The sequence below is a fragment of the Nothobranchius furzeri genome, chromosome 16 (assembly GCF_043380555.1).
Source record: "Nothobranchius furzeri strain GRZ-AD chromosome 16, NfurGRZ-RIMD1, whole genome shotgun sequence".
Taxonomy (NCBI): Eukaryota; Metazoa; Chordata; class Actinopteri; order Cyprinodontiformes; family Nothobranchiidae; genus Nothobranchius; species Nothobranchius furzeri.
In genome coordinates this window covers 42064826-42180938 of record NC_091756.1, presented here as the reverse complement: position 1 = coordinate 42180938, position 116113 = coordinate 42064826, and the positions used below count along the sequence as shown (strand labels likewise).

At 41.4% G+C, this 116113-nt stretch overlaps 2 protein-coding genes and 1 long non-coding RNA gene across 6 annotated transcripts; 2 read left to right on the top strand and 1 right to left on the bottom strand.

The window, feature by feature from the left end:
* Positions 1-5676: 5676 nt before the first annotated feature.
* LOC139063536 (zinc finger protein OZF-like) lies at positions 5677-35167 on the bottom strand. Of its 4 annotated transcripts, none has more exons than XR_011516911.1 (4): positions 34943-35167; positions 31498-31593; positions 10508-10579; positions 6977-7152 (listed from the first exon to the last, which is right to left on the bottom strand). XR_011516911.1 is itself a non-coding variant. In XM_070545691.1 (3 exons), exons 2-3 carry the CDS (start codon positions 9733-9735, stop codon positions 5777-5779), a joined length of 1386 nt encoding a protein of 461 aa, XP_070401792.1. In that variant the 5' UTR covers positions 9736-9835; positions 10508-10738; the 3' UTR covers positions 5677-5776. The 4 variants fall into 4 exon arrangements, 2 of the variants coding, with proteins under 2 accessions (XP_070401792.1, XP_070401791.1); XR_011516912.1 differs by lacking the exons at positions 6977-7152; positions 10508-10579 and adding exons at positions 28826-28963; positions 29090-29234; XM_070545691.1 differs by lacking the exons at positions 31498-31593; positions 34943-35167 and adding an exon at positions 9726-9835 and having other exon boundaries at positions 5677-7152; positions 10508-10738.
* Positions 34444-39252, top strand: LOC107387795 (uncharacterized). Its single transcript, XR_001573247.3, has 3 exons — positions 34444-34516; positions 34605-34709; positions 39132-39252. It is a non-coding gene; the product is annotated as an uncharacterized lncRNA (long non-coding RNA).
* Positions 39253-52233: 12981 nt separating this feature from the next.
* On the top strand, positions 52234-109650 carry cpxm2 (carboxypeptidase X (M14 family), member 2). The gene is made up of 14 exons (XM_015962983.3): positions 52234-52672; positions 57075-57170; positions 78065-78174; positions 81999-82138; positions 87785-87869; positions 88577-88727; positions 89205-89293; positions 95591-95714; positions 97672-97868; positions 99725-99904; positions 103006-103303; positions 105886-106025; positions 106556-106655; positions 109161-109650. Exons 1-14 carry the CDS (start codon positions 52324-52326, stop codon positions 109418-109420), a joined length of 2319 nt encoding a protein of 772 aa, XP_015818469.3. The 5' UTR covers positions 52234-52323; the 3' UTR covers positions 109421-109650.
* Positions 109651-116113: the final 6463 nt, after the last annotated feature.

Sequence of the window (116113 nt, the reverse complement as noted above, 5' to 3'; positions counted from 1 at the left end):
AAAGTAACTAGTCTATAAATCTCTCAATGGCCTGGGGCCAAAGCAGATGTTGGATCTCCTTCCAGTATATACACCCAGCAGGACTCAGATCCTTGGGAAACAGTCTGCTGGTAGAACCTCTGGTCAGAAACAAACAGGGTGAAGCTGCTTTAAGCTACTATGTTACACAGATGGGATCTACTTCATCATGACCTCAAATGTGCCCCAACTCTAGAAACTTTTAAATCAAAGTTAAAAGCATTCATGTTTTCATCAGCCTTTGAATAAATATTTCTTATGCTGCTGCACTTTAACTGCTACCCTTTTGACAATGATTTTTATCTCTTTTTAGAATCTGAAATTAATATCTACATTTTTTGTTTGATTTATTGTGTTTGCTGTTCTTGCCTTCTGTAAAGCACTTTGAAGTGCCTTTGTGTTCGAAACGTGCTATACAAATAAAGCCTTGCCTTGCCTAATAAAGCTGGATTTTCTCAAACATAACCAGTTTTCTTTAAAGTAAAATCTTTCTCCATAGCTCTTTCTGACTTATTTTCATTCTTTTGTTAGAAAATATATTGACATGGGAAAAGTATCTTGATATGAGGCAGGAATTGAGTCAACAATACATTTTTGAGCCCTAGACAGAGGTGACATGTCCCCACCAATATCCAGCATTGACCAAATAGTCCCCACCAATAATTTGTCTGCCTCCACTAAATAACAACAAGCCATTCAATGTTTGGTTAGCCTAGATGTGCAGAAAGGGTCAAATGAAGTACACTCCACAAGTCCTACCTCCATAATGGCCAGTGTGATTGGTTGTGCATATTGTCACGGGAGACTCACACTAACATACAGCAGCTTAAACATTTGTAGCTCATCTACAGGTGATTTACCTGATGATTTACCCCTCTCTGAGAGAAAAAGAACCATGTTAATCATGGTTAGTTCTCTTTCTCTCTGAGTCTAACTTCCATTCAGACTAAGAGGGAATTCTGCAGCCTTGTGCAAAAATATTATCAGCCAAGAGACAGTTAATCCTTTAAAGCCTGGCACATGAACCAATGATCAGAAAGCATTTTTGACTGATATTAATACAACAATAATTTACTTTTACAACAATAAAACAAAATGCAATTTATACTGGGCAACTTTAGCTTCCACCAGTGGACAGAAACCATGTTTACGATTCAATAAAGTAGCTTTTTGAGGAAAAAACAAATCTTATTAAAATTACAAAAATTAAAGAACTCTTATAAACTTAGAAATAAGTTTATATGAAATAACTGTTGTTAAAGGGATAAATTGACGTGTTTAATGTTAAATTGTCGTGACAAACTAAAGCTTTCCAACATTTAATATTACAATAAAGTATGTAGTATAGTAAAAGTGGGAAATCAGAGCTTTATTGTTTTATCATGGGGGGTCGTGTTAGATTTATAAGTCCCCACCAACGAGTAAATAAAACTACGCCAATGATTCTGAGCACGATTATATGTTTGTTTTAGGCTTATGGTTAGGATAAGGGTTAGGACACGCATTTTTGGGTGATTCAAACTCACAGCTGGGTGGAAAAGAAACAGATCTCGAAGGTGAAACGCATATCGACATAACACCGGAATTGCTCTAAACCTGTAGGTGGGCGGTGCCGAGGAGCGGGCCCAGCTGCAGCTGGTCATCCCATCAACCAGCATGGCATAAAAAGAGTAGCGACACAAGAGCCATGCGGATGATTACTTACTTTGGGTAGCGCTTACCAAGAACCTCCTCGACCCTTGTCGCAAGCTAACTTTGTTCCCGTTTCCAGTTTCTGTTCAGCTATAACCTCCCGGATGTCTTCAATTGCTCACGTCTCACTCCTTCGCCAGACCCGCTCTCCTGTCCCCGCTACCTGGATTCCTCTGACCTGACGCCCCTTCTCTCCTCCACGAATTCTGTAAGCAATAGCATCAAGTGACTTTTCACTAAACCTCTCTGGTACCAGCTTCTCACTCTGTCTACTTGCAGACCCTGATTCCGAACCCAGCCTCTGAGGGGAAAGCGAGAGGGTGCTCGCTGCAGAACCACAAAGGCGGAGCTGCACCATAAGGTGGAGCTGCACCAGGGTCAGCCCCGCCCATTCACGCAAACTCAGCCTAGCCCACTGACTTCCGTTTTTGTTTTCCAACTTCATCGCAAACTAACCTGACCCACATGAATTACGGCTGTTACTACTTTACAAATGTTAATGCTATGTTCTATGCTCCAATTAAACAAGATAAATATAACTTGCTACATGACAAAGCCTGAATACATCTTGAAATGAAACGATTTCTTTTAGCAGATATCTGCCCACAGCCGCTCTAACAATAATATGTTGCAACAGCATGAGTGATTGTCACATGTGCTCTGGTAGTCCAGTGGTAAGATTGTTGGAATTAAGTTTTGCTTCCCCCTCAGCTGATGCTGGTACGATTCTCGGTGGGATCGGCATCAATCTATTTAGCCAGCTGAAACATTGAATTTGTTTATATTTTAGTTGTAATGTTTATTTTCAGCAAAATATTTATGTCTCTAAAAGTTCTTTGAATTTGGTCGTTCCTAAACAGCATTTTAGTTGAAACTCTGCTCACAAATGGACTCACACTGGCTAAATAAACAAATAAATAAACAAACACATTAGTCATTATATGTTAAACGGTATACCAGTAAATTGTTGTAAACATAGTACTGGCAAGTGTAGCTAGAAATTAAGAAAAGGGGTTGTAATCTACCTAATATTTCTACCACTGGGAGTCGAACCTGCCCAAAACTACATGCAAACCTGCCTCTATAACCTCTACCCCACCACATCTGATAAAAGTAAGTGGCGTTACATGTAATTGTCCTATCCAGTGTGTCTTTGGAGATGGGATGTATGGTTGATTGGCGGTGTCTCAGTAGAAGTCATTTCAGACATAATTTGTCAGAAAATTCACAGAATATCCAGATTTGAGAACCAAGACCAGACCCACTTCAGGGGAGGAGACCAAATTGAAGCTGAGATGGGAGGAAAATGCATGAATGAGGCCAAAAATGGCTTTGGCGTGTTTCTTATGAGGAAATGACAATATAACATGATAAAAAGTTCCAAAAGTTAGATTTTTAATTATATGGAACCTTTAGAAAAACTGTTCAGTTAACTTCTCACCTCCGTCCTCAATCTTGCATTTTTTAGCTATAAAACCCTCTTTGGTTCCAGAATGCTGTCAAGTCTGACAACTGGAAGGAATTGGACTGACTCTGATAGAATGGGCGGGGCTGATTCTGGAATGGGCGGGGCTGACTCTGGTGCAGCTCCACCTTCTGGTGCAGCTCCGCCTTTGTGGTTCTGCAGCGAGCACCACTTGGGGAAAGCGGATATATCGGGCAGCAAGTCTGGGTTTTCTGCTTGCCTTATTTTGGAGCTCCGGTTGTCGGGAAGACCGCAGAATATCGTCTGTGGTTCTCGCACCAAGCTGTTGAAGACTAGTTTCCTTAGCCTGCAGAATGTTTCTACAGCAGCTGCTACCAGGGCATCTTGGGGTCTCTTTTGCTGATTAACTCTCCCAGAGACCGAAGTGGAGACTTCAATCAATTTCCCTCTGGGATTAATAAAGTATTGAACTGAATTGAGACCGACACAGCGTCAAATACTCCAAACCACAACAAGCTAACTAAGCTATCGGCTCTGTGGCTCCTTTGTCTATTAATGGGTTTTGGAGGTTGCTAACTAGCATGAAGACAAAATATCGCCACCTACTGGAGTATGGGAGAGAATGAGAGGACAAATGTGCCTATGTTGTAATTCCCCCAGACAATTAAAGAATGATCCTGTTAAAGTGTGTGCTTTGTTCTTTCCAAAGCCTTAATCTCCTGGGACCCAAACTTGTTTGATTTAAAAGAAAAAAACATAAGCTTTTACAGACTAGTTAAGAATTTCAAACCTTTAACTTCAATGTCAAAGATCTTAAAAATTCTCTTAACAAGGTCTAATACGTACAAAATAATGAGCCAATGTCCACATGTGTGGACAAAGGGCCCTAGGTTAAAGCAAGTCACAAAACACTACAGGGGTCTATTGTGGGTGGCATATGTTGTAACAATTTGACACCTAATGTGTGCTGATTGCAGTTGGAACATCAGAACAAGGTTTCCAGCTGACTAGATACCAATTTGTATCCAAACAGCTGTTGGCTTCATCTAAACTCACAATGGTGCAAGTTCTTTTGACTGCTCCTTTAGGATGACATCTTCAGGAAATATTAAAACGGCCATGGAAAAAGACTTATTGATGGAACTAAAACAGATGGCTCTGACAAGGTCTTCCTGCACAAAGGATGGTTTTTGTTTATAAATCAGTACTTTGAAATTTTTTTACACATACACCAAATTAACGTAGATTTTAAACTGCCTTAAGGGGCTTGTTTAATGTCACAATGAAATTCCGTCTCAATACACAAAATACCCTTCATAATAAACTAGACTGAACAAACATCCATGCGTAATCTTGCCATTATGCAGCATTATGTCCCTCCCTCACCCCTCGTCTCTGTGCACCAAACAATCAGCTGCTGCATGATAAATGTAAAACAAATCTTAAAACATCCTGAAAACAGTATTTCAACAGCCTTCTCTTTTTATTGTAAAACAGTTTACATCCAGACAAAATTATCCTTTCTCATGATCTGCAGCAATTGGGATTTTAATGACCGTTTAATTTTTATTTTGAACAACATGCCCACTGTTAAATGAAGCACACTCGTTTTGACACTTTTTTTTGTTGTACTTGCTCACTGTTTCCTAACCTTGTGCTGTAAGATTCATTTTCACAAGATTGAGTTTTCCAAACTCAGGAAAATCCATCTTGTACCGCTCCAGCTCAAACGTGTCAATCAAGGGCGTAGGAACGACTTTAATTTGGGGGGAGGGGGAAGAAACATTTTGGAAATATAACAAATCTGTTGTAGGTCAATATATAGGTCAACCTCACTGAAAAAAAAAATAATTTCATGAATATTTCTGATTATAATAGGTCAGAGTTTTTCATGCAGGCCGAAGATGAAAATAGTCTCCTACACCCATCTCCTGCATTAGCTGTTGAACTTCATCTGATCTCTTATATGAAAAAAGTGACATAAGATTTAAAAATCAAATTTGATGAAAATGTCACAAATAAGCAACAATCACACTTACAAACTCCATTTTTATGTGGAGATTCAACTTTTTTTATTTCGTGTCAAATGGTTTTTGTCTGTTACTGTCAAATTCACCTAGCAAGATGTTTACATTAGTCAGCCAGTCGAACGTTTGACCAAAAATACAATTATCCTCTTGGACTAAATTATTACCAACTCACATTTCCTTTTTCTTTTTTTGCCCATGAGTAGAACTCGCTGAGCTACTGTTGTCTATTTTTTGCTCATTTTAAATATATTTGTAATAATTTTCTAAATTCTGTTTTATATTTTTACATTTTTTGTTTTTGTGAAGTACCTCGTGATTTTTATCTTGAGAGGCGCTGTAGAAAAGATCTTTTCTTCTTCTGCTGCTGTTGTTTCATCTCGGACACCTGTGTCTGTGCCTGGCCAGTCAGCCTGTCTGACTCCCTCAGGGGAGGGGTTGTGTCGGTGAGAAGTCTTTCAAAATAAAAGCTCACAAGCCAAATATTTCAAAATCAAATTTTTTTTGTCAAACGTGAAAGACTTGACAAGTGGACCCGTTGCAACCCTGATCTAGGACAAAGGATAGCCACCAGGGGTACAAGACTGATATCCAGGATGCTAAATTCGTGTGATTAAATAGGTTCTTTGAGTTCTGTGTGGACTCTCATGTGCCTAGTTAAATTTTCTTTTCGGCTAAATTTGTATCCACAGATCTCACAGGCAAAAGGCTTCTGTCCTGTGTGGACACTCATGTGTAATTTTAAATTTCTGTTTCGGCTAAATATTTGTCCACAGAGCTCACATGCAAAATATTTCTGTCCTGTGTGGACACTCATGTGACTGTTTAAAATTGCCTTTCGGTTAAATTTTTGTCCACAAACCTCACAAGTAAAAACTTTCTGTCTTGCGTGGACACCCATGTGACTTTTTAGAATTGATTTTCGGCTAAATCTGAATCCACAGATCTCACAGGCAAAAGGCTTCTGTCCTGTGTGGGCAGTCATGTGCAATTTTAAATTTCTGTTTTGGCTAAATCTTTTCCCACAGAACTCACAAGCAAAAGGTTTCTGTCCTGTGTGGACACTTATGTGACTATTTAAATTTGTCTTTTGGCTAAATCTTAGTCCACAAAACTCACAAGCAAAACTTTTCTGTCCTGTGTGGACACACATGTGTCTGTTTAAACTATCTTTTCGGCTAAATCTGTGTTCACAGATCTCACAGGCAAAAGGCTTCTGACCTGTGTGGACTGTCATGTGTTCAGTTAGATGTGATTTTGTTTTAAATCTTTTTCCACAATCATCACAAATAAATGGTTCTGGTTGTTTCTGGACTTTCCGACATGGGTCTATATGTTGCTTCACTTTAACATATTTCTCATTAGCCAAACTGCCTGAAGACCTTATTGCTGAATGGCCAGTCACTCTCACATGTTTCTTGAGAGACGACTTGTTAAGAAACTGTTTACCACACTCAAGGCAGCTAAAGGATTTGTTGACAGTCTTAACATCTGACTCAGAAGACCTGCTCTCATTCCAGTCATTGTCTCCATATTCAGTTTCAGGCTCAGAGTCTGACAGCTTAGAGTCTAGAATCTCTTTATCATCCTCTTCATCATCTCCACTAACTTCTGTCTCAGAAGAATCAGATGCCTGTTCATAAAGGTTCAGATCTGGGTTCCTGCTAATTTGTGCTTCTCCACCAGTTTCTATGGTCATCTGGTCAGTTGAGCTGCTGGTTGGAATATCTCCGTCTTCAATTTGCTGCTGCTGATGAAGCTGTGAGAATAAAGGTTTCTCTTCATCATCCTCAGTCTTTACAGAAACCGTAGTGAATAGAAACCTGGTGTCATCAGCCTCGTTCTTCAAATGGAGCTGCTCTCCGTCCAGACTGTTCCAGAGTTCCTCCCGCTCCTCCTTTATGCAGAGGTGTTCTGGGTCCGACTGGTGCACACCAACCCTCTGTTCCTCAACAGCTTCTTCTTTAACCAGCACTACCTGTTGAACATCTGTAGGAAGTGCACATGAAGTGATTTATCAACCGCTGTAACTTTATATTAACACATAAGACAAGTGTTATAAGGCAGAGGGGTTTAGTGCCCACCCCATAATAAAAGTTGGTCAAAGTTTAAGTCTGTTGCAGTCGTGTCCTTGGTAGGGTTGTCACGATACTAAAATTTCAAACTCGATTCGATACTTGAAAAAATACTCGATACTCGATTTTGATACTATTTAAAAACAACCATTTATCGAACAAGTTTATTCAAAAAATAACATTCCTCAATTTATATTACAAAAATTAAATGTTAAGAATTAAGTGTATTAAGTGCTTAAACCTTTCAAGTATCAGCATTTTTTAAAACGTGCATACAAAAACTGGTGAAAGTTAACACTTTAAATCATGAATTGTCTCACTATATATACACTATTTGCAGAGTGATGTTTTGCTGCTTAAACTCTGTTTAAGGTGCATGTTTGTCATAAGATGTAATGCCATATGTTTTGTTCTGTACTTTTGAACAACTCTGTTGGTCAATAAAGGGAGAAAACGAATTTCTCCACAGTAGGACAAAGGTACATCTACCGGTAATCTTAATAAAAACAGACTGGCGCACGGCAGTGACGTCATTAAAAGCGCCGGTTAGATTAGCCGCAGCTAGTCTGTTTACGCCTAGAAATCCCAGACCAGACCCGCTCCAAACGAACAGGGGAATCACTTTAATGATTCCTAACAAAACCTTTCGACATGAAGATGTTTTGGTGCAGATAATGTCTTATTTCGAGGCTGAACCATGGGTGCCCGTCCGCACCCGTTATATGGATATACGCTGACGGCGATTCGGCGATGGATCTACGGTAAATACCCCGGGGAATCCAAGTAGCACCAAAGTTGTCAGCGTGAGTAAACAAACGTACTGCATGCTAGAAATTAAGTCCGGGTTGCAATAAACGGGAGTTTCCTTTAAGCACATAAGCGTGAATATACAACTACGTGTCGGACTTGGTATGCTAATTAAGTTGGGCTGTGAAGCGCCTCCCAAATTCGCTGTTTATGTTTTTGTTTATTTATTTGGCAGACAAAACTTGGATCGGAGACAACTCGCATGGGAAATTGCGATGTAGCCATGCGGCGTCTTCTTCTGTTTGTCTGGGAGGCGGAGGCTGCTTTACGGCATCTGGCTGTCGTGCGGGTTGGTGTACTTGAAGAAGGCTGTGTATAATAGTCCATAATATCGATACCACAGGGATGGAATATCTCATTTAGATACCACATTTAGTATCGATTTATATCTGGGTATCGATTTTTTTGACAACACTAGTCCTTGGGTAAGACACGTGTCCTATTTACACCCAGTGTGGACTGGATGTAGTTTGGAATCTGTACGAGTTTCGTAAAGACCGAAAATCACTGGGTCCAACTAGCCCAGTGGCCTAGGGTTAGAGTGCCCTCCCTGAGACTGGGAAACCAGGGTTCAATTCCTGGTTGGGTCATACCAAAGACTTAGAAAAAATAAATGGGATGCCTCCCTGCTTGACACTCAGCAAGTCAAGGTCAACTCAAGGGTTGACCAACAAATGGTTCCCGACCACGGCTGTGTCTGCAGCTCACTGCTCCCCCAGGGGATGGGTCAAATGCGGAGAACAAATTTTGCACACACATCAGTGTGTGTGACAACTGATGGGACTTTTACACTGGCTGTGGTGTGGATCTGGATCTACTGTAGAGCTATAGAATCTTTCGCATGATTTCTACTTTTCCGAATGCAGCATGCAGATCGTCAGACAAACGGTCAGCTCCTTGCCCAGTCAGTGATATGGGAGTCAGCGATAGACGGTCCATGCCCTGCCCCCGTGACGTGTGACATGGCCAAAATGGAGCCGGTGGGAATCTCCCATTTGATTTCAAACCTGCCCACACAAATCAATGGGCGGGGTTTGTCCATCTTCTGACCCTGTGGAACAGTTGCCTTTGGTGGTAAAGCAGATTCCATCCCTTCAGGTGTTTAACATGGACTTAAGACTCATTTTCATCTATTGGTCTTTCCACAACATGATTTGTCACGGGCAATGTGCCTGGTGCTTTCATCGGCGTTTAGACTCAAGGATTTAGCATTTGCGTTTCTAAACAGGTTCATGACCTGCGATTATAATCTGTGATTTAGCGCATGACTCAGGATTATAGAACCCAGGTTTAATGTGTGTCGTTCAGTCAAAAATGTTTTTGGTTAAAAAAATATGTCATGCTTGTTTAAAATAACTGAAGTACATGCTAAATGAACATGTGACAACAAGTGACTCAAAATATTTAAAGTGCAGTAATGACCGAAGGAATGAGCTGTGACAAAATGAAGAGGTGGAATTTATTTCTGGTTTCAGGATCCTATGTTAACGTTTCCTTGTGTCTATGGACACTGAAGTATGTCTGCAGAGACCAGCTGTACTGTAAATACTGTATCATAAATGTGGATGAATTGATAAGATTGAGGAGTTGATTCATTTAATAAACAAGCAAAGCAATATTGCAGGAAATCAAACATCCCCCACCCACATACACACACACACACTAATTGTGCAGCAGTACCTGTATTCATGCTTTAAACCATACGGTTTAGTACACACAGCGATTTAGTCCCAGCTGATTGATAATCCTGAAGAGGTAGCAGGTTTTATTTAGCCACGTTTTGCCAACAGCTGCAATAGAAACAAAATACCGTAGGGAAAGCTGATTAAGATGCAGCTTCAGAAGAATGCATGAGATTATCTGATTCCTCTTGATGCTAATTTGCATAAACATGCTTGCAATTTAATTTCTACGCTTGAAGTGACCAAATACTTATTTTCCACCCTGATTTACAAATAAATTCTTTAAAAATCCTACCATGTGAATTCGTGGATTTTTTTTTTCACATTCTGTCTCTCACAGTTGAAGTGTACCTATGATGTAAATTACTGACCTCTGTCATCATTTTAAGTGGGAGAACTTGCACAATCGGTGGCTGACTAAATACTTTTTTGCCCCACTGTAATTGCAGGTGGTGCCGAGGAGAGGGCCCAGCAGCAGCTGGTCATCCCATCAGCAGGAATGTAATAAAAGTAGTAGTGAGACAACAAGTAACCGGACGACTACCCACTATGGGTAGCTCGTGCCTTGTCTGTTAACTTTACTGTTTCCAGGTTCTCTCTCCAGCATCCAACCATAACCTCCCGGATAGCTTGTCTAGTCTCTCTTCCACTCCGCAAGACCGGCCCGCTCTTCACAGCTCACCTGTCCCTGTGCCCGCCCTGTGCCTCTGGACCACCGACGAGCCTGACCACCCTCTCTGATACAGGGAAATGATTCCTGACAGACATGTGTCGGCTTACCTTATTTTGGAGCTCCGGTTGTGTTCAAGACAGAAGCAAATCTTCTCTGGTTTGGAAAGAACTCGCACCAAGCTGTGGAGGATAAGAACAGTTTCCACAGCAGCAGTTCTTCGATTTTGCTGATGAACTCTCCCAGAGACGGAAGTTATGACATTATTAATGAGCTTCAAATACTCTCCTCCACACACAACCAAACCACAACAAGCTAACTTTGCTAACAGCTGCGCTGTGGCTCTTCTGTTAAAGGCTTTTGGTGGTTGCCAACCAGTGCAAAGATGAGATACCGCCACCTACTGGACCATGGAAGAGAATGAACCGATAAACATTCTATTCCTGGTGTGGCCTATGCCAACTTGTGATAAAATTCCCAGACGATTAGATAGTTATTTTTCCATCCAATTGTTTTTAAGCAGTTTCTTCAAGCCTTGAAAAGCAAGTCAAAAAGGGTTTTTGGTAACATTTTGTAGCATTAAGGAGTGACTATGTATGTATCAAAATGATCAATCAAATGTGAACAATTCCACATAAATATGAAATATCGACCTGACTGAATGTTTAATCAGAAGATTATAGTTACTTTTACTTATTCAGGGATCATAAACACACTTTGTATTAATTCAGACCGAGTCAAGGATATAGTTTATAAAAATGAATTTATTTCTATTTCCCTAAACTACTAATTATACAAGACAAGTTATGAATGGAATGATAGAATGTGATGCAGTGTAATGTATATGAGGTGATTTAATGTGATGGATGAAATTATGCTAGATGTTTTGGCAAAATCTATCTCAAGTATCTGAGAGTTTGTAGAGTCTGGATTGTAAAATAAATTTGGCTGTATGTTTGGTAAACTAGAGATTTGTTTATTAAAACCACAGGCAATCTGTTGAGTCTACCATACCCTTTGTGTAGAGATCCCCGTTCAGATCTAGGGGGTCACGAGGTCGGGATGGACCTCGAGGTACCAGGAATCCGTAGATTAGCTACGTTCAGGGGTGGACTGGGACCAAAATTTGGCCCTGGCATTTTTACGACTCGTCGACCTTCAGTTGGCCCTCCCCATTGGGAGAGCGGTGGGGATGGGGGGTGTTGCCTCCCACGGACTCGTCTCTAGGCCGAATGTGAGATCTAACATGGACTGGGACTGTCAAATTACAAACAGGGCCAGACTGCTGCGAATGGGAGCCCTGGCCTTCCAGATCAGCTCATTCTCCACGGGCGGAAATCAGCGGGACATTAGCTACATGCTAAAGCGATAAAACAGCTCCTACGTCATCGCTCTACTGCGTTTTTCTTGCTAAAAACACCTGGAAAAACTCTGTTAGCTTCGGGTTACCATGTAGCTAATGTTCTGCAGATCACCAACTGTGGAGTAGTGTCGGCCCAAGCTGGGCAAGCAGCCCACCGGGACAGTGCCAGAATGCCAGATAGTCCAGTCCACCCCTGGCTACGTTCGAGAAGGTTGACTTTTATTCCTAGTGAGGATGCAGCTATCTGGCTTCTGCATGAGGCCTTGAGCAAAGATGTTATGGCTTCTTTGGCTAGTAACAAGAACCAGGGCAGAGTTCTGGCTTTGGAGGCCAGACAGATGGAGTTTTTGTGTCTGCAAATGAAAGGTTACTTTCTGGTCAATTTGTTGGCGAAACATTGACCACTGGAACGTCACAACTTAATAAGGGTCTCTTAGCATAATTTAATTCAAAAGGATCCCTTTTATTAATGTTAATTAACGTTAAAGCTTCATTGGACTAAATGAGAACATCCTCACAATCCTCTCTGCTTAGGCTGCAGCCCCCATGACTCGACTCAGCAGAAGCGACTGAATATTGATGGACAGACTTACAGAATTTCACATTTTTTAGAAATGTAAATAAAATTTCCAGTAATCTCTAAATTTATTAAACTTTATCTTTGTTTTTCAATTTTAGAGTAAAAAAAAGATCTCCTAAAAGACAATTAGGGATTGTTGTCTCTAGGGAAATTGAGTTTGATACCAATAATCAATTCTTGATCTAATTTGACTATTTGATTTGTGCCAGGTATTCTTGTTCAAATCTCATTTGTATATATAAATAAACTTTTTAGTGAAAATGTTCCAGTGCGATACAGCAACTAATAGCTTAACTTAAGAGTTACCACAGATCAATTTGGTGCACCAAAGACTCCCTGGCCATTCATGAATGTTTTCTTGGGGTGCCACTGCTTACAGTTATTAACCCTTTACAATAAAGGGAAAACATTGTTTTAGAAATGGCTGCTAAATAATTTTTAGAAAATCAAACCACAACACAGCAACGACCGCAGAAAAAGCCACTCAGGAGCAAATTACTTTCTGCAAAAAAAAAAAAAAGATGTTTATTGAAACATGTTTACACTCATGAGTGGTTTAACTGTCCATCACTCCAAAGAAAACTGAAATACCAACCAGTTAAACAGTTATAGGCCAATATGACGGTGTTATGTACAGTGTTGGGAGTAACGCCGTTTAAGTATAACGGCGTTTCTAACGGCGTTCTTTTATAGGTAACGGAATAATCTAATTAATTACTTTTCCCGCCGTTGCAACGCCGTTACCGTTACTGGGGACGGAACGCTGTGCGTTACTATGTGCTTGTCGAACGTTGAGCAACAGTGTCAGTGTGAGGCTTTCTGACCGCCACACTTCAGCTGCAGCCAGGGAGAGAGAGGTGTCGGTAACGCACTTACAAACACGATGATGATTGGCCGGGTGGGCGGAGACCCTCACGGTCTCAATCACTGCATTCTGTAGACACAACGGGAATAACCCCGTTTAAAATAACCGCGTTAATAAAAAATATGTCTTTCTGTAACAAGCAAACTAATTAATTACGTCTTCTTTTATCAAAACGTTGTTCCTGTTACTGATAAAAAAATGCGTGCGTTAAGCAGTGCGGTGTGTTGAAGCTGTCGTCAGCTGATCAGGAGCTAAAGAGGCAGATGTTTAAGAGCATCACGGCCCGTGAAGAACGAGGAAGACGTGATGAATAGTCTACGGCTGCAGACCCGCAGATTTGTTGCTGCAGCAGCGAATCTGCGGGTCTGCAGCCGTCCCCTTCTTAGCGTGACAGCGGGACGTCCCGAAGGTCCGCTCACCTGTTCACCGCTCAGACGTCCTGATCTTCTGCCTTCCTAGATCATCCAGCTGTAACCTGTTTCTGATCATGTCTTTAGTCACGCTGTAACACTGATGCATCAGTCTCAGACGGCATGGAGCTCAGGTGTTATTAGAACTACCTGTGTGTGTTCACCACCCAGCTTCAGCTCTTCTGTGTTTGGGTCTGACCCATGTTAGTACATTTAAGTCCTAGGCTTGTGCCTCTTCTAGTGTCATTTTAAAGGATATTTATTTATTTATTTAACCGATACTAGATTAGTAGCAATGCTACTAAAAAGACACAATTATGTGAAGCTGGAAAAATTAGAATGCTGTGCAAAATTACATTTATTTCTGTAATTTAACTAGACTGAGAGACCATTTAAAGGCTCGGGAACCTTTACAGGTGTTTCTATTTGCAATTTTAAATTTTAGCTGATTGGGTTTTTGTTAAATATCACACAGTGACCTTTTAATAGTCTAGATTAGTGTAATGTTCCTATTAGTAGTTCCTCCTGTTAAGTGCTTATTTGTTTAAATTATTCAGGTTTATATAAAACATTTGGACATACATTTTATTATGTTCAGTCATTAGTCATTTATATTTTACTATTGTAGTAATTCTTGCATGCTTTAATGAAAAAAGTAACTAAGTAGTTACTTTTGTTGGTAATTAGTTACTTTTATGATCTTGTAACTCAGTTAGTAACTGAGTTACTTTTTTGACAAAGTAATCAGTAACTATAACTAATTACTTTTTTAAAGTAACGTTCCCAACACTGGTTATGTATCTTTTAAAAAATGTTTTACGTAGTACTGCTACTGTTTGGTTTCATTGTATTGTCTCAGTAAGTAAATGCCAACATATATTGAATTTTTTCTATATCCACCATCGGTCGAAATTCTTTTTAAAAGCCAAAAAAAAATTAAGTAAATAAATATATAAATAAATAATCAGGCACCTGTGTGGCCAATTGCCGCCACTATTAGACTGAAGAAAGAACCAAGAACCCCAACACACCATTTTTTTTATGTTTTGAGTTTGTTTTATACTTGAAGTTCAATATTATTAAGAGATTTATTGACTTATTTAATTTATATTGCACACAGTAAGTGTTCAGTTGTCTTTCACAATCAATGTGCTGCTAAAACATGTGTATATATATATATATATATATAGACTCAAGACAACTTTATTAGTCCCCGAGGGGCAATTCGAGACAGCATTGTGAAGCAGCCGGCACTAAAATCTCTAAATTCTAAAAACGCAACCAATTTACACATTTGTATAACCCATAAAACCTATGTACGCATTCATGTCATAACCTCACATGTGAATGACCAACAATGAGTAAATCTTTGGCTCACGCACACACAAATACACATGCATACATGTAACTACATGCACACACACTTACAAGTAATGCACACGCCCCCCATTGGCACTAAGAATTAAGAAGCACAGCTCTGGGAACAAAGGAACTTCTCCTCCTCTGTGTTTTACAGCATGGGCATCAAAGTTGGCGTTTGGAGGGCAGCCACTCGAAAACAGTATGAAGAGGGTGTGATGGGTCTTTAATGATTTTCTGTGCTAATTTCCTGTATGCTGGTCACATTGAGAAGTTAAGTTTCGCAGTGGTAGTCCAATGATCCGATAGCACACCTTGACGGTGCTTTGTAGACGGTTTCTATACTGCAGGCTGACAGAATAAAACGAACAGGGGATGGAAAATGTGATAATGCTCTCTATAAAAGAATAATAGAAAGTCAGTAAAATGTCCTTCCTGACTCCAAATGAATTAAACTTCCTCAGGAGGTAGAGTCGTTGCTGGCACTTTCTGAGGATGTCCTCAGTGTTGGAAGCGAATTTCAGGAGGTGATCAAAGGTGGTCCCTAGATATTTGTACTCTTCAACCAGCTTCACTGGCTGTCCATGAATGATAGTGGAGGCAGCGGTAACCAGCGTTCTCTGTTTGTTTGAGAAGGACACCACCATCTCCTTAGTTTTGGTCACATTCATCTCCAGGCATGCAGTGTCACACCAATCCACAAACTCCTGCAGGACCTGCCCATGGTAAACAGTAGGGCCTGACAGAAGAGACAGGAGCACAGTGTCATCAGCGTATTTTACCATGTAACTGTCAGGCTGGATGGATCTACAGCCATCTATATAGAGAATGAAGAGTAGAGGAGACAACACGCAGCCTTGTGGGGTGCCAGTGGAAGTGTAAAGAAGGTCTGAGAGAGTGTTGTTAACCAGAACTCTTTGTGATCTGTTTGTTAAGAAATCCAGGATCCATAGGATTATCTGATCATCCAGGTGAAAAAGAGAAGAGAGTTTGCCAGCTAGGATGTGAGGTTGCAGGTTGTTAAACACTGAAGAGAAGTCAACAAACACGAGTCTAGCTGAAGAGTTTGGGATCTCCAGATGTCTGTGCACAATGTTTTTGCATCAACAACACTTCTCCCTTTCCGATACGCAAACTGAAGTGGATATAGGCCTTAATAATCAGCTTTAGATATCAGCTATCTGCAACAAAATTCTTTAAAAATCGGTATCGGCCTAAAAAAAACATATTGGTCGTCTTCTATCAGTAATTCAACTCTTTTAGTGGTTAATGTAGATCAAAACCGCCTCTTACATACTCATACTACGGCTGTAATCAGACGTAACAAATAAACTGAATATTTAGCAAGTGAAATTATATATACACACCAAGTCAACCGTTAGATCAATATTGCTGTTTTGGCTGCAAATAAAATTATTTTTTTACATTTACATTTTTGTTCACTGTACTGCCTTTCATTATTGTAGTGCATCTACTTTGCTGCTGTGAATCTTTAAAAATGGAAATGTAATTTTTTTTTTCATCAAACAACAAAAGCAGCGAGTGAACAACAGAAAAATCTAAATCCAGTCAAAGTTTGGTGCAACCTCCCTTTTCCTCTAAAACAACATCAATTCCTCTAATTTTGGAATTTCAACAGCAAAAATTCACCTGAGGTTACCACCAGGTGACCGAAGCCAAAGTAATTGTCACTACATTCGAGTAGACACCTCACTTGTGTCATGTGATCAGAGTTGCATAATTTCATTAGCTAAATGCCACTCTACTCGTACTTAAGATAATTTCTTATTATTGTAACATTTGTGCAGAACTAAAACACCAGACAGAAAGACATTTTGCCCTAAACAGTGGTTTATTAGAGTAGTCAAACAGCTGAGATAAACCATCCTCCCCAGCTTTCACGTTCACTCTTCAATCACTACAATGCAGAAAACCTCATTGATGGTTCTTTTTTCAAACAATTCCAACAGAGAATTGTCACAAACAAATATATGCATAATATGTAGGTCAGAAGCCAAGACCACTTTTAAATAGATACGAATCTACAGCCTGCGAGGACATGATCCTATGTGGTTCAAAAATGTCCTTTGTGAGACACTCCTATGTCTGCCAGTTTGGTAGCCTGGCCTGCCAGACTCCTCCTCTGCTTAATTTTGCACAGAGAAAGGGTCTGGGAACTCTCCTATTCAAATAACCCCACCCCATGAGAATTCTAAACGAGCCAATCACTGTTGAGTACAGTACGTCACACACCATAACGCCAAGTTTCTCATAAACATGGCGACTGAAGCGGAGTTCCCTGCGGCTATTTCCTCTGTTCTAAATGACATGGACATGTCTTTAAAACCTCAAGTAGAAGCGCTAAAAGCCTTTCTTCTAAAGAAAGATGTTTGCACTGTCGCAATACGCCACTTTTGACTACAGCTAAAAAACATCAGCGTTGCGCAGTACAGGTCGGCATTTCTGTCTTTTTTCTGATTGGTTATTTTTGAGCTGCCTAGTCCCGCCCCTCACGTGCCTTTCTGCCTGTGAGTTACCAGACTCTTTCTCTGTGCAGAATTAAACAGAGGAGGAGTCTGGCAGGCCAGGCAACCAATTTGGCATATGTGGCTCAAAAGTTTTCGCAAACTCTACATAGTGGCTAGTGCATCTACCCATCCCGTAAAACTGTTAAGTGAAAAACAGTTTCTGGTGAGCAGAGGGCTGCAGAGTGCAGTCCCATTTGAAGTCATTAAAGTTTCTACCTACAGAATCACTGAAACTTACTTTCAAAGTGATAGCTTGACAAATACTTTTGTGTTGTTTTAACAACACAGTAATATGCCATGCTGACCTCTCTGCTGCAACACTCCAAAAGTGAAGCCTATGGATGGAGGCTCATCATTGTGTAATGATGAGCAACGCATACAATAACGCACTGCCTCTTGACGGAAATAGGAATTTAGTGAAACATTTACAACTTAGAGGCCAGTTTGTGGCTCACAAACCCGAAAGACTTGACATGTGGGCTCGTGGCGGCCCTGGTCTAGAACAAAGGATAGCCAACAGGGGTACAAGACTGATATCCAGGATGCTAAATTTGTGTGATTAAATGGGTTCTTTGAGTTCTGTGTGGACTCTCATGTGCCTAGTTAAATTTTCTTTTCGGCTAAATTTGTATCCACAGATCTCACAGGCAAAAGGCTTCTGTCCTGTGTGGACACTCATGTGTAGTTTTAAATTTCTGTTTCGGCTAAATATTTGTCCACAGAGCTCACATGCAAAATATTTCTGTCCTGTGTGGACACTCATGTGACTGTTTAAAATTGCCTTTCGGTTAAATTTTTGTCCACAAACCTCACAAGTAAAAACTTTCTGTCTTGCGTGGACACCCATGTGACTTTTTAGAATTGATTTTCGGCTAAATCTGAATCCACAGATCTCACAGGCAAAAGGCTTCTGTCCTGTGTGGGCAGTCATGTGCAATTTTAAATTTCTGTTTTGGCTAAATCTTTTCCCACAGAACTCACAAGCAAAAGGTTTCTGTCCTGTGTGGACACTTATGTGACTATTTAAATTTGTCTTTTGGCTAAATCTTAGTCCACAAAACTCACAAGCAAAAGGTTTCTGTCCTGTGTGGACACGCATGTGAAGTTTTAAACTTGTTTTTCGGCTAAATCTGTGTTCACAGATTTCACAGGCAAAAGGCTTCTGTCCTGTGTGGACTGTCATGTGTTCAGTTAGATGTGATTTTCTTCCAAATCTTTTTCCACAATCATCACAAATAAATGATTTTGATTGTTTCTGGACTTTCCTGCATGGGTCTAAATGTTGCTTCACTTTAACATATTTCTCATTAGCCAAACAGTCTGAAGACCTTATTGCTGAATGACCTGTCACTCTCACATGTTTCTTGAGAGACGACTTGTTAAGAAACTGTTTACCACACTCAAGGCAGCTAAAGGATTTGTTGACAGTCTTAACATCTGACTCAGAAGACCTGCTCTCATTCCAGTCATTGTCTCCACATTCAGTTTCAGGCTCAGAGTCTGACAGCTTAGAGTCTAGAATCTCTTTATCATCCTCTTCATCATCTCCACTAACTTCTGTCTCAGAAGAATCAGATGTCTGTTCATAAAGGTTCAGATCTGGGTTCCTGCTAGTTTGTGCTTCTCCACCAGTTTCTATGGTCATCTGGTCAGTTGAGTTGCTGGTTGGAATATCTCCGTCTTCAATTTGCTGCTGCTGATGAAGCTGTGAGAATAAAGGTTTCTCTTCATCATCCTCAGTCTTTACAGAAACCGTAGTGAATAGAAACCTGGTGTCATCAGCCTCGTCCTTCAAATGGAGCTGCTCTCCGTCCAGACTGTTCCAGAGTTCCTCCCGCTCCTCCTTTATGCAGAGGTGTTCTGGGTCCCACTGGTGCACACCAGCCCTCTGTTCCTCAACAGCTTCTTCTTTAACCAGCACCACCTGTTGAACATCTATACGTAACAAACATGAAGTGAATTACCAACGGCTGTAATTTTAGATTAACACATATAACAAGTAGCGATGGGTACCAAATTCGGTACTTTTTAAGGTACAGACCGAACTCCATAGTACCGACTGAGCATCGATTCACGTCATTTGAAATGGTGCCTCGTTTCGGTACCTGTCCTTCATAATGAGAACTTGCCTGGACAGCTGCGCATGCGCAAGAGCGTTACATTGGCCGCTGCGAGCGAGCTGTAAACAGAGCAGCATGGTAGAAAGAACGCACGCTAAAGCTTGGGTCCACTTCACTAAATGTGATGGGAAACTGGGTGATGATGAAACCAGCGGCAACGATCTAAGTGAGACATCCTCATCTTAATCTGCTCCGGTAGATAAATAAAATGTTTAAGATAACGTTAGCTTGATGTTTTAGCTTCCGTTCCGCTAATGGTGCGTTCGCTTTCTCCTTGGAACTCTAGAAGAACATGAACGCGCTCTAAAGTTTGGCTTCAATTTATTAAATGCGACGGGTGATTGGGTGAAGATGAAACCAGCGACAACAATCTAAGTGTGAGGCATCATCGTTTTAATCTGCTCCAGCAGCTAAATAAACTGTTTAAGATAATGTTAGCTTGATAAATTAGCTTCCATTGCCACCATTGTTATCAGTTAATGGTGCGTTCGCTTTCTCCTCGGAAATTCTAACTTCCTAGTAGGGAAAAATCAAATGAAAAAGGATGGCAAAAGGAGTGAAGATACACAGTAAATTTAGTTCACAGTAAAGATGTTTGCTTCAGTTTAATTATCAGTAGAGCTTAAACAACTAATCGATTTAATCGATTATAATCGATTATTAAAATAGTTAACAGCTTTTTTAGTCATCGATTAGTTGTTTAATAATCATATTTTACCGCATGAAGTCTATTTTTACCACAATCTGACATCGGTTACAACCTGTTAAATTTGCCGCCAGTGTGTGGCAGTAATGAGCCACTGATCTACCAGTGGAGCCGTAGAAGAAGAAATGAGCCAATGAGTGCCCTCGGTTTTCATGACGTATCACGTTACTGACGCTCATCTTGCTGTGAGAGATGGCGGAACAAGAGGAAATACGGAAGAAAAATAGAAGCGACAAAACTGAAGAGAAACCCCGGACAAAAACCTCACGAGTATGGGAGCACTTCACTCTAGATGCCTTGAAAAGACGGGTGACCTGCAAAATATACAAAAACCATCTAGCATGGCACGGAAGCACGACGTCCCTAAGTGAACATTTGAGACGAAAACGTGTGGGGGCTGATGCAGCAGAGGAAGAGCACCGCGGTCAAGTGAGCCGTCATTTGGAAGAGCCAGCCCGGTAAGTAACAGAAAATAAACAAGCTGGACTTAGTGTTTTAGCTTAGTTTGTTATAGTGGATGTTAAACATGTTTTTTGCCGCGTCAGTCTACGGTGTTCTACTTCTGATTGACTAGATGCAATCGTGAATCTCCTCCGTGTTGTGTATCATGCGCTTGCCAAATTCAGCACGTCTGTTTATAAGAATGTTCTCGTTAAGAGAAAAACGGCACAAACCCATAACTATGTTCCTCATTCAAAAAAGGACAACTCCGCGGTGAAAAATATACAGACGAGCTGTGTCCAGGTGAATATAACGCGGCATAGTTGTACGCTTTCAATTTTTAAATATAGGAGAAATTCAGAAAGTCATTTTTTACTATTAAAAGGCTGTTTTACTATCTAACGCTGTAAAACGCCTCACAACACATTTTTATCATGTTTCTTAAACAGTATTACACAAAATAAACATTTTTCACATTTTTCTAGCTAATTTAAACACTCCCGACTCAAAGTAAAAACCTCATGAGCTTCTTACTTAGAGCTTTTTAATAGTAAAAAAATTAGACTTTTTTTCTGAATATCTCCGGTTGCGGGCTATTTTGTAGAACGTAACCCTCAAAATAAATGATCACTGTATATTGTTAATTAATTCAAATAATATATTGATTTAGTGTTGTAGTGTGTGTGTTGTTTTATTTTATATGTGTACTTATTTCAGTCTATTTGTGTTTCTTATGCAGAAAAAAAAACAAGCAACGATGGACAACTACATGGGGAACAAGACACTCACCCCCCAGCAATTCATACCACTTACAAACTCTATTCTAAACATGCTGGTAAAAGACATGAGGCCACTATCCATGGTGGAAGGAGCAGGCTTCCAGCTAATGCTAAAAAATTATTCTGGACTGATATTTTGCACTGTTTAGCTCATTTTATACTGCTGACTGTGTTCATGTGCAATAAAATAGATTGCAGTCAACTGCACAATTCTCTTATGTTTTTTTTCTTAACTGAAATGCATCCATCACTTGTATAGTCAAGAGTCAAGAGAGCCAAGAGTCATTTATTGTCATATTCTCCACATGTGCAGGACATACAGAGAAATGAAATTCAGTTTCAGCACACACAATTCAAAGATCAGACATACGTGGGTAAGACACATAACAAGAATTGGTGACTGCGGTCATTCGCAACATGAGTCGCGCTACCTTAATAGTTAGATGAAAAGGGTGTTACATGAGGAAAGTTCAGGGAGGGGAAAAAAGGCATTAACAGGGTTACACCAGCAGGGTGTAGCACTCCAATGCAAAAAAACACCCGACATGGAAGCACAGACAGCACGTGTACAACATCAGAGTCCAATGGGGAGGTGGGGGTGGGCGGGATCCTGAAGCCTCCAATGGGAGCTGCCACTGCGGCGCATCGACCAGCTGCAGAACAACAGGTGGGAGGGCGAGATAAGGAACAGAGAGCACATTGAGGTCCCTGCAGATATAGCCTGAAGGGAGAGGGTGAAGGTCGGGACACAGCATCTGTCGGCATTCCTCCTTTTGTGGGGGTGTGTTGAGGCAGCCTTGAGAGGCTGCTATGGCGTCAGATAAGGATAAACATAACTTTGTTTAGGGTAGACAGAGATAATCTTCCCCTCCGTCTTGTAGTCTCTAAGTGGTCATTCATGTCCACCAGTGAAGCCAATTTTACATTCCACATCCCCGCATCGTCCGGCGACCCTCTCCGAGATCAAATCCATCTTGCGCACTAACACAGGCAACGCCGCAAGGACATTGTCCAGCTTACGGTTCACCTCGAGTAACGTCCCAGTCTGTGAGGTCACCGCACGAGCGGCACATTCCGTGGGTACGGGTCGCACTCCAATCGCTCCCGTCTTCCCAAATTTCCAGAAAACCAGATATCCTCCCACTCCAATCAGAAGAAATCCAGTGATCATCAGGCCGAATATCCACAAATCTTCCACGTCCTCGATGGACAGCTGAGAGAGGCACACGATTCGCCAGACCTCCCAAGAATCGAGTGCATATCCCGATGCGAATGTCCCCTCGGGACAGGTGGGAGCCCCCTTCTCCGTTCTCATCGTAGAGAAAATTTTGTCAATCACGTTGAATGACCAATTAATTAAGTCCATATTTCCAAAAAGAGAGTAGTGGTTTCAGGAGAAATGCAGAGAAGTGCTCTGTAGGCAGACAGGACAAGAGCCTTGGGAAAGCCGATAAGGGAGCTGAGAAAAAAGCGTCTGTACTCTCTGAAGGCTGGAGAAGAAACTGTATAGGTTAAATAGCTAAACAATAACAAACCGATTAATCGATTAATCGAAAAAATAATCGACAGATTAATCGATTATGAAAATAATCGTTAGTTGCAGCCCTAATTATCAGCTTATAAAACTACAAGGACGATGTTAAAATACAAACAGTTGTATGTTATTAATCGTGATATTTATCAAATATGGTTATATATAGAGAAATATATATATATATTTAATTATAAAAGAGAATTAAAATATTTAACACTCAAAAGTATCTAAAATCTGTACCATTAAGTACCGGTATCGATTCCTAGGTACCGGGAATTAGTACCGAATCGATTCAAATGTCAAATAACAAGTGAGGGCGATATGGCAGAGGGGTTTAAGCTTGGTTTATGCTTGACGCATTCACTTTCCACTTGGTGATGCGGCTCGCGGATGGAATGCGCTTCACAACTCGCAGAGTTTATGATTCATGCAGCTTGTCTCTGCGGTGAGCCAATATTCTCCCAAACTGCAGGGGGCAGCATGGAGCTCTACGGCATGCATCCAACACTACACCATAGTAGAAGTAAAAATGACTGTTGTTTACAACATGGCATTCCAGCATTTTTTAACAGCGTCCTCGTCTTTTCCGACAGTGTGAGCTATTTCTCCAAGAATTATTAACAACATGTTGATCACAGTGATCTCTGAGAGCTGAATCATACAAATGTCTGTATTTACGAACCTCTGCCATACTAGTTCTTGCCGGTCCGCCATGTTTTTCCACGTCCGACCGTCCGCGTGGTTAGAAATTTTCCTAGGTGCACGTTGCGGAAATTTTGGGCCATGCGGAGGCGCGGTGGAGGGGCGTGGTTGTTAAAATGACACAATTTCGCCGCGCGGAGCCGTGCCGACCTCGCGGACGCGTCAAGCATAAACCAACCTTAAGTCCCTACTCAATAATCAATGGGTTGCAGGTTCGAGCACCGTTCAGTCTGTCACATTTGTGTCCTTGGGTAAAACACATAAGCCTCATTTACACCAATTGTGGACTGGATGTGGACAGGAGTCTGTACGACTTTCACAAAGACTGAACTTTACCGGGTCCAATCAGAACATTTACACTGGTTGTGGTGTGGACCTGCAGAATATTTTCCACATGGTATCTATTTTTTAGGATGCAGCACGCCGATTGTCATGAAGCTGAAGAAATAAAATGAGCCAGACAATCAAAGTGCAGTAATGACTGAAGGAAGGCTTATTTTCGGAGACTTTGACATCTTGCCTAGGATTGGATACCAGCAACACACCTCTACAACTAACTGCTCTGCGACAAAGATGTTTTATCTCCACAAATAACAAAAGCCTGGAGGAACTTGTGTTGTGTAGTTGAGTTGCTAATGCTTTCAGTGTGAAGTAGGCGTAATGCCGGGATCACACTGTGCGATTTTTGGCCGTCTTTGCCAAACTCCTCGTCCTGAGCAGAGTCGTGACAAAAAACGGTCAACGTCAGGGTGATCTGAATATATGTGCACCATGCTGTGAACGTAGTGTGACCGGCTCTGTGACAGCTTTTTGAGCCGTGTCACGACCAAATCAGCCTCGAAGCACAGCTTGAAAACCTACGATTCCTGTCTGCAATCGACCAATGAAAACACACCTGCAGGACGCCGCAGCAGCAAGACTCTACCTCTCTGAGCTTCGGTTTCAATTTATGTTTAAAATGCAGATAATAAACTACATACCAGTTATTATTTCTGTTAATAGCCCAAGTTAAACCAGAGTTATACTTAAAATAATTAAACTACCCTTTTAGACCATCAGATAAATTGTGAAAATCGTGATTCTGTGATCTGTGAGAGCTGAGAGGAGATGAGCTCACGAACATGAAAAATAAAAGACAAAAACATGAGATCTCTTTGTTGTTTGTGGAAATGTCACATATTCAACCGATAAGGATGGGTCTGTTGCATTTTGCTGCAGAGGGACAAAGGAAGTGACAGCGGGTGTGTGCTGTTACACAGAGCGGAGCTGCAGAGCAGTGAGACAGAATTCACGGCAAAAGTTATATTGCAGCGATCTGTGACAGATTGTTACTTCTAAGTAGTTTTGTGGGTTCTTGTGTATAAAGGAGTAGAAGGTTGAATGACCAGCAAAGAGATCAGCTGTTCAGCTGGAAGATGGGAAAAGGAGACCCGCACCTGGAGTCTGACGCCAAAGAGGGGGTTTTAAAAATGAAGCTTCCTCTTTGAGGAAGATGAGTTGGGCAAAAACTAAGTGTTTTTCTTTTCTCAGCTTTGCTTTGGTTAGCGGTCTGCATAGTGACGTATGCTTTGGGAGGTGCACTCATGACGCAGTGTGTCCTGCTGGAGAGAGACATCGTGCAGTCTGCCTCACCGAGATCTTGCGCCCAACAGTGTGCCACCTCTCTGGACTTCTCACAGTGTGACATGGGGTGTGTACAAATCTGTGGGAAGGATGCTTGTAAGGGCGCATTTTGAGGTAGATGACGTCACAGCGGACCGACGAGTACTGTCCGAATTCCAAGAATTCTCATTCTCGTGTCCTCAAATGCGTACTAGCTCCACCAAAAATACGAGGATGGGTCTGTTGCATCCTCACAGAACAAGGCTATCCCAACATGCTTTGTGCGCCGGCTGTGGATTTTCAACAGGAAAAGAAAATGGGGAGAGCTATGAAGTTTTAGACATAAGTTTGTTTAAAAACTAGCCGTAGAAATCTAAAAAGCTTAAAGCAGCTCTGTTTATAGACATTTTTCATTTGTATATTTGTTTTTTAAATTACATTTTAGGCAGAAATCAGCCATAACGAGTTTGTATCGCGGGTCCCGTAGTTATTCCCGTTTGTGTGTGTGTGTGTGTGTGTGTAGCAAATTAAACCTGTCATTTGTTTTAGGGACAACAGAGCATTTTTATTAAGCTTAGAGGTGAAGAGTGAAGATGTCAACACATGAGTACAGTAGTTCTTCTGTGTTCTGCTGTGAAAAGCAGTTTTACTTTCAGACCGTTTACGTTTTAAAGAACAATTAAAGTTGTGTTTGTGTTTCTTTAGCAAATTAAGTTTCTTAATCAAGTCTTTCAACTATTACCATCAGGTCGACGGTACAGGCCACATAAAACCAGGTCAAACAGATTCAGGGATAGTTTCTTTCCCAGGGCAATCTCTATAGTAAATAAGCATAAAACAATTAAAACTGCTTAGCGACTTGTCAAGGTCACCGTCAACTATTATGCTGCTATTCTAATGCCATTTTATACATAATATTTTGGCTGCTATTTTGTATATATTGTGCTATTCAGTATATATTGTACTGACTATTTTTTGTTTAGGGGACCTTTATATTTATAAGTATTATTGTATTGTGCACCATAGGGCTGCAACAACGAATCGATAAATTCAATGAAAATCGATTACTAAAAGTGTTGGCAACGAATTGCGTCATCGATTCGTTGTGTTGCACAACTGTTCCAAAAGCCCCCTCCCCTCCCGCCCGCCGTTGCGCGCAGACCGGAGAGCCGGCAGGTGTTTGGAAGAGGAACATGGCAGAAGCAGCGAGACCCAAAAAAGTAAAAACTTCTAAAGTTTGGGAGCATTTTCAGTTAAATCAGGCGAAGAAATTTGTTACCTGCAACGTTTGTAGGTCAGACTTAGCATGGCACGGGAGTACTACAGTGAAGATGCAGCATCTTAAACGCAAGCATGTCAGAATCATCAGCGAGGAAGGAGAGAGCTCTGTGTCCGGGTAAGTTAAAAACTTTTCAAAAGAGATTCACCCAAGCCACAGATTATTACACAGGCTAGACATGCCCTAAGCTCGTTAAAAAAAGTATAAAATCGTAAGCGCGACGCTATTAGATAGGGGGCTCGCGCTGCTGCGAACCGGTTCCGCCGTCACATTCCCGCAGAAACTGGTTGATCACACCGGGGCCAGACTACTAGCATGTGGTTTTACAACCACAATGTCCTCAGAAGCGAAAACGCTTTTAAAAGGGAGGAAGGAGTCCTAAATGTTGCTGCAGGCGTGTTGTGTGAGAGTGCAGTTATTTACTGGTTAATATATTTTTGGGTTCAGTTGCTTTCATGTGGCCCAATGTGAGTCTATTTGGGATCATTGGAATGATCAGCAGCATTTCTTGATGTGACTTTATGGCAGTTGCCCAGGGCATCATCGCAAGGAGGATGGCATTCATTTACTTTTGTTTTATTTGGTATTTTTTCAGTCATTTTTGGAAATAGTGATTAATTTTGATTAAGTCACAGCCTATGTTTAATTACATTTAAAAATTAGTTGTTTGACATCCCCAATTATAATAAATGTCAACAGATGAGATCAAACAAAACAGATGAGAATTGCCCTTAAAGAGCAAGTCACCCCCAAATAAACTTTTTTTGCTGATAAACTAAATAAACGAGTGTCTAATCGTGCTGCAGACACGTGTCGTCAATAATTTGACACTTCAGTGCATCTTAGTTAAAATTTAAATATTCTGCCTAAAACTGGCAGTGTTGTGCCGTTGTCAGGTAAAAACTCTGCACTGTATTTTAATTTAAATCTGCCACCGCTATTGGCTAAGAAGTATGCTATGATGTAAACTGGTACATTATGATGTCACAATGCTGTCGTGAGCCTGAGTGTGTGTGTATTTGTTAGTGGCTCCGCCCTCTCGGTCTGCCAGGCAACAGCATGTGTTGCATTTTTCAAACATGAAGTGGGAGTGGAGTTAGACTCTGGTAGGGGGTGACTTGCTCTTTAAGCTCAGCTGTTTAACTTGGACCAAGCATTTTAGGTCACAGATAGATGTAGCTTAGGGTCTCTGTCTATACACCTTATAAGACAATTTAGGTGATGGCATGTTGTTTTTCTGCTATTGAACTTTGTGTTTAGTGAAGGAAGGAGAGAAATAACGTTTCCCTAGCAGTTTTTAAAAATGTCCCTATGTAATCCGATTAATCGATTAATCGTGTCGAGACCCCATCCGATTCATCGATTATCCAAATAATCGTTTGTTGCAGCCCTAGTGCACCAAGGGAGTGGCACTCCAATTTCGTTGTATCCTGTACAATGACAATAAAGGCTATTATTATTATTATCATCATTTGTTTTAAGGGCATCAGAGCAAAGAAGCGTTTTTATTAAGCTTAGAGGTGAAGAGTGAAGCCGTTTACACATGACCACAGAAGTTCTTCTGTGTTCTGCTGTGAAGAGTAGTTTTACATTCAGGGATTTACACAGCTGGCACATTTTAATGAAGTAAAAAAATTTTGTGTGAAGAATATAATTTTTATCTTCTCATGTGGATAAATGTAAAAATGTGTTTATTGCCTTTTTGTCACATGTGATCTGATTTTCTCTGTAGGACTGCAGGTGTCCAGGGTCAGAAGAGGCTTTACCTGGCGGTCCTCCTGGGAGAGAAGCCTTCTACTGTTATTATGTTAATGTTATTTAGCTGTTTGATATTTTAACACGTTTATTAAAACAAATACAAACTGATAACTCTGTCTCGTCATTGATTTTATCACCAGTTTTATTATTACAGAGGTTTTTGAACATGTTACATGAACAGAAAATGAAAAGATGGTAAGGAGACAAGATTATTTATAATACGTTACAATTATTTACAGATCAAAACCAGTATGGACCAGTTATGTACGGTTAAAGCAGGATTAACCTGAGTGACTCTTCCTGGATCATTTATTTAAACTGAGTGAGCAGGAAGTCTTTAACAGTGCAGCTGGATCTGCTGCAGGAGGATCCAGACGTGGATGGAGGGCTGGAGCAGACCCGTGGCTGGACGTTTCTGGTCAGAGGAACATCATACAGGACGGTCTGCAGAGAGAGCTTTGGGACGCTTCCTCTCACTGTCCACTCCATCGTCCATCTACAGGGACCGCTGGGCTGGCTCAGACGATGGCTGTTACATCTCTAAGATGTATTCAGAAATATGAAATGAGGAGATGTTTATGGATCCACTAGTATAACAACTGTGACTCTTCAGTAAATAAAACCACAGTGTTGTTTTTAATAGAGGTTCCTACATAAATGACTTGCCTGTTTACAGTAGAGGTGGTTTGCTGGTACCTCATACAGAACAGAGCACCACTGACCTCCTCCACACACATCTTCCTCAGGCTCATCCTCCAGGGTCACAACTTCACTAGTACAGATGCAGATGTGCAGAATAGTGCATGCTGACCTGTAATAAATAAATAAAGAGATTTTTTATTGAAAAATGTAAAACAAAACATATAACCTGCAGTACATTGGTTCTGTTCAGTTTAAAGAAAAGCAGCAGGAAATGGTTAAATCAAAACTACAGAGAATTTACATTTTAAGACCGATCGAATCATTATTAGGCTTAAGTTGAATAAACAAATGCACATTGAAAACTCTTCAATGCTACTTGCCTGTTTTTTAATACATTTTACCCCCATTTGATGCAAAATAAGAAATTCTAAGGTCCAATTTACATTAGAAAACATCCTACTGCGTTCAACGTTTATAATGCATTTGGTTTATATTAATTATCTACATGTTAATACTCTGTAGTAATGTGTTGTGTATGTTTAACAAGTTCATTCTGTAGCTTAAAACATACATGAAACGATTTAAATTTAAGTCCTGAAAGCTTCTAGAATAAACAAAGTTACTTTACCTGAAAACGGTTGTGAACAAATGCTGCTGATGAAGGTAAAGCTGCTGTAGCTCCTTAAATATTCCTGCTCGATTCTCGCTAGCTTTAGCATTTTTCCTTTGCGTGTAGCTGCTGCCACGGCTGTGACGGGACCTATGGGCCACCGTAGAGGTGAAGGCTAGACTGTCCGAATTCAGAGCTGCTGGGTTCCGGTCTTAGTGGTCGAGCAAAGACCGGGCCTTGCTAGACCGGTGAGGACCCAGTATCCTGCCCACGGATTCGGACACACCCATGAACAATCCTGTGCAACGGCCAAAAATCGCACAGTGTGATCCGGCCTTCAGACTGACTTGAAGATTCAGTATCATTTGTTGGCCTTTACAAATGATTCTTGACATTAGCTTGATGTCTTAGTTTTTACATTTTGTTTGCTTTTAAATGTTCTTATCTTTGTTATTGTTCTTAAGATCTCTTATAATTTCTTTGTAATCTTTACAATGTTTTATAATGTCCATTTCTTTTTTTATCATGTTTGCAGATATGGTGTTAAGCACCTAGGGCTTATGTGAAAGTTGTAGATAGAAGGTACAAGGGCTGGGCGATATGGCAAAGTTTTCATATTCCGATATAGCTAATCTTATATCCTAAAAATGATATACATAACAATACAGCATTACTTCTTTTATTTCAGGGACAGGGCACTACTGTACCATATCTAGCTGCATTGTTGCACAGGCATGTCCCCTCTTGGGCCCTTTGCTCTGCTGGAAGAGCTGGAAGTCCCGCGCTCTAAACTGAGATCAAGGGAGAACCGGGCCTTCTCGGTAATGACACCGACCGTTTGGAATGAGCTCCATCTAACAGTAAAGCAAGCTCTATGTCTGCTGGTGTTTTGGTCTCGCTTGAAAACTCATTTTTTTCTTGTTAGCTTTCCCCCGACACCACTGACCTTGTCTGTTGTATTTTACATATTTATTTCTTTTTAATTGTTTTTATCTGTGTTTTTCTATTTATTGCTTTTATGCTATTTTTATCTCTTTTGTTGCTTTTACTAATGTGATGCCTTTCTAAGTTTTTATGTGCTGTGCAGCACCTTGGACCTCTGTTAAGCTGGTAGAAGGGGCTATATAAATAAATTTGATTAATTGACTGAATTCAATGTTGGATCGAGTGTTTGCACCAACTCCTGTTTGTTGAACATGTAGACTGGAACCACATCTTTGCAGATGTGCTTGGCAACTGCAGTAGTGATCTCAAATCTGCAGGAGTTGTGGTTATTTGGTGTGTCACGGGTAAATGCCTGTTGCAGCATCTGTATCTGGAGTTTGTTATAAGCGTTTACACAACCACTCAACGCTGCCTTTACGGCTTTAACATGTTGACTCTCTCTGTATTCTTTTTCGTGGTTCTTGTGCAGGTGATAAAATAAATTTGTAGTGTTGGGAGTCTGGTGTTAGCACCGGGATCCTAACCAATCAAAACCACAGACTCGGGCACGCTACTTCACCGGGCTCTCCCCTTCTCAAGCCAAAACAGAGCATGAGGCAGCAAGATGTCTTAATGAGAAGAGGTAGAGAAAAAATGAAAATACCAAAAATAAAATGGCCAGGGCTGCACGTTAAATATATTTTCTACAATGTTAAATTTATTGTCTATAATTATCGAGAGATAAAAAGTTGTTATTGATTTACTTTTTTTGTATCATAATTGTGGATGTATTGACAGACTGATGAGTTGAATTGTTTAATAAAAAAAGCTAAGTAATACCCCCCCCCCCCCCCCCCCACACACACACACACACACCGTTGTAGTTGTGTAGCTGTACCTGTATTCATGCTGTCCAAAGCTATATGGTGGAGTAGACAGTGATTGATGATCCTGAAGAGGTAGCAGGTTTTATTTGGCCACGTTTTGCCAACAGCTGCAATAGAAACAAAATAGGGAAAGCTGATTAAGATGCAGCTTCAGAAGAATGCATGAGATTATCTGATTCCTCTTGGTGCTAATTTGCATGAATGTGCTTGTCATTTAATTTCTATGCTGGCGATATATGCTCCATGGCAGTAATTCTGCAGTGTCCTGAGGAGGTAAAAGGGTGCATGGCGTAAAATTTTCTGAGCATAATTGAGAACAAGACTGAGATTTTCTTGTTTGAGTCCAGTGGCTCATCAGTGGTTTGTCTGCACCAGTGGACTCATTGTCACCTTTTGCTAGCGCCACTGTCACTAATTTGTGCATTAAGATTGACTGAACTCAAATTCACAGGCAGATAAAGTAAGTAAAGTTTATTTATATAGCACTTATCACAGGTAGAATAATAACAAAGTCCTTCACAAAGATAAAAAAATTCATAAATTCTTTTAAAATAAAAACAGAAAACACATGAAAAAACACAAAATATTTGAGTAAAAGCAGATCTAAATAAAATAATGTTTAGCTATCTTTAAAGGATTTCCAGACTGTCATCAATACTATGTAAGGATTAAATATGTTAATTCCAATAGTCAAGCACATCAAACAGAAGCATATTGCCATCAATGTGGGGTACATGGGGCCAGTATCTTGTAATAACCCTTTGATGCATAATGGTCACTACAGTGGACAGGTACTCAATTTATTTATTTATTTATTTATTTTTGCTATTAAGCACAGCTGTTAAAGACTTTATTGAATTTGAGCCCCTTCATTTGGACTTCAGTAAGCCAAGCCAACAAATTTCATGTTCAGAATGCACGCGGTCCACTGAGGTGGACATGTAATAATAATAATAATAATACATTTTATTTAAAAGCACCTTTCAGGACACCCAAGGTCACTTTGCACAAAACACGTAATAAAATACAATAAAACAATAATAAAACCCAAAGAAGAAAAAAAACAAAGAGAGAAACAGTTCAATAAAATCAGAGGTTGTACTAGGCAGATTTAAACATGTGTGTTTTGAGTTTTGTTTTGAAAAGGGTAAAACTGTCGATGATCCTGATGTCTGGGGGGAGTGAGTTCCAGAGTCGAGGAGCAGAGCAGCTGAAAGCTCTGCTCCCCATGGTAGCGAGACGGGCAGAAGGAACCGCAAGATGGATGGAAGAAGAAGATCTGAGTGAACGGGATGGGGTGTGAATACTTATAAGGTCTGAGATATATGGAGGAGAGAGGTTGTGGATGTAATAAACTATGTGTAAATTAAATGTTACAAAAAATATGTAAATATGAAATTTGTTTCATTCACACCTAAAGATGAATAAAAAAAATAGTTTAAATAATCATGGTTGAAGATTTCATAATTCATGCATCAAAGGGATAATGAGAAAGTTTCGCATAATAACATAATTTTAAAGTTGTCTCACTTAGAATAAAAAAATAAACCTTTTTATTATCTCATAATGATGAGATAGCACTGAAAGGTGAAACACTAACATCTTATGGGATGTCGTTCAGAAAAAGAGGGAAGATGGCCCCAGAGAGAGTTGTTTTATGCCTTTTTAAAGGTGTATTATGTAGAAATGAAGTAAAAGTGACATCCTGTGGTCAAACTCGGTTACTGCAACCAATTTAAACAACTCTGCAGCTTTTTGATCGCCTTCGTCAAATTATAATTGTCGGCGCTGCAGTATTAGCTTGCAGGAGACATGACTACACACACTGATGCTAAACAGTAGTTACGTCCCTCCTTCCTGTTTTGAAAGGAGAAAAACTGACAATCCCCACAGCTAACGGGATATGAAATATGTTTCAGTATAACCTTCCTTCCAAAATGACTGAAACATCAGACTCTGGGGATTTTCTCTTTGTTAAATTCACACTAATTTCTTACACGTTGCACCCTCAACTCATTCACTGCCAGCCGTTTTCTGATCGGTAAAGCCCTTCGCTGCTGGCGTTTTAACAGTTATTTTTAAGAGTCACAGAACGCTGCGCACTAGGATGATGTAGACGCCAAAACTACCAAAATAAAGAGTAGACTCACCTCTTACATCAGGAAAAATCTGTGCGTTTCGAGCGTTATCCGTTCTTTCATAATCCGTTGTCGAATTGTGATCGGCAGAAGCTTTTCCGGTTTGCGCCTCACTTTTGTTACCGCAGTGGCCAAAAATGATCTCCTAACACATGGATTTTCTGCTTCCTGATCACGTGATGTGTGACATATGCGGATGGAGATCGGCTTTAGAGCTGGGATGTTTGCTCACACGGTGCGGGGGCTTGTTCTGACGCCCACACAGTAAAAAAAAAAAAGCAAATGACGACTTTAATCGTCATTGGCAGTGAATGAGTTAAGAAGCAGTAATTTGTCAAATGAAAATATTCCTCCACACCTTGGTCAAGCCGTCCTCCACTTTGAGAACAGCGGAGAAAACAACTCACTCTCGAATATCATTTTAGAACCACTTGATTGTACCTAGTACAGATGGAATTTATTGAACATAACCAGTTTTTTTCAAAGTAAAATTATTTAGCATAGCTCTTTCTAAGTTATAGAATAAAATAGCTAATCCTGGAAATGACACTCTTTATTATTTAGAGTATCAATTGTGAATTGATTAATAATCGAGTCATCACCCTGAGAATCTGAACTGAATTAAATCGTTAGTTGTTGGATTCACCTTTCATGTTTTGGTGCAGGGGTTTTCAATTCTGGTCCTGGAGGGCTGCTATCCAGCACGTTTTAGTGGTTTCTCTGCTCCAATACACTTGATTCAGTGGTTGAATCACTTATGCAGCATCTCATCAGGCTCTGCAAAAGCCTGTTAATCACCTCCTGACTGAAATCAGGTGTGTTGAAGCAGAGTTTAAACTAAAGCCTGCTGGATAGCGGACTTCCTGGCCCGGAAATGAATACCCCTGCTTTAGTATGTTGACGTTTGTGTATATTTCTTAGCTGGGATGTATTTGAGTTTTTGCGTGTTTTCACTGTTATTTGTTTTCACACTCTACAAGTAAAAACGCATTTAATTGGATAAGGATCTAACGGTTTGGTTCTGACCAGCTGAGGGCAGATCCAGCATGGAAAAAGAGGACGTTCGGTCACCCGAGCGCAATGAGGTGAGCTAACCGCTCCTTCCCTCAAATGTTAAATTACGATTCGGGGCTTTTCCTAAGAGGATGGATTAGAAACCAAACAGCGATCCTGTAAAATGACCGAGGCTGGTACAGGGAACCTCTTAAATTTGACCTCAAACCAAGGGGAAACGAACAACAGCAGATCTAGTTAGGATCCAATTAGTGGACAGCAAGTGTTTCATACATCATTTAATGTATATGGGTTTCCTGCTTACCTTATTGTGGAGCTCCGATTGTCATGAAGACCCCAGGAAATCTCTGGTTCTCGAAAGAACTCGCACTAAGTTGTTGAGGAGAACAGTTTCCATAACCTGGTAGGAATATTCCTACCGGAGCAGCAGTTCGTCGCTTTTGCTGATAACCTCCCCCAGAGACCGAAGTGGAGACATTTTTTACTGCCTAACCTCACTCAATCCACCTGAAACAGATCAAAACAAGCTAACTTTGCTAACAGCTCTTTCTTCTTCTACTGTTATTGTGTTTTTGGCGGTTGGGAACCAGTGTGAAGATGCAATACCGCCACCTACTGGACTGAAGTATGGAAGGGAATACACTGTAAAAACAAAATTTCGATTCTATAGACAATTTGCGTAAGAAACCACGAACAAGTTGTGATGAATTCCCCAGACAATCTCTTAAGAAGGATAATTTTTGTTTCCATTATTCCATTATATTTCATAATATTTTTAAGAGTTTATTCAAAAGCCCTGAAAAGTAAGTCTAAAGAACTTTTTCTTTATGATGTTGTCTAAATCTGTCCAAATAGCATTTTCTCTTGACTTCATGGGCTATAGCTATAATAAAATTGTTGTTGTTGTTGTTTGTTTTAGTTTTCATTTAAGCCGCCCTAACATGTGGATTAAATGGCCCAATCTAAAAAACTTCCACCCTTGTGCCCCTCAACTGCGTTACTGCCTACCCAGCAGTGTGAGTGCGTGGGATCTGCTGATTCTCTAGCATGATTATTTCCCCCCTTAAAAACGTTTTAGTGAATCTACAGAACAAGCTAGGTTTTGAACACAAACATGATCACAGAACACTCATCCCTCCCCTTGGGTATTTTCCCTGAGATGCATCTGCCAGAACTAGAAGCCCTCATTGCCAGAGGAAACGTAAAAACTTTAAACACCAGTCGAAATTTTTTTTATGTCTAAATGTCCTTATTTCTTCATTGCTTCAAATGGTGTTTTTCTTTTTGGGAATCTGGTAGTTTGTCCTAAAGTTGAAGTGGTAGCAGCCGGCTGTTTCTCCTTCTCTGATATGTTGTTCTGTTGCTAAAGGGCTATAGCCTAGTGAACTAGACCAAATTCTTGCTTTGCAAAGTTTGAATAATACATTTATTTAGTCTGGCTTGCCAGGCTAAAAGGGCTAGGGAAGTGCGGCGGTTTGAGGAAACCAACAACTGAATGGTCCAAAAGGGCTCGTTTAGGGTTGGGCATCGAGCACCGAGCATCAAATGGAACCAGATCCAACTGTTCATTTTTCCTGGAATCGTTCAAAGTCTTTGATTTCGATTCCTAGTTTCGATTCCTAGAATGCCAACCAGAAGAGGAATCCGCGGCCGATCTCCGTGAAAAATAAACGTGGTCTGCAAAATTGTGATCAACGCTTTTCAGAGCTGATCACACCAGCTGTCTGTGTGCAGCACCGAGCCCCCCGCGTGCAGCGGCCAAATATAAACACACACGTCTGCCAAACTTTTACTCCATAATGTAAACTTTAACTCCTGCATCATAGAGGAAACTTGTTAAAATACGTCAACACGGTGGATTTAATAGAAGCTTTAAAGAACAAACTCTGGACGGTGTGAGTTGAGTTTGTCTCACTGCAGAAATAAAAACACACACGGAGCTTCATCAGTCAGACGCAGCCAGCTACATTTAAGTTTCACTTTCTGTTCTGACTGAATGCTGCTGCAGCATGGAGGTGTAGTTCTCAGTCATCCTGGACATGATCATCCTGAGAGTTTTGGCTGAAAACAGCTGGACGTTTCTAGATATGTTGGAGACATTTAGCCTCTCATCCCAGAGGCTTCTTCCAGACTTTCAATCAATCAATCAATCAATCAATCAATCAATCAAAGCTTTATTTATAACTTTGGTTGTGGTCAGACAAAAAACACACTGGTTGTGCTGCAAGTCTTTTTCTTTTTTTCTTAAAAACATGTTTTTGTCTGAATGAAGGTAAAGTTACTGTTCATAGAATTAAAATTCATGTTGAAGTTAAGATTATTTCATCAAGTAGGACCTGTGGTTAGCTGGCTCATGTAAAGCATGTCATGTCTTGAAAGAATCGGAATCGGGAATCGATAGGAACCGGAATCGAAACAAGGAATTGGAATCGGAATCATTCTAAATCAAACGATGATCAACCCTACTCGTGATCTTGATGTCCTCCCTGAAGCGGCCACCCCGTGGTGGCCTACAAGTCCAGTTGCTTGTTACAACTGTAAACAGCACACTCAGTCTTGTTCTTGTGACCTAAATTTATTACGGTATTCATTTGATCTGTCCATTTGCCTGTAGGGCGGATGGCTACTGCCTCCATCTTTTGTCAGAGGTTTCTCTAGTGATTTCATCAAATTGGACATGACTGCCACGTTGTCTAAAATCATTATTTACCTGTTGGCACACTTTGTTAGGAGCTGGAGCAACAAGTGCCAGGGGTCCTTCTGACCCCACCAGGACAGTGGGAAGTGGATGTCAGTGTGAAGGACCCTTCTGACCACCCTGAACAGCTGGAGTGATTGAAAAGATAAAACTTGAGCAAGACTCCAAAAATATTTGCATAAGGGCTCGCTATAGCAAGATGGGCGTAAAAATGGAATGCTTGAAAAAGCAGACGGGGGGTCCATTTGACCTCGGCGGGATTGAGGGAGGGTTACAATAGACTAAATACTCAAAAGATGAACAGATTTCAGCCGAATGAAGCAAATGTCTAATCTCTCCCGTCCCAAATAAAAGAGGGAATGCAATTTGTCCAACAGCTTTTCCTTCTCACCCCAATGAAAAGAATCTGACTGGGAAATTATGCAAAAGGTCGTTCATATTTTTGTTTGCAGCCACTCACTTTGCCTGTCTGGATCGAGAAAATAGTCTTTAATGAAATCCTTCAACCAACTTCAATTTCCTTGGAATTTATGAATGTTATCAAAGCTTCCTTCAACCTGGCCGGTGCTGTGTCAGAATACCGTGACTGACAGTAAACTGGAGTGTCTCAAAGAATATCCCAAAGATTTTTTTCTATTGAAGTGCACAAGATTTTTGGGCTTTTGGTGCGATGGAAAAAAAAATACAACTTGCTGTTGTGATAAATTACAGTTTTCTTTCCCGATGCTGGCAGTTGTCTCAATCAAACATCTCACGTGGAACTGATCTGTAACGTCAACAATATCTTGATAGTTTGCACAAAAGCTCAAATATCCAAAAATCTCACACGGAACATTGATTAAAAATCCAGGAGAGAATAGGTGGAATAATAAACCTCATGCAGTGAAACATTGAGAAAGTGTAGCATAAACGTTTATGTAATGTCAGACAATGCAATTGGAAATAGATTTAAATAGAGGTTGTAACAAAGAACAGAAGCTCAGAAAATATATTACAACAAATGTAATGCATACTTTGAGTTTAATTAGTTCTGTAGTAGTTCCTAGGTGTAAGAGAAAAAAATGTCTAAAGGCATTCCACATAGAACAACAATGCTAATGAAAGTTAGTAATTATATTATAAAGATTTAAGCAGTTATTCGTAAATATTTGAATTTATCCCCAAAGACCCATGAGCTGCAACTGAGACCAAGCTTCCTGACACTGGCCAGCACATTTCTCTCTAGAATCCCTAGTCTTCAGATTTCATCGTCCCTTGCACAGATTATAGACAGCAGCGACAGTGTTCTGTCTTTTTATATGCTTTATTTTTCCGTCTGTGAACATAGAGCTGATGTGCCTTAGCTAAAAGTTCTATTGTTGTCTCATCTGTCCATAGGACATTCTCCCAGAAGCTTTGTGGCTTGTCAACATGTAGTCTGGCATATCCCAGTCTGGATTAGTTTTCAACAATGGTGTTCTCGCATGTACCGGTAGTTCACTTTGGCTCAAACAACCGTGGATGGTGCGATCTGACACTGATGTTCCTCGAACTTGAAGTTCACCTTGGATCTCTTTAGAAGTTCTTCTGGGCTCTTTTGTTACCATTCACATTATCTGTCTCTTTGATTTGTCATCAATTTTCCTCCTGTGACCACATCCAGGGAGGTTGTCTACACTCCCATGGATCTTATATTTCTGAATAATATGTGCAGCATCTAGCTGCTTGGAGATGGTTTTATAGCCTTTACCTTTAACATGCTTGTCTAAAGTTTTCTTTCTAATCTCCTGAGACAACTCTTTCCTTGTTTTCTTAGGTCCATGCTGATTACACACCACGTCACCAAACAACACAGTGACTACCTGGAGCCCTATATACTGTACAGGCCCACTGACTGATTACAAGACCGTAGACACCTGTGATGCTAATTAGTGGAAACACCCTAAATTAGCATGTCCCTTTGGTCACATTATTTTCTGTCTTTTCTAGGGGTACAATCATTTTTGTCCAATTTATTCTTCAATAGAAGTTGAATTGCAGTGACTTGGATGGAACAGATTTTACTGAGCATGATAAAGAAATCCCTGAGCCTGAAACATCTCAGCAGATCTTTATAGGTCACATTTGTGTGATTTACAACAGGATGTTGGAGTTGATTTTGGAGATTCCTTTTTTTCTCCATGTCCATTTCTCCTCTGTCAATTTGGATGGGCTTTGGAAATGAGCTGCAGGAGAGAGAGCTTGCTCTTCCTCCATTTACCACCACACCCCTTAATGTCTCTGGTTTCATCCTCATCCCCATTTAGTCTTGAGTCACATCAAACTTAATAACATTAGGCTGAATGTGACGGATACTTGACCTTTTTATTAGTCATGGTAGAAAATTCTGTCAAGACCACCAAGAAAAAATATCACATCCTGCTCAAAAGTCAAATTGAAAAGGCCTCCTTTGAAACTGTTTGGTTTTACTGGGTTAATTGCAAATTTATTCAAATAACAAAGAAAAAATCTATCTGTGCAACAAATATTTGCAATCCATCCAGCTGATCGAATGTTCCGCTTTTGTTGGAGCAAACAAAAGAATGCACAGGAAAAAAATCAAGGCTTTTAAAGCCAAAAATAGCAATAAAGCAGTAGTTTTATTGTATTATTGACTGTAATGGAAAATAGGCAGAGGATATTAAACAAAATAGTCCTGTTCTGTTCTATTTCCAAACATTTGTTGGAGGGCCTCAGCAGAAAACATCTGTTTGTGATATACAGTGCTATGTGGTTTTATATGTTTTGGACACATGCTGAAGTAATAAAAATGATCCCTGGAAAACTGATTTCTGCCCTGCCTCTTTTCTTTAAAAAATCTAAAAAAAAAAATAAAAATAAAAAACCCTCACTTTTATAAAAAATATAAAAAACAAAAGCCAGCGCCAGCTTTTGAAAATGCTGTCTGTCATTTGTCCCAATGGTTGTCTTGTTTCCTTCTTCCTAGTGGATCCATTTATTCATTTCTATCTGTTTCAGTTGTCAAAAGTGCTGCTAAAACAGATGTTTTTCTGTATTTTCCCCATCCTCTCAAGCCTCCAGTGCCCTTGCAGTGGAGCCTCTGTTTAGCCAAGTCGAATGCATCCAGGGTCTGCATTAGCTCCCACCTCAAATTTCAGCCCAGCTGTTCAGAACAGGGTCAGATTCCTAATGCGGTTACATCTGTGTCTGGGTGGATCTTCATCTCTATGAGGCAGTTAAATAGACATGTCCTTTCAGTGATTTTTGCGCCACAAAACAAGACTTTAATGCTGTGTTTTTGATTGTGGCTGCTCAGGGCTGTACAATAAAACCTGTATGATATTTTATTTTGCCATTCACGTGTCAACAAAGTACACATTTCTGAGGGAACTTTTGGGGCAGATGAAAGATTAACTGGAAAATAAACATTTTGGCAGCAAAGAACTCACATAAAGAGACAAGCTCATCTCTGTTACATTGTGTCCATGTGAAAATCCCTTCTTGCCATTCAAAGTCAAAACTGGTAAAAGAGAACATCTGGCCTGTTTTGGTCCCATCCAGCTGGAGCTAATCCCAGCTGTGCGCAGTCTCAAATAGAAGTTACAAACACAGGTGTTCAGGAAGGAAGAGTTTAAAGAAGAATCTGAGGGCAGTGATGTACCAAGATCCACAAAGGACTTACAAAGGTTGTGACGATTAAAGTGATTCACATCAGCAAAGCTCATCCATGAGGTGGGGTTTTAAACAGAAGCATTGGTGGCTTTTATTTATTTAGACTCCATTAGGGCTGCACGGTGGAACTGTTGGTAGCACTGTTGCCCTACAGTGAAAAGGTTGCAGGTTCAATTCCTGATTGTGACTTTTCATTGTACAATAAGCATGTTCTCCTTATGTATGTGTGGACTTCCTCCCATGGATAAAATGTATGCATGTTAGGTTTGTTGTAGACTGGATGTGTGATTGGTTGTCCTGTGATGGACTGGTAACCTGTACAGGTATTTTTATTTTTTACCACAGGCCATAAAAGACGGGTGGAGGCAGCAATAGCTCAGGAGGGAAAACTGGTTGTCCAGTAATCAGAGGATTGTAGGATCGATCCCGGCAGACAACGCTGCTGTTGCGTCCTCGGTCAAGACACTTCAACCCACTTGCCTGCTGATAGTGGTCCAAAGGACCTGTGGTGCCAGTGTTTGGCTGCCTCGCCTCTGTCAGTGTGCCCCAGGGCAGCTGTGGCTACAATGTAGCTCATCACTGCCAGTGTGTGAATGTGTGTGTGCATGGGTGCGCATGCTGACATCGCGATAATGATATATTTGCAATATATTGTGCAGCCGTATTTCTGATAGAAAATAGATGGTGAAACTCTAGGATTTGAGCCTGACACATCTACATCACAGTGTCACTAAAGGTTCATGGAGCCACCCATCTCGACTCACTACAGGGAAGTCTGTTGTTGGTTTAGCATCTAGGAAACAGCAGCGAATGTCTTGGACATTGACATAAATATACTGTACATCTCCTTTCCATAGGCTCCAATATCACGTTTTTGTACTAAAATGGGAGGTGGCCACCACCGCCATTTTGACCATGTCACAGGTTCTGTCAAGCCCAGACAATAAAAGGGAAGAAAGGAGGAGCTGAGGGTGGGGCTGTAAGGCTGGGATCAACTGACGACACCCGGTGGAACTAGCTACAAGCTAACCTGAAGCTAACCCAAAGCTAATGCGGAGGTAGGAGCTAAGCTAACGGAGGTAGCAACCTAGCTACAACCGGAGTTAACAGTGCACAACACCAGAGCTTCTGAGTCAGGGATACGCCGGGCTGACCGCTGGGTAAAACCGGGTGGAACACAGAGGTCTCCGAGACCTCCACAAGCCGGCAGCCCACGCATCAAACAGAAGCCGCGATCAGACAGATGCGCCGAGCTGCGGGGAGACCAGGCCAGCAGCCCGCGCATCAAACAGAAGCCGCGATCAGACAGAGATGCGCCGAGCTGGGGGGAGAACCAGCTGTCAGCCCGTGCAGCAAACAGAAGCCGCGATCAGACAGATGCGCCGAGCTGCAGGGAGACCCAGCGGTCAGCCCGCGCAGCACACAGAAGCCGCGATCAGACAGAGATGCACCGGGCTGCGGGGAGGGGAGAAACGGGTGGAAAACATTGGTCTTCCGAGAGCTCCACAAGCCGATAGTCGGAACCCAGCTCCACCAACATGTTATATTTCAACCCATTTTCTAAAGTGCAGCATTATGTTAAATGCACTGGGTTTTACCCTATTAAATTTAAATTTCATGGTTAAACAGTACATGTTAAAATCTAAGCTCAGCTCAGCAGTGACCTAAAATACATAATATAATTTTACTTAAAGAAAAAAATGAAGTGGAGACTCCTTGGACGCTCTATTAGTGCAATTAATGCCACAGCAAGTCATTTTGTCCAACAATTGCACAAAAATATATCCAAAACAGAATACACAAACACAGAGACTCAAAATCCCGGAACAGTTTCCAAGCCAGACCGAGGCTCTACTGAGGCCTTTCCACGGAGCTAGCTCTGTGGTCACGTGGGTCTGAGGCGGCGGTCACGTGGGTCGGATGCTCATTAAGTATACAGAATTTTAGGCTTTTAATACACTTAAACAGAAGAGTGAGAAAAAAATTCACCCCCCTTAGAGTTGTCATGAGTGTAAACTAGATCATTTAAACCAAAAACATGTTTTGGTACCAGGCTGTAAACATGTTTATTTCTGCTGTGAAATTGGTATTTTTAACATGGGAGTCAATGAGGATTTGCTCGCTTCTGACACCAGCCCCCAGCGGATGAGGGTGGAACTGCAATTTTTGGTACTTCCGGGTTGGGCCCAATTTTAGAGCTGCATTGTGGGGGCTTGGGCTTGGATAGTAGAAGCTAACTGTTAGCATTAGCAACTCCACCACACAGCAGAACTCCTCCAGGTTCTGTGTTTTATCTGTGGAGATTAAACATCAAAATTGCAGAGAAAACAGTGTTAGTGGTAGAGTAGCATAGCTCTTATCCAATCAGAGGCTAGATGTCCAGATATCAGAAAATAAGACTCCAAATCCTGCCGTATGAAGCTCAGCGCTAATCTGACTCACTTCTAGTTCCTGAAACAGGTGCACAGGAGATTTATTTCCCCCAGAGGGTGACTAACAAGGCATTCATTCCTACTAAAGACCAAAGCAAATGTATTAAAATATGAATAAAGTTGACCAGTAGCGGTTTTAGGCACGGGCAGACAGGGCAGTTGCCCGGGGCGGCATTTTTTCATGACACAAAAGGGGCGCACAAGCGCTGAGTATAAAAAAAAAAGGAAATCTGCGCTGCACCGAGGTTTTCTATTATCTGTCATATGACAGTGTCTGGATTGGAAACAGCAAGTTGGCGCCCCCTGCAGCTGCAGGCGCTCCTGCTGACTGAGAACGTTCACGTGCACCGTGTGTCTATGAAGAACAGGAAGGGGAGGGGTGCGGCGGGGGAATTCACCTCTGCGTCTTTCCCAAATGAAATGAGCTAGGGGCTGAATCAACTGTATTAACATGGCTAAAGTCAATCACATCTAGATGTTCTTCCATATTTCATTCATAATATCATAAACACAGGCCTATCATTCTTTCAGGTTTCTCTGAATTGTGTGAAATGGCCGAATAAAAAAAGGAAAAACAAAACGATTTTGTGGTCACCCCCCCATCAAGGTCAAATTGTTTAGTCCTGACTAAAGGAAACTTACGGAGTCAAGAGCCAAACAGAAGAGATGAACATAAAAAGGCTAAAACCACCAGGTGCCCCATTCAGGGGGGAAAAAAAAGAAAAAAGAGGAGAAAGATAAAGGTATGTAGCTCTCATGATGCATGTTTTCAATTTTTTGAACCAGTTAACTGGGATTTTAACGGTTAAATGCGGTCAACTAATTGCTAACAGAGCTAATAGGGCTGAAATATTGAAACGAATAATCAAATGGTTCGAAAAAAGTCCTTGAATCGTTTTTTACTGATTCAAACTAGGATTTGTTAAATGCTCACTGCAGCCTGTGGCCTGCCTGAACAACAACAAACACATGTTGATCATGTTCACATAATAAATAAAACTACTCTACAAGCAGAAGAAAACACCCCAGTCACCACTAACTATCCTGTTTATTTATTGCAGATGGCTGCACTGATTATTTTTTACATGATTTGTTCTGTAAAAGTTGGTATTTTTTGTAGTCTAGAGTTTTTTTATGTCAGTTTAAATTACAATTTCAGAGGCAATTCTAAAATATTATGGATCATGAGATCTATTGGAGATCTACCCCAACTTTTGGACTGCTCTGCCAGTTACTGTGGCTCAAGCTGAGAGGAGCTTTTCAAAACTTGATCAAGTCATACCTGAGGTCACCTATGTTTCAGGGGCGGCTCACTAACCTGGCTCTGATTAGTATCAATCACTCAGTAGGGGAGCAGATTTCATGTGATGACATTATTGATGACGTTGCATCAAGGTTAGGTTTTAATTTTAGTTTGTGTTTTCTGTTGTAAGTGCATAGTGATTATCTTTAGTTTGTTATGTGTGAAATATTTTTGCTATTTAGAATATTTATTATCTATTATGTTCATATATTCTTAATATTTAGTTATTGTTTGTTTTTGTATATTTGATTCTATATATTTTGATACAGTATATAATCTATAGTGCTTTACATTCTGACAACTTCATAGTAATTAATATAAATATGTGCAACTTAGAAAAATGAATGTTCAATAGTCATTCTAATAAAACATGCCTGTTTGTAGAAAACATGCGTGTGTTCATGCAGGTGGGGTGGTGTGGTGGTGGTGGTGGTGGTGGTGGTGGTGGTGGGGGGGGGGGGGGGTTGGGGGGGGGTGCGCTCAAAGGGGGCCTCGCCCGGGGAGTAATTCGATGTAGAACCGCCACTGAAGTTGACCTTTAAAGGTGCAAGAATGAAGTAAGAATGTCACCCTGTGGTCAAAATTGGGTACTGCAGCCTGTGTTTAAACAAATGAGTGACTCAGTCTCTGATGAGAAGTGAAGAAGAGTCATCCACAGTAAGTTTATAAGTAGCTAAATATATTTCACTGTGAAATTGAGTTGTTGGTTATTGAAACAGTAGCTAGAGGTGTTTTTAGAGCTGACTATTTACATCTAATTCATCGTTAGCATTGTTAGCTCAATGTTAGCTTCCAGCCTGCTTCACCCATTGCTAGAGTAAGATGCTGTGGCTTCTTGGAAGTACAAGAAATAACTTCTTGGTCACTCTTTTTAATGGCTGAGCTCTTTAAACAATTTTGGAGCTTTTCACTGGCTGGTGTGACATTACAAATGCGCTACAGCGTTAGCTTGCAACAGACTCCGCAATCCCTTGGACTCAGAAATTGTAAACCATTACTACATCCTTATAGTTAATTTAATTTTTTTATGGAAGAGAAACTCACAACCCCCCACAATTAGCATGAAATGGCACGACAACAGCAACAGCAAGAGAACACAAATTTAAATATACACAAATAAAATTATAATTTAGAGCTAAAAGGAAAAAACAGAAATAAGGTTGAGCAATTACATCACAGATTACAGCGGAGACGATGCAGCATAAGAAACAATTCCTTCAAAGGCTGATGAGTACATTAGGGTTTAAAGTTTTGATTTAAACAACACTAGAGTTGGGGCAGATCTGAGGTCCTGGGGGAGCTGATTCCACATGTGAGCAGCATAGTAGTAAAAACAGGTGTGAAGGAAATCTGTTTCAATGTAACCTTCCTTTCAACATGATTGAGACTGTTTTGTGATTATTTCACTGTAAAATTCTTACTTATTGTACCTTTAAACTCAACTGTGATCACATCAGCTCACGTGAATCACCTTCACTGATGAAAAACGCTGGACGTTTAAAATCCAAAGAAGAAAACCACAAAGCCTTGGAGACTTCACCTCTCTCCTGCTTTGCGTGTGTCAGTCTCTCAATTTGACCATCACTGTGTTTCACACAGTTTCCATGGACACAGGAACATTTTCACCAAGTCCAGCTGCAGTTACATTGCCTCTGTCATTTCACTAATCAAACATATTCTCAGATAAATTAAACCGATTAATGCAGCACAAATGCAATAGAAACTTGTCTAATATATAAGGTGTAACAAAGTCACATTTAAAAGCTCAAGATTGGATAAATTCTGATGTTTTCAATCCTCTCATTTAAAAAAGGCATCTTTTCACACATTTCTTGTGCATTGAAAAAAATTGCATCATTGCAGTCAAACTCTGATAGTCCAATCTAATTAAACAAATTTTCTTACAATGTGAGATTTGGCTTGCAAATCATTCTTATGTTAGTGCAGCTTTCATTAATAACAGTAAAGTCTATAATGATGCTGCAAAGCAAATGAAAACGCTACAGCTCCAGTAACGCGCTTTGTTCTGGATCCTGGCTGAATGTGCTCTGTGGCATTTCTGTGCACATGTAAACAAGTAAAATAAATTACTATATAGAAATATAAATATTATTTCTATCCTCCGATTCTGTAAGACTCTCCTCCTCCTCATGTATTACAAGGTGACAAAGTAGCAGCAGAAATGTATTTGCCAGTGAGTCGCAAGAATGTCACTCCAGGGCAGGCAATGGTATACAATTAATGAGAATACAGCCAGGGATTTCTTCCAGTAGGAGATTACACACAGAGGCAGGAGCCTTCACTCCTCCGCCTTGTGGCATTCTCTGCTGAGAAAGACAGGTATTGTCATAACGGCGAGTCTCAAGCTGCTCTGCTTCACAGCCTGATAAGCAGCTGTTTGCTTTGCCTGTTCTAGACTAAAGCAGATATTGTAATGTAGAAAACATGGCTGTTTCAGCTTTAGGCCCAGCATATTTTATTCTGCTTTATTTCTCTTTTCTTGCTTTAAATAGCAACTCAAATATCTGCAGCCCAGTAACAAAATGTAGATATCCTGAAACGGTTGGCTTTGTAGAAAAGTCATTTTTGATTTAGGTCCTCCGTCTCTGTTTGTTCTTGCACACACACACACACACACACACACACACACACGCACGCACGCACGCACGCACGCACGCACACACGCACGCACGCACACACGCACCAAAACAATTTTTATGCTCTTTTACTCCTAAACATCCTTATCCTCCTTGCATGTTTCCACCATTGTGTTCATAAAAAATCCTGATCTTTGTGTTTGAAATTTTCTTCTATCTTTCTTTAGAGCATCAGTGAAACTTTTATAGTACATGTAGAGATGAATAAATTAAGTAGTTAAGAAGAAAAGCAGGAAACATCAATACTCATACCATCACTACTACTACTACTACTACTACTACTAACTTTACTACTACTACTACTACTACTAATAATAATAATTATTATTATTATTTTTAAAATAACAGCAATAGTAGTCATTGCTAAATAATCAGCTCACTTTGATTGAACTTTATTGCAGATAAAGTTGTTAAAATTTGAGTCTATAAAAAATCCCCTTTTTTTTCTCTGTGCGTGAGCTGTGGCTACATTGTAGCTCATCAAAACCAGCGTGTGAATGTTTGTGTATGTGGGTTAATGACTGGTTGTGTTGTATAATGCCTTGGGTTGTCGTGGAACTCTTGAAGGGGCTGTACACAATCAATTTACCATTTGATCCAGCATCTTTCACTGAGTTTTTAATTAGTATGTTGTTTTAAAGGTCTCAGAGCACTAGTACATCTATGCAAGAATAAATAAAATAATTTAAGCTCACTGTTTTTGTACAACCTTTACTCTGCACGCTGTGACTCTGAAATGACTGGTCATGAAAAACCACTAATGGAAACTATCATACAGGTGAAACTCATAACAATTGGAATATGGTGCAAAAGTCCATTTATTTCAGTAATCCATCTTAGACTGAGAGACCATCTAAAGCAGGGGTGTCAAAAATGCGGCCCGCGGGCCGGATCCTGCCCGCAAGCGGGTTAAATCCGGCCCGCGAGATGGTTGTGTAAACTTTATTTTCATACTTTACAATGTAGAGTGAAAATAAACGTATCATTGTGAGCAAGTTTTCTCTGTAATGAGTATAAATAAAACAAAGCTGCGCTCAAGGTTCACACAAGAACTTGAATCCCATCCTGAAGTTGGCTGCCACTCAGGATGTGACTTCTGATATTGATGTGCTGCTGAAAGCTAAAAGATGTTAAGTAAAATGAGTCAAATATACTTTAAGTGCTGCATGAAACTGAACTTGCCATGTGATCTGTAAGCTCTTTGAATCACAGGAATGTTTTTTTTATTTGTTGATTTTTTTATTTTTATTTTTTCAAAATTTCAAGTACATTTCAGGTGTTGTACTTGTGCTACACTGTCCTCAGGCTCCAGCCTCGTTTTATATTGATTGTATTAAAACAAAGAAAACAATATGAAGTTTTTTTTTTTTTAATTTACCGGTCCGGCCCACTTGGGACTAGATTTCCCTCAATGTGGCCCCTGAGCTAAAATGAGTTTGACACCCCTGATCTAAAGGCTCAGGAACTCTCTGCAGGTGTTTAGGGTGCATTAGCTGATTAGGGTGTGACACTATGAGTCTAGAATATTGAAGTTTTTCACGATATTCTAACTGTCTGAGATTTTGAATGTGGGGTTTTCATCAGCTGTAAACCATAATCATCACAGTTATAACAAATAAAGGCTTGAAATATCTGGCTTTGCATGGAACGGGTCTATCTCATATATTAGTTTCATCTTTTAAGTTGAATTACTGACATTAATTAACTTTTGCACCATATCCTGTGTGGCAGCAAACAGCTGAATTGGAGCTATTTAGAGGTGTGCATGAAGGCGTCATTTTTCATGTCTCCATTTCTCTGTCGTCGTCGTCGTCTTCCTCCGCTTATCCGGATCCGGGTCGCGGGGGCAGCATCCCAACTAGGGAGCTCCAGGCCGTCCTCTCCCCGGCCTTGTCCACCAGCTCCTCCGGCAGGACCCCAAGGCGTTCCCGGACCAGATTGGAGATGTAACCTCTCCAACGTGTCCTGGGTCGACCCGGGGGCCTTCTGCCGGCAGGACATGCCCGAAACACCTCCCCGGGGAGGCGTCCAGGAGGCATCCTGACCAGATGCCCAAACCACCTCAACTGGCTCCTTTCGATCCGGAGGAGCAGCGGTTCTACTCCGAGTCCCTCCCGAATGTCCGAGCTCCTCACCCTATCTCTAAGGCTGAGCCCGGCCACCCTACGGAGAAAACTCATTTCGGCCGCTTGTATCCGCGATCTCGTTCTTTCGGTCATTACCCAAAGCTCATGACCATAGGTGAGGATTGGGACGTAGATCGACCGGTAAATCGAGAGCCTGGCTTTCTGGCTCAGCTCCCTCTTCCCCACGACAGATCGGCTCAGCGTCCGCATCACTGCAGACGCCGAACCAATCCGCCTGTCGATCTCCTGATCCCTCCTACCCTCACTCGTGAACAAGACCCCGAGATACTTAAACTCCTCCACTTGAGGTAGGACCTCTCCCCCGACCCGGAGGTGGCAAGCCACCCTTTTCCGGTCGAGAACCATGGTCTCAGATTTGGAGGTGCTGATCCTCATCCCAGCCGCTTCACATTCGGCCGCGAACCTACCCAGCAAGAGCTGAAGGTCAGAGCTGGATGAAGCTAGGAGGACCACATCATCCGCAAAAAGCAGAGACGAGATTCTCCTGTCACCCAACTCGACACACTCCACACCACGGCTGCGTCTAGAAATTCTGTCCGTAAAAGTGATGAACAGAACCGGTGACAAAGGGCAGCCCTGGCGGAGTCCAACCCTCACTGGGAACAGGTCCGACTTACTACCGGCTATGCGGACCAAACTCACGCTCCTCTGGTAAAGGGACTGAATGGCCCTTAACAGAAAGCCACCCACCCCATACTCCTGGAGCGTCCCCCACAGGGTGCCCCTGGGGACACGGTCATAAGCCTTCTCCAAATCCACAAAACACATGTGGATTGGTTGGGCAAACTCCCATGCCCCCTCCATCACCCTTGCAAGGGTATAGAGCTGGTCCACAGTTCCACGGCCAGGACGAAAACCACATTGCTCCTCCTCTATCTGAGATTCAACTATCGATCGGACCCTCCTCTCCAGTACCTTGGAGTAGACCTTTCCAGGGAGGCTGAGGAGTGTGATCCCCCTATAGTTGGAACACACCCTCAGGTCACCCTTCTTAAAGATGGGGACCACCACCCCGGTCTGCCACTCCCTAGGAACTGCCCCCGGGGCAGTTCCTAGGGAGGCATTTCTCTGTGTATTATGTAAAATCCTCTAGTCCTCCAGGCTGCCTTTTTCTTATCCCCTTTCTTTTCTTCCTCCTCTCAGATGGCTCAGGATGGGTGTAGTCTGGATGAAGAGTGGGTGAAGAACGAGTGCCTGCAAAGCTGGCGAAGGACTGTGCCAGCAGTACACAGAGCCTGGCAGCCTTGAGCTGTCCACCCACTCCAGGTCCTTTTCTTCTGTGATTAGCCTGCAGACTCACCTCCTTTTGTCTCTATTTAAACATTCTCTCAGTCTCAGGTGTTATACTGATCACCATTCACCCCTTTTCTGCATACAGTGTTATATCCAATGAACCTGTGTATTTGTTACAATTATTACATCAAGCTATCAGTAACTGTGCTTCTAGTCAGAATCTCAAAAGTTGTGTTAAAACCAACAGCTCTTCAGGACTTGCTCAGTTGCAGGATTTGTGTTGTGAATGAGAATCTTTGTGATCTGTTGTTGTTCCTCAATGAGAAAAGGGAAAAAAAGAAGGTAAAAAAGTATTTTCTGATGTGATGAGCCGTGACACACAGGGCATCCGTCCACCCCTGTGTTGGAACATGTCTTGATCCTGCTCAGTTTGTATGATTGCATTTCTGGCTAATGTGCAAAGCACCGCAGAGCGTCTGTATGCATGGGCTGAACAGGAACAGCTGCAAAAGGAGAAAATGAAAGCCAGCATGCAGAAAACACTTTTAAGAATAAAAAAAAGTCCATAACTCAGTCAGAAAATGGTTGTTATAACACATAAATTTGCGCTTTTGTGCCTAAAATCAAATCAAAGACACTTTATTAATCCCAGAGGGAAATTAGAGTTTCAGTACACACAATTCAGAGATCAGACATACATGGGCAAGACACATGACAAGAATGGGTAACTGTAGATCCTGATTTCCCCAGCGAGAGCAGCCATCTACGGCGCTCATCTACTGTACAGTCACAGGTGGGAGGGAGATCTTGGGAGAAGCAAAGAGCACATTGACTCCTACAGTTGATGACCTCGCCAGGCTGAAGTCCACCAATCCGAAGGCGGGGGGTTCGGGTTTTCACGGCATCTGTCTGCATTCCTTCGTGGGGGTTTTAGTTGCTTGCAGCTCAAGGCTACCAGGGCATCAGATTCAACAAACAGAGATCTGACTCCTAATAGTTGTTATATTTTTATTTTGACTTTTATATTGCATTTAAAATGTGCTTGTCATATTTTTTAGATAAAAAACAAACAACAGTAAATGTCTCAGCTGGGACGAGAGAAACCTTTCACCCTTTTACAGCAGCTACTTTAAAGACAAACTGTGAGGAGATGAAGATGAAAGCAGATCTTAGGTGTCAGGTCTTGTTTCTGTCCCTATACTCTACTTCTGCCCAGACCAATAAAATCACAGGACAATGTGTCGGCAAGCTGGGTGGGTTTGAATCAGATGTGTGTGTGTGTGTGTGTGTGTGTGTGTGTGTGTGTGTGTGTGCGTGTGTGCGTGTGTGCGTGTGCGTGTGTGCGTGTGTGCGTGTGCCTGTTTCAGTGTGAGTCACCTGTCTTTGTTCCTCCTCCTCTGTCTCTGATTTTTGTGTTTCTCCCTCCCTCATTGCTTTTTTCCCAGTCTGAGGCGTTCATGGACCCTCTGGCTCCTCTGTCTTTATTACTTATTTGGTGCTCTGAGAACTTTGTGAACTCTTCTTCTTGGAGTGGGAAGGGAAAGAGGGACGAGCAGTTGATGGGATGCAGCCCGACTGCAGCAGCAGGCTCATCTGGAGACGGCGTTTGGACTTCCAGCTGGAGATAATCCCCCCTCCCCGGGCCATGACGAGGCAATGCCTTTGGATGCCCCTGGCTCTGCTGCTCCTCTTAGGGCTTGCAGACCTGAGCTTTGGCTCTGCTGATGAGCACGAGGATTACTACATGCAGGAGATGCTGACAAGAGAACACTACAATCAGGTTCAAGTGCCAGAGACGCCCATTACCTCACCACCTGATGGTCAAGGACAGCCAAGGCGGAGCGAGACAATGCCTAAAGGGAAAGGAGAAAGTGACAAGAAGGCAGATAAAGGAATTGCTCCTGCAAAGTCAGGTAACCCTGTGGTCATATTATCAAGAAAACTTCTGACAGTAGAAAACTTTAAAGTTAAACTTTTGTGAAAGTTTTGCCACTAGATGACAGTGGATGACTATAGTGTGGCGAGTGTGAAGACGTCTGAATAAAATGGGCCAAAAATTTCAGAAATGCAAAAGAGGCATTTGTTTTAAGATTTTATACAAAATCTAGAAATTGTTTATGCTATTTTATTTGAGTTTTAAACAAGTCCTCATGAAATAGTAATTATTAGAAGCTTTGAATACATTTATGGACATCAGTAGACTAATGACCTCCTATTAGACACCTCCTTACTCCCAGCATTCACAGGTTATGTTTCTGTACGTCTTGCACAGCTGACGAATAAAAAGCATGCTTTGCAGAAGTAAAAAGGTGCAGAAACCCATGAAATCAGCAAGGTGTGTGAAGTCCTTGTAGGATTATGCATCACAGATCTCACCACATGAATCTCAGTGTGTGCAGTGACAGGTTTATATGTCTGTATCTTTGAAATAAGCCACGTGATCAGAGGACAGAAGGTGGTGTGAATAGACATTACGGAGAGAGTTCTGTGGACACTGATCTCATACCTTAGGCATCTGACTTCACATGTTTCAGCAGGTGGGACCACAGGAGGAGTCAAATATGCAGCCATCACACCTTCAGGGTGTTTTTGGGACGTGAACAATGCCTAAAACTGACTTTCAATAGAAGTTTAAAACATTTCAAATAAAAACTGTCCCAAAAAAAGTTCCAAACCCATGAGAAACTAGATCATACTTTAGTCGACACATGTTTTTGTGGGATGACGTTGTTCTGAATCAATGAAGTGATTTCATCTACAGAAGCTTGTCTGTTTTTAATGCAGCTCTGCCTAAGGGCTCAGAAATCACCAACATCCAGTATTAATGTCAGCTGGAGATGTCACTCAGGACTCACTTTATTTATGATATGCAACACGAGGGATACATTAAGTGTCTTGGATCTGGAAATCAGTGATGACATTAGAGTTGTTGAAATGCATGCCTTTTCTCAAAGTATTCACTTCCTCCACATTTTAATTTTTAATGGACTCAAACTCATTTTTTAAAATGCCAAATGATTTCACTGACCTGTTGCCAATGAGTTTTGAGGTTTGGCACATGTTCCAACATTTTTCTAGCATTTCATTTTTAATTAACATGTTTTAGAAAGTCTGAAGTTGGAGCATTGATGCGTTTATGCAAGAATACATTATAATTAAATTAAAATTGATTCAAGAGTCAGACAAAATTTCTTTTTTGTGCCCCAGTTACATCTCATGAAATGTTTATTTTTTTATTTACTACCAATTACATCTCATGAAATATTTATTTTTTTATTTACTACCAGTTACAGCTCATGAAATGTTTATTTTTTATTTACTACTTTAATAAGTAATTTTTTGTTTTAAAAAGCCATGCAAATGCTTTAAAATATAGATTTATTTTATTTTATGATAAAGAAGCTGATGTATTTTTTTTTTGGTCTAGAGCTTGTAAAGCACACAAATATTGAATATTTGTGAATATCAGTAAGAATAAAATTAAAGACTGGGCTCAAATTAAAAGTCATATCAATATTTCTTTGTAAATTAAATTATTATTTATTGCTATTATTTCTTCCAACACAGTTGAAAAAAGTTTTTGCATCTGAAAACATATAGAAATGTTTTGCATGGAATGTTTTGTGTGGAAATTTACATATATAAAAAAGTTTGAATAGATTAAAGAAAATAATTTGAAAACTTTGTCAACAAAATCTAAACATAAGTTGATTTAATTTATTAATGTTGTGGATGCTAGCAAAATCATGTTGGCTTTACTAAAGAAATTAAGTTAAACTAACAATGTTGAGCTGTGGAGTTGGAAAAACTTAAAAAGATTAGTTCAATCAGTTTTATTAAGTTGAGTCAGTTATTTTTTCTACAGTGCAAATTTAAACCTTAAGTATGGTTACACTTTGTTTTTGATCACTTCAGAATCACACCATGGGTTTCCTGTTTCACAGTAATGTCTTGTAGACCAGATGTTGGCACTTTCTGAACCGTGTGTTCATAAATGCATCTACAGCTCAGAGCATCGAGGAAGAAATGTCCTCTCGAAGGATAAAAGCTTTCAGATGTGTGGGAGATTTTGTCATGACCTAAGATGCTGCTATTCCATCTTCAGTCTGTGGAACGTGACACTCTGCCCCTGATCTGGCCTCATGTACAGGATGTTTTCATGACTGAACCTGGGGGCTTTTATCTATACATGATATCTCAATGCGTCAAAGCGCATGAAATAGGATGCCAATTAAATAAGCTAATCGGCTAATTTGAGAAAAAACCAAAGAGAAGTGTGCATGCCTATTAAACCATCTCTTTTTAAAATTCTATTTAACCCTTTAATGGGTCTCATGTACACAAAATGTAGTTTAAATCGTTGTTTCTTATTGTGGGCTGAAATACTTCCGGTAATTTCTTTCCTTCTTTATTTACAGTTCTTTAGCTATGTAGTTGAATGTTTTCCCACTTTTTTTTACTTGTATACTTAAATTTTCTATTTCTCATTTTTTACACATATCATATATGTCCACTTGCCCTTTAAAGATTTAAAGTGCTCTTCTTCAAGGACTTTTCCTTTGAACACTTTTCGCCATAATGCTCTTGTTTCAAAAAATGAATATCGTGTCGTGTGTGGAAAGTGTAAATGTTGAAGACAGAAAAAGAAGCATCATCCCTAAAAAATCTAACTACAGTAAAGTAGTACAGTAGGGCAGCATCTAAAGCATGGCCTTAAGAAATATGAAACATTCCAGCAAAGACCTGAAATAAGATTCATCAACCTCCAATTGATCTTAGATTAAGTAAGTATAAGTTTGTTTGAAACAGCAACATGCACAACAATACATTGACCAAGATAAATTCAGGTCGCTTAGAGAGACAATATGTAGTTTTTACCATTCATTTCTGGAAATATCCATCAAAAATGTTGTTGAAAATGAATGATATGATGCCCAGTTGTTGAAAAATATTGGCAGTTTTGTAACATCAAACCATTAAATCAGGTCATGGGAGCGGGTCTAAGGCTGTTTCTCAATGTCAAGGCGCCTTGCCTTGCGAGGTCTTGCGAGGCCAGGCACCTTGCTTACAAGGACACTGTCCTTCCTTGGTTAAAGAAAATGGTTAAATGGAACAGACTTGCATCACGTGACCGCGGCTTCCACGGCAGTCACGTAACGTCACGTGACACGGGAGCTAACGTTATATTTTATACGTGTAAATTTCAATATAAATATAAAACGAGAAATTGTGTATATGTTTATTAAATTAAAAATATAAGTGAGTTACTACCCGCTAGCCACCAAAGCTGCAACTGCTAAGCAACTAACCAACAACAGATAACTTCTTTGGATCTAAAAAAACATTTTAAATTAGCTGACTTACTTTTAAACTTGAAAATTGTCCCCGAAGTAGCTGCCGGCTTCTGATCCGCCATCCTTTTGAAAATACCGTGGTGTATTCTGGGTAATTTTTGACCAAGGCTAGGCTACAAGACACCTCCCGTGTGTCCTTGCTCAGCTAGCTAAACGGCTAACAAACGGAGAACACATGCCTCGGTAGAACATGAACACTGGAACCGATTGGAACACGTCTTGGCGGCTCCTGATGATGTATCTCCTAGGCAACCGGGGCGGGGCCAAGACATCAAGGCAAGGTTCCTTGACATTGAGAAACACCCTAAGTCTCTGAGCGACGCCATGTTTCCTTCTACGGGAGCCCATGAAGGTCATTCTTAAATGTTGTTGTTTTACACATTTACCTCTGCATTAACTGCCAATGATGAAAAGGGGGTGTAATGTACTTGTTATTTAGCTAAAGTTGTCACTCCCCAGGGCTTTTTGACCCTAATAGGCATCTGTTGGTAAGGTCTTAGTCAACACAAAAATACTGCTTGCTTGTAACAATTTAGGTATCTAATGCCCCCTATCGCCAGGGAAACTACACACTTCATGTCATTTTAAGTGACAGGTTTTAGCATAAATGCTAATTTCCACCTGCAGTCACTGAACATTTAGTGTTATTTTCCCCCAGATTTTACTAAATAAAGTTACAACCAAGGTTCCTTCCTGCAGTTTAGATGACTTTTCATGTCTGAAAGGTTCATCAATCTGAGTTAAGTTTCTTGAATAAAGAAAACATAATTGCTTTGAAAATGTTCTGGACAGTCAAAGTTTTATGAAAGGGCTTCAGGAAAAATGAAGAAACATTGCTGTTACTAACTGAAACATTGCTGTTACTAACTTTGAACGATTATAAGAACTTCTGCTCTGTAATATTCTACAGACATACATTTATTATAAATCTTTAAATTTTCATTTTCTCTCTTAATGAAAGCACCCAACAAAAAGATGGCGAAAAGCAAGAAGAACACCCTGAAGGATTCGAACAGCGCATCTGAAGGAGTTGGACAGTTCACCTCGATAAAAGAGGGTGAGTGAAAAACCAGAGTCACCTACTTGTTATGGGAAATTCATGATCTCCAACATCAGAGGGTCATTTCTCCACCTTCATCGGAGCCATTATGATGGGAAAAGAGAAACAAACTCTATCAGAGATGACAAATATTTTGGAAAGGAATAATGTGCTCAGAAAGAATAGTTCCCCTCAGAGGAAAAGTCTGGCATTATAGCTGATACTCTCAGGAGTGGAGTCTAGACACAGAGGCACTGATGTCCTCTTTAACTATGGAGGCTTTCTGTTTCCAGCGCTCATAACAAATTTCCTACGCTGAAGCCAGGATGTCTCAGTAGCTTTTCTTGCACGCCAAACGAAGGATTGAGCTTGACTTAGAATGCAGAGTGTGTGTGCTTTGGCAGATATTGACCTTAAAAAATGCACTCAGTTTAAGTTGTTTAAAGTTCAGGAAGTTGTTCTTCACAATGCTGGAAGAGCAGACGAGGGGTATGGATGAAGGGCTAATGTGCACATTTACGCTGAAGCTCCTAAGAGAAACCTTTCAGAGAAGTTGCAAAGCGGCCATCTTCAATCACAAAAAAGGGCATTCTTGTTCGGCTTCGACACTGTTTGTTTCAGATTAAGAGCTCAATTTCTCAGCTTTAGTTATAGTTTAAAAGTTTTATTGCTGTGCCACTGCCAGAGATGGAGCAGAACGAACTGCCTGCCACATGTGCACACCGACATGAGGGGAAGTTAATTAAACTGGGAGGAGAGTGTAAGACCAATAGGGATGTGAAATAGGCAGATGTTTCAACATTATTGTCATCAGATGTGGGGTGAATCTGTTTTCTCTTGGAATCACAAATGTGCTTTTCAAGCTGCAGAGGCTGATTGTGAAACCACAAATGCGGATTCTTGTGTAGTTATTTCATTTTTCTTTCAGTTAAAAATCAAGAAAATGACCTGATGAAGCTCCAATCAGGAATCATCAAACATGCCTTTCAGACAAGTGTTGCAATGAGTCCCATCCATCACTCTAAGGCTCATGCAATGCTAATGGCATGGAGGCAGAGGAGCATAACATTATCTGTGCGGTGTTCCTTCCAATTCTCTTGGATCATTTTTGATGTTCATTCTATCTTTTATTTTGAGACTTTTTTGTTGTCTCATGATAATTTAGTCATTTAATATAATGTTACTATTAATTTAGATTGTTTAAGTCTAATTTTCAGCTACATGATTTGTGGTCTTTCTGGATGTCTTTAGTGCAACACAAATGTTCATCAGTGGTTTAGCCATTTTTTTGTTTCTCATTATAATATTTCATATTTAAAATGTGTTTGATCTGTTTTTTTACCTGAGGATTGGTTCCCCTTGGATCTTTTTGGGCATCATACATGTTGAAAATAAACAAGGGCCCAATAAAGATCTGCCCAATGGATCCATTTGTTTTTGCCCTTGGTTTAATTGAAATATTGAAATAAAAAATGGCCCCAGTGTGTGTTAACACAACTAGCTAATCAATCAATTATATAGGAGCTACTAAATACATTTAGGAATCCAGATGTGGTCAGAAGGAAGACGAACATGTGACTTGGAAAATGGCCTCATAGTTAGTTTGAGATTGGCTGCTGTTAGTGTTTCAGAAACTGATGATCTGCTCAATCCCACCTATGTGCATTCCGAGGAGGAACCAGAGCTGGGAGACCTGAGGATGGACTGTCCAATCTCGGGGGCAGAAGTTGCTGAGGTAGTCAAACAACTACACAGTGGCGGAGCCCCGGGGGCGGATGATATTCGTCCTGGGTATCTCAAGGCTATGGATGTTGTAGGGATGTCGTGGTTGACACGTTTCTGCAACATCGCATGGTCATCGGGGGCAGTTCCTGTGGAGTGGCAGACCGGGGTGGTGGTCCCCATCTTTAAGAAGGGTGACCTGAGGGTGTGTTACAACTATAGGGGGATCACACTCCTCAGCCTCCCTGGAAAAGTCTACTCCAAGGTACTGGAGAGGAGGGTCCGATCGATAGTTGAATCTCAGATTGAGGAGGAGCAATGTGGTTTTCGTCCTGGCCGTGGAACTGTGGACCAGCTCTATACCCTTGCAAGGGTGATGGAGGGGGCATGGGAGTTTGCCCAACCAATCCACATGTGTTTTGTGGATTTGGAGAAGGCTTATGACCGTATTCCCAGGGCACCCTGTGGGGGACGCTCCAGGAGTATAGGGTGGGTGGCTTTCTGTTAAGGACCATTCAGTCCCTTTACCAGAGGAGCGTGAGTTTGGTCCGCATAGCCGGTAGTAAGTCGGACCTGTTCCCGGTGAGGGTTGGACTCCGTCTGGGCTGCCCTTTGTCACTGGTTCTGTTCATTACCTTTATGAACAGAATTTCTAGGCGCAGCCATGGTGTGGAGTGTGTCGAGTTTGGTGGTGGGAGAATCTCGTCTCTTCTTTTTGCATATGATGTGGTCCTCCTAGCTTCATCCAGCTCTGACCTTCAGCTCTTGCTGGGTAGGCTCGCGGCCGAGTGTGAAGCAGCTGGGATGAGGATCAGCACCTCCAAATCTGAGACCATGGTTCTCGACCGGAAAAGGGTGGCTTGCCAACTCCGGGTCGGGAGAGAGGTCCTACCTCAAGTGGAGGAGTTTAAGTATCTCGGGGTCTTGTTCACGAGTGAGGGTAGGAGGGATCGGGAGATCGACAGGCGGATTGGTTCGGCGTCTGCAGTGATGCGGACGCTGAGCCGATCTGTCGTGGGGAAGAGGGAGCTGAGCCAGAAAGCCAGGCTCTCGATTTACCGGTCGATCTACGTCCCAATCCTCACCTATGGTCATGAGCTTTGGGTAATGACCGAAAGAACGAGATCACGGATACAAGCGGCCGAAATGAGTTTCCTCCGTAGGGTGGCTGGGCTCAGCCTTAGAGATAGGGTGAGGAGCTCGGACATTCGGGAGGGACTTGGAGTAGAACTGCTGCTCCTCCGGATCGAAAGGAGTCAGTTGAAGTGGTTTGGGCATCTGGTCAAGATGCCTCCCGGACGCCTGAGGCCCCGGGGAGATGTTTCGGGCATGTCCTGCCGGCAGGAGGCCCCCGAGTCGACCCAGGACCCGTTGGAGAGGTTACATCTCCAATCTGGTCTGGGAACACCTTGGGGTCCTGCCGGAGGACCTGGTGGAGGTGGCTGGGGTGAGGATGGTCTGGAGCTCCCTAGTTGGGATGCTGCCCCCGCGACCCGGACCCGGATAAGCGGAGGAAGACGATAGAACCTCTGTCCCTCTCAAAACACACTGTTCACAATCAGAAAGTTCCTTCTTTTACACCAATATTAATTACGTGCTCTCAAATAGGACTGGACAATAATTCAATAACGATAGACATATGGTGCGATAGAAAAAATAATAGGTCAACAAAAACTTCAATTAAAAGATTCTTTTCTTTTCTTGAGTAGCTCATTACTAGATACGTACTCTCATCCAATCAAAAACACAGACCCAGGCATGCTCCATCGCCAAGCCCTACCCTCTCAAACCAAAAAAGAAAAATGTTGCAGCAAGGAGAGATAGAGGAAATTGTCCTGTAAAAAGGTTACAGTAGTTCACCAGAGCAGCGACATTTTGATTTTACAAGTATGACAACAAACACTCAACGGTCAGTGGAAGAATTTGCAGAAAATTTATTAAAAATCAAGTCTGGCGACACAATCAACTTGTTTTATCATAAAGTAATGACATCAAATGGCCAGGGCTGTACTTAACATATTTTCTACATTTTTTTAATAGCTATCAATAATTATTGATATTGATCAATATGGATTTATTTATCAATATGCTTTTTTTATATCCCTATAGCCCTACTCTCAAATGGACTCTTCAGCCCCTAAATTCTGTCACGCTGCGAGCGCAGGAGGATTGGACCCAAAATGCAGAGCAGTACACACCTCAAGGCAGGAGAGGTTGTATAAAGTAAAAATCCTTTTATTAGGAAAAACAAAACTGCAGGACTCTTAGCCAAAAATCTAAAGTTCTAAAGACAAAAACAAAAGCTCACTCATGGGCCAGGATCTATAGGTCTGTGGAGGACAAAGCAATGCTGACGCAAGAAAAATGAACCAACGACACATTGATACACAGACAGGGTTATATACACAGAGGGAACACGGATGGAAACAATCAGGGAAACAGGTAACAGGTGTGTGGGGAGTGAGACCAGGTGAGACTAATTAACTAAGTGGGGAAACTGACTAGGTAAAATTCATCTACAGAAAACATTAACAAGGATGGGATAACTAAATCTGAAATCACAAAGGGGGAATCTGAGGGAAACCTGGAGGGAGCTGAAGACCTAAGGGGCACAGAAACCTAAGGGGTAAACCTGGAGTGGGCTGGGAAACACAAGGAGGCACCTGAGGGGAATGCAGGACGCAGAACATGACAAATTCATGCAAATATCCCCCTCTAAAAATACACACAAAACAAAACAGATCCAACAAAAGACATTAAGAAAGACAAAGAAAAAATGATTGAAACCACTACAAGAAAAAGGCAAAATAACATAAAAATAAATACAAACACTGGACTCGTACAGCAAACATAATCCCAAGAATCCATGGAACCCCAAAAATACACAAACAGATCACCCCGCTTAGACCAATAGGAGACAGCATAGGTACACCAATGTACAACATGGCAAAGGAAATCAGCAAAAATCACAGCTCATTATTAGGCAACACAGACCAACATAGCAAAAACAGCACAAAACTGGCAAAATAACTAAAAAAGATGACAATAGAAAACAACGACACACTAATCTCACACGACGTTACATCCCTGTTCACAAAAACACCAACCCCAAAACCATCAACATAGTAGTAAACAGAATCAGACAGGACAAAACCCTACACAAAAGAACAAACCTCACAACATGACATAACACAACTGGTAGAACTGGAAGCAAACTCCACACACTTCACATACGACAGAACAATATATAAACAACTGCAAGGCTTCACCATGGGTAACCCAACCAGCCTTTGCAAATTTTTCATGGAAGACTTAGAAAAAAAAGCCATAACCACTGCCCCCCCCCCCCCCCCCAAACTACAAAATAAAATTATGGAAAGAAATTCTACGTGTACGACATACTAGAAATCATACCAAGAGGACAAACGGAGACACTAACAGAACACCTGAACAATGTCGATGACACAAACAACATATCCATGAGGACAAAATAAAAAGCAGCATAGCATTCATGGACATGAAAATAACTAGACAGAGTGGCGGGACCCTGAACATAAATACAAACAGGAAACTTAAACACACAGACCAGTATTTATTATGGACATCAGAACAATCTACTATACATAAAATGTCAGTGATCAGAACATTATACCACAGAGCAACCATAATAACAGAAGAACGAGACCATAAACAAGAGGGCCAACATATACAAAATGCTTTAAAGACCTGCAGATACCAGACATGGGCAACAAACAAATAAAACAACATACAACAACAAAATGAAAAGAACAACCAAAACAAAGAACCAGAAATCCAGAAAATAAATTACAAACCAGTGATAACCCTTCCTTACATCATAGCATAATAGCAATAATGAAAGAAAAAAAAACACAACATAAACACATAACAGTAAGAAAAAGACTACTACACCCAAAAGAGAAGTTTTCAGCAGGACAAAAGTGTGGAGTCATATACAAAATCCCATCTAAACTATGCAATAAAACATACATGAACATGAGACGATGGGGTCTACACATTAGTGCACACATGGGACTGTGTCATAACTTAGTAGCACGCTACTCTAAAATGACCACTTTTTCCACTGTGTTTGTTTATTTGGCAGATGCTTTTATTCAAAGCGACGTACTAACGACTTATCTAACGCATAACTATTTCCATATCAGTAATCAAGTTAAAGTTACTTGTCCTAGACGCTATGTGTTACTGGCTACTATTTTACTGGCTGCTACTTTTGTGTAAATATCTTTTGTGGTTTGCAAAGACTGCAAAACCAGCGACAGGAATTGCTAGATACATGTAACCAAGTACAACAAGTTTATTGTATTCAGAACAAGCAGCATTTTAAGCTGCTAAATGACCAAACGGCACCATTCCTTGAAATGAAACAGCTACTCGTGCACAATTAACACCAACCAAAATTAGCACCATCAGACCAATGAAAAAAAGACTAACAGTTAACATCCAACACAACGCTGGCAATAAAACCCGACAAAACACACCAAAATAGAACTAACAACTGGAAACCTGGCTACCCACAATGCACCTCTCCCGCTGCTTGTTCCACAGTCACTAGTGTCACTAGTGATCCTGCTCACTGCAGAACATATAACGGGTGAGGTGCATTTTGGGTCAACAAGGCGTTGAAAAACAACGTTGGGTGACCAAATGTGTTTCTGACGCATTGAGTCCCAACGTATTGGGAGCCGACGCTCTGTGCTAGTTTCTGAATGCCGCGGTAAAACAAAGATTTCACAGAATTCTGACCTCTACCCACTTGCTTTTTAACCTGCCCCTCACCCCCATCCTAACCTTAACCCTCTTGCTCTTTCAAAACTTTGTTCCTAGTTGTACCGTCCCTCTTCCCGGTTAAAGGGAAGTTTAGAACGAGCAACAGGGTTAAGGTTAGGATGGGCGTGAGGGGAAGGTTAGAGGTTAAATGTTGGTGGAATAAGTTGAGATGGAGCTGAATGCCACAACTGAAAAAGTCACACAGTGTACGTCTGGCTTAACTGGTTTCTCGTACATAATGATGAGTTCACTGGACTCCAGTGGCCTCCACAGTGACCAGATCGTTGGGATGTGTTGGAATGGGAGAGTCTCATCATGGATTTAACTGCATGATGATGTCATGTCAATATGGACCAAAACCTCTGAGGAAGGTTTCAAACATCCTGTTGGATCTACGACATAAAGAATTACAGCAGTTTTGAGCACAATGGTGAAGGTCTGGTGGGTTTATGTAAATATTAAATCTCCAAAGGTGAAAATATAAAAAAAAATTGTAACAAGCTCAACATGACTACCCAGCAGGTGACCTAAAGAGCAACAAAAACCAGGAAGACATGGATTTACAAAATCTGACAGTAACCCAGTGTCATATGGCAGATAGTCAGATCTTTATATCATTTTGTGTGTGTGTGTGTGTGTGTGTGTGTGTGTGTGTGTGTGTGTGTGTGTGTGTGTGTGTGTGTGTGTGTGTGTGTGTGTGTGTGTGTGTGTGTGTGTGTGTGTATTCTTTCCACTATTATAGTCTTGTGAGCTAACAGTGTGAATCCAGAAAAGACAGTGTAGACTTAAAGGGTCATGCACAGCTGCACATGTTTTGTTTCCTTATGGAGTTACTGTGAGCACAGCTGTGACTGAGCGTGCCAGTGGCCTTGCTTCTGATTCTCTAACCAACTTTAGCACTTTTGTTTTGCAGCAGGAAGGAAGTTAGTTTTAAACTGTATCTGCTTTCTATTTTTACTATACGTGTTCTCATGCACCCATGGATGTTTTCCCATCAAGTGTTTTCCTCTACAAACTTCACATCATGTAACAGCATTGTTAGACTGGCATAAAATAAAAGTCTATGCACTGTAATTTACTGCAGTCCTGTGTGTTCAAACTCACACATATGCCATCTTGAAAAGCATCATGTTTTATTAAAGCAACTCTTTCACTTCGGGATGGAGATTTGTGAAGGCGATATTGGCAGGGTGACAGCGACATGTGCACCATACCAAACAGACTCAATCTGAAATTCCTCCTCAGAAGTTACACTGCTGTGCTCCAGCTTGATCAAACCCAAAGAGCTGTTGGGCCGTAGAGATTTTACACACGTCAGCATTGATTTCCTCATTTGGCTCTACATCCACTGCAATGCAAATGAATGAGAGATTTTACTCAAAGAGCTGTGAGCACCGGCTTATTCTGTATTCACTTAATTGTGGTCTTAATTGTTCAAACAGCATGCGGCTACCCCCAGCATGAAACAGAAACTATTTCAGACATCTCAAGCTTTTTTTTCTCAAGGATATTTTGTGGGGGATTTTCCAAAATAAAGACTTTCTTTGCAAAACGTTTAATGGCTGCTGATAACTGACACCCAGATTTTTTGGGAACTTTCAAAAGCACTTTTCTTGAATTTTCCACTCAATGTATGATTGTATAGCCTCCAGGAATGGTCAGTTTTTCCACTTACAGTTTGACCTCTTCAGTATCTGGCCATTTTGAGACATAAGTCTTAACTGGTGCTTTCAATCTGCAAGAAAGATACTGTTGCTTGGCCAAGGTCCCTTGCTATCTCACTCTTATCTAAGACTGGTTTTTATTGACAGAACAAGACGGATGAACAATATGAATAACTAATCATATAATGAAATGGACAATATGGTTAAATGAAATGCTTTGATTAATCTGTGCTTAGATTACTGAAGTTGAAATTAATATTATTACATTGAAAGATTAACAAGGATGAAATGAAATATGAGCCATATATTTAATCAGCATATTGACTAGACAAGACACACTCACTATATCTCAGTGACGCAAGTTATAATTAACGTCACTGCACATAGATATTTTCTTATCCACAAAATCAGCATCTTCATATCTGAGGGAGGTGTGTATCTGAGTTGTTGGCAAAACCCCTTTACAGGGCAAGTTCTGGTGTATCAGTAAACCAAAGTATGGCCATTATTTAAACAGCATCACTTCCTGAGGTATTTTAGTTGAGCCCAACTCTGACTGGCCATTGGAGGGAAACTCTGCTCCCATCGCATCTTTTGACAAGCTGTCAAAACCTGTTGCATGCTACAGCTGATACCGCAAACGGTTCCTTCAGAACAAAACGGAACCAACTTAAACTCCTTAAGAGTCCTCCATAGACGCAAATAACCGCCTGTTGTGACCTGGAGACGTCTCGAGACCAGTCTAGTCGGCACTGCGGTTTCTTCCACGGACTTCGGTACCTTTGGGGCCCCCGGACCTCAACACATTCCGGATCTACCATGGGGGTCTCCAAGCTGGTACGCAGACTCGACAGATTGCGTCTGATGTGGTTTTATAAACCATCACTATAGTTTATAGCAGACAAAATTCATTCCCACTCAGAACTCAGTTTCTTCAGATATGAGGGTTCTGATAACATCATATTCACGCATCATCAGGGCTTAATTTGAGCTGGATCTTGCCGGAACAAGATCCGGGAACTATCTTCCGGCAACTCATGCGACAAACTTGTGCTATACGCAGGATTCGAATTACGGGTGAGCTAGGGAGCGCCTGGAAGCCCTCAACCCACCCAGGGGGAGTCCGAAACGATCCTGGTTCTACTTATATTACATTATCTATGTGGACTCTCTGGGGATTATTTAGAGCTGAGAGGCGCAGCGCTCTGATCATTGACGCGCTCCAGACAGGTGCGTCCTGAGCACGGCCACAGCAACATTATCAAAGTGTCTCCACCTCAAAAACAAATGTAACACACAATTGTTTATGTCGGCTCATATCCTTTCATGCCTTGTGCCTGATGCGTTTCGCTGCTGCAGTGCAGAGCGTATCACCTGTTTCATCCTCTGGTGAATTCAACTCACCGGTGCGGTCAGCTCGCACTCTGCTATTTTTGCGGTCGGTAGATCTTTTTGAACTGCAGTTCAAAAGTAACTCATAAGGTGAATATATATGAAGCCAGGTAACAGTTTTTCTTTAAGGTTGAGAGGAGATGCAGGAAGATAATAGAGAAAGGACAGAAAAATACATAAAAAACAAGTTCCTTTTTGTACCTGGTGGTTGCAACAGACAACATTGAAGGTAATCAGAAGTGAGGAACAGAAAATGAAATAATTTTTTCAATGTTTAGATAAGTAGGAACTCTGAGAGGCTGCATGCGTATCAGTTTGCGGCCGCTGTGCAGAGGGAGGGGGGGCAGACTGGGACATAAATTCAGGCCGGAAATTTTGAAACCATCCCAGGCCACCGCCCAATTCACGCTAAACACTAAAAGTGGGTCAGGTTGGGCGCCTGCTGATGGAAAAGTGTAAAACAACTCAATTAAAACTTCACATGTGCCCTGATTCTTTCCTCTAAGATATAAATATTTGTGTTCTGCTGCTATAATCTCTGCTTAAGTTGCATAAACTGAAATTCTATTTTATTCTGTTAAACGTGCCTCCTGCACATCAGATGAAATAGGCCAGACACCATCATCACCTGAACTTAAGACTAACAGGTACCAGATACGAGGGTCTGGGTCAAGAGAATCACACTACAAGCAGAGACATAAAAAGTGTGTGTGTGTGTGTGTGTGTGTGTGTGTGTGTGTGTGTGTGTGTGTGTGTGTGTGTGGTGTTGTTGGGGGGGGGGGTCTCTTCATTGCTAAATGACTGCATCATTATTGTCATTTAGGTTTACAACATAGTATGCGCAGATTAAATGGACAGCCTCAACAATGGAAGAAGCCTTTTGCAGATGCACACATCTCTGACATCCATATATACTGGCAGACCAGTATATATGGATGTTTTCCTCATAAAATTCATATAAACACCAATAATAATAATAGGGGTTTAAAGGCTACCAAAGACAAAATAAGCCAGAGGTGAAGGTTTATGCATTTAACAAGAAATGTCATAAATGATCATCAGGGCTGATGTGAAATCTAATCCAGATCAGCCCAATTCAGAATTATCATCTCATCTGTCTCATGATCAGCAGCAGCTGGATGTTTATGGCCACAAAATTTCAAGTGAAGCACACTCCGTTTATGTCTTGTGTTTGCTCATGATCCATATTTCCGTTTAGAAACCGTTTCTCCTCCATGTATGTACCTGCCCGTCAGATTGTTTAACCACTGGTTGGTCAGCTGATGCTGCTGTCAGTCATTGTGGGAATGTGTACGGTGTGGGGAAACAGTTTTAATTTCTCTCCTCTGCCTGAACTGATGGTGACGTGCGGTGCACCTCGCGGCAGTGATGCGCCTTTTGTGCAAAATGCGGCCCTTCATGGATCTCGTGCCAGACTGTGGACTACTGATGTTAGAGGACACACAGATATCTTTTCAAAAATCTCTGAGATTTCGACTGATGAATGCCTGGAAAATTTACCAGTATGCACTATACCCTAGAAAAAGTACTGGCATGCTGAAAGGTTATTTTTAGAAGTGGCGGCGGTGCTGGTACCGGTCAAGTGCACTGCTCTGTCCCTAAAGGATGAGTCTGATGATCTGATCATCAGAACTTGATCATCATAATATGTTACTGACAGCTGCTGTTTCTCCCTCCCCAACCCACCCCACGTGCCCAGCATTGCTCGCTGCCCGATAATTAAACTGGCCCAAAAACTCCACCTTAAACCAGTTCTCCCAACATGACCACATACAGGCCAGCCTGGACATGCATCTGTGGCCAGAGCTTTCTTCTTTTTCAATCTCTCCTTTTCTGCTCCACCTTTCCTGGTCCGTCTAGGTCCATTTTGCCTCTGGGGCCAAAGGTGTGGTGGTGCTGTGGCCGCTCTGGGGTGGTGGGTGTCTGCCTCACTTTGCTAGACCCCGAGAAAGTTTGCTCCGTTTGTGCGAGCATCAGGACAACAGATGCCCTGATGAGCTGCATGACGGATTGCTCATTTAGATATTATGCTCGTCATGACCGGCAATCACTGAGCGGGCCAGTTTAATGGCCAGGCCACCGGGAAATCTCCCGTTTCTCCCGATTACCAGTCTACCACTGAAGAGATGTAAGTTAACTTGGAAAATGTGGGCGCAATTTTAACCCCCCCCCCCACCACCGTGTTCCGGCATTTGTTTTGCCTTTAGTGAACTTTGGTTTGACGTCAGTATTTGCGTTCCAGGAACGTTTGATTTACAAATTATGCACCGCACATCATCACATCTCACATTCCATCCATGTAGATTCATTCATCACATAAAGTGTTTCCTAGTTGTCATGTTTTTAATTGTTTAGAAAATAAATTTGTTATTTTTATAAACTTGACTCTGTCTGAACTGATACGAAGTGTCTTACAATCCCTGAATAAACATAGAATCCTAAATCTTCTGTTAAAACATTCAAAGACCAATCAGGTCTTTCTTTAAAAGCACCCAAAATAAATACGTATGCTATTCCTACAATTGTATCCTGAAAAGTCATGAAAGTCTTTACTAATCTATCTGACCCCTCTTGTAGTTAGAGCCATTATTGAAAATACTGTCTTGCTAGTGTTATGTCCATAATTCCTCTTAATCCCTGAAGTTAACCTGCATAAATTAAAGCAGCAATACAAACATTTCCCCAAAAGGAGAACCTGAGGACCCCAAAGGTGATGCCAACACGGAAGGAACAAAAGTTGCGGTTCCTCCCTCATTTGCAAGGGCCTGGCACCAGAAATGAGCAAATCCTCATTGACTCCCATGTTAAAAATGCTAATTTCACAGCAGCACTAAACATGTTTACAGCCTGGTACAGAAAACATTTTAATTTTAAAACCATAACTTGCAATTCATTCATATTTTAAATAATTTTCTTGACCCAGTATGTGCTAAAATTACCTAATGAAATGTCAAGCTCTCCCTCCTCTGATGGCAGCCAGAATATCGAATTTGCAACTTCAGTCTGGCAGGCCGCTCTGTTTCCAGCCCGTTTCCTAGCTGATTTGTTTAATTTAGTGATGAGTCACTCATGTAGAAACAAATGAACCCTGGGGATAAATTTCAGCTGTTAGATTAAGGTGTGAAAAAGACAAATGCACAGATTTTGCTCTTGGTTTGACCACAAATAATGAACAATGGACACCAGGGGGTGCTAAAAGCAAGCAATTTGCCAAGTGGGCCTTTAATAGGTCTAGTTTACAGTCATGACAACTCTGATGGTGAATAATTTTGAAACTCTTCTATTTAGATGTAATTAAATGCTTGAAATTATTAATAATTATATTTGATTGGCAGGTAGCGTGAGCGTCAGTACTATTTGCTAGCAGCTAGCTCCGGGGAAGGCATCAGCCTTGGCCTCACGTTAAATCAATGTTCTGCCAGTTTGACTCTGAACTTTAGTTGCGTGGGGAAAATGCTGTGCGTTTAACACAACACTGCTTGGTCAAAGGTAGTTAAAATGTAATGTGCTGTTAGAGCTGCTCTCAAAGAGCACTGCTTGCTCATTGTTTTGCCTCCAAAGACATTAGCCTACTCATTTACTTTACTTCCAGCCAATGGTGCCAATGGCTGGCGAACAGAAAAAGCTAACTGCTAGCCTTTATATTAGCTATCAGCAGATTATAGAGCTAGCAGTTGCAAAGCAGGTAGAGACCTCCATCTTGTGAACCTAACCACCCCACAAAATTGTTAAGCACACTTCCTAGCCTGAAGAGTGTGGTCAGATGTAAAGTTGGTAAAGTTTCTTCCTCAAGAATCACTGAAACCACTTTCAAAACAATAGCTTGAAGTTCTTCTTGTCATGAGCCGGGGTGAGTACTCTTCTCATCTTCTCACGACCTCTGAGTGCTTGGTTTCAGGAGAGGGAGCAACAGCTGTTTCTAAACAGTCTAATCCCTTTTAGACCCTCAGCTGGTGACAAAGTGGAGGATTCCCTCTACCAGGTTGTCTAAACCACTATCTGTCTCCTCACTGGATAACCGAGGTCTGTCCACAATCACCCACCAGACTGTACCCATCCGCCTGTTGGTGTCAGGTAATCACTCAGAGACATTGAGTTTTTATGTGTTTCCCTCTCCCCAGTCGCCACTAGTTTTGGGACATTCGTGGTTGTTCGCCACAACCCCATCCTGGACTGGAGAGACAACAAGATTTTAGGATGGAGTCCTGAATGTTCCCAAACGTGTTTAAAATCGGCCACCTCGCTCACACGCAGTCCTCCTGCTCCTCCTATGGAGAATATTGATCGTGATCTATCTTCTGTCCCTCAGATCTACCACGACCTCAAGCTGGTTTTTAGTGAAGATCGCGCATCTTCTCTGCCTCCACACAGGCCCTTCGATTGCGCCATCGACTTGTTACCTGGGGCTTCACTGCCATCTAGCTATCTAGCCGTCTCTATGATCTCTCCAAGCCTGAGAGGGAGAGCATGGAGAAGTACTGTATATCCAGGATTGTCTTGCCGCAGGAACCATTCTACCTTCCTCTTCCCCCCTGGGTGCTGGGTTCTTTTTTGTGCCCAAGAAGGAAGGAACGCTGAGACCCTGCATAGACTATAGAGATTTGAACCAGATCACCATTCACAATAAATATCCACTGCCTCTACTCTCCTCCACTTTTGAACCTATCCAGGATGTAGCCATTTTCAGCCAGCTCGATCTCAGGAACGCCTACCTTCTGGTGAAGGTAAGGGAGGGGGACGAGTGGAAGACTGCATTCAAGACTCCACTGGGACATTTTGAATACCTGGTAATGCCATTCGGATTAACAAACGCTCCCGCTGTATTTCAATCTCTAGTGAACTCGGTTCTGAGTGATTTTTCTAACAAGTTTGTAACAGTTTATCTGGATGACATTTTGATCTTCTCAAAGACCATGAAAGAGCACACCCAACACGTGAGAGCTGTACTTAGCGTTTCCACGAAAACAGACTTTATGTTAAAACTGAGAAATGCGAGTTTCATGTCACCACAGTTAAATTTTTAGGTTACGTCATTGAGAGTGGGCGTTTGAAGGCAGATCCAGAGAAGGTCAAAGCAGTAAAGGAATGGCCCACTCCATCGACCAGAAAACAACTTCAGAGGTTTTTGGGCTTTGCTAATTTTTATCGTAGATTTATAAGAAACTATAGTCAGACTGCAGCCCCACTTACCAGTCTCACCTCAGTAAATAAGCCTTTTGTATGGTCCTCAAAAGCCGAATCTGCTTTCCGAACTCTGAAGGAGAAGTTCTCCAATGCCCCATCCTGAACCGTCCGGACCCTCAGCGACAATTCACGCTGGAAGTGGATGCTTCAGACACAGGAGTGGGTGCTGTTATCTCAAGTATCGGACAAGGATCAACGCCTCCACCCATGTGCCTTCTTCTTGCGCCGACTTACCCCAGCTGAAAGTCGCTACGATGTGGGTGATCGTGAATTACTGGTGGTAAAACTTGCAATTGAGGAATGGAGGCATTGGCTGGAGGGGCGGAGAACCCATTCATCATCTGGACCGACCACAAGAACTTGGTTTATCTTAAAGAAGCCAAACAATTAAATCCATGCCAGTACCGTTGGTCTCTTTTCTTCTCATGATTCAACTTCCAGATCTCTTATCGCCCCGGTTCCAAGAACACCAAGCCAGACGCCCTGTCCAGACAATACGCTCCTGATCAGGAAGCCGAGCCTGCTACCATTCTACCTCCTGACTGTGTCCTCGGAAGTGTTACGTGGGAGATCAGAGACCAGGTTTTGGAGGCTCAAAGGAGGGACCCCGGTCCCAACCATGGTCCTCCGGGGAAGCTGTTCGTACCTCAGTCCATGCGGAGTAAGGTAATACACTGGGCACACACTGGCAAATTTTCCATACATCCAGGAGTAGGTCGAACCGTGGCACTGATAAGACGGACCTTCTGGTGGCCCTCCATCTTCAAAGACACCAAGAGCTATATCTCATACCTGCTCACAACAAAAGGGTGACCATCGCCTCCCAGCCCGTCTTCTCCATCCACTACCCACTCCATCTCGCCCCTGGTCTCACATAGCCTTGGACTTCGTATGTGGTCTGCTTAGTTCTAACGGTTTCACCACGATTCTCACCATTGTCGACCGATTTTCTAAAGCTTGTCACCTGGTCCCACTCAAATCTCTTCCCTCCTCCGCAGACACAGCACAGCTCCTGGTAAAGCACGTCCTCCATCTCCATGGCATCCCAGAGGAAATCCTGTCCGACCGTGGTCCGCAATTTGTCTCCAGAGTGTGGAAGGAATTTGCGGAGGCCCTAGGAGCTAAGGTGGCTCTCAACTCGGGACATCACCCCCAGACCAATGGACAGTGTGAGCGGATGAACCAGGAGCTGGGTGCCATGCTGCACTGTGTCTGCTCGTCTCATCCATCCTCCTGGAGTACTCACCTTCCTTGGGTTGAATATGCACACAATAGCCATATATCCTCCGCCACAGGTCAGTCACCTTTTGAGTCATCTCTCGGATTTTCCACTTCACTTTTTCCACAGCAAACGTCTGTTTCCTCCGTACCTCAATTCCTCCGTGGTGCCAGCCGTGCCTGGGCCTCCACCAGGGCAGCACTGGACCGAACGGCTCTCAGGAAAAAACAGTTGGCAGACCGCCGGCGGCGTCCGGCTCCGGTTTACACACCTGGACAGAGGGTCTGGCTTTCTTCTAAGGACATCCCTTTAAAGGCTTCATCCCGCAAGTTATCTCCTCACTTCATTGGCCCCTTCAAGGTTTGGGATGTACCCTCTCCCACTATGGTTCGTCTGGACCTTCCCCTCTCCCTGCGTGTGCATCCGGTTTTTCATGTGTCGCTGGTCAAGCCTGTGGTCTCCAGTCCTCTGTCCTGCTCCAGCTCCTCCTCCTCCTGCTCGACTATACAAGGGTGGTCTGGTCTACACGGTCAACAAGATCCTGGCCTCTCGTTGTCGGGGCAGAGGAGTCCAGTACCTCGTCGACTGGGAGGGCTACGGTCCCAAAGAGCGGTCATGGGTGCCGCGTTCGTTCATTGAGGACCCATCCGGGAGTTCGAGGCTGCCTCAGCTGGGACGCCAGGGGGTGTCCGTTGGGGGGTGGGGGTGGGGTGGGGTGGGGGGGGGGGTACTGTCATGAGCCGGGGTGAGTACTCTTCTTATCTTCTCACGATTTCTGAGTGCTTGGTTTCAGGAGAGGGAGCAACAGCTGTTTCTAATCAGCTGATCAGCGGGCCGTTTTATAAGGAAGAAGGTGGACATGACTCAACGGCGGATGATTGCCACTGACTGGTAGTTTCTAGCCCTTGCTTATCTCTAGCTCTAGTTTCTCTAGTGTGTTTTTCTCTCGTGACTTGGATTGATACTTTTTATGGATTTACTCACCTCAGGTCTGGATTACCATCAAGATTTTTCCAGACGCCGTTTTGGATTATTCTCTGGTTCGTCTCCTGGTTCACCCTCCTCCAAGTGCCGACCCGATCTCCTCCACCTCTCGCTCCCTCTCCAGAACCACCCTGGTCCGGATCCAATTTCACCATTCACCTCAACCGCTCTACATTCATTCCCTGGACTTACCCCGGCTCATCCCTCCCACACACGTCTCGTCTCTCTAAGCCGTAAGTCCCTCCGTCCACAATTCCCCTGCCATACTACTACTTCCATAATCACCCCTGTTCCTCTCCCCTCTAGACGCTGCTTCCCGTTTCTGCACCCGCTGGTTTTCCAGTGCGCTCTTAGTTCATCGTTTTGTCAATAAATATTATTATTTTTTCAAACAACCCGACTCTGACTCTGATTCTGCTTGTCCTGGGTTAGACTCTTGCCCCACAACATGACACTTCTGTTCATTAATTCTGTGTATTTAGTCAGCTTGCATCACAGAAAAAGGAGTTGTTCTTTACCTTGTTTTGCTAACGTTTCAGCTAATTACTATAGCCATCGTCGGAGTTGTGCTGATGTTAGAAGAATAAGAAGACGGGCTTTAATATTGCGCATCTCAAGATAAAAATCATGAGGTGCTTCACAAACACAAAAAATAAATAATAATAATTAAAGTATAAAAATATTTGAAAAATGATTAAAAATATGTTTAAAAGGAGAAAAGAAAAAAATGTGAGGAAAGGGAGAGAGAAAATGAATAGGAAAGAGGGAAATCAGTTGATCTCGGGAAAGGCAGAAAAAGAGCAGGAAGAGGAGAGGGTGGTGATGAAGGTCACACCAAAACCAGCTTGAACAAGTGAGTTTTTAGCTGCTTTTTAAAGGAGACCACTGTGTCCACTGAACTCAGGCTCAGGGGGAGAGAGTTCCAGAGTCTGGGGGCCACAGCAGCAAATGATCTGTCACCTTTGGTCTTTAGCCTGGTGCTGCACAACCAGTAGGCTTTGATCACTGGACCTCAGGGACCTGCTGGGGGTATAGGGACTAAGAAGCTCACCAATGTAAGATGGTGCTTGTCCATGTAAGGCCCTATAGACCAGAACCAGGATCTTGAAATGAACCCTGAAGTTGACTGGCAGCCAGTGAAGCTGGAGGAGAAGCGGGGTGATGTGGGTGTGTTTGGAGGACTTGGTCAGAAGCCGAGCACAGGCATTCTGAACCACCTGTAGACGGTTCAGGGAGGTTCTGCTCAGACACGAGAAAAGAGAGTCACAGTAGTCTAAGCGTGAGGAGATGAAGGTGTGGGTGACTGTCTCAAGTTCAGAGCGGGGCAGAATGGGACTCAGCTTTGCAGTGTTCCGGAGGTGGAAGAAGGAAGAACGAACAAGAGAACTGACATGAGAATCCAGGGTGAGAGCTGGGTCAAAGGTCATACCAACGAGTCCTCAGGGTTTGGTGTGAGATGCAAGCTGACCAAGAGAGTCTCTGACTTTGGGAACCAGCTTGTCTTGGCCACAGATGAAGATCTCAGTCTTATCTTCATTCAGCTGTAGAAAATTCTCATCCATCCATGTTTTAATAGTGTAGCGGGATGAATTGTCCATTTCTGACCCAAAAGGCCCTGCTCTGTTTTGCTCTGCTCAAAGCAAAACCAGAAGTTCTGACACAAACCTAGGCCGTGTTCGAGTTGAGCTGTGCCTCGCCTGGAAAACAGACGAGAGCAGACGGAAGCAGCAGGGGGAGTGGCTGAAAGCCGGCGTTTAAGTCGGACAGATTTCCCTACATGTGTAGCTCGGGGGTGACGATGGATGAAGATATCGCATTAGAGTTCATACTTGTTTAATGTTTTATTTTAATTCTGGTGCGTGTTAGCAGCTGAAACACATCCTCATGTGCTTGTGGATATCATATATTGTATATGGAGACCTAACTGTAATAATAAGTAAAGGTTATCAGCTGTAGGTTTAATGTGTTCATAGGAAACGTGACAAAAGAACACAAAACACATTTCTCTTTATTGTTGTCATCATCAACATAACATGATTTACAGAATACACGTGACCAACTAACATTTCATGTTCTACCACCGGATGTTTGGATCAAAATATGAACCAATCAGAACTTAGATCAGGTGAGAGCCAGGCGTTTCCTGTTGGGTATTTTAATTTATCTACTATTGTTCTTATATTACCTCAAAGAAAGTCAGAACACACACACAGAGGGATTAGATTCTTAACCTGAACGCTGGCAGTATTAGAGTACAGCTATATTGTAGCATGTGCTGACCCCTGTACTCCACTGAAAATGCCCAGAATGGGTGTATAAATGTCAAAACAATGCCACAGAGTTTTGGAAAAAGCCAACTTTGACTTTTAAAATATAATTTAGACCGATATATATGCCCCAGAGAGGGAATGAGATGGTATTTTTAGCAGAGATGTTTCAAAAAGCGAGATGTCTGATTTTGATAAACGTGTTTTCTTTTTGAATAAATACAACTGAGACCTGTGTATGTCCATTTGTTGACTTGGTATTCTCTGGTGATTGTAACATTTTCTAGTGTAACAATGCAATCTTAATGTAGCATTAAAGATAATAAATAATCCATGTTTCTACCCAAATCCTTCAGCCCTTCCTATCAGTGGGATGTGAAGTTGAGTCAGTGGAAATCTCCACCACCCAAGTTGTAGGATTTAAAAGACCAGCTGGTGATATTTATTGGCTGGTATCCCTGGAGATATTTCTTGGTGACTTAGTAAATTTAACAAACTGAATAGGTGAGTGTGGGTATAAACAGTTCAGCAGACACGGTTCAGTTTGAATTATCAGTAAAATAGCATCATTTAAAATCTTTACCCAAGAAGAGTTCCTGGTCTAAAATCAAGGTTAGCACATGACTCATGACTGCACGGAGCAAGATTTAAATACAGCAAACAATCAGCTTCTTGAAAATCTAAACTACCTCTCAAAGGCTTAAGGTCATTTTCTGGAGGTATTAATGCTGTAAACCAAGTCATTAAACGTCTCTTTGGAAGTTTTAGAGTTTTCCAGTTTATCACAGAAACAAAAACTTCACCTCTTCAAATGAATCCTTTCTAGCTGTCAGTTTTTCAATGTAATCTAATTAGATTATGCTCCATCATAAGCTCTCGAGTATCTTCTAGATGATTTGGCTTGTCTGAGCCTCCCTCACTTTCATAGAGTTCAGCTGATCATATAAAACCTCAGCATGGTACAGAAAATTTTGTTTTTTTTCCAAGAGATAACAGAAAGAGCAGGGTATAAACATTCTTAATGGGGAAGTTCATTAATTTCAGTTCGTTCTTTTCCTCTGAAATCTTTGTGTGATCACTTTGTATCAGTTTCATAAAGACTAAATATTCTTTGACAGTTTAACAGCCACGCTACTGTAAATCCCCAGTTGCTCCCTTCAAGGATAATCATGTAGCTTTTGTAATTCAAGTTTTCAGGTTGTGGCTTGATGGCTCTGATAGGGGTGCGTTGCAGATCTATTGAAATGAAGCATTCACAGCACAGTCATTAATCACCGTCAATGCTTGACACATTTTAAAATTCACAGGAGTGTAAATATCAAAGACTTCATCACAGGCTAAAATTTTCATTATGTTGGCTCAAGTTTTACAATTCTGGGAATGAAAAATCACACCATGGAGAAAAGAAAAACCTTTGCTACCATTTATTTTTCCTTCTTTGAAGCCAAAAGTGACCAAATGGATGCATAACGAGTGGTGAACGCCGCTTATTTCTTCTACTTTTGCACATCTGCAGGTCACAAATGCTCAAGGCCCTAGAAACAAACATTAATCCTGACTCAGATGCCATTGTGCATAATGTCCTACCTGTATCATATCTGATGACACAACATTATGATAACAGGGCAATTTGTCTTTCTCTTCACCCAGAATGCCCCCCAATAGGACTGGAGACATTAAAGATCGATGATTTCCAGCTTCACGCTTCGTCCACAAAACGCTACGGCCTCGGAGCGCACAGAGGTCGCCTAAACATTCAGGTAAGAGCTGCTGTAGCTTTGCCAAGGTTTTGTTTGAACTTGCAAATATACCTTAAGGAGACTTGACTTTGCCTTGGAGGCTTTAACATTTTCTGGAGTCATTTTTTTCAACATAATGCAAAATGAATGTAATGGAGAAGAGACGGCATCTTTTAGTGTCAGCATCAGCTGCATTATCGTCTTTCAGCTCATGTCTTATTTAAACACCCCAAAACAAAGTGTTGCAATCAAACCAGATCACATCATTGGACTTAATAAAAATCTTAAGGAAAAAAGGTATTTCCTGTTAGTCATGATTCAAAGGTTTAAAGCTGCTCACAATCTGCAACAATCCTCATTTTTTCCAGCACGACCTGCTTCTCTTGCACAACAGCAACACATGTTCTTATTGCAGTCAGGAATCCACAAACAGCCAAACAAAAATATGTTGTCTGCTGGATATGAATCCATGTGTGTCCAAATTTAATAACCAGAGGAAGACATGGACCCTCTCTGGAAAAATACAGAAACAACAGGTGGATTTGTTGACTCAAGTCATTTTGTTCAATGTTTTTTGCTCATTTTACTTTTGGGAGACAGTGGCGTGTCCGGATCTTTTAAAATGGGGTGGTCCAGTTGAGGCACTACTTTGCGCATGGGTGGCACCAATGGTTATGCTTTTATTTTATTTTTTTTACCCCAAGCCTTTTGTGGACAAAGCCTATTTAAAGGGAATTCAGTGTGGTGGCACCTGGGGTGGCCAGTCAGATTTCAAGAGTGGCATTTGCTACCCCAGGCCACTCCTTGGACACACCCCTGTTGGGAGAAGCTCAGTTCTAGGAGAACTATATTCATATCAAGATACAGCAGAGAAAACACCAACAACCTCAACAACATGCATTGTTTACTGAAATTACATAAAATAAATCCAAAAATACAACAGCAATCCCAAATATAAGGCTTTTCCAGAGGGATTCAATTCAATTCAATTTAGTTCATTTACATAGCGCTAAATCTTAACAAGAGTCGTCTCAAGGCACATCACAAAGTAAATATTCCAATACATTTCAGTTTATTAAGCCAATTAGTAAAACACTTCTAAATAAGGAATCCAGCAAATTGCATCGAGTCACTGACAGGTGTCACTAGCCACGTTTGCATATGCCAAATTTCCCCCATCCGATTTAAATCTTGGTGGATAGGAGATACCAAATCTCTGTATGGACACTAACTGAAATGATCCAATCATGTCGTGAGTAAACATGCACCAAGCATTCAGTTAGATTAAATAGGCTGAGCATGCACAGAGTTGTCTTTCCTGGGAAAACATCGTAAACAAACACCATACTTGTCCGCACGTCTTTCCTCTCGCATTTTATTTTCCTATTCTCTAGCTTTGTCCATTGACTTATGTTTTTTTGCTCGTAAAGGACATTCTTTGCATTTTTACTTGTATGCTTTTGTTTTTACTGATCTCTTTAACTAAGCTACAGGTTTAGTAGTAACACTGCTGCTCCTCTACAGGAGAGGAGAGCAGGATAACTTCTGTTTACTTCCCGCCATATTTTCCACATGTCCTGGGCGGCAAAAGCGTAAAGACGGCAAGCCAAAATTGCACACATGCGCAGTGGGCATTATTTTACTCCAAGAATCTGAATGAGTGTGTACATGGACGTCAACTGGAATGATTATCAGACAAAACAACCTCTCTCAATCGGAATGGAATTTCATCCCGATTGGTGCGTATCGGATCGGAATATTCCAACTGATATGTTTACACCGTCGGTTTACATGAAGAAATTTTGATCTAACAGGGCATTCATACCATTTAGTTGCCCATGTAAACGTAGCCCGTCTTTACAGCAATCCTCATACTGAGCAAGCATGCAGCAACAGTGGAGAGGAAAACTCCTTTTTAACAGGAAAAAACCTCCAGAGGACCCTGGCTCAGTTTAAGCAGCCATCCGCCACGACTCACTGGGGATCAAGAAGACAGAACACACACACACACACACACACACACACACACACACACACACACACACACACACACACACACACACACACACACACACACACACACACACACCGTTGAAGACTTAAATGTCACACAAATAAAGAGCACAACAAGTATAAGAATGGCTTTAGTAAAACTTTGTAACAGTCCTTGAATGAACCAAACAGGATCTAAACTTAAACCCAGGTAATGCCTGAACAATGTGCACTGATGCTCTGTCCAACTTGGTGGACTTTAAATGTCTCTTAGTGAAAGAAACCTCCAAAGAAATCAACAAATCTTGAACACACCTAAGATGTTCAAATCTTGTGACTACTGTCATAAGAGAAGTAGAGTACTAAATACAAGAAGTGAGTACAGTCCAATTAGACATTTTATTCTCTGCTCAAAAAGTCTAATTTCACATTACCAAGGGTAAACACACACCAATGTCAGAAAATAAAGCATAGAAGAGCCCCATCTTCCAGTTTGAAGTGAATAGTTGATAAACAGAGCCTGAACCTGGATCTACCAAACTGTAGAAATAAATCCAACACATTATGAATTTGTCATTTAAATTTGTTGAAATATTTTGCTACCCGACTAACAGAACATTAAACAGAACTCCCTTGGAATTTCAGTATTTGGAAATGTCATCCATCCCTGTACAATAAATTTGGATAGACCAAATATTGAGTGGAACAAGCTCACTAGGATTATCTTTCTTTTCTTTGGTACATAAATATACACCACAATAATCCCTATTGCTACAGGAGGTAGGTTTAGCACATCAGCTTGCTGAAGTCACATACTTGAATTCCTGTCTGAGATGATGTGTTAATGATAATATTTATGATCAGTGTTTTTTCACCCTAATGTTCAACTTATTTTTTTTCCAATTGCAGTAAAAAAAACACAACAACTATGAACTGTATAGAAAAAATCCATAGTTACAAAAGGCTTTAATGGTAGCACACCGGCTATGTTTGTGCTGCTCTACACGAGATGTGACAAGTGTAAAAAACACTTTGCAGCAGCTTGTGTGTGCACTCTTTGCATATTAAGATGTTTTAACTGGAAACTTTTGTTTTGGTAAATAGTTTGTGTTCTATATAATTCAATGTTGTGTTTTGTCGTATGTACAGTACAGGCCAAAATTTTGGACACATCTTTTCATTCAATGTGCTTTCTTTATTTTTCATGACCATTTACATCGGTAGATTCTCACTAAAGGCATTAAAACTATGTACTTTACCAAAAAAGGTGAAATAACAGAAAACAAAATAAATTTCTTCTAAATAGCCACCCTTTGCTCTGATTACTGCTTTGTACACTCTTGGTATTCTCTTGATGATCTTCAAGAGGTGGTCACCTGAAAGGGTTTTCCAACAGTCTTGAAGGAGTTCCCAGAGGTGTTTAACACTCTTTGTTTTGAAACATTGACCGCAGTACCCATATTTGACGACAGGATGTCACTATTACTTCTTCATGCACTTTTGTTATGTCAAATTCAGTTCTAAATTTAAATGATATGCTGTTACAAGGAGGAATTTCTACTTCAAAGAGAACAAATCATTATAGAACAGTGAGTATTGTATGTATTTTTTAAATTGTTTATTTCTTCCAGATTAAGAATTAGCTTGTACCTGTTGTACCGTCATACCAGAGATCATGTTTATAGTACTCAATATACATTTTAAGGAAAAGGATAAACAAATGCAAATCTCATTGATTTTTTTCATTATCTACTGAATTTGTCAAAAAAAAAATCAGGTTTTGTGTTGTAAATAAAAAATATAATGTCTATGTGATTTAATTATACCATGACATGACTGTGTCTGGCCTGCAGGCTGGCCTTTATGAAGATGACCTGTATGATGGGGCCTGGTGTGCTGGGAGAAATGACCCCCTTCAGTGGTTTGAGGTAGATGCCAGGAGGCTGACAAGGTTCACCGGGGTCATCACTCAGGGCAGGAGCTCCCTCTGGTCGTGAGTAGGAAGTTGCACAGAACTTTTTTTTATTCCAAGTTGATGCTAAAAAGAAATGATGGATTTTGCCAGTTTAATGAATTCCAGATCTTTTTAAAAGCAACAAAACTATGGTTATAAAATGCACGGAGCCTCGCCTGTTACTCGTCTAATACAAGCCCAAACTCAGTAAACTGACTGCCAAGTATCTAATTACCTATAGCATTAATTTAAAACAACTCAGACATGAGTATTGGAGGTAAACAGATACAAATAATTTTGTTCCAGAAGTCTGAGTTTGATTTGCCTTCAAAACCAGATGGATAATCTGACACCGCAGAAAAGAAAAATGAAGCTTTTCTGTCTTGCCTCTGATGGCGCTACACCTTTGTTTATGTTTGACTTAAGTTTTTTTTTCTGAACTTCTCAGTAGGATTACGGATTTATGGATTTGATTGATTTGAGTGCAGACTCAGTTTTTCATAACTTCTAACTCTTGTGTGGAAAATAGGTTATAAAGGACAGAATGTTTTCTGAGGACATGATGAGTGGGTTATAATTATCTGTCTACATATTTTGATACAACTTTGGTGTGTTGTTGAAAAAAATACTTGTAAAGATGGAAATTCCTCAATGACTTACCTTCCTCAAATAATACTTAACAAACTGAAACTAATCCTCCTTGTTTGTACAAATAACACATGAAAAAAATCAAATATGTGTTATTTTGAAGCCAAAAACACCAGTGAATGTATGGTTAAAGGCACAAAAGAACAAAGTGTCTACTCTACAGATCAATCCTCCTTGTTGGCAGTAGAAATGACACCTTGCATACATCATTTATCAACTCTGCAGTTTTGATGTAAAGCATGCTACTCTTCTATGGTTTTCTGGAACCATGCTTCATGTCTTTAAAAACGTCAGCATGCATGGTTCCATGCAAGGTGTAGCGCTCAATCAAACTGCTGGTGGCAATCTGTCGGAGCTTTGAAGTATTTTCACCCTGAGAGGGTGAAAAAGGTTCAGCCATTAAATCCTAAAGTTGATTTGTTTCTAAATGAATTTAAATCTTCCTTTTTCCAGAACATGTGTTGTGAATACAAATATAATCACTTAGAAAGCCTCCGAGCCAAAAAAAAAAAAATCCTCAGACCACTCTGATGCATTCATTTAATTCAGTTTTGTCCAACTTTGAGATCTATATTATACAGAAACAATCTGTGTCAAGAAGCAGGACAGAAGAGGTCTGACTGACTGGCTTTTTTGTGCTGATTGGATTATTGGAATGGCTTTTGGATCCTTTTTTGGATGAGGAATGCCATAGAAATGATTTATGAGGCATTAGCTGTGATTAATTGGTTCTTTCACATTCATTAAACCTTTAGGTTGTGCTTCACAAATCAGTGATTATCCAAAAAGAGGAATACATTAAAGTTGTGAAAATGTCTATTTTTAGTACGGCCCTTTAGACGTTTGAAATGTTCTGTTACCTTTGTAACCATTACATTTCTACACAACAACATCAGGCCCACCACTGAGAAGGAAGTTAGCTATTTCATAGATTATTTAACAAAATTAAATGACCAGAATGGTAATCTTTGAAATGTTTTCTATTCAGTGACACACAAAAATAAATCTGAAAATTAGATTTGTCATTTACTAACATTAAAACCATAAAAATATATTTTTTCTTCTAATATTAAAAAATAAAGAATGAGACACAACAGACCAATATCATTTATCTCATTGCACTTTCTCATTCCTTAACATAGCCAACTTAATCCTTTATCACAGGGGCAGCGTTAGGCCCGGCTACTTGGGCTGAAGCCCCGGATGTTTCATGAAAAGCCCCGGATCATCGCGGAAGTAACATGCAGTACCAAAGTCCAACAGAGAGGGAGCAGCTGGCAGTAGTTTGTAAACAGCCTGCCTGAGCCTCCACCACTGAAGAAGAAGCCCTTCAGCAGCCGGCTTCTTCTTCAGTGCCTGTTTTTTCTACACTCTGCCTGAAACGCATGAGTGAAGATGGACATAAGGACGTTTTTTAGGCAAAAAGTACAACGACAGAACCCCAGCTTTGATGAGACTGGTGTTGACTCAGGTTTGTGAGTCTTATTTGAAAATATTTGCTGTGCAGCTGGTTTGCCTAAAGTTAGCTTGTCAGGTGAATTAGAAAGAAAGGGAATATTTACTATAATCTCACACTAAACACTAACAGGAACAATACTCTGCCCTGAATATGCTTAATATGTAGCTTCAGATTAAAAATTATGTGGTACAAGACATATATGATGTTGACTAGTGCGTGTCACGTGTGTGTGCGCGCGCGCGTGTGTGCGCGCGTGTGTGCGTTAAGCCCCGGATCTTCTTCAGTCCTTTATCATCAAACTTTCCTGGAAAAAACATCGACAACTTTTGGCCTTTATGTTCTGTAATTGGAGAGGGATCGTGCACGTTCTTCTGAAAGCTGCAGAACAGTTTGAGAGACAAGGAGGATTATCTAATAAGCTATTTTTGTGATTTGCCTTCAAGGCAAGTGCTATCTGAAGGTGCAGAAGACACCAATGCCTGAGAGGGAATTTTTATGCTGCAATCAGCTCTGTGTTGGGCTTGTAGCTGTCTGCAGTGCCAGATCAGGAGCTCCTGCCTGTAACGGCGTTTTAATTAACAGAACTGGGAATTCTTACTGGGCTGGACCAGCTCAGGAATGATGTCTTCATCCAGAAAAGAGGTTCCCAAACATTTATGCAGCACTCTGGGTGGAGCCCTAGCCCACATTATGGAATGAGATATATTTAGCAAACTCTTAAGGAGAATATTTAAAATGGTTTTATGATTGATGCCCTTATCATAAGTGCTCTACATTACATTTTTTTGTATTTCCTTCTCAGTTAGTCAATGTTAAACTCTACATTATAACTGTTAACTTTTGATAGTGAACATTTTTGTCAATATTATGATCTTATTCGCATTTTGGTCTATCTTTTTAAAATTCTATGAATTAATTTATAAATAAAAGTGAAAGGGGTCGCTTTTTAGGACGTCACACAACCACATCTCTCCTTTAGGAGAGCAGCAGCTCTACTCCAAGCCCCTCCTGGATATTGGAGCTTCTTAGCTTATAGCAGCCAGAGTGAGGGATGAGTGGCTGTGGCCCTCTCCAGCTTCTTTTCTTAAAATGACAGAGCCCTAAAATGGAGCTGGAAGGTACTGAAACTGACAAGTATAAAACTGCTGAAATTACTTTGTGTGAGAAGGATTTAGTGCATAGAACTTCATAAACATGCTTGGTTCAGAGTAGGACCATTTTAATTTATGAAAAAAAGTTATAATATGTGTTAGACATTTTATCAATATGTTTATCAATAAACCCATTTCCTGCGGCTAGAGAGAGGGACAAGAAGCAATAAGGCAGACATACAACCAAATCATGATTTTGTGGCAAGTGTGTAGGGCAAATGCCCCGAACATCTGGTCACAGAGTTTATTTATACAAACAGATAAGAAAGGAATGGGAGTGGATCATGTGTGAGAGAGAGAGCGAGAGAGAGAGAGAGAGTGTGTGTGTGTGTGTGTGTGTGTGTGTGTGTGTGTGTGTGTGTGTGTGTGTGTGTGTGTGAGAATGTGTGTGAATGGGTGAATGACTGTTTGTGTTGTAAAGCACCTTGAGGGGTTCCAGGAGTCTAGAAGACGCTAAATCAAATACAGGCCATTTACCATTCTACATTTATGAATCTTTAGAGGTCCCAAAAGTGTCAGGATCTGCTCCTGTACCCTCCTGAGTCTCTGGTGTCTCGTCTCCCTTGTTCGTGTTGATTAAACTCACCTGCCCCTCCTTAACCTGTTTCACTAATTAGCCTCATGTATTTAAACCCTCTGCTTGTGCTGGTCTGGGTCAGGTCCTCGTCTTGTCTTCCTACCTTCCATTATTCAAATAAATCAGTTTTTTTGTATTGTAACTTGCTTCCTGTGACTGCTCTCTCCTGCATTTGGGTCCTAACAAACAACTTCACATCATGACAAAGTCTGAGAAAAGTGAGAACAAACATAATTAGTGAAGAGTACTTCAGTTGAATTTTACATTTCTGTGTGTTTTTGCCTAATATAAGGGGCTGTTCCTAAATGACATTTTAATATAAAATATATCAATCTTTTCAAACGATGGAAGGAAAAAACCTTTGAAAATCCCTTTAATTATTCATTCTGCGCTGCTGTAAATGCAAAAAAATTACTTTATAATATAAATTGCTTATTTATACCATCGATACTATCTCTCACACCATCCTCCTCCATAGATTGTCTTCCCTCTGCATTTCTCATACCCCGCTTGATTGGTTCCGTTCATATCTCTCTGGCCGTACTCAGTTTATTCAACTCAAATCCTTCACTTCCCGTCCCTTCCCTGTCACTATCGGCGTCCCCCAAGGCTCTGTTCTCAGTCCACTCCTTTTCATCACTTACCTTATTCCCCTAGGAAATATTTTCCGTAAATTTGACATCCATTTTCATTGTTACGCGGATGACACCCAGCTCTATGTATCCTCCAAACCCTCCTCTTCACTCCCCCCTTCCTCCCTCATCAATTGTTTATCTGAAATCAAAGACTGGTTCACATCAAACTTTTTCAAACTTAAAAGTGATAAAACAGAAATGTTACTTGTCGGCACTAAATCCTTACTATCCAAAATCCACAGCTTTACACTTCCTGTCGACAACTCCTTAGTTTCCCCCTCCCCTCTGGTCAAGAGTCTGGGTGTCATTCTCGACTCCTCACTATCCTTCCAGTCCCACATAAACAATATTACCCGGTCTACCTACTTCCATCCACGTAACATTAACCGCCTACGCCCCTACCTCACTACTCACTCGGTCGTCATCCTTGTCCACAGCCTCATCACTTCCCATATTGACTACTGCAACTCTCTTCTCTTCGGTCTTCCTCACAAATCCCTTCGTAAACTCCAACTTCTCCAGAACTCGGCAGCCCGCATCATTACCAGAACTCCCTCCTTCCACCACATCACCCCTGTTCTTCAGCAGCTCCACTGGCTCCCAGTCACTTCCAGAATCCAATTCAAAATTCTGCTATATACATTCAAAGCCATCCATAATCTAGCTCCCCCGTACCTCTCAGACCTCCTTCATCCTTCAACTTCCACCTGTTCCCTCAGGTCCTCCTCCTCCATCCACCTCTCTGTCCCACCTTTCCGTCTGGTCACTATGGGGAGCAGGGCCTTCAGTCGCTCTGCTCCCCAGCTCTGGAACTCACTCCCTCCTGACCTCCGTAACATTTACTCCCTCACTCTCTTTAAAACCAGACTCAAAACCCACCTGTACCATATAGCATTCCAATAGTTACTCTCTTTGCTCCAATCTGTCTGTTTGTTTTATGCTGTTCTATCTTTTATTGTTGTGTATTTTATTTCTGTCTGTAAAGTGTCCTTGAGTGTTTAGAAAGGCGTTGTTGAAATAAAATGTATTATTATTATTATTATTTCCAGAAGTAATGTTTGTAAATAGGATTTCATCCTTGGAGGCTTTAAACATGCTTGGATGTGAACTGAGCTACTTCTGCTAGATCTCCTTAGTGCTCTATATGCATTAAATTCAACATGAAAATATTGATTTTTCTCTTGTATGACTCTGATTTTGTCTCAATGTGGACAGGAGCGACTGGGTGACATCTTACAAGGTCATGGTCAGCAACGACAGCCACAGCTGGGTAACCCTTAAGAATGGCTCTGAGGACTTGGTGAGTTACATCCTCTGACATCCAAAAGCAACAGAAAACACTAGTTCCATTCTCACAGCCTGTTAACGGGCTACAAACTAGCTCTGGTTACTGGTTAATTGGAACAAAAAGAAAAATGAATCCTTGCTTGAGAGGAATTGCAGAGGAAGATTTCGATATTTCGATACCTGCTTATTTCCAAGCTTAATGAGCTGTGAGGTGATAGTAAATATGAATGATTCTCCTACAGATGGGAACTCATCTTCTCAGAGTTTCTGCTCAGAACCTGTTATCCTGATGTAGCTGGATAGACCGACAGTCGTGTGAATTATCTTTCCTATTTCTTTCTTTAAAAAAAATACTTTGCTTTACAATCTAGTGAACTAAGTTTAGTGTAAGTGCACACTCTGGTGTCTGGTGATATCATCTGTGTGGGTGATTAAGCCCCCTGCAGTAATTTTAGTCTTAGCTACAAGCTTTCCTCCCACCCACACACCCACCCTTTGTGCCAAATGCCAAACTGATCTGTTGGCCTTTCAAACTACCAGAAAAGGTGGAGAAGAACTCTAGACGTGGGTGTTAAAATTTACAAAGAACCCCCCAGGGAGTAAAAGTTGACATTGTTCAGGTGCATGAAACCAGTTCTTGTCTTCATGCCCTTCATTTATTAATTTACAGCTGTAAAATTAAAGCTTGATCAGATATGCATCGTGTGTTTGACTCAGTAGATATTCCTTGGAAACAGAGAGAAAGAAATCCCAGTCCGGAACATCTTCCCTTCACCTGTGGTTGCCCGATACATCCGGGTCAATCCATGCTCCTGGTTCCACAGCGGCAGCATCTGTATGAGAGTGGAGATCCTTGGCTGTCCTTTGCCAGGTGACGGGTTTGTGTGAGCAGTGCAAACACAAACAAACACACACACACACACACACACACACACACACACACACACACACACACACACACACACACACACACACACACACACACACACGGGGTTCGTGTCAAACGGAGATTAGCCGTGGATGAGGGATGCTGTGTTGCTTTTGGTTTTATGTGTGGAGGTTTGGCAGTGAGGGGAATCTGGAATACCTTCTGAAATTCTGCTTTAGAGAAAATGCTGAGCTGTCACTGTATAATCCGTCAATGCCAGACGAGGAATTACAGATTAAGTTTAGCTTCCTGAAAGTGAGCGTTGTAGTGGAAACTTTAAAACCTCCTGTCACCAAAGTCCAATAATCATCCAGATTGGAATGTTAAGATCCCATGAGCCTAGATCCTTCTACATAAAAGGAGTGAATCCACATCTTTGAATCACAAAATGATCAATAACTGTTTCTGATCTGATTCCAGATCCAAATAATTACTACCACAGACGTAACGAAGTCATAACCACTGACGACTTGGACTTCAAGCATCATGGTTACAAAGAGATGAGGCAGGTGAGTCAAGGGGATGAGTAGACTTTTTTCTTATTCACCACAGAGCAATAAACGGTTGTGCAAAACTTAGAGCCACCACCAGTAAACTTGTGTCCTTTTTGCAAAGAAACAGAGCACCTCCAGCAGCATGAAAATGCATGAAGCATCTTTTGGGTTGTGTCGTTATTTATTCATAAAGTTGTCACGAGCAGAAGCCTGTTTGGACTGAGGAGGAGGACAGCTGTGTTTGTCACTTTGCTCGTTGTGCCTGTCCTGAGCTGCTGCTGTTCACCTCATCCACAAGAAACATTCTTCAGCTGTTGTGTGACTCAATGTAAAAGTTGCTGCTTTGGTTCTTGGATCCTAAAAATATTCCTGCAAAAAAATTCCTCCTTTAGTTAGGGCTGTCGCGGTAACCGCAAAAATGAAATATCGCGATATGAAGAAGCCCACCGCGCTGCATCATGCGCCACCGCGATTACTGAACTTGGTTCAACTCAATGATGCATGTTGAGAAGGATGGCTGCACTGGTATCAAAACGAAACGTTACTTCGCTCCTGTGGGAGCGCTTTGGTTTTCAGTACGTCAGCTGCTGCGCAGCCAGAGTCCTTGGCCGAGACAGAGCTGCCACCAGCGGCAAATAAATAAATAAATAAACGCTCGGAGACCTGCTGAAGTCCCGGACAAGCACTGCTTCTGCAGCCGTCCCAAAGAGAGTTTGAGCCGAGCTGGAGCTCACTCGCTACCTGCAGGAGGAATGCATCCACCCTAAAGAAAACCCCCGTGACATGGTGGAGCAACAAACGGGAGATTCCCTTTGCTCGCCAGAGTCGCACGCAGGTACGTGTGTGTTAGTGCAACGAGCGCACCATCCGAGAGGCTTTTCAGTGTTGCTGCAAATGTTGCCGCCCCTCTCAGATCCTCTCTCAAACCGTAGTTAACATGCTGGTTTTCCTTGTAGGTAACAAGGACGTGACCGAGCTATAAATCACCGTCATTCGTGTGTGTGAAAGTGAAATGATAGTGCGCCCGCCCCCCGGCGCGCGCGCGCGCGCCCGGTACATGTAATTTTTTATGCTTGATTTTAAACAACTAAACAAAATGGGGACTTGTTTCTTATTTGTTAGATGCTGCAGCCAAATTTGCATTTAAAAGTTTAACCTCCTGAATTTTGTTGTTTTTAAGTTCAGTCGGACTCCGACTGTCGGAGAAACAAGCGTTACTGCGATCTGTGTTGTTACTGCCCTTTGATCTGCATTCAGTAAAGTGTTATTAAAGAAGGCACGGCAATTTTTAACCTTTTTTAAATGTGTAAACATTATGTTTAGATAGTACTGCAATAAAAAAGTGCTGCAATAATATCGCACACCGCAATATTAAGCCACCCTGAATCACCGCAGGGGGAATTCTTCAACCGTGACAGCCCTACCTTTAGTTTTGAGGCTCGTGTGTGCCACACATTTTCAAACTCCTTTTCATCCGTGACATTTAGCTTCTTTGTGCAGGCACCAAGATCTATCTCCTCTTTTCCTTGGCTGTATCTGTAATAGTCCTGCACCAGAGCTTTCATGGCTTCTTAAATAAAGAACACGCCCCATGAGAGGAACAGAGTTGCTCCAAAATTACATGAGGATTTTTCGTTCCTTAGATCATAACTTTACAGTCTTGGGAAATCTATGCAAGCATTAAACACTGTAAAAAATAGAAGGACATTATTTCCAGCACTTTTAAACCAGGAAGACTGCATTGATTCAGGTAAATTATTGTTTTCTGGTATGTTTATAAGGAGAACACTGAGCTTTATTAAAGTGAGAGCAGGGGTCTCATTTATCAAACATTACGTAGAATCCTTACTAAAACCGTACTTAAGCTCAGCAAAATAAATAAATAAATAAATGTACTTATGCTAAGTAGGTTTGTGATCTAGCAAACATGGAGTACGCACAGCTGCACGCAATCTCCACTTCATAAATTGGAGACTAACGAGAATGTTTCTCAGCTGCATTTTAGTCATATCCCACCCTCACCATGCCCGTTTACTGCCATAAATAGTCAACATAGAGTGCCTTGTGGATCTCATGCATATACATAAGCTGGCCGTTGCAGCGCTCCGCCAATGGCATGGCGACCGTAGATCAAGGCAGATCAAGGAAGCGCAATTTCACAGAAGCAGAAGTTGAGGTACCTGTGGGTGAGGTGGAGAAATGAATGGAAGTATTTTTTCAAAACAAATAAGAGAAAATCCACGGAGTGGCACAGCGTTGCTGAAGCCGTCAATGTTGTGAATTCTTCAGAGAGATCTGTGGCGGATATAAAAACAATGGTCCAATCGGGATTTGATCCCCAGACTCCCAAATTAAAGTCAGCCAAATGGAGATCTCCCCTGTTCAGCTAGCCAGGGTGCATGATCAATCGGGTCACAGTGACAGGACACACACTGTCACAGACGCTTGACATTCTGTCTCAATCTGTGCCCCTGCTAATATTCTGCATTCTGTATTTTGCCCTTCAGGCTGTGTGTGTGTGTGTGTGTGTGTGTGTGCGTGTGCGTGCGTGTGTGTGTGTGCGTGTGGGGGGGTCTTGTTCTGTGTGAAAACGAAGCAGTACAAGTGATAATGTTGCAAGATTTCATAATTTTATCCTCAGCAGCAGTACTGCAGGTGATCTCCATGTCCAAAATGTGTGTAAGCACGGTCCTTAGTCAATTTAAAGTTGCGCACATTTTTCCGCTAAGTTGTCTTTCATGAATCCCAAAGTTTGCGTGGAAAGTTGCTTACGCAGTTTTCCGACCTTTTGTGCGTAAGCAAGCTTTTTAAATGAGGCCCCTGGACTTTCACCCTGTCTTGTAATCCTTTATTCCACTGGCAAACCTGACATTTGCTTAGTGATTTCCTTGGTCAGAAAAGTCAAGATTTAACCCACACTTAATTAAAACGCCATCACACCTGAGTGGTTAATGACTTCATCCGCAGCTGGAGCAGTGAGCCGATGCAGATGTGTGCAGTTAACACAGCTGCTTCATTTCACAGCTGCTTCATCTTTTTACCTGCTGTGCTTATTTGAGTGCCCGCTGATGCACATATGGGTAAATAAAAATGTTGCAGTTTTAATCAGTTCCTCTAAAAGCCTGTCGTCATAACTGCTTTGACTGCTTCTCCAAAGCCGCCTTTGCCAGCTGGAATGAGACTAAATCAGCTCTGTGACAGAGCTCTGCTGAGAAAGTCTTTGAAACCTGCAATAACCAGAGGTGTGTGTGTGTGTGTGTGTGTGTGTGTGTGTGTGTGTGTGTGTGTGTGTTGTTTTTGAGACACGTATTATTAAAAGAAGCAATGAAAAAGCTTGGACAAAGAATGCTTTGTATTAAAATGTTCATTAAAGAATAAACAGCATGAATATTTTAATCTATTCAATATAATAACACACATATCTTTGCATGTTCTATCAGATTTGTGAGGTCATTTGATTGTTTTGACTTCAAAATGAGCCCATCCTACATTTGGTGCTAAATGCACAAAGAAAACATCAAATTAAAATGTAAAATTGATCAGAACTGATTTTTTTAATATCTGGAATTGGTTTTTGGAACAAGATACACAATGACTAAAAGTTAATAACTTATGGTTTGATTTATTATGTCTATGACCTTAAATGTGGAATATAGAACAGGAGCACCAAAGTGACATCTAATGTATGGAGGTTGTAGTTGCAACAATAGAACAAGGTTTCCAACTGTCAGGACACCAGCTTCGCTGCTGATAAGTGGCTTTTTTTAAAATATTGGTCCATCTGTTGTAGGCTTCATCTAAACTTACTCTGGTTTTACATCTTTTATGGTCGCTCCTCTTCTGAAAAGAATAATGACATCTTCTAGGTTCAGAAGTAGCTGCTTGACTCACCATTTTCCACAGTGCCAGCCTTGCAGTGCTGAGCGGACTGTTTGGCAACCCTCAATGGTGCCCTCTATTGGCTGGTAGATGTAAACACAAACCCAGTATTGTACCGTCAAAATAAATATGTGATTGTTTTTTTAAAATATAGCTTTTAAAGGTGATTCTGTACCTGCACTCTGCACCTCTAAATGTCTCGTGGAGTTATTTAAAAAAAATAAAAATAACTTGTTCCATATTCAACTTTTAAGAGTAATATTTTAAACACTAATAAAGCTAAATAATATAAATAACGATGGACTTAGCCCAGTAGCATCTTGTCTAAAAGTTTTAATGGGCATTTTGAAAATGTAAATGTCACGTAAAGCAATATAAGTAGGTAAGTAAGTAGGTAAGCAGTGGCGGTTTTACCATTAGGCATAGGTCAGTCGGCGGCCACCTGGGGCCCCCTTATGTTGGGGGGCCCATTAGCCCTGACTGCTGGCACCCCTTTGTTGATGCCACAATGGACTAGTCTTTTAAGATGTTGATGCACAAACAAGAAGTGATGTATAGTTATTCCACTCCAATCCAGTTGGTGGCAGTGATGCACCAAATTGTTTTTTGCCAAGTGCCATAAGACCATAAATAATAATAATAAGAAGAAGAGAAAGCAGAAAAAGAAGAGAGGCGGGAGCGTTTGTAACAAACTCGAAGTGATAGTCAAAACATAAAGCATGAAATTGAGTTATCCTAGTGGCTCCAATAAGAGAAAGAAGCAGCTTGCTTTAAAAAAGCTGTTATCTTCACTTCCAAAAGTGATGTCATTTTTCAAGGTAAACATCAAAAGGAAGCAGAAAAGGAAAGACAATGTAAAAGGTTTAAAAGGAGGAAAACATAGACCAAAATGGAAAATTGAAGAAAAAAAAGAAAGGCAAAAGCACAGGAGCACTGACAAGAAGAAGAAAGCAGAACAAGTATTGAAGGCACTCAAAAGGAAGAGAAAGACAGGAAAAAAGAGGAGGACTAATAAAAAGTGAAAATAACTCATGTCAGAAGAGGGGAGAGTTTTGCAAATCCAGTTAAAGATAAGATTGCTGAAAATTTTGTGTAAGGGGGCCCCATGTCTGTGTTCGCCTTGGGCCCCCACATTGCTAAATCTGCCACTGTAAGTAAGTAAGCAAGCAAGCAAGTGTTTCACTGCTTTTAGTTTAAGACTGTTCAATTATGATTATGAGGCTGAACATGAAAGTTTTCTCCTACACCCATTTCCTGCATTAGCTTTTGATGGAAAATAGATGGTGAAACTCCAGGATTTGAAAGCTTGACAGATCTATGTCACACTGTCACTTAACTTTCATGGACTCACCCATCTTGACTCACAACAGGGAAGGCTGTTGTTGGTCAAGCGTCTAGGAATCAGCAAAGAATGTCTCGGCTTGTAGAAGCTAACCATTAGCATTAGCAACTTTACCACACAGCAGAACACCTCCAGGCTTGTGTTATCTGTGGAGATAAAACATCAATGTTGCAAACCAAACAGAGTCAGAGGTAGAGTCACACCTGCTGTTATCCAATCAGAGGTAAGATGTTTGAATATTAGGAAATAAAATTCCAAATCCTGTTGTCTGAAGCTACTTTCTTCTCCAGCTGAATTGTACTTCCCAAAACAGGCACACCTGAGCTTTTTTCCTCCCATCTTACTCTGCTGGCTAACTTCTGCATCCTGAAGCAGGAGCGTCAGAGCTTTTTTCTCACAGAAATCGACTGACTACACTATAAACCACTGCACATGTGTTGAAAAATTAAGTGAACTTGGTCTTTAATGATGTGTGGCTTCCTACACTGTATCGTTACTTTGTTAGAAGCATTAGCATCTGAGAATCCTTCACAACACACACTTTGGGTGATGACAGATATTGTAAGATTGAAGGATTCTGCAGCATTGTGTGAACTTGAGCCAGAAATTATTTTCCAAGATTAAATCATAACAGCTTTTACCTTGTTAAAAGACGATCCCAGCTTAAAAAACAGGCTGGAAAGATGGTTGGTACAGCGATATGCTTTCCTTTAAGGATTACCAAGCCTTTGATTTACATTTATATTACAAACGGTTATTACAGATATTGCAGCATTGTTCATAACATTTGACAAATACTTAGAGGCATATTTGACTAAAGCAGCTCAGTTCCTGGCCTGCATGCTTCTCATCTCTCAGCTGGTGAAAACTATTTGTACACAGAAGCAGATTCTTCAATGTTCTTGTACCTTAAAAATAGTTTTTTTTTTCCATCCCATTATTGTAAAATGTTAATGCTGTTAATGCTGAAGAATATGAGAACTCTGATTCTGCTGGAATATTTTTATTTATGGATTTTTTTTCACTGTGTTGTTAAAAGAAGCATGTTCAAAAAAATTCATCATGAGTTTTTTTTTATTGTTCCTCCACAGTTTATGAAGGTGGTTAATGAATTGTGCCCCAACATCACCCGGATCTACAACATAGGAAAGTCACAGAATGGCCTCAAGCTGTATGCAATAGAGATCTCAGACAACCCAGGAGAGCATGAAGTTGGTGAGTTGTAGTTTCCTGCAGTGGTTACGGGCTCAGGACTCCATTTTGGGTCAGGAAACACTACATTTGTGGGTCTTGAAGTGATATCCATGAATCAAAGCTGAAATCGTTCACCTTTGAAAGTTTTCTTTATCTAATAGCTGAAAATAAAAGCTATAATGGATCAGCAATACCTTCTTAGGTGTGTTCTTGCTGTGTCTTTCTAATTCCATGCTTTCGTTCTTTTTAAACACAGAAACAGTTTTGTTTACCTGTTTTGTAGCTACAGTTTCGCCGACAGCTGCCGGCTTCTTCAGGCTGACGCTGATGGTGGCGCGTCACTTCCTTCTCCGTTTATCTGCGGGCAGCAGAGGACGTTGTCGCCCTCTACTGCCCGCTCTCCCCTCTCCGACGATGCAGTCCCATGCGTGGTCCAGCGTGTAAACTCCGTCGTCCCTGTTCATGGTCCCACATCCACGTCTCCTTATCTCGATTGCTTCCTTGATCCATCTTTTGTATTTTTGTTGTTCGGTGGTTATGATCCGTGTGCTGTCCCAGTCCATTATATGGTTTTCTCTTAAGCAATGATCTGTTACGGCTGACTTTTTTATTGTACTTTCTGCTTCTTCTTTTGCTGCTCTTGTGTGTTTACGATTTGCCTCTTTCTCGCACTCCTTTCTGTGTTCTATTGTCCGTGTATTGAGTTGGCGTCCGGTTTCTCCTATGTATGTTTTATTGCATATTTTGCATAGGATTTCGTAAATGACTCCACATTATTGTCCAGCTGATATTTTGTCTTTTGGGTGTACTAGTCTGTTTCTAACTGTTGTGTATGGCTTTGTTGGTGTGTTTATGTTGTGTTTTTTCATTGTTGCTCTTATTTTTTCCGTTATGCCTCTGATGTATGGTAGGGTTATCACTGGTTTTGGTTCTTGTCTTTCTGGGTTTCTGGTTCTTTTTTTGGGTTGTTCTTTGCTTTCTGTTTTTGTTTGTTGTTTTCCTTTGTTTATCGCCCATGTCGGGTATCTGCAGGTCTTTAAAGCAACAATGAAAAAACACAACACAACATAAACACACCAACAAAGCCATACACAACAGTTAGAAACAGACTAGTACACCCAAAAGACAAAATGTCAGCTGGACAAAAATGTGGAGTCATTTACGAAATCCTATGCAAAATATGCAATAAAACATACATAGGAGAAACCGGACGCCAACTCAATACACGGACAATAGAACACAGAAAGGAGTGCGAGAAAGAGGCAAATCGTAAACACACAAGAGCAGCAAAAGAAGAAGCAGAAAGTACAATTAAAAAGTCAGCCGTAACAGATCACTGCACAAGAGAAAACCATATAATGGACTGGGACAGCACACGGATCATAACCACCGAACAACAAAAATACAAAAGATGGATCAAGGAAGCAATCGAGATAAGGAGACGTGGATGTGGGACCATGAACAGGGACGACGGAGTTTACACGCTGGACCACGCATGGGACTGCATCGCCGGAGAGGGGAAAGCGGGCAGTAGAGGGCGACAACGTCCTCTGCTGCCCGCAGATAAACGGAGAAGGAAGTGACGCGCCACCATCAGCGTCAGCCTGAAGAAGCCGGCAGCCGTCGGCGAAACTGTAGCTACAAAACAGGTAAACAAAACTGTTTCTGTGTTTAAAAAGAACGAAAGCATGGGATCAGCAATACAATGAGCTTTTTGACTAATGTTTGCACAAGTTGTCTTTGCCATCAAATGTTAGTGGTTTTATGGATCAGAAGCAAAAATATTTATAAATTGCTGGTTTAATGTGCCTTGATGTGACTGTTCAGTTGAATCTAAAAAAAAAAAGTAAAAATCAAACCACATGATGTTCTCACACAGCATTCCCCAGCATGTTCTACTGTGTTACGTTAGTTGCTCGTAAACTAATCCCCATCCACCTTTTCCCCTTTGCTCCTTACGTGGGATCCCGCTGGCCAGGCGAACCAGAGTTTCGTTACACTGCAGGTTCCCATGGTAACGAGGTGCTGGGACGAGAGCTGCTCCTCCTGCTGATGCAGTTCATGTGTCTGGAGTATCTTTCTGGCAACCAGCGGATTCGTCATCTGGTGGAAGAGACCAGAATCCATCTCCTGCCATCCGTCAACCCCGATGGGTACGAGAAAGCCTTTGAAGTGGTAGGTCTGCAAGATGGCCATTAGTGACCTCATTTCATCAGATGACCTGTCATGAAAACAGCACCTTATCTGCTTCACACACTGTTGCAACAGTGCAAAGGTCCATCCTGAAAAATTAGCTGGAATGATCCAGTGGAATATACAAATGAACAATGGCTGCCATTCTGCAGCCTGTTCTAGTGTAAATTAGCACCAGTTACATCAAGTCGAAGGATTAAATGAAGGGCCAAGATTTAATGGAAGGTAACTAGACAGAGACCAAACTGACGCCAAGAGCATGTGTTTGTCCCTTATCAAAAATCCTAATGTTACTCATTGATCTGTGTGAAAACTGAAATGGTCAGGTTGTACTTTACAAAGATATACATCAGGTTTGATGAGCAAATATGAAACCAAGATTTTCAAATAAATGCAGATTTATTAATGCATCAACAGTCATACTAATAAATAATTTTCAATCCTCTTCATGATTTTTATCTTTATATCATATTCTTCAGAAATGGGTAGAAAGCCTTCTCCAGATCAGGGATGAGGTTCTGCCCCAAGTGGAGTTTAATCATCTCTGGATCTTGTTCACGGGTGAGGGAAAAATGGAGTGTGAGATCGACCGGTGGATTGGTGCTGCATCTGCAGTGATGCGGACGTTGTTACGATCTGTCGTGGTGAAGAGAGAGCTGAGCCAGAAATCAATGCTCTCGATTTACCGGCCGATCTGAGTTCCTACCCTCACCTATGGTCACGAGCTTTGGGTAGTGACCAAAAGAATGAGATCATGGATACAAGCAGCTGAAATTAGTTTACTCTGCAGGGTGGTTGGGCTTTGGCTTAGGGTCGTGTGTGTTTAATGACAAAAATGTGCTACTTGCATTGATTTGAAGCATTGTTTGTGTGTGTCCTCCGAAATTAACGCAGTGCGTCTGAACGCTGAAATATATGAGTAACCAGTTGGTGGAGTTGACAAAAGGAGCGAGACACACTTACCATAGTCACTCCCTCCCTGGTGTAGAGGTCTTTCATACCATCTACGATACAGACGCTGTCTTTTTTCCTGTTGTGATCTCAAAATTAAGTTACAGATATCTTCTATTGACGCCATATTTGTTTTGGTTGTACCCACAAACCCCAACTCTCTGTTCGGTCTGAGTAGTCTAGTGCGCCCCTTAGTGGAACACCCCAGTACTACATGCAGTGCAGTACCGTGCAGCAGCAAGTGAACAAAGATGCAGCCTGCTGCCTGCGTCAACAGGGGTTAAACAGCAAGTCTATCGTGGCCTTTAGAGATAGAGATGAGACGCTTGGTCATCCAGGAGGGGCTCAGAGTAGATCTGCTGCTCCTCCACATCGAGAGGAGCCAGTTGAGGTTGCTTGGGATCTCTGGTGAAGGATTCCTTCTGGACGCCTCCCTGGTGAGGTTTCCGGGCACGTCCAACTGGGAGAAGACCCAAAGGAAGACCCAGGACATGCTGGAGGACATATTTCTCTCAACTGGCCAGGGAACTCTTAGGATTCCCCCAGAGGAGCTGGTCCAAGTGGCTGGGGAGAGGGACGTCTGGGCCTCTACTGCCCCCACGACCTGACCCCGGATAAGCAGCCGAAAATAGATGGATGATATTCTCTGACTGACAAACATTTGCATGGACTACAAGAGCAAGTTACCTGTGTTTACATGTTGCTACCATTTTTTATTTACTATTTTATTTTTCACTATTATCTGATCATGTCTCTGGGCTGTACCCGGGGCCAGGGAAACAAATTTCATTCCACCTCATGTCTGACATTTGTAGAAATGACAGTAAACAAACCCTTGATCTCATGGAACCTTTATTTCCTCTGAATTGTTCGACTGTTTGTTGCAGGGTTCTGAGCTCAGCGGCTGGTCTCTGGGCCGATGGACCAATGATGGAATAGACATTCACCACAACTTTCCTGACCTCAACTCCATGCTGTGGGAGGCTGAGTCCAAAAAGTGGATTCCTCGCAAAATGGCCAACCACCATGTGTCCATCCCAGAATGGTACCAGTCGGAGAATGCCTCAGTAAGCTCTACTAGTTCTCTAGCTGTTCTGTGCGATAAATTAGGAATATCAGCCTTTCTGCATTTTAACCAATAGTACTAGTGATGATTCGATGCAGTACTTTAAGAACTGACATTTCTTATTTTTACCTCTCAGCGTACCAGGACTTTATTTTCCTGGGTCCGATAAGTAGCAGTAGTTTTTCCAGTCACTCTCTGAGATTTCTGAAAAAGTATCTGCCTGACTCCAAGTAAATACCAGCCATCCACAGTCCTCTCTGCGCTGCCATCCCGCCCCTCCCGAACACACTCAAAGAAGGGCCTTATTTTATGCATTAGGACACTGTAGTCGCGCAGCTAGGTCGAGGCCACACTCACAAACACTCCACATCAACAGATCGTCTCCAAACACTTTATTCTATCACTCGGAGGATCCTTTATCTACAAGTTCAACTGAGTTCATCTGGAAAAAAAGACGCCTTCTCTGCGCATGCCACCTGCATATGTAGGGGAGTGTGTTCTTGGATCAAAAAAGAAAAAAACGTTGTGGGCAGAAACATCCCAGCTGCTGTTGATGAGACAGAAGAAAGAATAATTGTGTCTGGATGTGGACTGAAGATTAAACTTTACAGCAGCCCTCATTATCATTCATTAAATTAAATTAAGTTTATTTATTTAATGTCAAAATTACCAGGCACTTCAGGTCAGTTCGTCAAGCCAGTCTGTAAAAATGTTTCCCATATAAGGAACCCAGCAAATTGCATCAAGTCACTGACTGGTGTCAGTGTCTTTTCAGCAATCCTCTTACTAAGCAAGCATGCAGCAACAGTGGAGAGGAAAACTCCCTTTTAACAGGAAGAAACCTCCAGAGGATCCTGGCTCAGTGTAAGCAGCCATCCACCACGACTCATTCAAATGTCTTGTTAATGCATAAACGTGTTCTGGGTCGACCCGGGGGCCTACTGCCGGCAGGACATGCCCGAAACACCTCCCCAGGGAGGCGTCCAGGAGGCATCCTGACCACATGCCCAAACCACCTCAACTGACTCCTTTCGATCGGAGGAGCAGCGGTTCTACTCCGAGTCCCTCCTGAATGTCCAAGCTCCTCACCCTATCTCTAAGGCTGAGCCCGGCCACCCTACGGAGGAAACTCTTTTCGGCCGCTTGTATCCGCAATCTCGTTCTTTCGGTCATTACCCAAAGCTCATGACCATAGGTGAGGATTGGGATGTAGATCGTCCGGTAAATCCAGAGCCTGGCTTTCTGGCTCAGCTCCCTCTTCACCACAACAGATCGGCTCAGCGTCCGCATCACTGCAGATGATGAACCAATCGGCCTGTTGATCTCCCGATCCCTCCTACCCTCACTCGTGAACAAGACCCTGAGATACTTAAACTCCTCCACTTGAGGTAGGACCTCTCTCCTGACCCGAAGTTGGCAAGCCACCCTTTTCGGGTCGAGAACCATGGTCTCAGATTTGGCGGTGCTGATCCTCATCCCAGCCGCTTCACTCTCGGCCACGAACCTACCCAGCAAGACCTCCTTGAACCGTCACCTTATCGTGGTGGAGGAGTTTCAGTGTCCTAATGATCCTAGGAGCTATGTTGTCTGGGGCCCTTTGTGCCCCTGGTAGGGTCTCCCATGACAAATTGGTCTTAGGTGAAGGGTGAGACAAAGAACGGTTCAGAGGATCTTTCATGGATGTATAATCAAAGAGTCGGAGTACCTGGCCCGGTGGGTTACCGGGGTCCCACCCTGGAGCCAGGCCTGGGGTTGGGGCCCGTGAGCAAGCGCCTGGTGGCCGGGCTTTCGCCCATGGGGCCCAGCCAGGCCCAGCCCGAACCGGATACATGGGCTCATCCAACTGTGGACCCACCACCCGCAGGAGGAACATGAAGGGTCCGGTGCAGTGTGGATCGGGTGGCAGACCGAGGCTGGAGCCTTGGCGGTCTGATCCCCGGACAAGGAAACTTGAACTTAACTGAATAAAGGTAATACATTTAAATAAGCGGAAGTAATTTCTACTTCTACTATGGTGTAGTGTTGGATGCATGCCGTAGAGCTCCATGCTGTCCCCTACAGTTTGGGAGAATATTGGCTCACCACAGAGACAAGCCGCATGAACCATAAACGCTGCGAGTTGTGAAGCGCGTTCCATCCGCGAGCCGCATCACCAAGCGTTAAGTAAATGCGTCAAGCATAAACCAAGCTTAAGAAGCACTATAAGGTATGTTTAAGGATTTAGTGCTAATGGTTAAAAAAGGGGCAACCTTTTTATGTAAATGCAAATGCAAATGAATGCTGTTCTTGTGATGCATTCACAAATGCCAACCCCTGCCTTCAAGTGCATTAATAAATGTCAACTATAAGTAGGAGTTTATTATTCTAGCACAGGATGAAGTTTGTGCTGATGTAGAAGACCTTTTCGTGGCCAATAACTTTGTTATCATCACAAATGAGGTAATCTTTTATTTGCAAAATTTGACATTGTGCTCTTTTATTGCGCCACCCACCTCCATATAGCAAACAAATCTCACAGATAGAAACCATCAACGGTTTGAAAAGGGTACGGCAGTCACGAGGGCGCATCAGCATTGTCTATTTTGGGAGAAACGGATGAGCTCGCTATGTATGATGAAAAGGCTGAGAGCTAAAATACACCAGGCATTCTATTAAAAGCTCTACCTCATCAGTGTTTTGATGTTAGTGGGAGCTGTGGATGAGTCACACACACAGTCCCCAGAATAGCTGCTGCAGCTGCAGGACTGGGATTCCCATTTGTGCTCACAACGCTGTGAAACCTATCCTTGTTTGTCCCACTGACTAGTCCTAATAGTGCTTAAAGATAAGACGGCTGGTTAATTATGCAAGGCCCAACAGGGTGGTCGATTGCCGATGAGTGGATTAGCTGGGCTGTAAAGATTTACATAACAGAATCATTATTCCTGAGGTGGCTCTGCAGCGTGGACTGTGTAAACAGCCTTTTTGATAGCTTCATCACTTCTCCTTCAGAACACATTGCCATGAGATTATTCTAGCATCAGGGAGCTCATTTAGCAATCACAGTGCTTCGATGATTGCACTAATTACATTATCCACGCCTCTTGCGTATCCCCACACTAGGTTGCCTTGGAGACACGTGCTTTGATAGCGTGGATGGAGAAAATGCCCTTTGTGCTGGGTGGGAACCTCCAGGGAGGGGAGCTGGTAGTGACCTTCCCGTATGACAGAACTCGCTCCCAGGGGGTGGCCAGGGAGCAGACCCCCACTCCTGATGACCACGTCTTCCGCTGGCTGGCCTTCTCCTATGCATCCACCCACCGACTGATGACTGATGCCAACCGACGGGCCTGCCACACAGAAGACTTTGCCAAAGAAGACGGGACCATCAACGGAGCGTCCTGGCACACTGCAGCCGGAAGTTGGTGACCTCATCACCTTAACACTATGTCATTAAGTGTTCTTCTGATCATTAAGAAGCTGTTGAGATGTTTTTGTTCAAAATGTGCAAATTACTGTCACGCAAAATTTGAGTTCAGTATGGCCACAAAGTAAAAACAGTTTCAGTTTAAATATTTCACTGAAGTCTGAATTTTCCTTCAGAGTTTGGCTCACACAATCAGTTTGGATTTCAGTAAATCAAGTTGCCACAACAATCTCAGTAGCATGGCCAAAAAGAAAGGTTCTCACAAAGGTTGCCAGCGTTAGTGTTTTAGATCATTTTGTCAGATGCTTCTATGGTTTACTGAAGTAGAAATACAAGCGTTTCAAAAGCTTTTAATGAGATTTGCATCCTAATAAATCATAAACTGTAACCGTTTCTCAGCTGTTCGATCCTCAGACCTTTTGATGATTATCAGTTGGGCTTTCAAGAAGAAAAGTGGCATCTCTGCTGCCCATTCCTGACACCAGAGTCGTTTCTCATTATGCGTACTTGTCCGAACTTGTGAACTCACGTTATCAACGATGGCCCAAAGACTGTTCCATCTAAGTATGCATAATGGCAAGTTCGCTCATAGTTCCCGGGTGTGCTTTTGCTCCACCCATTGTATTGAGGATGCATCAATGCATCCTTCTGCAGACTTGGGACAGCAAAGTTTCCCACAACGCATTGTGTCGCAAACCGTTAAACTCCGAATGTCAGAGGAGAAAGCTAATAACGGTAATGTTTCATATTAGAAATAATAGAAATTAATAGAAAGTTGTCTGTTATTGTAAATAATTGTGTGTAAAATGTAAATTTTGTTGTGTGTGTTTAGGTTTTACTCTTCACGATAATTCAAAATAGCTAATTAGCCAACCCACTATCAAAATAAAAGCACCGTAGCTCTGTTCTGATGAACAATCAACATTTTTTATTAATTAAAGAGCAGGAAATGCAGTTTTTTAATAGTTTTGATCAAAGGTTTGCCACATCTAATACAAATAATACATTTTTGTTGTTATTTTGTTATTTAAGCAACAAAGTAGACTTTTATCTTAATGTTAGGTCTTTTTTTTAATTGTAGCAAGAAACAGTGCTTGTTGCAGGACACAATGGAGTATGGTTCTGTTCCAAACATTGTCCTCGTCCTCCCGTACTCGGTAGAACAGACTTTCTGGTGTCCTTGCATGCCGAGAACGTACTTGTCTATTACACAAAAACGTACTAGCGTTCTTGAGTATTGAGAAACGGCCCAGGTTATCCTCAAAAAGTCTTTTAGAAACCCTGCCGCTGCCATTACTGTTTACATTGTACTGTTTACATCATAGCACAACCCCACAGCAGGATCAGCTTGCAGAGATGGTCCTGGTGTGTGCTAGATGCACCCTGAAGTTGTCCACACAACAACTGAACCTGTTTCAATCTCTTAATCAGATCAATTCCAGCAGCGGTACTGCGAAAGCCTTTTTGTTCAACAATGTTGACTGCATGCGTTTCATTACAGAACATAAAACAATCACCTCTTCTCATTATAAAGAATTTGTTATTCCATCTCAATTTGCATGAAAGGGTTGTCTAGTGTCATCAACAGGCTCATTTCTGTTAACAGGAGTATCCCAGATCATATCATATCCGTGGGTCCGTTTGTGGCTGAAACACAGTGGATATGGACTTTGAGGTTAAATTTAGTTTCATGGTAAAAAGAAAATTCATCTGATGACTCATCATGATGGTCTTGAGTTCTTGTGAACAGCCATCATAGGAATAGAAGCAGCAAATATTGTGACAATTAATATTTGTGTCATTCTCAAAATGTCTGCATTAAAACAGACGCTCGTCAAACAACAAGAGCTGAACTGTCAAGTGTTTTTCTTAGAAATCCTCATTAGCATGAAAAAAACCCCAGAAATGTTTCCATCGTTCATCATTTCTGTTTCTCAGTACCATTAAAGACCATTTGTCAGATACATCCTGTATAATGGTCTAATAAGAATGAGCATCCCAAAGTCTGCTGTCCATGCAATGATTTTAATGGCACCTGTCTTTAATGAGTCATAGTTTTCACATCTTAAAAAAGGCTAACAAAAATCCAGAAATCTATTCCTATTTGATTTACATTGTCTCTGCATGAAATCTATTTTACTGAATTATTTGCGCTTTATGTGGTTTGATGTTTTCTGTTGTCTGTCAGCTTTGCCGTTGCAGAGTCTGACACTTTATCTTCAGCTGCCTTTCTGCAAACGTTGGAAAGGTTCTACCCTTAGACGCATTACACAATCTAATTCAGAAAATCTGAAGGGGAAAATGAAAATTGCATTGGTTAGAACATTCACTCACTTGGATATTAGGCTTGTGTGGCTAGAATAGGGAGGTTTAGGTCAATTTAAAGGATTATTTGACGGAAACTCATGGGAGGTTCAAAATAAAACAACATGTCTGACATTATAATGCAATGACCTTCCATACTCAAATGAATTAAACATCTTGTAGAATAGAGGATTATGAGCTTAATGAAATGGTTAAATTTTTATTTTCCTCTATAATTTAAATTATATGCATTCTTTTTTACTTTTTGGCAGGTATGAATGATTTCAGCTATTTGCACACCAACTCCTTTGAGCTGTCGATGTATGTGGGCTGTGATAAATTCCCTCATGAGAGCGAGCTGCCGGAGGAGTGGGAGAACAACCGCGAGTCTCTTCTTGTTTTCATGGAGCAGGTACAGAGTCCAATTAGGACCCTTAGTTTACTCAAACACACAGAAGAACATGATGTCATGTGGTAAAAGCATGATTCATGTGATTTATTTTACTGCTCTCAGAGTCTCTGAAAGAATATTCACTGCCAAACCTGTCAGTGAAAGGGAAATGATTAAAAAAAACTAATGTTTTCAGAACTTTGCATTGAAAACAAAGTCGGAGTAATTTAAGGACATTGTTATAAAACGTTAGTGCCCCAGGAAACTATGAGGGTGATGAATAATAGAGATTTCAAAGAGCTCTATAATCAGGCTGCATTCCCAGCAGCACAAACACAGCTTTGCAATAAAACTCCAGAGAATCTGAACCCTGGCATGACATGGTTTTTATTGAAATATAGATGCAGGGTAGAAATTATAATATGAGGCTGTGATCTTTCCTCACTGGAGAGCAGAGCATCATTCTTCATACATAACACAGTCACACAAAGCAGTAAATTGTGAATGAAAATTTGCAGCAGGTGCCATAAAGTGACGGTTTTCATATGCAGGTGCATCGTGGGATTAAAGGTGTAGTCAGGGACCTTCAAGGTCGAGGAATAGCCAACGCCGTTATCTCTGTGGAGGGCATCAACCACGATATTCGCACAGGTAAACTGCTGCAATTCATTTTAACTGAGTCTTTTTGGAAACTTGGTTTGATTTGAACAGTCTTTCCAAGAATACATTGTAAAATAATGTGATTACGGATTACTCTTTTAAGTTACTTATTTTCTTGATTTTAGTGGTTTGGCACCCCACTGAGCTGAGTGAGTCAACTAAAATGCTGTTTGGAAACGACCAAATTTAAAGATCTTTAGAGACACAAAATATTTTGCAGAAATTAATCAATATGACTGAAATATAAAAACATGAAATCTGCTTCAGCTGGTGAAATAACTGATCCCACACCAGCACATGGCAAAACTAAGTCAGCAGCCAGATGCCTTTAACACTGGACCATCATAGCCAATGCAACTAATGATCTACTCAAGACGCTGTTGTAGGCACATTTTGGGCGGAGTTTCACTGAAACTGTTTTATTTCTGGGTATATATTTAGGCTGATAAAAATGAACTTGTATTAAGATAAATGACATCTCAATAGTACCAACGGTAATATTTTATCAGACTGTGCCTACGTTTGCTCTCCAAGGTGTAAACTAGCATGACCTGGTGGATCCTTTACTCTGCTCAAGTTTCTAGCTCAAGAATTACTGAAGCCTGTTTGAAAACAATAGCTTAAAGGGTTAAAAACCCTTTCTGTTTCTTTAATATTGTTCTTTTTAGCTGACAAACTCAAAATAGTGACCATTCCCAGCTAAAAAATCCTCATTTCTGTCCTCCTGTTGTTGCTTACGTCATGCTGGTCAGACTAGAGCAGTGGTTCCCAACCTTTTGTCCTTGAGGGGCCCCTTGCCAGATAAATCAGGACTCCCAACCACAACTTCTACTCACATACACACATTACACATTACACACACACACACACACACACACACATATATATATATATATATGTATTACAGAGTTACAACTGTTATACAGAACTTTGATTATTGGGTGTGTTATTGGGATTTTATGAATGTAATTTTTACAAATAGAATCTTAGCGATCTCACATCAGCACAGACAAAATAGTGAGGACTCCCTGCAGTCTCCAGACCTCAGACTGAAAACCACTACTAGTTTCACATTACCAGCATATTGTTGACTGTTATCCAAAAAAGTAGCCACACTTATTGTTTTTAGAAGACTAGTTCTTATGTTTTTCTTACATTTCATGTTTATTTTTATGCATTTTTGCAAACAGAGCAGAGGAAGCATTTTATTTTTGTCAAAATGATGTCTAGAAAGTGCAATATGAAAAAAAAGTGTTAAAGGCAAAAACAAAAGCAGATGGTTTGTTTAAGCAGAGTTGTAGATTAGTGTCTGAATTGGATCCAAGGAGGCTTCCAGGTCTGAATTTAACTATTGAGTAGGAATCCTCAGGGCAAAGAAGTTAGAGACTTGGAGCGTGAAATAAAATTTTCAGAAAGACGTCAGCCATTGTTGTTTCTGGAACTGAGAATAAGCTGCTGCTTCCTCTCAGAAACCTCACTTTCCACGGGAGCACTCATTTGTGCAATTTTCACCTGATTTCAATTGGTTTTGTTTTGTTTTGACATTCATCTTTGAAAAGCAAACAGTTTCATAGCTGTTTGTCTTCTGTCATGATAAATACGCTGTAGTGACAGAAAGGGACACAGACATCCTTCCTGAAGATGAATCATTCTTTTGGAAGTTTTTCAGAAGTGTAAACTCATCAGTTTATTGGCATTTTAAAGAAAATGGACAATTTTTATCTTAATTTATGGTTTGGCAAACCAGACAGGATAATTTAATCTGTTTCAGTTTTTGCTCACACAATTTAGGTGGAAATTTAAAAGAAGAGCAAAAGAGTAATTTCAAGTTTTTTAGTACCAATTATTTTAAATAAAAACACATTTGACAGTAAACAATCAGGACTTAGAAGAAGCAAGCAGAGAAATTAGATCTATGATCTAAAAACATTTTTTACAAAAAGTAAAAGGCAAAAGCTTGTGTTTAATGTGTTCTGAAAAATTATATCATGTTATTTCATTTTCTGTCTAATTAACATAGAGTTTTAGCAATATTTGTGTTTTTCTACAGCTGGGGTCAACATAAATACCCCAAAGAATGCAGCATGAGGTTGTATCAACCATAATAGGACTTCTTTCTGTAAGCTACTAAAGGTTTTCAGCTGAGGTTTTTGCACACCCACTTACCTCATGTGGAGTACGGGGGGCAAGCACATCTCTGCTTCTAGTGGAAACCACAGCAAGCAGTTACATTTGTTGTTGAAAATAGACAAAAGGAAGCCTTTTTATCTGATGCACACACAGAAAACTTGGCATTTTTCATCTGTTTTGCAAAATAAATAATGGCAACCTCTTTTAAAATGCATGTCAGGTTAGCACCGTATGTCTGCAAACTCCCTCAGCTGCAAGCTGATGTGAGAAAGTTGAGACTGATGCTTGGCTGTGCTAAGTGGTAGCTGCACAATATACATAGAAGAGCTAAACATTGACTTGCTCTGTGTTTGTGTGCCTCTTCAGCTGCTGATGGGGATTACTGGCGCTTGCTGAACCCTGGAGAGTACAAAGTCACAGCCAGAGCTGAGGGCTACAGCTTCACCAGTAAGAAGTGTGAGGTGGGCTACAAGATGGGCGCCACCAGGTGTGACTTCACCATCGGCCGCACCAACTTGTCACGGATTAGAGAAATCATGGAAAAGTTCAACAAGCAGCCCATCAAATTACCAGTGAGGCAGCTTCAAGCTCGCAGATCCAGAGAAAGGCATCTTGGGACATCATGACTTTATGAGGAAGTCAGGGGATGAATTACAAGCAAGAATTTGCTCTGATGAAGACTGGGGTAGAGTCCAAGCTCGACTTTGGACCTGCTTCAGAATCCTTTAGAGTGCTGTCAGAGGAATTAGTGCTCGGAGACTCAAAACCTTAATAGAATCAAATGAAAGCTTCATGTGATCCATGTTTGATTATGTACCTTGACATGTGTTCTCTTTGTTTATCATTATTCACTTCAATGGTAAGCATTCAAATATTTCATTCTGACAATAGCCATGTTTAACTGTGTCTCAAAGAAAAATTAAGATGTGTGCGCTAAGTGCTCACAGTGGAGTTAACACATTAAAAGCACACCAGAGCCTGTTGTTATAATGGAAATAAAAACGATTGATGTGAAGATTATTGCAGCCTGTTTGGAACTGCTATGAATGTCGTTTGTACATAGTATAACAATGTAAAACAGTTATGTGAGTGGTTTAAAAGCTTTCTTACCTGCGCGTGTTTGATACATTATGCTTTCAGTTTTTAAATAAAAGTTGGAACAAACAAAGCCACGTTTAATGGGTTAAGCCTTCTCCTGCAGCTCTGCGAGGGAGAGACGCATACGCACTGACAGAGACATTTTGCTTTCAGCCTTCTCTGTCCCCTGGGAAGTGTTGCCCAGCTATTCCCCGCCAGGACAGCAGAGGATGTTGCGTTCATCAGGGAGCAGTCCCATAGACATCACAGTCATGTGTGCCATGATCTTCCTGGAAAAAGCCTTACCGCGAGCTGAATAATGGCGAGCAACACAGAGAGATTTTTAATCGAACTGGAACCGCATGATCTGAAAAAGAAAAAAAGGCTTATCTTGCTTAAACAACTGCAAGAGCGCAAAAGGAGACAGCAGGGTCAGCGGAATGCTCGGCCAGTAAATACCACGAGTGAATTTTTAGGGCTTCTAGGACCTTTGAGGGATATGGATGAGGAAATGCATTTCAAATATTTTTGCATGTCAGCTGACAGATTTGATGAGTTGGTTTGTTGATTGGAACCACTCATACGGCACCAGGGCACACGTAGCCTGGCCAGCCAGACTCTCTGTTTAATTCTGCACAGAGACTGAAGTACCACAGCACAGAACAGAGGAGAGTCTGGCTGGCCAGGCTAGGGCACACACACCATGCCTGTGAATGTTGCACAGAGACTGGCCATGACTCTACGTGTGTTGGCTTCAGGTAGTAGTCAGCAGGCTGTAGCTTCCAGCTACAAAATGGCATCCAGGACAGGGTTGACTATTTTCCAGTATCGTTTTATGATGGTGGACCTCAGAAGTTATGAATGGAAGACTGATGGTGGCATGTTTACCCCTTTATAGAGCCAATGTCTATATTTAGACACTTCCACTCACATCATAAATGATGTCGGTGTGCCTTTTCACAAACTCTTAGAATTATGGGATTTTACCCAAACAATCATCAGAGATCAAGCTAGTCACGGTTTGCGCCATGGCGCCATTCCACCAATCAGTGCGGGGCTATAAGGCGCCAAATTTTGGTGGTTCTGCAGAGCCAGAAAACTGCTCGGTCTCCTCGGTCTCCTAACAATGCTTGGTTTATGAAACTCTCACATCACAAAGTAGACTACCGGTAGTTGTGCTAAACAAGGATAAATGTGTTGTAAATGTTACACTCAATGAAAATGGTGAAATCTTAGCATGAAAATCAAATCTGTCATATTTGATCATATTCCCTGAACAAGTAAATAAAATTACAAATATTTTTTGGTAAAATCTGTTGTTGTTTTTTTAGACATAATCTTAATATTCATGGTAACAGTAATTATAACAATGATATTACATTTATTTTGCTGTTTTAAACTGAGACTTATCTGGGAAATGGAGAAGGACAGTTATTGTGCCAACCAATCTTGCCATCAGTGATGATGAACAGGAGAAATCAATCAATCAAACTTTATTTCTATAGCACTTAATCATACAATACATGCAACTCAAAGTGTTTAACAAATTACCCAAATTCCCTCTCATCCCCAGAACTTTAAAAACAGTCTAACAATAAAAACCCCTTCAGAACACTCATCCTCCGGCACACACACACACACACACACATGCGCATATGCACATATGCATATATTTAGTAATTCTGTAAAACACATTGTTTCTTACTTTGTTTTCTTTTTCTTAAACAAACACAGTGAAAAGAAAAAAAGAAAAGAAAATAAAAAATACTATTATATATATATATATATATATATATATATATATATATATATATATGTATGTATGTATATAAAAAAAAATATATAATAGTATTCATTTTTTGTTTTCTTTTCTTTTTTTCTGTTCACTGTGTTTGTTTAAGAAAAAGGAAACAAAGTAAGAAACAATGTGTTTTACAGAGTTACAAAAATCTAAATTTAGATAGTGTCTGATTAGGTCAGTATAGTATAGTTTAGTAAGATGAAATTGTGTTTTGTTTTGTTGTTTCTGATAATTGTATGGAAGTCTCATAAAAAAGTTTAGTTTGTAAATGGGGCAGGTAATCTTTCTTAATTCTGCCCTTTTCATTCATATTGTTTGGTGTAGATGTTTATGTTTTGTTTGTTTTTATTTAACGCTTTGAATTGAGGAAGAAGAAGAAGAAGAAGAAGAAGAAGAAGAAGAAGAAGAAGGTTATGGACTACAATAATACCCTGGGGTTTAAAATTAAAAAAATGAAAATATTTCAATGACTGCCCTATTAAGGGCATCTTTGGTTCGATGCTACTGAACAACAAGTTGAACCTGATGCCTGCGTTTCTCCCCAGAACCAGGACTGAAGCACCACACCTGCTAGTTGCTGATACTGCCTTCCCCCTGCACACCAACATAATGCGACCTTTTCCATGTATGCACATAACCACATGTTTAACATTTCTAGTTGTGGTTATGTACTGTTTGACAACTCCTCATGTTGCTGATGTTTTTAGTACACAATACACACACAGAGAGAGAAGCTGATCTTTACTTATTGCCTTTGCAGAGCCCGGCACGTCATAGAACACTTTGGGATCCTAGCAGCACTGTGACAAATTCTTGGGACCATAGAGTTCCACCCAGAGAAAGTTGTGGAGGTTGTGAAGGCATGTGTGGTTCTCCACAACTACCTGGCATATTGTGGTGATGCAAACTCTCTACAGAGCCGATATCCCCCACTGTCAATGATACTGACTCAGCAAGAACGATGTGCCCTGGAGATTGACTTCGTATGGTTGATGTTGACTCCAATCTATGGCCAGTCAGCACAAGGATGATGTACAAGAGCAATGCCATCAGCGTGAGAAATTAACTGACACAATTCTTTTTGACGCCAGCAGTAGCTGTGTCTTGACAGGAGGAGACTGTGTCACGTGGCACATTTAATGCCACTGACTAGATTTTATGTTATTCATCCTTGGGGTGGTGGTACCGTTCTCCCTGTTTATCTGTGCCATTTCTAGTGTTTGTGATTATCAGTCACCTTGTGCAATGATGCTGTGTCAAACATCACTATACAGCTCATATCTTCTGTATTTGCTATTGCCAGTAAAAACCTCTAAAATCGCTATTGTTTGGTTTATGTGGAGCTGTTTCTCTAGAGCAGCACTGTTGTGGTGAAACTACAAATAAAATAAGGTTGCGTGAAAATATCTTAATTCCAAGCTTTAGATGACAACTTTATTTTTTTTAAGCATAAAAACAAGCAAACAAATCGGTTATTTCCACATGAGCCTTTGCTGGGGCACACTTCCTTTTTTGGAAACAAATTTTTATCCTAGCATGTCATAAAGAAGGATTTGCACCCGTCGCATTACCTCCAGCTTCAAGTTTTCAGGCATACTCCGGATCAAATCAGCCACAGACATTCTGAATCTTTCATATTGATCAGTGTTTATCCGTGTCAACCTCCGGGTAAGCTCTGCCCTCTGCCCATCAATGTTACCCAGTTCTTGTGCAAGACAGTCATCCACATCAAGCTGCATCCTCCTCTTCACAGCCTTCACATGCCGCGGGGTTGAGGTATTTTGTCGGTTTACTGTTTGGTTCACTGAGGGCTCAGCTTCATTTGCTGACTTCTCCTTATCAACGTCAGCTTGGGACATTTTGTGTGGTTGTAAGGCAGGCTCTGCAGATGATACAGCAAAACCAGACGAGGACTCCGCCTCACGTAACGCTGATGATGAAGATCCACATGAGCCCTCTCGTTCTCCCTAGAAATAAGAAAGGGTAGTTGTTAGGTGTATGGCATAAAAACAAGCAGTTCATGTTAAATAACAGTTGGTAAGAATGGAAAATAAGTTGCTGCAAAATAATTTCATCCTGTTGTCTTATAGCAAACACTACAAATGTTAGCCAAATTTTCCCCATTTCCAAGCATTCCGATACCTACAAGCCCATTTTTCCTGCTATTTCCTTTCAGGAATTGAGGGCTCACTGCATGTCCTTATATTCCTTCATTGAAGTCCGTTGACTCCATGTTGCTCGAAGATTTGTTTGTTTTGGTATATGGTGGCTGCCATGTTGTTGACTAATATAAAAAAAATGGAGTATGTGATAGGAAATGAGGTAGAAACAGCGTGTTGACCAATCACAAGCATGCGTTAACTTCTGGGGCATGTCTCTGTCTTCCGCCGCAAGCCCGCTGCGTTGACGCATAATGGCGTTGTGTTTGTCTGTTCCGATGCAGACGGAGAAGTATAAATTAGGCTAAAGACGGAGACAAGCCACCATATACCAAAACAAACAAATCTGTCAAGCTCTTTGAGTTGCATTCTTCCTGTTGGAAAAGCGCTTTATAAATAAAGTTTGAATTGATGATTTGATACACTGTAGAGCCACTTTTTGCACCACTGAGCTCAGTTAGCTCATACCTTCATGGGTTCAGAGTTTAATGGGTGTCAATCATCTGCTTCCACCCTCACAGCCCCACTCTCAGCTCCACCTCGTTGCCCATTTTTGTATTTGGTGGAAGTGACAGCACATGTTACACGGCCAAGATGGCGGTGATGGGAACTGCCCATTTGGCTTCAAACAAGCCCTTTATGGGCCATTCCCATCTGTACCGGGTCGGCCCGGGCCGGGTAGCGTAGGTTGTTTACATATCTGGGTGGCCTGGTATTTTTCCGGGCCAACCAAGGCTCATTCTCAGCCCTCTTCTCGAGGGGGTCTGCTTCAGGCCGACCAGGGCCAACACACCCACTGCTGACAGCAAATTCACACCACATGGGCTTAAGGCAAGGATGTGTGGAATCAACCGGGCCAGGCTGGGGACGACTGGGGCTACCCGGCCCGGGCCGACCCGGTACAGATGGGAATGGCCCATTAGAGAGCTATGGATGATGCCATGGAGGGTTTGTCCAGTAATTTAACGGTCAATGTTTGAATAATTATTTATCATTTAAATTGAAGTACAACATGTGTGTGATTCAGGGCATAAGGCAAAGCTGACCAGAATGGTAAATGGTAAATAGCCTGTATTTGTATAGCACCTTCTTAGGGTTCTGCAACCCCCCCCCCCCCCCCCCCCCCCCCCCCCGAGGAACTTCACAACACAATCAGTCATTCACCCATTCACACGCTGGTGATGGTAAGCTACGATGTAGGCACAGCTGCCCTGGGACACACTGACAGAAATGAGCCTGCCACCGGTCCCTCCGACCAACACCAGCAGACAAGACGGTTACAGTGTCTTGCCCAAGGACACAAAAGCAGCATTCTCTGGCAGGAGCTGGAATTGAACCTACAGCTTTACGATTACTGGACCTCCTGAGCTACTGCTGACCAGAAAACAGTTTTTATAGCCCCATTCACTTACATTCTTTTTTTCTTTGTTCTGGTAACCCAGAGCTGCTCGGAAGGGGAGGAGACTCAAGCTCTCTCCGATCAGCCTGGTGTTCCTTTTTTCTTAGTTCTTTTTTCCCTCCATTCTCCCTCTTCTCATCTGATGAGAACTACAGCGAGGAATTACACATTTCAGAATGCTGTCATCTTTATAATTATACCTTTGCTTTTCCATTATTTACACTACCGAAATTGTAACAAGGGGGATTCTTTAAATCATATTGATGGGCTGTAGGTTGTTAATCGTACAAGCAGTATGTGCTTGGCCATTTTTAGAATCCCCACTTCTGGCTCCAGTTGTCTGCTGCCAACTGCGTGAGTGGATCAAGAAGTGTGGCAGGCCGATTTATCATAACACAAGTGGTTAACAATCTTAGTTGTAAAAAGTAATATTTGAGTTATCAGATTGCCACTAAATATATTCATAGTTATGACCCCAACTTGCGATTATGAGACACAAAATCCCAATTATGACTTGAAAGGTTTTGAATGATAATCACATCTTGAAAAGTCATAATTAGGGGTAGACTGATATATCATGCTGGTATTCATAGTTTTGTTTACACATCGGTATCGGCCAATATTTGTCCTATGTAAAGCTGATGTTCCTCTGATTACAGTAGGACATATCGGCCACGGGGCTGCAGACAACCTTAGATGTAGACCTTAGAGTTGAACTGATGATTACCTAAAGAGACAGATATCAGGAATGGTAACCAAAGAAATCAGAACAACCTCCACAGGTACATCTGTAAATCCTACTGAACATCTGTAGAAGAAGCTGAAACATCTGGAGAGGAACCTGATCATAGAAGAATAAACATCAGGAACAGGTGTGCTGATT

Excerpts from the sequence above, each read along its gene's own strand:
- cpxm2 (XM_015962983.3), top strand. The coding sequence starts at position 52,324 with ATGCAGCCCGACTGCAGCAGCAGGCTCATCTGGAGACGGCGTTTGGAC. Across the intron at positions 78,175-81,998 it reads GAGGTCGCCTAAACATTCAG|GCTGGCCTTTATGAAGATGA; the intron begins GTAAGAGCTGCT and ends TCTGGCCTGCAG. Across the intron at positions 99,905-103,005 it reads ACCAGTCGGAGAATGCCTCA|GTTGCCTTGGAGACACGTGC; the intron begins GTAAGCTCTACT and ends TCCCCACACTAG.